Source organism: Alligator mississippiensis, chromosome 6, assembly GCF_030867095.1.
Source record: "Alligator mississippiensis isolate rAllMis1 chromosome 6, rAllMis1, whole genome shotgun sequence".
Classification (NCBI taxonomy): domain Eukaryota; kingdom Metazoa; phylum Chordata; order Crocodylia; family Alligatoridae; genus Alligator; species Alligator mississippiensis.
The window spans coordinates 6,645,938-6,788,080 of NC_081829.1; the positions used below are offsets into that span (position 1 = coordinate 6,645,938).

Below are 142,143 nucleotides of genomic sequence, written 5' to 3' on the forward strand. Positions count from 1 at the left end.
ATATCAAATGGGAAAAAAGTGTCCTAGTTTAAACCCAAGGTAAAAATAAGCAGTGAGAAAAAGAGTAGCTGAGGGTTTTCTTTTTAGTAAAAATGTGTGTGTTATAAACACAAGCTTTCCAAATCCCGGCAGTCTCAATGTGAGGTGCTAAGTGGAGTAATTAAAAAAAAACGTGCTACACTAGAAGTAGCACGTAACAGCAGCAGTGTCAAAAAGAAAAAAAAAAGTTTGCAGCGGTAGATGAGATGACTGAAATGATAAAATGCTTCCAAAAGTGACGCTCTGATCCCAAATCCTTACATGTACATAGTAATACGGATGAAATGCTGTTCGCAAAAATTAAACAAGTATTGCAACGGCAATAATAATATTATTGCAACAGCAATAATAGTTTAGAGGAGCCAAATTTAGGTACTGTGGAAATGAAATGTTCCTAAGCTTAAAGCCAAGAGAAAGATCTCTCATTTTTGGTTTCGACAAAATACTAAACCCCAAGTTGGTATCTTTGTCTGAATGTAAGTATTTCCCTGCGGTGTTTGGAATTCACACATTACTTTTTGTAGTACAGGAGTAGAACTGATTGGCAACTAATAGAGTGAAACCCTTGCCTATTCCCTTGTCCCAGATGAAACACAAAAGGTCGGCAACAATAAGAACGAAAAGCAGCTTAAATGCTTTCCTTGCTCCCCCTGGGCCATTTATTTTAGTTACTGCTCATTTACGCATTGGGCCGGAAGGAACCTCAGAGGTGATCTAGTCCATCTTTGACTCTGGATGAAGCCCCCAATACGCACTGACTTGCAGGGGGAACTGGACCTGTGACTGCTCTCCATGCTTTTGAAAGTCTTTGCCTTGAATGTTAATACCTTTGAGAGTCTTGCTTGGAACGATCATAACTGGTAGACATAATCCTGCAAAAAACATTGGCTTCCCAAGGTATGAACCACAGTGTAAATAAAAGCGTTGGAGAGCTACCAAAGAGCCACCTGCAGAACAGATTCTCGGCTGGCATAAATGGCTGCAAGCAGGCCACAGATTTACACCAGTTACGAATCTCACCCTTCTCTCCATGACATCAGTTTGTGTTGATGTACATCCACCAACGGCCATGAACTTCCTCCTAATTTACATTGATGCAAAGTGACCCGGGGACAGGACGTTTTGGGAGACGAGCTAATGCAAATCAGAATATCCATGAGTTAACTTGCTCTAGGCTTGAAGCACTTTGTTGCCCTCCTTATCCCCCATGGGCGAGCCCTGCAGGGATGAGGAGGAAGAAATCACTAGGACAAATCTCTGAATTTCCCACAATCATACTGAAAACATTTTATGATCTGAGATAGGTGGCTGCTGGGCTGGGAATACCAAAATCCTCTCCGAGAGCATGGCTATGCTAGAGGACACAGTGAGCGCTTGATTTCATTTGGTCCTTCAACTTCTTGGAGCAACAAGGGGCTTGACGGGAGTTGGTGAGGAGTTGTTCCACTGAACTCCAGCAGGTTTCACAGGCAGACTTAAGTCTGGGCTGCACAGAGGCACTCCTCGGCCATAAATGGGCTCTGTTCTGTTATAGAAACTTCTTTACAAATGAAGCAAACTCTGCAAAGTGCATACATGACACTCATGGTTCAATGCACAGGTCTTTGGTTTCTCTGTTACTCTACCTGCTTGCCTGGGGACACGACTATCCCTCATTGCCGTGCTGAGCAACTAGCCTCACAAATATTTATCCTCACGCACCCTGTATATTAGTATAAATAGGGATCTGAGGCAGAGAGAGACTAAGTGACTTGCCCACAGTAACACAAGGAGTCTGTGGCAGAGCCCTGAAAGGATCCATTAGTCTCATGCCTTTCTCACGCAGCCGTCCACCTTGATTCAGCTGAACTCAGATGCTCTGGAGGAATAAGCAGCTAAAAGATGATCCCCTGCTATCCCTGCTGCTCAAAGTGAATAATTTATTGGAAACTAAGCTAGGAGTCCAGGGTGACTGGCAGTTAACTTCAGGGCAGGCTCTACCTCTTGCTCCATCCACATCTCTTGCCTGGGCTATCAGCAAGCCCTCTAAGGCGCAGCAGATGCTGCTCGGAGGGTCCAGTTTGGATGCAGACAGTGCTATGTGGAGCCTTGCAAAGGGAAACGCTAGCTGGAAACTGCCTTGTTGCACACAGCAGGAGACTTTGGCTGAAAGCAGATAAGCTGAGATAAAACAGAGGCGTAATCTCTCTGCATGACGGGATGGTTTCTCCTTCTCCCAGACAGGGCAAGGGCAGAGTGGGGCTGACCCTTGCAGCTGATTATCAAGAGAAAGCCAGCGCGGTTCCTCTGCTCTCTGCTGCCCTCTGCCACTCTCCTTCTCTGCCTCCGCGCAGATCTGCCTTTGCCTGGTCCTGCTTTCTGAACAGCTGGATTCAGAGCTAACCTAGACTGGCAGCTCTCCAGCGGCGCTGAGATTCAGGGCTGCAGGCTCTCCTCTGCCCCGTTGGCTGGGAGCCAAGGAGATGCCCAAACCTGGCTGACCGCTGTGGAAGGGGGCTGGCACTCGGCTTTATGTATGTGCACCCTGCTGTACATAAAGCCAAGAGACACTGCTTGGCTTTATTAGCTGGTCTAATAAAAGGTGTCATCTCCAAACCAAGAGTCCTAGAGTTTTGCATTTCTGCTTGGCTTTATGTGCATCTTGCTGTAAAGAAATCACTAGGACGAATCTCTGACTTGCCCACACGCATACTGAAAACCTTTCATGATCTGAGATAGGTGTTTGCTGGGCCGGGAATCCCAAAAATCCTCCCCGAGAGCACGGTCAGTATGTTAGAGGACACAGTGGGCGCTTGTACACGTGACGCCAGTAACACGTACATGTGATAAAAATGTCACTTTGAGTTTCATTTCTTGCCGTTTTTATGCCAAACCCTGCTTGCTTCCCTCCTGCCCCCTGTCCTCGTCCTCCCTCTTTTGTTCATCTCCTTGCCTCTTCTATCCTGGCTTGAGCCATTTGAGGCAGGGTATGTCTCTCCACCCAGTGTTTGTTCAGCAGGCATCACACTGGGTCCCTTGGGTTGGGAACCCTGGGCATCGTTCTCATACAAATCTAAGCTAGGAAATAACAGTCACCATTTATCAGATCCCCCCGGCACCTGCAGGCCTCAGCTGAGATCAAAGAGCCATTGTGCTAGGTGCTGTACAGACCAGACACACTGTGGGAGACAGCTTGGAAAAAATGTACATGTGTAATAATTAATCATAGAAGGGGGAGAGGTGCTCGGACCTGACCTAGCAGCAGTATAGTCATGTCCGCAAGGCTCTCATCAGGGCTAATAAGTGTGCAATGCCGCACAGACATTGCTATGCTGCTTCTGGCATGAGGGCCAGTGCTGAGGCTGGCAACTTATAGTCTGCAGGCCATAAGAGATCAAAACCAGATAGAGGTGGGAATCAGCAGGGATCTGGTGGCAGAAGGAATTGGTAGTAATCAGTTGCATTGATGGCAATGGAAATGGTCATGGCCAGGTCACAAGTGTGGGTCAGTCCTGCAAAAAGGTTGCTGCCCCCAGAGCTAACGTCTTCAGAGCCAGGGTGGGCACTTCTGCATGGCACTGCCCAGCATGGTGCAGACATAGCCCCACGTTCCCAGAAGGGCAGGTGCCAAAGGCTGCAATCCAGCCCCAGGGTGGTTCCACATTGGAGGGAGGTGGAAGAGGCCACCCTGTCAGAGGAAGAGTGCTCATGGTCCAGGGAAGGGATGTACAGTATATGTGACAAACCCGTGACATGCTGCCTCATGGTCAGAGCTGGAGACAGGTTATGTGCTGGGTGAAAAGGGTCAGTTTTAATGTCATCAGGGGTCGGTTCGTGTCTCAGCCAAAGCAGCAACTAGTCCTGCTGCTCTCGAGGCTGCAAAAATCATGAGTGGAGCCCTGGAAATCATGAGATTGCTTCACAGTCACATTGGTCCTGCCTCTCTGCTTCCCCCTTTCGGAGCCTTTAAGCCACGCTGGCGTCTGGGTTCTAGCTTTTCTTGGCAGCCCTGGTGATACGTTTCCAGGTTATATGTTTCCTATGCTTAGAAAATGAAAGGAAAGATCCCCAGGGCTCCAGAAGCTGAGGCCTTATGAAGGACACCACAAGACTTGGGATGGGATGGAAGCTGACACCCACTGAGGTTTCCTGCATGGAGGCCCTAGGCTTTCAGCCTTGACAGACCATCGTTTTGACCCTCTGGTGGCAGGCTCCCGGTCTCTGGGCATGACAGGGTGAAGCAGAGCACAGGCCAGCTCTGGGCAGCTCAGCCTGATAACAACCCCTATGGTACCATGTGGGGTCTGTGACCCGTGCATCCTGCTCCTTCCTGCAGAAATCAGGCCTGTCCCTCCCTCCATTAAGGCTCGGCGTGTATGAGCGCTGGGCGAATTCTTAGTTTCAATTCTCCCCTGCTTTTATCATCCTCACCTGCAATCCAGTGAGCAGTTTTTCCATGCCTGTCTGGCAGCCTCCCCATGAAAGAGGCCTCTGCTACTTCAGTTCCCACAATGTTCCCCTTCTGCCTGGCTCAGTCTGGCCAGGCAATGGCTCGATGCATCTGGTAGATGGGCCAAAGATGCAGAATTTGGCTCTGCAATGGGTTCAGAGGGGGTGTAAATTAAAGGTGAGATCTGGACTAGGGGCTGGGTTTGGAGGAGATGTTGTAGAGGCCTCCTGAGACAGCACCGATGGCTGCAGCTGCAGTGATAGCAATGCCTCTCTCCGCACTGTGTAGCTTGGAGCAGTGATTTATGTCGTGTCAATCACAAAGGATGCAGGAGCAAGCAGAAAGGCCCTTCCTGGTGTTAGATCCAAGCCACAACTGAATCCAAGGGAGAGGAACATCGAGGCATTTGGGTCTGAGCATCGCTGAAATTATAAAAATAAATTGATCCTCTGACTAACGTCTCGTTAGGGCTGGATTTGTACTGGGTGGATTTCTCGGGGCCTCAGGGTTACGCTGCATCTCGAATGCAGAGCCTCTAGCCACCCAGCCCGGAGGTCAGCACAGACCCATGGAGGGGAACCCCCACCTTGCTGGCTCATACGTATCGCAGCACCCCACGGTACCAGGCTACGGTTGGCATTGAGAATTATTATTTTTTAATTTCATGTCTCAGGCCAAATCAGTTCTGAATTCAATCGACGGAGCAGAGCTCAATTGTTCAAGTCTGTATGGGGCTACCATCAGCAAGTATTCTGTCGCCCAGACTTCAGCCTGGGGCTTCAGATACTCCCACATGCATGGCAGGCATGCTGCGCAAGCCTCAAGTCTGGAGCCCTTGAAGTTCAGATGCTGCCTAGAAAGCACGGAGGACTTTTCTAGACTTTTCTATGTCCTCTGTGCTTTTCTAGTCTCGCTTGCCCCCAGCCAAAAGGCTGAAAGAGCAAGCTAGAGGAAAAGCTTAAGAGCAATCCCCCATTGCCATAAATAGTGTAGCTGAGATCCTTGCATCTGGAGGCTTTAGTAGACTTTCGCAAGGGTCAGCCTGTCTACAGTGCTTCACTCTCAACTGCACCAAGTCATTCAAGGCCAAGAAGAAGGGGATCTTCCCTGCTGGGTAAGTAAAACCACCTTGACCCATAGATTTACAGATTGCAAGGCTGGAAGGGACCTCAGCAGATCATCGGGTCCAGCTCCCTGCACCAAGCAGGAAAGACAACTGGGGTCAAGCCACCTCAGGGTGGCTAGGGTTGGCACTGAGAAAATGAGAGGACATAGCACTCTTCCCCCAAGTTCTCTACCCCCACGTATTCAGTGTGGGGGCAGGACTGACCACAAACCCCCTACGTCAGGGGTCAGCTCCCTTTAAACGAGACAAGCTGAAAAGACACCGCCATGCATGTGACCCCCCCACACCACCACCAAAGCCCCCTGCTGCCAAATCGCTGCCGATATCCGAGCTCCTTGGCTTGGATAAAATTGCTCAGCAGGCTGTAAGCTGCCTTCCCCTGCCCCACGCCCACCCCAGCACAGGTACTTTCCTTGGAGGCCTCACGTTCGAGGGCCAAATGCAGCCTAGCCTGCTGAGCTTGCCTGGTGTAAAGTCATCACTGGGATCTTGCACCATCCAGCATTAGCCCTGAGCGTGCTCTGTGCTCGGCTGTTTTTCGGGCTGGTGTCTCTCCTCCGTTGCAGGCTAGACTCCTTCCTGCAGCTTGGGCTGCCTGAAATAACTTTCCTTTCACCTGAGCCATGAACCGTAGCTGGCCAGCCCTGGTCTTATGCGACAGAGGGAGTGAAGGGGCCTCACAGCCAATCCCTCTGCCCTCACCTACTGAGCCGCTCCATATTCATGAGCCTGCCCCACCTTCTCCCCTCCTCCTGGCTGCAGCTGGAGTCTGCCCAGCTGTTGGAGCTGGGGCTGGTGCATTTGAAGGCTGCCTGGCTGCTCCTGGAGCTTTAGCTCGCAGAAAGGAGCAGGGACCGCGCATCGCTTCAGAGGCAGCCAGAAGTCCTGACCATGGCCGGTGCCCGGGGTAGCCTGACGCTCTGCCTTGTTCTCCACGCCATCTGCCTGTGCCTGGCTCAGATTGTAAGTGTGCTCCTTTGTCTCCTTGCGCACCTGGGTCGGGATGGTGCGGGGAGGGGGGAGAGGCAAAGGGCCCCTTTCTGCATAGTCTCTCCCCTATTTGAAAGTCTCTCGAACCCCTGGCCACAGGCATCGGCTTTCGGATTCAGCACCTAACCCAGGAGAACCCACCTGCCCCCCAATACCATACTTAGCTGGGATCCCCCCATTTTTGCTGGCCCCATTTGATAGGGGGCTCTTGAGCTGAAATACCTAGTCCTCCCAGGGAGGGGGTTGGCAGGTTTTCATTCAGCAAGGAGGGTCTCACCTCTCATCACCTTGGGGAAGTGCCTTAGAGGGGCACTTCTGTATGGTATCTGGGTGCTAAGCTCCATCAGGCATGCAGGAAAAGGGCTGTGGCCAGGCCTGGGTTTGACCACCAGGCTTTGCAGAGGGACCAAAGGCCTGTGGGGGTCCAGGGAATCTTTGCAGAGAGGCCTAAGGTGGATACAGCCCATGGCAGGATGATTTTAGGGGACTCTTCACCTCCCTGGAGGAACTTGTGCAGCCAGAAGCATTGCAACAGCAGAGGAAAATGTGGTCCTGAAGGTGTTTTAAAGAGTCGCGGATCAAAGTCCATCCTGGTAGGATGGGGTATGCCCCCTACTCCCTGCCCCAGTCTAAGCGCTTTATTCCAGCAGGGACTTTAACCCTCTGAATTGAACAACAGTGCTCCAATGGGGGCAACAGAACAAATCAACTGCAGTTAAAAAGCATGGAAAGATGAATTTTAAAAGAAACTTCCCCAGCCGCAAGCGGAGCAGAAGATGGATGAGCTGAGTGGAGGGCAGCCTGGCCAGAGCCCTGCTCACTTGCACGGAGGCACTTCGGGGATGCCCAGAGGTTTGCGGGTCCCTGGACCCACTGTGAGAACCTGGCTCGGGTCGACATCAGTGAGCGGGGCAGGGAGCTCTCCAAACAAAGAAGCATTGGGAACTCATGTGTGTGGGACAAAGGTGCCTATTCATGGGGCGCTTCCAGGAAAACTTGACCTCTTCCCTGCTGGGAGGCTGGTGTTTTATTTATAAGGTGCGACGCTGGAGGGTTTGTTTGGGGTTTTTGCTAACAAATCTGCAGAACCAAATGTCCTCTGTGCTTTCAAATCAGTGAGCCCTGAGCAGTAGAAAATACATTCCCAAGCCATCGATGACCCTCTCCCATGCACCCAGTTCATCTGCTTTTACTTCCAAGGATGCCTGGACTTCCATCTCGGGTCTTAGAATCGCTTTCCTTCTCCTGGCCCCATAGGCAAGCAGGGTTGTGGACCAGGCTGTATGTGCAAAGATCTCTTGGCCTGAGCTAAATAGCCAGGGATGTTGCTGAAAGGCCATTGTAAGCAGGGGCTGGCATGACTGAGCTGTCTAGGAGAGTGCTAGGATGAGATTTGCAATGTTGACCAAGGGATTCGGACCCTTGGTTCCCATTAAAATGATTGGAGTTGGGCATCTAAATCCATCTCAGTGGGTTTGGGAATCTTGGGCTCACTTTTCACCCTGGATCAGGGAAAGCTGAGTGGCAAAAAGGGAGCTGACTTTGAATCTTGCTCTTAAGGTGGGGGATGTTTTTTGGAGATTCGGGGATGGGGGGAAGGGAGTCATAATTCTGATCTCACTTACGGGTCTTTAATTCCACTGCTTTCCATACTCCTGATTTTCATGGGTGCATCTGAGAGCAGAGTCAGACCCTGGGGATTACTGTACAGAGAAGGGGAAAACACAGCCCCTGGTAAGAAAGTTAGGGAATGAGGAATCCAGGAAGAGATAGTGGATTTTCTTGGGGCTCTTCATAACTCCCTGCCTGAAGGACACACTATTCCAGCTGCTTCCAAACTGCTGCTAGGACTGGAGGACTTCAGGACAGGACCTTTGTAAAGGCAAATGGAGACAGGGGGAAGCAGGTGAAACATCCCCTGTCCAGAGCTGTCTGCTCTGCAGATCTCGTCTCAAGGGTCACTATTCCCAGCTCCCTGGGGAACGGGCCCGCAGGGGGACAGACAGCCCATGGCAGCAGTTGGCTGTCCCACACTAAGAGCCCACATTGCTGGTACTAGTCATGCTAGAGTCTGCTTGAGTCCTACTTCATCTCAGGGTTGTCAGGTCTGGAAGCCGTCACCGTGATCCTCTTTCTGACGGGGGGCATGTGCTTCTCTTTCTGTTTCCGTAGCGAGGTCCACCAGGAGATCCTGGACCACCAGGGCCCCCGGGTCCGCCAGGAGTGCCAGGATCTGATGGCATCGATGTGAGTATGCAGTTCAGTCTAGAAGCCTGAGCTGGGAATGTGGGAAGGAGGAGGGAGGGAGCCAGGCACAGATACAAAGGGGGGCATTGTGTGTAGGCTCAGAGTTGCAGTTCTCAGCTGTGGGCGGCAGAGGGTACTGGAGCACGTCCTTTCAGCACATGTGGTTTTACTGGGCTGCTTCTGCAAAGCCCTATTTATTCCCAGGTCAGGGACGAGGGTCAGGCCTGATGCAAGCTCCTGGTAAGTCCATGTGTGTCCTGTTCTCAATGCAGGAATCATCGAGCAAAGCTCTTAGGCTGGCGTTACACGGGGTTTGCATGGCGGGGACGGATCACTCCCCACATGCCCTATGTTCTCGTGCTCTTCTTCTGAAGCATCTGCTACTGGCCGCTATCAGAGGCAAGGTCTTGGTCAGTCCCAGACTCTTAGGATGCTAATGGTCACAACTGAGCTTGCAATCAGTGAGTCTCTGCTGCCAGTCTAGGGCTGGGAGCTCAAGACACAAACCCTATCAAACTCTGCTCAGTGGACACTTACCCAAAAGGTGGGATTGTCCCAGTTCTCTGCACCCCCCTCCTTGCTGGCTCCCCTAGCTCCTCTAGGGCAGTGGTGGTCTCTCTCTCTCGGTGTTGTTGCCTCTCCCAGCACAGCGGGGCTCTGATTCTGACTCAGGCTTTTGGGTCACACTGCAATGCAAACAATGGACCATTCACTGTTATGGCCTCAAAGCCAAGAGACTTGTGGGGTTAGGCCTCCCGGACCATTTCCGAACATCATTGGCAAGGGGAAAAGCTGCCAGAAGCTGGGACTGTACAGGCCATTGCTTCTGGGATACATATATACATGCATAATACATATACATACATATATAGGCAAAAGTGCCAGGGTTGCATTAATAAGTCAGCTTTAGAGAGGTTCTGAAGATCCCTGTTTGCATCCTTGGGCTCTGAAATACCTTTGAAAACTGGACCTAAAATGCCTTTTGTGGGGGAAATTTTGTGGTTAGGAATTAAAATAACACTTGTGCTGTCCCAGTCACCCTGGCTCTGCCCCTTAAAGTCTGTGTTAATCTGCTCAGGGTGGTAGTGACCTATGCAAACCTCTCTGTAATGCACTGGAAAAGGATCAGTCCAGAGCAAAGCCAGCTCCCAGCAGAGAGCCCCAGCCTGGGCCTCTCCTGCTGAGGTTGCTCCCATCAACTTCCAAGAGAAGGTCCTATAGGATCAGGGCCCAAGATGAGAAGTGGAGATTGGATCCTAAGGGAGGAAGAAGGGGTGGTGAGGATGGTTCTTGCCCCCAAGGGATCTGGATCAAAAGCTGCAATGGGGCAGACAGGGTTTAGCAGGGGTTGGGGCCTGGGTGTGGGAGGGACCGGGATGCTTCTGCAGTGGGGTGATCTCTGGCTGAGCAGATTGGAGATCTTTGCTGGACACGTGGCGTCTGAGTGCTAATACTCACCAGCCTGGGACTCGGTGGGGTGGAGCCTGGAACCTAACCAAACCTTTCAAGCATCAAGACCTGATCTGTTCTCTGGGCCCAGCCCCATATGCCCCATCCCTGGAGAATTATCTAGGGTTATTTATAGATGCAGCGACCTTCTCCTTTTAGACCACCCCATGGGAGCTGGGCGGAGGGGCAGGGTTAGTGGGCATTAACAAGCCATCCCTCTCCAAGCCTGCGGTGCATTCAAGCTGAGCCTGGACAGCGATGCCAGCTGCTTGGGGCGTGAGTGCCATCTCCAAGGGGCTGATGCTGCGCTGCCCATGTGCCTGCTTGTAGGGGCTCCGTACCCCAATGCACAGCTGGTGGCTGGTGACGCAGCCTCTCTGGCTGCACGTTTTATTAACACTGAAGCTCTGGTGTCCTGAGGGGCTTTTGCAGGCTTCAAAGACTGCTCACCTCTTTCTGATGGAGAGATGAATGAGAGGGGGAGGTCCTGCAGTCAGAGGTTGCTTGCTGCAGGCTGGATCGAAAGGACAGTCAGGGTGTATCCTAACCTGTGCTTGAACCCAGTGTGAGCAGAGCCCTTAAATCCAACCAGACCAGCAGTGTCCTACTGCTTAATACCCCATCCCCTAGGTACGAGGTACAAGGGAGGTCTGGGTGGTAAGAGCCAGTTGCAGTGGTTACTTTCCAGTTTGAGTCTTTCTCCCCCCCTGAATTTCTTCTGATGGCTGGAGAGTTCTCCCCGTCCTGTTCTGCATCGCAGCAGGACCATCATTGCATGGGTGTTTGGCAGTCGCCATGCCGGGGGTGGCTTCACAGCACGGGGGCAAGGAGGGATCACTCTAAGCTAGAGGTTTCCAAGTGAGCGGCTCCTCCTTCTTCCACTGGAGAGCATGTCCTGGGCATCTTCCCTTCCAGAATTGGTGGCTCCATCCCAAACCCTGCGATGCACAATCCAATGATATCAGAGCAGCCTCCCCGAGATGCAGGGAAGCCTTGGACATAAATCTGCTGTCCAGGAATGAGCAGGGGGTGCCCCTGGGTTCCTGGCCAGGACTTCTTCTCCATGCATGTAGCACCCAGACAGGATGGAGGGTCAGTCTTGCAGCCCCTTCCCCGCAACACCTCTGCTCTCCTGGCCTTCCCCTTGCCACGTGCTTGCTGCTGTTCCTGAATGCATTGGAGCCTGGCTGAATTTTACACCAGATGACAGGTCCCTGTGCTGTGACCTGGACAGGGAGAAGGAGCTGTTCGGAGGCTGCACATGGGTCTGGATGGGCATTTTCCAGCAGCACAGACCTGCCTCTAGTCTTGGGGTGGGGAGGTTGGTTCTTAGTCAGGCTGGATATGTGTGGGCTCTGCACAGCAGCATCTCAGCATCTTGCCTGGGCCTGTATGGCCTTTAAGATTGAGAGATGCTGCAGAAACTGATGTTGCTTTCTGTTCATAACCCTCTTGTTTTTCCCCCTAGGGTGACAAGGGCCCACCGGGCGCTGCCGGGTCCCCGGTGAGTATGGGGTCAGCCTTCCAATCTGCTCCCAACCCATTGCATGTCCAAGCCTTTCCAGAAAGTGGCTTTGAATTTGTCCAAAATACCTATTTTCTAGGGCTCCAAGGGGGAACCAGGACCTCCGGGCCCAGATGGGCCTCCAGGGAAGGCAGGCATTGATGTAAGTATGCGTGCCATGAGAGACGGTCCTTGGGTGACGGGGCTTTGCCTCCATGTTCAGACTACTCCACGTATGGTTTGGCTGCATAGACTTATCTCTACCCCGCTCCCATTGTCCCCTAGTATTGCACACCTGCCCTCCCTCCCTGTCTCCATGGACCTGTGGTGCTGTTGCCTCTCCCCCCTCCACTATTGCAGCCCTGGGCTATGCACAGTCCATACATTTTAACCCTTTCCTGAGTCCCAGCTTTTCTGTCTGCTCCCTCTACTAGACATACCCTTGCACCTCAGTGCTGTCCTGGAGAACGGGGAGTGAGGGGCATCTTCCTGTGTTATCAGAGTGCATCTGTGTGCACTGGACTATTTGCTGTTGGCTGGGGTGTGCTGGGCTGTTTGATTCATTTTGGGGAGGGAATTACATTCCTACAGGACTAAAAAAATGGTGGGAATGAGGGCGGGTGCATGTGGGTATGAATGAGGGACGCATTCTGTGTGCCTGCAGTGTCCAGGGGCTGCTTGAGCATGGCTGGTATACACCTCTTGGGTGTAACTCTAACCAAGGATTACAGCGTGCAACTCAGAGTAAAAAATAAGCCTAATTAAACTGCAGGGGCCTATGTTTTGCCCTTGAAAGTGGCTTCATGCACCTGTTGGATTCGTTCCCCACCCCCTCCATAATATTAGATGGAATAGTAGGAAGTTATTATAATAATGCATCCTCTTGCAAAAGAACAAATCTTTGCAGAGCAGAGCTGGGTCTAGCACAGGGCCTTTCAGACCAACATGGGGTTTAGCAAAGCAGTTGGAAGTAGACCTAACACGGTGCATAGTTCAGCATCCCACTGTGGCTACATGAGCCTCTTTTTAGTGAGACAGGCCCAGCTTTCCTCTGCGCTCTGCTGAGGTTCATGGTGTCCTTCCAGATGGATCTAGGCATGACTGTGATTAGACTCTGCTGTATCTCAGCCCACCTCCCTGCAGCATCTGAGCACAGAGAAAATGATTCCCTCAGTAACAGCAAACATATGAGCTGATCACTTTTCTAGCCCTTTACATCATTTCAAGTCTGTGCTCCATGGAGGAGAGGGGAGTTCTGAGCCTGGGCTGATTTATTCACTTTGAGGACTTGACCCTAAACCCTGCAATCTGTCCTCATTCATCTAGGTAAGGATTTACTCATATGACCATTGCAAAACTGGGCCCCTGGTTTGTAAGAATCTGTCCCCTGCCCTAGAGATGTGAATGACATTGGATTGTTTGCTCTCAGGGATGAGGGTTGCAAACACACGCATGCACACACACACAATTACAGGGCTCTCTGTATCCGCGTGCAAGTAGGAGCCACCTCCTTAATACAGAGATGACAAGGTGGCTAGTAACGGGGTATGTGCATGCTGTGTCAGGCCCTGCTGCCCTTGGTCATCTGAGCAAGTTCCTGTGAGCTCTGGCCTGCTGGTATCAATCCAGAGCCGCTCTGTGTACATGAGATGAGAATCCACCCAGTGCCCACACGGGGAATGTCCACGGGGCCAAGGTCTGCAAGACCAAGCCCTTTATTTGCAAATGACCACTAAGACCTCATCAGCTGTTGCAGCTCATTTGCTGTCCGAGCAGGAGGGAAGGCAGGGCTGTGGATCAGACAGCATCCAGAAATCCCATTCGTGCAAACAGGCACGCAATTGCAGCACAGGAAAGGGAAAAAAACCGTTGCATGTACAAACGCCCTCATGCATTAGCCTGAGAGCAGGGTGGAGTGTGGAAAGCTGTTGTCAGCATAGCTCAAGCCTGGGGGAGCCCGGCAAATGCGCTGCTCCCCAAATCTCCAGCACCTGCTGTGCTAGTGCTGGGCTGCTCGTGTGCATACCCCTCCTCCCAGCAAACACCCCCGACCAATGCATCATTCCTAGCCTGCAGCTCCGCCGTGCCATCCAGACTCAGCCACCCCCAGTTCTTTCAATGCCTCTCCATCCTGACCTCTGCCAGGCTACTGCTGCTCCTCCCAGGACACTTCCACTCTCACCCTCAGCATCCCCCCAGAGGCTGTTCCCCATTCCCCACCAACTCTGCTGTTGGCATTGATCTCCGTGGTTCTTGCCTGCTGCCCGGTGCTATTCAGACACAGCCGAGCATGCTCCAGTGTGGGGGTGGGCAGATACCCATCACTGATGGTACCCCAAGTCACATCCCTATCTGCTCTGAATGCACTCCTCCAAGGAGAAAGGCCCCTGCATTGAGACACAGAGCCTTGTGACATTAGCAGGTGACAAAACATCTGAGAGGACATTGCTGAGAGGTTGGAGCGATGTCTTCCCAAGTGCCTCGTGACACCGGAACTTCACTCCAAATGCAAGTTACACACGAGTATTTTCCGTGTGTCACCTGCCCAACAGCTTGAGGAGATGTTAGCAGCTTGTTAATAATCCTGAACACCAGGTGGTTAAAGGAGCCCCTGCAGAAACATTAGCTGCTGGAAGAACTCAACTGTGCTGTAAATGAGAAGGAAAAATGGTCCAGGATGGAGACTAACCTCCCACAATCTCTCCCTTTGCAGGGCCTGACAGGAGCAAAAGGGGAACCAGGGCCCATCGGACGTCCAGGACCTAAAGTAAGCATGGGTCATTTGTGCCTGTTTCGTCTAGCAGCATGGCCTCTCCTCCTGGAAGCAAAGGGCATGGATGGGGGAGGTACAGGGTGGTGCTGCCACGTCTCAAGGGATTCGGATCTAGTCAGACGTGCAAAGGAACCAGGCTGAGCCCCTCAGCCACTGTGAATCAGCACAGGTCTGGTGTAATCCCTGGTGAGATGCTGCCAGCTAAGGACCTGGCTTCATGGATCCTACCTCTGCAACAGGCCAAGACCAGAATGAAGGGGCCAAGAGCAGCAACTTTCATCTTAGCATCTCGATAGCCTGCTCGAGACCAGGGACCCTTCATGCCACGCACTGTGCATGCACTCAGTCAGAGCTGTCTTGATCAGCTTGTCCTCGGACAGCTGTGTGGGGAGCAAAGGGCCTGGGGGCGTATTAAAATACAAGGGCTTGCTAGGATTGGCAGGGTGGACAAAGCGGACATCAGTGAGAGTTGGATCAAGTCTGTAGACATCAGTGGGAGTGGGATCAAGTCTGCAATGAGACAGATCCTCAGCTAGTATAAATCACTATTGCAACAGGGGTTGGGACCCCAATGCCAGCTATAGATGGGGACTGCAATTGTGTTAGGTGCTGTCCAAACACGGGGGGGAATAAAAAAACTGCCCCAAGCAGCTTCAAACCAGCACAGCTGGACTGAAGCCCCCAGAGCTGTACCGATTGACACCAGTGGAGGGTCTAGACCAGGGTGCTTTGGCACCCTGAGGCACCCCGAGATGCTTTCAAAGGCACCACGGGGTGCCACACAACATTAGCACGGTTAGGTGTGCAAATGTGATTTATAAGAGAAACCCAGAGATTTCAAACAGGCATCCAAAAACTTTCTGACCTGTTGTGGGCTTCCTGAGTTTTTTGCAACAGGAGAGCGGCCTGGTTGTTCTTCTGTAGTCAAAAAATGAGTGAGGAGCTGGATTTTCTAATGAGTGCCTTGAGTCTAACAAGGTCAAGAACCACTGGTCTAGCCCATGGATTGAGCTTGCTCAGAAAGATTTTGTTAACTTTTTCCCCCCAGCCAAAAGCAGAATTTTTTTCCCCAGTCAGAAAATCCAGCCCCCTCCTCCCCTTGCTTCTGGTTTCCTAGCTCTGACTCTCTCCTCCTGCACTGACAGGGCCAGCCTGGACTTCTAGGGCCTCCGGGACTCCCTGTAAGTATCTGCTTCCATCAGAAATGCTTGCTGGGGAAATGGGTTGATAGCCATGAGTAATGGCCTGGGAGCCAGGATTGTAACCGCACTTCTGCCACGGACTCACTCTGTGGGCCGGTGCACAAACCCCTCCGGGCCACAGGTTCCCCAAACGCAACCCTGCTCCAGCTCCCCCCTAGGAAGGGCCACGGCTCACACAGCAAGGACAGCAGAGACTTTCTGATGCTCCCTATCTGATTAGCTTCCCCTGGAGCTAAGAACGGGAAAGGATGTCAGCCTCCACGGCCCCTTTGTTGAGTTGAGTGGTTTGGCCAGGGCTAGTGCCACTGAGATTGCTGGATTATATATGGGAGCACCTGGTTCCCTGGAGCTGGTCTGAAGCCCTCCTCCGTGGCTTCGTGCCTTGGGGTCACTGGTTCTCTGTTGCTCTGTGAGTGTCACAGAGGCCGCCCAAGCTGTCAGATCCCCTCTAAATTTGTCTGTGAAACCCTGTCCCTCATCACACAAATGCCTCCCTGGGAGAGATCCCACTGGGTTTCCAAGCTGCTGTCAGTGCAGACTCTCCTCCTGTGGCTTAGGTAGGGGGATCAGAGGGTGCTGGGGTGGGGTGGATCAAGGACCAGGCAAGCCAAAAGAGTAGCTATAGATTATCCCTGCTCTGGCCCTGAAAGGAGAACATGGTCTGGGCTACGTTCATTTAGGCAGGAAGGCAGGCCCAATGGCTAGGGCTTGGCTCAGGAGACCTGCCCTGCCACAGACTTCCTGTGTGACCTTGGGCATGCCTCATAACCTCTCTGAGCCTCAATTCTCATTGGTGATTAACTTATTCAAGCTGGAGATGTTACTGCCTAGGCACTTTGCATAACACTTACCCTTCCATGGGGCTGCTTCTGCAGTGGCAAGTGGCTTTGAAGCTCCTAGAAGTGCTCTGGATTCACCCTTGGAAGGAGAATGCAAACATGAAGAGCAAGGGCTGTATCCTGACCACCCATAAGGGCAGTAGAGTCACTGCAAGCTGATTTGGAGTTGGAGAACTTTAGTAATCCATTGTAATCCTCTTTTTGTTGCAGGGCCCGTCGCTGCCAGGACCACCTGTAAGTGCTGTGCTGCCGGGGGCTGGTTGGCTGGGAAGCGGCGGGGTCAGGATAGGATGTGAAGAAATCAAACCCATTCAGCCCCTTGTGAATGGGGATGAAAGCACCCCAGCTCTGTTAGCATCCAAGCCAGGTCTGTGGCCAAATCCTCCAGGTGCCCTGGGAAGGTTGTTGTAACCCCTGGCATCCCACCCTGGAGCTGGGAAGGGCTGAATGGAGCAGATCAGGGACGAGGCAAAGGAATTAACCCTCCTGCAGCTGGTTTGGAGCTACTGTTCTCCAGCATTACTCAAGGCAGCACCATGAGGTATCTGCTCAGTGTCTCAACAAACAGACCAGCTGAACCCCTCCTACCCAGGCCTGATGGTGCATGCAAAAACACCATAGCTGTGCTCCACCTGCGTGCTATCTCCCTGAGCTAAGTGGATCTCAGATGCATCCAGGTCACTCCAAGGGCATCCTCACCCCATCGTGGGCAGAGGGTCATCCACAGGTGGACCCCGACCCATGTGTTTCTTGCTGGGTAGAAAGTCTCTGCCTACCAACAGGGATGGTGTTGCTTTCCTGTAGAGTTCTCCTTGAATTCATACATCAGAGCAGTACAGCAAGCACCCCACTCATCCCAACACAGGTTAGATCAGCATATTAATGCAGGAAAGTCTTACAGCCCTCATAACAGTTGTACAGTCCTGCTCAATAACTTCACTTGTCTCATTTGGTAGTTTTTACTTACCTTCACTTCTGTCAGAGTTCAATCGACCTGCTTGCTGCCCTTCAACACAGAAAGGCGATGTTTGCCTGGTACATGCACCGAGTTCTCTTGTATGGGCCTAAGACTTTCAACACTGGGAAAAAAAGGCCAGTGCATTTGTCCTCTAGCACATTTCTAGAAAAAAAAGGGATTGATTCCTGTCCCCAGCAGTTTATTACTCCATGAGAAAGCTAAAGTCGTGGAGCGGGCAGCTGAATTAAACATGGTCAGGAGCTGGTTTTAGAGCATTTGCCAACCCTCTAGATCAAGGCTTGGGCAGATGAACAATTAAAATGAGAGGAACAAACTTGCTGCTCGTGAGCTTGCATCAGCTGCATTGTTATACCTGTTTCATCTATCCTTTCTTGTCCCGCAGTGAGTGAAGCAAAATCGCAATGACTTGCCCCTGAATAAAACAGATGGAGTTTACTGAGGTTTAACATCCCCTTTCCATGGGATATAAGGTCCACTTTCCATGGGATAGAGCCGACACACAAAACACTTAGAGCAGATGCAGCTGGGATGCACCCAGTAGCGCTCTTTGGCTTGCTCAAGCTCTCAGAATCTATCACCGTGTTCAACGAATGTTTCTTTCCTTTGCTAAGGGGCCTCCAGGTCAGGTTGGACTTCCTGGGGAAATCGGTGCCTTGGGACCTAAGGTGAGGAATCCAGCTGGACAAAGAATCTGTCTGGGTGAAAATGGGCCTGCTTGCTGCGACTCAATGTAGGAATGAGCCTGATTTTCAATGAGCCACCTTCTTCCTGCACTCCATAGTGAAGGGGCTCAGCTCCTTTGGCAGTCTCGTTTCCACTGCAGCATGCATAAGCTGGCATCAATGGAGTGACTCCAGTTCTGCCTCTGTGTAGCAGAGAGCGGGAGATGGCATCCTCTGCGGGTCACTGCAGGACTGCATGGCGGGTGAGCGGGCTCCTGCGAGCTTGTTTCAGCGAGGTGCTTCTGCTGAACTGGAACCCGTAGTGCTGGTGCCTCTCAGGTCTTCCCCTTGTAATGAGGGACAGGCAGCCCCGGCCTGGAGGGTTTCTCTTTCTCTCCCCAGGTTTTGCAAGTCATTGCATTTGGCAAGGTGGAACAGTGAATGTAAGCCTCCAGTGCAAGGGTGGGCAAAATGCGGCCTGGGGGCCAGTTGTGCCCGCCAGGCCATTCTATCCAGCCCACGGGGCCCCTAAAAAATTTAGAAAATTAATATTTATCTGCCCTGGGCTGGTTGTCATGTGGCCCTCGATGGCTTGCCAAAACTCAATAAGCGGCCCTCTGCCCAAAATAATTGCCCACCCCTGCTCCAGTGGCTACTGGTTCTCCAGCCAGCCCATAGGATTTGTCCTTCCATCCCTTCATTTTTAAGCCGTTTGCAAATGCTGGTGTCCATCTACCCATGTTGGGGCAGAGCTGGGGCAGAAGGTGGAACCAGGGGTATGATGGATGTGGCCAAGGGACTGGCCAAAGCATGCCCACAATGTGAATGGCTACCTACACCGCTACGGACCAGCCATACAGGGGTGGGAGGGGGACTTACATGGCATGTGCATCTTGTTGGTTTAGGCTTGATATGCTGGTTTAGGCCTGATACAAAGCTCTCTGAAGCCAATGCAAAGACTCCTGTTGCACCCAGTGGGCTTTGGCTTGGACTCCAAGGTCTGGTGAAGTCTCCCCTCCCCTCCCTCCCTGTTTCATGCCTGGTCTCAGCCTGCTACCCATGCAGGTCCTTCTTCAGCCCAGCGCTTGGTGCTGGACCTCACAAGGTCATGCCTATGGGCTCACCTGCCAAGGTGCCTGAGCTAGCACGGATGCTGAGGTCTGTACAGGGGTATTTCATTTCTCCCCCTGCCTCAGTGCTTTGGGTAGCTACATGCCTTTCCTATACCTACTGCTCTCATTGCGGTTCCTCTTTTTCAGGGGGATCCTGGACCTGATGGACCACGAGGCCCCCCAGGACCCCCCGGAAGACCTGTAAGTATTAACCCCCAGCTCCCCTGGCATTTCTTAGCTGGGGGCCTTGCATATGGGGGTGAATTAAAATAGAGTCCTTGATCCCAGCCCTTGGGCTACAGGGTGAGACTTGGAGCAGTGGGTTTAGGTGCAGAGCCAGCAAGGTGATCAAGGGGATCAGGATCGGGCTTTCAATGGAGGGAGCTCAATGCCTCCCCAGAGCAGACCCATAGTGGACAGCTGACCCTATCAGCAGCCACCTGGGATGGGGGTGGCCTGAGCTGAGCCAGGCTCATGCTTCAGCGTGTAAAGCTGGTCTCTGCAGAGGTCAGGAAGGAAGGAGTCTATGGCCCCGTGGAAAGATCAGGAGGTGGGCGCTGAGAGCAAGCACCCCAGTTCTTTTATCCAGTGTGCGAATAGCTGAACCAATGGTTTGGGCTGCTCAGATAGCCCCTCACCCCTACACTGGAAGCAACTCATAGAGGGCTGTGCTTTAGCAGTCCGACCATCAAGGTTTATGCATGGACCGCAGTGTTGTTTTGAGCTGCATGGTTTCCCAGGGCACTGCTTGCAGATGGTGATCTCTCCTGGCTCTCTGGAGAAGAACTGGGAGTCTGGACCCCCAGTATCTCAGATAAGAGAGTGAGGTCTGTTGGCTCGTGCAGGGAAAGGAGTGGACCCAGGGTCTCTTTCCTGGCCCTGCCACTGACTCACTGTGTGACCTCAGTTTGGTCACTCCCCCCTGCTCTGTGCCTCAGTTTTCCCATCTCTAAAGGAGGGTGTAATAATCACCACCCTTTGCAATGTGCTTTGAGAGGAAAATGCCATGTAGTGTTCTTCCTGCACTAGGGTGCCTGATGGTTTTGTCTTTTCCAGGGCCCACCGGGACACATCCAAGGCCTAGAAGGCAGTGCTGACTTCTTGGTAAGAGCTGCAGTGATGCTTCCAACTGCCCCTCACAACTGAGCAGCAGCAGGGAGAGTATGTAGGGCCAGAACTGGAGGTCTGCTGCCACTTGTCATAGGGATGTCACTGGGGAGGGGTCAATCAGCGACCTGTAGCTGCTGAAGAACTCAGACCCCTTCCCCCCTGAATCCTTGTGCTGCTGGGAATCCTGATCTCTATGGGGCTGGTACAGCTTGCAGACTTTGGACCTCACCCTGCTCTCCCCTGGGGGTTTGTTTCATCTGCCAGCTCCTGCCTTTCCCTTTGTGCACCAGAGCTAGCAGGTCCCTCCCAGGGGGATCTAGTTCATGTGCCCTCAATGCTGGCTAGTCTGATCCACCCCATTAGGATGATCACTCAGCCTCTGAGGCCAGCACATCCCCTAAGGGCAGCATTTTAGAGTCCAACTAGGTTTGCTTTGGGCTGCTGAGAGAGCCTGGCAGATCCTGGCCTCCTTGGGTGGGTTTCCTGAGGCAGTCTGAGCCCCTTGAATGGGTACCTAAACCCCTGTGGGTTCCTGCTGAACCAGCTCATGATTGCCCAGGCTCTGTGGATGTCCCTGGCTCTTTGCTGCCTGGCAGCTGCTAGGTGTCATCAGCTTGGGCATCATAAACAGCCTGCCTGCGTCTCTCCCCCTTCTCCAGGGAAGCCTAGTACAGGGGGGCTTCATCGCGGAGGGGTGCAGGTCGATGCATGGAGAGCAGGGGACCTCCTGGCTAGAGATCTCCAAAGGGCCCAGTCCAAAAGCTGCTGGGGTCCATGGGAGAGGGGAAAGGCTGATGCAGCCATCAGCTGAGCATAGTGTGTGTGGTGGCAGATCTGGATCTGCCTTAGCATAGCTTGAATAGCCATCTCTGCCCCTGCAAAGAGTCACTGCTTCTCCCCCTTTCTTCAGGCCCCAAGCAGTGAGTTCATGGTGAAGGACAGGCCCCAGGAAAGCAGCCTTGGCAAGAAGCAGGCCTGCGGGCTTTCCCCAGAGCATCAGACAGGCTTGGGTGCTGGGGCCAGAGGAGGTGCCAGCCCTCTCCTTCTCTTGTGCTAATGCTGCAGGGGTTGCGTGACATGAATGAGTCTGCTAATGAGCTGTTGAGAGAGCCTGGGCAGAGCCTGGCCTCCTTGGTGGCTTTCCGGGAGGCAGTCTGAGCCCCTTGAATGCCAGTCCAGCTCTCATACCAGCCTGGCTCAGATGCCCAGTGCCAGCTCCAAATCCCTGCTCCGCTCACACCATGCCCCGTGCCTGGATGTGACCCTTCTGCTGCTACTCTGCAGTCTGGCATTGTTTCCTAATTCACACGTGCCACTTCTTTTTCCCCACCAGTGTCCAACCAACTGCCCGCCAGGACCCAAAGGCCCCCAGGGACTGCAGGGCCTGAAGGTAAGGTGACAGTGCTCCAGCTGGGGACCTTTGCATCTAGGAAGCATCAGTTGCTGCTGCTGGAGCTGAAGGGGCAGACTCGAAGACTGCTCTACACAGTCCAGCCACTAGCAGGGAAAAGAGAAACTCTGTCCCCATGGGTCACACTAGTAACTCCTGCCCGTGCCCTTCTGTGGAGTTGATGGAGGGAGCTGCTGTGGATGCAGGGGTGACTTGCCCTCCCCACTTTTACTAGCCCTCAAATCCACATTGAAGGATAGCTGCAGTGTCTAAAGGGCTGGGAGGCTTCCTGGTGCCTTTGCCCAGCTCTTTCTGTAAAAGAGGCTAGAGCTAAGCTATGAGCAAAGGGCAAACCATGTACCATCAGCCTTGCTGCCTCTGTCACAGAGGATGCTCTGGGCTGCAGCACAGTGTGAACACAGGCATCTCTTAACTGCAGATGCAGGAAAGTGCTTCCCCCCTCTCTTCACTTGTGTGTGCACGTGCAGATGACATGTGGTCCATGCCCGGGTGGGTATGTTCCCACTGGCAGGCCATGGATGTCCCTTGCAGCTGTGGCACTACCAGAGAAGTGGCACTGAATGTGAGACTTAGGAGTGCTTTGATCATTGCTTCTTTTTTCCTATAGGGACACAGAGGCCGCCCCGGTGCCCTTGGGGAGTCGGGCAGACAGGGCAGGCCGGTGAGTACAGCTCCTCTGACCAGCTCTTTGGGGCCTTTTGAGTTAGAGATTAGTGCTGCCTATGAGCCAGGTGTCACAGGCAGATGGAGAGGAGTGTAGGGGGCCCGGTGTGGACATGAGACAGGGGACAGAGAGGAAGGGAGACCAAAGGAAAGGGATGGAGGAGGGGACAATGGATGGAGGGGAAGAGACAGGAAAATGCCAGGTGGGAAACAAGTTGGGGAATGGGCAATACCAGGATCGGGGGAAGAGGGAGACGGGAGACAGAGGGGCGCCTGCCCTGGGGCTGGCAAGGTGGAGAGGAGGTTAATGGAGCTGACAGTTCCCACAGTCTACTTTGGGTCTCCTGCTTTTCCCATCACCATGTGGTTGGTTGGGCATGGGCTGCTCCACGCCAGCCCCAGAGCCCCCCTGGCATCCCAGGAAGGTCCCGTGCTGTGGTGGGGAAAAGAGGCCTCTGGGTCTCCGGTCTCTGCCTCCTGCTCCAAAGACCTCCCTGCACTGACATCTCTCCTCGCTCCTGTTTTCTCTCAGGGTCCCAAAGGCGACGTGGGTGTTTCCGGCGAACAAGGCATCCCAGGCCCTCCAGTAATGTATTTATTTCCATTGATTGTTGTCACCGCTTGGTGCTTTTGACATGGACTTCTTGTGGGGAGGGGTCACTGCCACTTAGTCTTCCTCCTGGATATTTAGGGAGCGGGCTCCACCTGGTCTCCCTGAAGGGCTCAGCATCCCCACAACCTGATCCACCTCCTCATTAGGAGCATGGTTCAGGCCAGGAGCTTGAAAACAAGAGAGAGTATCCTCGTTCCTGGTGGCCAGTTGCTTTAGCTATGGTAGGAGGAGAAAATCTCAAGCAATGGACAGATGTCTTGGCCATTGACAGATGATGAGATCTTGAGCGATGCTTGGCCATCTTGGCCATTGACAGGAGGAGGTTGACAAGGGGATCTCCAACAGCCCTGGAGTCTGAGTCTTCTGCTTATACTGAATGCAGTTTGAACAGGGGAGTTTACCTCCCATAATGCCATCCAAACAGCTCAACCCTATGGAGATTGAAGGCTTTTGTCTCTCTGGCCTTGATCTCCTTGCTGGGCCTGCTGCTATGGGAAGGAATGAGAGACTGAGCAGTACAGCACTGGGTGGGGAGTCGCTCAGGACTCCTACACACATGCTTTATTGCCCCAGACATGCCTTGTCTCTCCTTTAGCCTTACTCCCCCCCGCCCATCCACTGTGATGCTGGCTTTCCATTGGGATGCATAGATGAGGAATGCTAGATAAGAGCCAAGTGTCATTGCTAGTCCTCCAGTGTCCCACAAGGAGACAGGTTCCTGAACAGCTGCTGCACGGCGATGCCTTCTGTTCGCTCCCAGCCTAGGCAGTGGAAGGCTCTGAAGCCAATTCATCATCCCCCAGGCCATCTGGTTGTCTTTTCCCTTATTAAAAATCAAGAGTCCCTTTAAAAGGCTGTGGGTCCAGTTCAGACCTCACATGGGTTGGTGTCCCTCTGTTCTCTGGGATTAGGCCAGCATAACAGATCTGCATCACATCTGCATCGGTAACACAGGTAGCTGTGCATGCTCCAGGTGGTAGTGGTCTTCATGGAAGGCCTCTTCTTCGGATACTTCTTCAAATGAGCTGAAAGGCTGGTACCTCAACACATGGAAGAAGTTCATCCGTTGCCTTCTAGCACATGAATGCAATGTGTTTTTCCATGGGAGGTCTCTGCCTTTCCCCTCTCATCACAAGGGGAGCTAAAACCGAAATGGGTTTCCAAGCCAGCTGCCAGGAGGTTGCTCGGCGTCCTCAGCTGTCTGCATGCTGCAGCATTTCAGGTCTTCACAGCCAAACTCTCCCGCCACAAAGGCACAAAAACCTGCTCCTTAAATTAAGGGGGAAGCTCTGCAGGGAAGGGGCTATGACACATAGCTGAGCAGTGTGGCACATGGTCCCCTACCAATGCGTGGCAATAGGGATTTATTTACTTCAGGTGCTTTGGTGTGTACTGGAATGACTCAAAAATAGCATCTGAAAATCCTTTATCTGGTCTTTATTTCCCCAAATCTTTCCTTAGTTCCCCAAGTTCATCCCTTTACCTGTCTTGAGGGGAGGCAAAGGTATGATCCTGGTTATGGTTATAATAACCAAGGCTTTCTGCCTGGGGCAGAGACATGTGGGCATACGGCACCAATAGATTGGATTTAATATGACAAACGAGCGAGCATCAAGAAAAGCTCCATTTTTCCATCTCTGCGGAGTGGGATTCTGTTCGGTTGCCATGAAAATGCTTGGAGTCAGTGATTGACCCCTGAGAGGAGAGCCCTGACCTGGGAGCCAGGGCGTCTTGATCCTGACATCAGCTCTCTGTGCCTTCAGGCAAGTAGTCCTCAAGTTCCTTCCTGCCTCAGTTTCCCTACATACAAAATGGGGCTCATCCTGCCTACCTCCCAGGAAGGATTAATGCCTTTGTGATTATTGAGCGGCTTGATGATGAAAAGCAATTAACAGGCCCAAATCCCTTTGAAGCTGGTGGGAGTTTTACATGAGCAAGGATGACAAGCTCTGACTCATGGATGCTGTTACATCGACAGCTGGGAAAGGGCATCGCCAACGGCTGGCAGAGTTTGGGGGGAGCAGCAGGATCTGCAAATGTTTGGGATTTGGCAGGAAGGACGAGTTTCCAATCAGTTTTAGTAATCATCGTCTTGTTGGTGGGAGGAGGGGGGTGGTATTGTCACACAGTCCCATTGCTCCTGGCACGTGGTCTGATGCGGAGAGGTGCCAAATTAATCCTGTGTGTTTTCTCTTTTGCACAGGGTCCTTTGGGACCCAGGGGTTACCCTGGCATGGAGGGTCCAAAAGGCGAGACGGTAAGCACCCGGGGGGACTGGGACCACAGCTCTGCTTGGCCGCATTATGCTCTGCTCCAGCTGGCTTCCTCTGGGTTGGGATAAGGCATTGATGCCAAGGGAGGGCCTGAGAGGTAGAGCGGGGTGGGTGGACACTGGAGTCAAGTCTCCTTCAGCTCTCAGAAGAGAATGAAGTCTAGTGTCTAGAGCAGCGATTCTCAGCCAGGCTGCCAAGGTACCTTGGGGTGCCTTGAGCTCCTTTCAAGGGTGCCACAGGGTGCCATACAGTGTTAGCACTGTTGGGTGTGCAAGCACGAGTCACAAGATAACCTGGAGATTTCAGCTAGGAATGCAGTGTGAGAAAAACATCTTGCCCTGTTGTGGTCTTTCTGAGTTCTTTGTAAGAGAAAAAATGCTCTTTTATTTCTCTGTAGTCAAAAAATGAGGGAAAGCTAAAACTTGGCATTTCCCAAGGGGTGCCTTCAGTCTAAAAAGGTTGAGACCCACTGGTCAAGAGCAAGCAGATAGGGGACTGAATTCTCTGACGCAGCCCTGCTATAGGCAGCTCCCTTCCCCACGTTGTGCCTCAGTTTTACCACCTGTAAAATGGGGGGTCATGGCATTGATCCATAGCAGAGAGCACGATGCAGCATAATTGTCATCATCATCATCTGGATGCAGCATAATTGTCATCATCATCATCTGGACAGCGTTGTGGCTGTCACTGAACAGCCTCCCACCCACACCCTGATTCTCCCCTCCCCCTTGTGCTCTGTTTGCAGGGACCCAGTGGTTATAAAGGAATGATTGGCTCTGTTGGAGAGTCTGGAAAGCCGGTAAGTCCTTTCCCCTCCCTCTTTTGGGGTTGCTGCTGTGAACAGAGGAATGGCAGGGCTGTAAGGGACGTGCTATCTTAGGCCACCACATCCTATGTCACCACTACCCCTGCATTAGTCCCTGCTCCTGGGAACATCTGTGCAGCCCAGGCGGAGTGAGGAGAAAGTCCCCTACTAACTCCAGAGGGAAAGGCCGTTGGCCTAAAAGACACCCTTGTAGAATTAAAGTGAGACCCCCAGCCTAGATATGCAAGAGCCAGGACATTTCCCAACATCATCAACTCCTCCTGGAGCACCACTTCCTCCCAGGGCAGCTGCAGTCTCCAACCCCCTGAGAAATCTCTGGGGCAAAGCAGTCTCCCAGCTGCACCTTCGCAAGCCCTGGGAAGCCACAGACATGAGTGGAAGCAACATCATCCCTGTCTCTGTGAACGATCCCAAAGCAAATGGCTTTAAATGGGTGGCAACGTGGCCCACTGGAATGGGCACCAGGCTTGGACTCGGCAGATGCGCTCCCAGCTCTGCTGCCTGACCCTGGGCGAGTTTCATGTCTGCCTTGCACTTTGGTTTCTCCTTCTATAATGAGGATGAGGATGGTGATCTCCTTGGTAGATCTACTGGTGAAAAGTGCCTATATTAGCACTGAAGGATCCTTAGCAGATATACAGAGCTGGCCTGGATCTGTGCATGGTGTTCATCCCTCCCCTTCAGATTGATCCTGTTCACTGCTGCCATCTACACAGGGTGATGGATGGTGGGAGTCTTGGAATTAAAACCTTCTATATTTCCTTTTATAGGGTGAGGAGGGACCCAAAGGGCCACCCGGGGGAGCCGGTGAGAAGGGAGATACTGTAAGTGAAGGGTTCCCTTGAAATGGGCTAAGGGGCCTCCTGGGTTAGTGCCTGACCTGTGTTTTCCTGGGCACTACAATGCCTCAAGCTCCTGTCTATTCTACCAGGATAGGTTGTAGCCATGTTGGTCTATGTCCAGGATATGCCTATGTCCATTGTACCTGCAGGCGTGTTTTCCACTGGTTTGCACTTATGCACAAGTGTCTGTGTACTTGGGATGTGTTACCTGCAGGGGTATCCTGCCAGGTGCCATCTCCTATATAGGAATGGGTGTTTTCAACCTTACACACGTGACATGAGCTGTATCTCTGGGGCAGAGGCGCCTCAAGCCCTTGTGCTGCAGACATGGTGTTTGTGCACTTCGCTGTGGATGGATTCCCAGCATTGCCTGCTATTCTGGTCCTGGTACCCTCAGCTTTCCCCCTGTTTTTCCAGTCCTGGATTTCCCAAAGCATCTCTGCCAATCCCCAGCAGCTCTGGGCTGTAGTCTTTTCTGCTTTTCCAGTGAATGTCCTCTCCAGAGCAGTGTTTCTTTTTGTGAGAAAGTAAGCCACCCTCTCCCCGCACCTCAGAGTGCCCTGAGCCCAGCTCCTTGCTGAGCAGGGTAGTGCAGCCCTGATTCCACATCTGGAGGCTCAATTAATGCACAATGCTTCTGGCATATGTCTGCAAGCTGCGGTGCCCTGGCCTGCCCCCGTCTCTGTCTGGTCCAGGTCTTTGCCATTCCTGCGGCATAGCTAGAAATGCCATCAACTCATTTCCCATGCAAACAGGATTAAGGGATTAGAGACCCCCAACCTGGAGCAGTGCCTGGGTAAAGGGAGGAATCCTACTCAAGATTGGTGCCCAGGAAGTAGCTTCACACTGGTCTGTGCCCACTCCCCTGCCACCAGCTCCCTTTACCCCTACCCCACACTCTGGTCAGCACAGGTACCTCTGAATGCTGTGGACCGGAGCTCCCGGGGGTCTGCTCTTCTTGCACCCATAGGAGCTCCAGGCGTCCCTTGCATGCATGAGTGTGAAGATATGTGTACAAGCAGGAGGGGAGTTGGGCAAACCTGTACCTGTCTAACCTTGGATTAGGGCCATTCTCTGCTCTCCTCCAACCCCCTCCCACCTCCCCACCCATGATTCAGAGGTGAAATCTGCCCTGAATCCTATGCAAGGAAGCTCTTCCCCTGCAGGCAGGCTGCAGATCCCTGAACTGAACCACTGGGGTTTGGTTAATGTCCACTGAACTGCTGAGCTATCAAAGTAATGCTTGTTCTGGTCTGGCTTGTTTCCTGCAGGGTGGCCGTGGCATCAGGGGACCCCAGGGGGACCTGGGTCCCAAGGGGGAGAATGTAAGTACAGTCCCTGTCTGGATTCAAGCTACTGGCTTTGGTTCAGCTGCAGGAAAGGGGGTTGCAGGGTGGGGAGTCAGGGAAGTGGCTTTTGGATGGGACTGAAACCCAGGGAAGGGAATGGACATTTCAGTATTACCTCCTCTGTGCCCATCTCTGCACCCATCAGAGTCCATCTTGTCCTACCCCGAGGCAAAGGCTCACTCAATGCTGTGCCTAGCCAGCTCATCTGCTCAGGTCCCGTGCCAGGGGGGACGCGTGTGTCTCACCCACTTCTCCCCTCCCTCTTCATGGATCATCCTAAAACCTCTTCCCAGCCAGTCTCTGTCACTTGTGCTCTGCTCCGTGGTGGGCCAGAGCATCCTCAGAGGGGCTGCTGTGCCCCGTGTCTGCACCAGCTACTCTGGAGTGAAGGGTGAAACCCATTACTTGCACCCGATGTTCCTGCCTCCTTTGGGGTTGGAGGGTCTTCCTCTCCCCAGCTCCTTACTCTGTGTTTGGGGCTGCCCTTTGTGTCCCATCCCATCCCCCTTACCACTTGCCTTCACACTCAGGAGCTCCCTGGTCCATGAGCAGCTCCATGAGACCTCCTGGGAGGAGGCTGCAAGGTGGTGTGTCCTGCTCTACCAGCCAAGGGCTTCCATTTTTCCCAGCTCCCCATGTCCCTGGATCTGGAGCAGGTCCTCCTCTTCCCCCTGGGAGGCTCCATGCGTTTTTAAGAGTCCTGACCCCCTTCAACGACATTATTATGCGATGATGGTTCCTCTTTCTCTGTTGCAGGGTCTCCCTGGCATTGATGGTAAAGATGGCACCCCCGGCATCCCTGGTGTGAAGGTGAGATGCCAGGAGGGGGTTTTAGATGTCTCTAGATGTTCTTGCATTCTCCCCAGCATCCGTCTGTCTCCGTGTCTCTTTGTCCCTTTACAGATCAGAAAGTTTCTTCCTCCGCTTCTTGTTAGTCATATCCCCCCCAGCTGGAGTTGCTCCTTTGCAGACCCTGGGCCACCAGTCTTTAGGTTGCTGGTGCTGTGGCCTGGAAGAGAAGGGGTCTCTGACCTGGGATCTGTGATGGGCACCAAAGGGTTCAGTGTCCCTGACATGGAGGCTAGCATGACCGCTAGCACTCAGCCTCCCACTGGGATCCTTGTAGCTCAGGCTGGCTATTCTGGGATATTGGGAATGCCCAGGTGGGACCCCCTTCTAAAACAAGGGGCTACTAATGGGGCTGTTGCATGGTTCTCCCCTTTACATTGCAACTGTTGCATGTGGAAGTGCTCTGGCCTTGTCCAGCTCAGAGTGCCCAAAGCTCTTGAACGCTTATCCCATCTGCACTGTGCTCCTTCAGCACAGAGGGCCTCGACCCCCTTCTGTGATTTGCTTTGCTCTTGGCTGCTACCCAGTAACAGCTTATTATCTCCCTTGCAGGGGAGCACAGGGCAACCGGGCCGCCCAGGACCACCGGGGCACCGAGGGATGGCTGTAAGTATGGGAGCCTAGAAGCCATCCCCAACCAGGCTGTCACCTGGCACTGACATCCCTTAGCTAAGTCCTTGCTGATGACTAAGTGGCATGGGCCAGACAAGAGCCAGCTCTCACTTTGCCTTGTTAGTACAACAGCAGTCCTGTTCAGGGTGTGTTGTGCCGTGGCGAGCCAGCAGTGAAATGGTTGATCTAGAAACTGCTTGAGTCTAGCACACCAAGTGCAGCGTAGACCTGATCTTAGACCAGATCTAGACCAGACCTTAGACCTGATCTTAGATCAGATGCAGCTTTAGTTGAGCCTGATGCCCTATTTCCTCCAGGGCAGTGTGGATACTGTGAATAGTGCCACATCCAGGCATTTCACTGCTCCAGGATTTCTGCCCCGTCCCCTTTCCCAGTCCTCTGTGCTCCTTGATCCTGATCCTACTTTTTCCTGTGCCTGGTGTCAGTCAGGAGTAACCCCACAGCCCTGAAATGAGATCTGAACCAGGCCTTTTGGTCTCAGGGAGTTGCTTCTGATTCACATTGTAGGGAGGGGAGACTCAGTCCTAGGTTAAGACTGGGACCAAATTTGGCCTTGAATTTTGGTGTGGCTCAAAAGGGTGCAAAATGACACCTTCAAGCTTTGCCCTGAATATGAGCTGAACCTGCTGTGAGGTTCATAGGAGCTCGGTAAACTTTATTTCCTAGATGTTTGCTGCAGGTTTAGTACTTATGGATCCTGTTGGGGTATGGAAGCAGAAGTGATGAGATGTCACAAGAGGCAACCTTTCTTGTGGTGTCATTGGGCCATTTGAAGAGAGAAAGCAGAGTAGAAACTTCTAAAGCATAAAAGCTTGTTATTCTCTGATGTGAAAAGGAGAAGAGGCCAAAGGATCTTCATGCTCATTAGGACCATTCAGCTGCTTTGCTTGTAGAAGGTTACCTGTGACCTGGTGGCCCTTTGAGCAATGGTCTAAGGCAGGATTCATGGTCCAGATGCTCTCCCAGGACAGGCAAGTCTTGGGATTGTGGCCCAAGCAGTTGGGAGAAGACTCTGAACTTCTACCTTCATTCAGCCCCAACTTTCTGAGATGTGTCCCACCCTACATTTTGGCTTTTCCTATTTATTCCCAGTCTGTAGCGCTCCATCCCAGCAGCACCACGTTCTTCTGGCAAAGACCTCTCCCTCCCTACAAGGGGAATCTCAAAACACCTGGGACTGCATCTCAGGATGGGGACCCCCTCCATGGGCAGGTCTAGGATTTTGAAAAGCGGGGTGCAGACGGTATGGTGCATCACCACATACAACACAATGTATTTTTGTCCAGGAAAAAGGAAATTAGAAGCGTTGCTAATATGCTAGGGGCCTAAAGCTATGATATGCAATTTAAGATCAAAGCACAAGCAAATATAGCTTTAGTGGAACGTGCATGAATTTGCTATATCATATGTATAAAGACACAATGAAGTAGGCAAATATAATCAGGTGTTTCTTTTGTCCTGTAGTCACTTGAATTAAATGTACATCTTTTTCAGATTCATAAAACAAAATCTGGCCTTCTTGAGTTTCATTGAAAGTTATTTTCACACCTGAGTAAATGTTTCCACACCTGAATTAAAGTTTTGACTAGACTTAAAAACAGGCTGCAGGGCTGTGAAATGACTAGGGGCAGCTGACAGACAGCAGAATTGCAGAAGGAAGAAGAGTTTCATTAGAGGAACATTCAGACCATCAGAAAGGAGAGATGGTCGTTAACACCTGTGCAATGAAGAGTATGAGAGGAATCAGGTTAATTGTAATGAGCCATGAAGTCTAGTGACCCCCTCTCTGCTGCTTGAATAAAAATGCTGCTGCTGCTGCCAGACAAGGCTCTTTGGGTAAACCTGAGATCTTTTATTAGACCAGCTCAAATAGCTGGAAAAATTCTGCTTTGCAAGCTTTCGGGTACAAATCGTGTACCCGAAAGCTTGCAAAGAAGAATTGTTCCAACTATTTGAGTTGATCTAATAAAAGATCTCAGATTTACCCAGAGAGCCTTATCTGCCTATGTCCTTAGACTGCTGCCACTGCCATGCATTTGGTTTTAAATTTGGGGTGGACCAGGAATTTAAAGGGGGTGCAGCTTCCCCCCTGAACCCACCCTAGATCTGTCCCTGACCCCCTCAGTCACCCATCCAAAATGCACAAGGAGGGCAGTAATAGCCAACACCCTCCACACAGTAACTAACCTGGGTTTGTTTCGGCAGGGTTTACCAGGCCAATCTGGCACCAAAGGCGGCCCAGGAGCAAAGGTGCGTAAGAAGAGCCTTTGGGCAAAGAATAACCTCTTTGAAGGTGGGGCTGGCCTGTGGGTTTTCTCTAACTCCCAGCCCTGCAGCTGGAGGCTGTGATGGGCATGCTTGGTGCGCAGGAAGACTAAATCCGTCAATGGATGGAAACAGCTTTATGACCTTTTATTCATCATTTTCCTTGCTGGCTATTTGGACCATGGCACTGCTCTCTTTCCACCCCTCCATGCTCTTCCCTTTCTCCATCACATGAACCCTAAGTTGCTAGTCTTCACGGTCAAGGCTGCCCCCCACCTCCCCTCCCGGCCTGACATCTCTCGTAGGATATTGAGAGATCAGCTTTGTTTGTGTTGGGCCACCAGTGCAAACTTCCCTTGCCCACTGCTTAAATGGTCAAACACGCCTCTCTGTGTCTTCTCATGTGCTGCCCCTCCTAGGTGGGCAAAGCCCCTTGAAAACATCCACAGCGCTTCCTCATTGTCCTCCTCCTTCCTGGAAACTCTCCATTGCCAGGATGCCTACAAAAATCTTTACAGGGACAAAGCTGGCGATGTGTTGAGGACACTACTTCTCAGGTTGGCTTTGAGGCTTTCTTTTTACTCTTTCCTCTGCCTCTTTCCTTGAAAGTAGAAGGTATGTTTTTCTGTGCTGTGTTTGCACAGTGCCATGCACAGCAGGACCACGGTCCATGCCCGGGGGTCCTAGGCACTGGCACCTCAATACTACGTGCCATCAATTTTGTCTCTGCATCATTCGCAGGGTGAGCCAGGTCCCCGCGGGCTGGCAGGAATTACCGGACCTTCGGGGCAAATGGTAAGTAAAGAGACGCCGTCTGTGTGTGTTACTGGGCCCCTCTGGCTCCTTTCCCATCTATGCAAGAGGGAGAGCTCTTCCATTCCTGCCTGTGTTTGCTTTTCTTTCTTCTTGGAGCTTCCCCGTGGATCAAAAAACAACACCAGCCCCTTCCCCTCGCCCCATTTCCCCCTCCCACTGTTTGCGCAGTCTCTGCTGCACGGAGCAGGAGCTCCAAGCCCTGCTTGCAGGGCTGGGCCGTGAAGTCACCCAGGAGGTGGGAGGAAGCACAGGGACATTTTCAAAAGGACGCTGAACCCAGCCCCAGCCCCACATTGCATCTCATGCATACTCCGCTGGGCTCAGCCCATTGCCACGTTCTCACTTATCCACAACCTCCACAACTCCTGCTAAGACTTTGTGCCCTATTCCCTGGTACCCAGAAGCTCCTGGATCCCCACCCAGACCCCTGAATAAGTCCAGTCTAGAGTCCTAAATAGCTGGGGCATCTAACTTTGTTGCAGCCCTTCACATGGGTATGGCTGGGAAGGAGGGACCACGCAGAAGTCACCCCCATGTGTGAGTTGCCTGTGGAAAGCCCCGAAGGGCAAAGGAGTGCATGGGAGTATTGAGAGAGGTGGGAGATGTGGGTGCTCCTGGAGGATGCCTGCAGAGCCCTGGGTGAGAAGCAAGAGGTGCTGCAGCACTAGCCCATCCTAATAAGGATTTCTTTTCCTCAGGGTGAGCCCGGACCTCCAGGTGAGCAAGGGCCACAAGGTGTCCCTGGGCTGAAGGTGAGTTCAGAAAACATGCTGGAGCACTGGCTAATGGTTGGGGCAAGGCAATGGGATCCAGGACTCCTGGACTCTCTCCAGGCTGTAGGAAGGGACTTAGTTTGAAAGTTAGCACTGGGGGTGCAGAGCTAGGACTCCTGATTTCTTTCTGAGATCTGGGAAGGAGCGTGCTCTTGAGTGCACTCAGGTATTGTGCTTCAATAATTGTTGGAGCAAGGCAACGGGAGTGCGGGGTTACATTCCTCATCTGGATGGGAGCATGTTGCAGTGCTTGGATGTGATGTATTGGGAATCAGGACTCTCCGTTCTGGCTTTGAGTCGCCACAGGACCCTTGGCAAGACCCTGCCCCTCTCCACTCCTCTGTTATCCTTGTCTGCAAACTGGGTATAATCCTTCCCTGTGCAATGTGGGGCTTGGGTGGTTTAATCCATTTGCAGATTGCTCTGGCTGAAATGCACCCCAGGAAGGGCAGACACTTTCCATTGAACTGTCATTTGCTCAAGGGAGCTCCCACGGTCCTGTGGTTGAGACCCGTTGCTGTTGGGGAGAGTGGATAGACAACCAGTGAGTGGTGATAAAGCAGGAGCTTGGCACACATGGGGAGGGAGCTGCAAGCACAGGGGGCCTGGATCCCACCCTACCCAACTCTCCCCAGCTCTACCTCCCAGGCAGCTATTGCTACACACCTGAGTACCTGGCATGGGAAGAGAGGATGGGCAAACTGGGGTTAACCCCTCATTCATGGGAAACCAGGTAGCACCCCTGCACTCCCTCACTGGTATTTGGGAGAGAGGCTTGTGGGGATTGTAGGTAGTGGGGTGGGAGGAAGGGGCACAGCCACAGAGGCTGTGCAGAGGCTGGAAGGTGGCAGTAAAATGATGGGGAGAGTGCTACCAGGCATCATCTGCTCAGCACCCACTGCTCTTTCCTCTCTGCAGGGCGATCGGGGTGAGCGTGGCCCTGTGGGTCCCCAAGGTGTTCAGGGGAAAGTGGTGAGTATGGCATTGCTTGCATGCACACCTGTGTGCGCACGTGCGTGTGTGCATGCACACATGCATAGGTGCGTGTGCATATGGTAACTCCGGCACCAGAACCTTGGCAAGGATGTGAAATTTCCCCTTTTCTTCCTCCTCAGACAAAGCCCAGTGCCCACAGGGCTCAAATGGCTCGATCAGGCTGGGCTGGATCAGGTCTGTAGCTAGAGAAGGGTCTTTGTGGAGCATGTGCTGGTGGTCCACGTGTATCGCACCTCTCCCTAAGCATATCAGCTTGGTGCAGCTTGTCAGCACTCCCGTCAAAGCCAGTGTCTCTGCAGATGGACCAGCTGCTCTGAGTCCCTTGCAAAGTTACTGCCTGGCTTCTGGTCCAGTGTCATCCTGGCCAGAGGAGACCAACAAAGCAGGAAGAATCCAGCTTGGTTTGAAGCTCCCAGGTGGGCGAGACACTCAGATATCTGTCTGCACTTGGGAAACTGCATCTGTTTCACGTGCATTCTTCAGAGGAGGAATAACTGCCCCCCCAGCCCAAACCTGCATGACCACAATGCATTTCGGCCCATGGATGGACATTGAAATAACCATCCGAGCTTGCTTGCCAAGGCAGTCGTTGGCCACAGTCCTATCCTACTGCGTTGCAAGGGCAATGCCCTCCGTTCCCTATGGGTACTGCATGAGGCTGGGGTTAGAGTTGGGGGTAGATGCAGTGTTAGTGGGGCCCTATAGCCTGCACATCCACGTGCCCCGACAGGGCAAGCCTTTTGAGGAGAATTCGTGTGTCAATGCCTCATTAGCAAAGTGGGATCGAGCTCCTGCTCCTGCCAGGGTGTCTGAGCACTGGCCTGGGATTCAGGAGCCTTGTCTTCTACTCCCTGCTCTTCCACTGTGCAACTTTGGGCAAGTTTCTTTCCTTCTGCATGCCTCAGTTTCCCCATTCTATGAAGTGGGAATAGCACTGCTGATCTCCTTTGTAGAGGTAGGATAAAAGATATCACCCGCAAAAAACCATGCCTCTGTTTTTGTAAAGCACAGAGGAAAAAAGCTGGGAAGTATTACATGCATTATGTACCCTCTGCACCTGAAAGCCAAAGGCTGGGCATGCAGTGTGCTCGAGATTGCCTCCAGCTCCACGCGGGGACTTGCATAAGTAGCCACAGTGATGCTGCTGTGTGGACTCGTCTCATGGCTGGGCCTGAAGGCACCATGCAGTTTGGTTCCCTCTGCACTCAGGAACCGTGACTGCGCCATTGAGGCTCAGGCCTGGGGAGGTTTGCCCTTTGGGAGCCCTGGTGCATTTTAACAGAGCCAACTGGCACGCTAATAGGAATGCCAGCGTTAATTGTGCTCCGGCCCCAGGAGCCTCCTCCAAGCAATTGAACCTGAAGGGGGAACAGAACCAGCCTGGTGCCTGCTGCGAGCGGCCAGACAGAGCCAGAGGATTAGCCAGCAGGACTGAATTGCTTGGGGATTAACAGTCCTGAGACGCCAGTTATGTGTTTACAGCTGGAGCTGGGACGGGAGTCTCCTGGGAGAGGGGTGTGCTGCAGGGAGGGGGTTTTCACCTTTGCAGATTTTTCTGAGTGTGGGGCTGGCTGTAACCTCCACCCTCGCCCTTGCTATGATGCGAGTCCCCTGGGAACAAGAGTGCAGACAGATCCCTCCCTGCTGCTCTCTCTGCAAGGTGCAATGGAGGTTGTAAGGCTGCGTAGCAGGGGAAGGGCAGTCCTGTCTCCCGTGGGTGGCCTTGTAGACAAGAGAGACTGAGAGAAAAGTCCCCTCAGTATCTAGCAAGTTGAGTGTATAAAAAAAAGTCTCCTTAAATGAAGTCCAGGTCCCTACACAGAAGATGTGCTGACATGACCATGCATGTAGACTGTACCCACCTGCCTGAGACCCTGGGCATATATTCTGCTTGCTAGCTTGTGCCGAAGTTGAGAACGATTCATCTTCTCTGCCATAGAGGTACTGTATTTTCTCTCAAATAACACACAGTTTTTCCCCAAAATGAGCTGCTGGGAATTGCAGTGTGCATTTTTTGCGAGAAATATGGTAAGAGCAGTTTCTGCCCTTAAGGGCAAAAGTAAAATCTGCTTGTAACTTGCAGGGAAAAGAACAGTGAGCAGACTTATCTCCCCAGGTGCTGGCACTCGGTTCCTTCCTACAAGAAAGAGCTTTTTAATTTTATTCTGCCTTTCAAAAACAATGTACATCTTATATTCCAGGGCATGTTGTACGCAAGAAAATACGGTAGTCATGGCACTGAGACTAAAGCTAGGACACCAGAGGGATGACCCATATGGTGGGGATTATGCTTGCCTGGATCCTGCAGCGCACGGTGCTCTGCTAATGGGAGTTTTATCCCAGACTTCTTTGCAAGCCCATTGTAGCACAGACCATTTCATTGCCTACCTTAGGGCAGCATCTGGAATACATAGGTACAGAAGCCCCCGGCTACTGTTCCCGACTAGTTCCTAATCTTATGGGTTCAATACCCCAGCAGTCTTGAATACGCTTCATTGTTTTTTCATTAGCCACCACCGTGAGCTCTGAACATGATTGCATTAAATTCAGTTTTTGCATTCCCAGCTGCCTCTCTGTGCTCAGTCATCAGGGAGTCTTCCCCACTGAAGGTCTGTTTCTTCCCCCTAACATTAATTCTTTCTTTCTCATGTTTGGATTTCCAGGGATCTAAAGGGGAGCAGGGTCCTCCCGGCATCCCAGGATCCCAAGGCCTGCCAGGTGTCAAAGGAGACAAGGTAAAGTCTTGAAATTCTTGACTGAAGGGAGGGAGATCCAGAGGGCCAAGGGCAAGAGCAGAAGGGAAAAGAGATCCATGAGGTTTATAGATTCATAGATGTTAGGGTCGGAAGGGACCTCAATAGATCATCGAGTCCGACCCCCTGCATAGGCAGGAAAGAGTGCTGGGTCTAGATGACCCCAGCTAGATGCAAATCCAACCTCCTCTTGAAGACCCCCAGGGTAGGGGTAAAGACCCCCAGGTTAGGGGCAGTGGAGGCACAGTTTGCAAAGAGCTCATATACTACAGAGAGGAGTGGTTGCCCCATAAATATATACCCTGGTTATGATGCATGGACATTGGACACAATGTGTGTGGTCAGCTGATAGGCACCAGGGGTACTGCGGATGGGTGGATATACGGTAGACAGATTCATAGATAGCAGAGATGTTGGGGGATGGAGATAGTAGGTGGCTGTTTGGATAGTTAAAGTGGAAGGACAGATGGATAACAGGATAGAATTGATGACAGCAGATCTGGATGGATGGTTGCATACTTACCAGTGGATACAATGAGGGGCAGATGAGCAGACATCATAATTAGGTGATATATGATGGTGGACATGGTGGATGGATTGATAAGGGTAGGTGTTACAAGTGAATGGCTGGATGAGGTGGATGGATGGATAAATAGCACTGAATACACTTGGTCAGATGACAGCATGGGAGATACAGAAGTAGCTAGCTCTTTTTGCATTTATTTTTACTGACAGCGGTGGCTCTTTTAAAAACTTGCTGCAGGACATGGTCTTCACCAAAGCTAGCACCAGGGGCAGATCTCTCCAGAAGTGGAGAGACCTTTCCTGAGAACCTGTTTGGCCTAGGTTCAGTTTGCTCAGGGCATCGCAGGGCTGCTGCACAGTGTTTGCACCAGTGCTAAGGGAGAAATGCCTGTTGAAGGCACCCGGTGTGGCCTGGAAACATTGATCTCTCCTTGAGTACAAGTGTAAATGGCAGCTTCCAGTGCAAAGCAGGAGGGAAATGGAGCTTAGTGCTCTTTGAGGGCTCCTTTCAGGCCTGTATTTTAGGGCTGAGAGTCCCAGGGAAAGGGAAAACTGCCTGGAGAAGAGCAGAAGCAGCATGATGGAAGAGAAGGTGGCAGTGGTCGAGTCTGGTCGAGTCCTTTTTTTCTCCATGCCCTCCTACCGAGCTCCTCGAAAGACCTCCCTGCACTGCAGTAGATGCTGCATGCTGGGCTGCAACAGAAGGAGCCCTGGCTGGAGAAGGGCAGATGGGGATTAGCCTCAGAGGCTTCCTTGGGAAAGAGAAGGGAATGAGAGCTGTGCAGGCTGCTCAGATCAAAGAAGCTCTGCAAACCAAAGCAGGGGCCACCCCTGTGCTTGGGACTTTGGGTCCATGCATGTCACAGCAACAGGGTGCTTACTCTTGCCACTAAAGAAACGAGCCTCACTCACCTCCTCCTGTTCACTGTGCACCAACCCCCAAGTGAGGGTGGCCAGGATCGGCCCCAAGCAGCTGCACTCGAGGTTGCTGGAAGCCTAGGTCATGGTGCCATGGGTGCTTCTCGGGGCCTGCTTCCCAGCCCATGGGCACCTGCTGAATGGGAGTGGGTGGGCAGCATGTATCTCCCTGGTGACATGCCCTTGACACTAATTAAACCCTGAGAAACAGGTTTTATATTGTGCTCCTGTTCCCACTTCCCCTGTGGGTTAAGTAACTCTCGACTCTTCCGGATTAGGGTCGGGCTGTCCCCTGGGAGAGAATGGCCTAGAGGACTATCCCAGGACCTGGTGGGACAGAAAGCCGCAGGCTCTGATTTCAGCTCACATGGGCTCTGCCTGCTTAGCTGCCTGCTTTCTGCTGAGCTTCATCTGTGGGAGGCTTGCCGCAAAAAGTGGAGTGGCAATTCATCTGCACAGGCAGTTGTTTACAATCACATTTGCGCTCAATTAGCCTCTGATTCATGAGCCTAATCAGGGATGTAGAGACTTGATCCAAGGCCTCTGGAAAGCTTCCCGCAGACCTCGCTGGGCATGGAATGGATCAGACCAGAGACAGCTTAGCAAGAGCGCAAATAAATGCTGATGTGCAGCTGAAGCTAGGTTTTCTGCACCACTTATTGCCCAGATGACAATTTGACCTTGGGGCCTGGATTTAAAGTAGGGCACTGATGGCTTTAATGCCTACCTCTAACAAGGCTGGGTAGATGGATGGAACGGACTGATACAATTAGTCTGATGCAAAACCTGGGATGGGGATTTTAGGGTAGGTACTGGTCTTTGAAGTCCCACGGTGTGTCACGAGCCCCTACTCAGCCACCTTTGTAAAACGCTCACGATGCAGCTGCTTTTGTCATCTCATGCCAAGGCACAAAGACCTGGATCCTGATCACTCTCTTTTCTCTTTGTCTAGGGCTTTCCAGGAAAAATTGGCTCCAAAGGTGGCATTGTAAGTATCTGAGCTTCTTGCTGCTCTTGTAAGCTGCTTTTCTTGGGCTTGAAGTCTGTACGGTTCAAAAGTACTGGCTTCTGTTTACTGAATGGTGAACGTGCTTTCAATGACTAACCCAAAAGCTTCATGGGTCAATGGCTTGGCTTCCCTGTTCCTGTCGTTCTGTATCAAATGCCAAGTGGTTATTCACATCCTAGAAACGTAGGTCTTAATTGCTAGTGTCCACAGAGCCTTTATTACTCTACACTTGACAGCAAAGCAAAGAACAAACTCCTAGAATAAGTCAGAAATGTTTTAATGAAACAGCTTTTCACTGGAAAATGCCAGTTTATTGGAAGAGAAACAGTTTGCACTGTAGTTTTCATTCCTGCTACAAGAACTTTCCGCAAAGAACATTTAAACAAAGGTGTCTGGTTTGTTTGCTTTCTTACGGACGCTGCAAATGAGTGGGTGCAAAGTCACATATCTGTAGCCACGTAATTGCAGCTGCAAATCAGGTGCTTGGACATCTCGCCGTCTTAAACGGCATTTGCAAGTAACTGAGCATGTGAGATTACAGCCTCCAGACAAGAGACTCAGCCAAGCAAAAATATGGCTCTGTGTGCGCCTGCAATTGTCTTCTCCGTGGTGGGGGCATGAGATGAGTTGTATTGACTGATTCTTTTCCTCCCATGTAGGGAGACCCTGGCGTGGAAGGTCTTCCCGGGGAGAAGGGGGAGAAGGTAAGGAGCCCTTCAGACAGCTTTTGCTCCTGGTTTGTGAGAGACACGTGCATGACAAGAATGGCCCCAGATGCAATGCAACCATGACACAGTACCTTGTCGCTACACCACAGTGCTATCCAATGTCTGAAGGTTGCATGGACCCTACGGATGGCTTAAGGGCATGCTGATGTGCCCAGATGATCCACCAAGAATAGGGGTGGGTGCTGACCCTCTGCTGCACAGTCTCCCAGGAGACAGTGCTCAGCAGTAATCCAAGAGCTTGTGGCACTACTTCACACCCATATTCCCTCTTTATTTTACGTCTAGGGTGAATCAGGTGAGCCAGGACCAAAGGGGCAGGTGAGTGCCTACAAATCTAGGAATTAACAGCTTCCTGCACCTCTCTATGTGAACTTTCTTCTTGGGATAACCCTCCACTGCCTGTTGGATCTTGGGTGTCCAAGGGACCTGTGGGGTTTGCTACTGGGGTTTTGTGGAGGGCTGGTGGGATGGGAGGGAACTAGCCTTTGTCTGTTGGTTGCTTTCAGAGGGGTCAGTAAGGCTCTACCTTGGGGCGATCCCACTGGGGTCTGTGGCGGGCCAGGAGCAGGTGCTGCTGCACCTGAGCCACCCACCTCACTGTGCCCAACCACCTTCCAGGCTCTGAGTGCCTCCCTGGGGGTGCCTTACGTCTGGCTGAGTCCCTCCCTGGAGCACACCCACTAGCCTGGGGGTAATGCTGCCACCACCCAGGGACTAGTCTGATCCTGGCTCTGTGCCCCCTGGGAAACACAGGCCTAGTAGCCATTGAGGGTACTCAACCCACTTCATGAACTTGCGGTGCTTCTCTCAGTCTTAAGCACAAATAGTGGTCTCCCTTAGTCAGCCGTCCCCAAGGCATAATCTAGACCCACTCCCAATAAGTCTCCCACACTAGGTACAAAGGAGAACTTTATTGGTTACAAGGAGTAGGTTTGGAATAGGGTACAGGGTAGAGCAGTATCAGAGAAATCCCATAGAGCAAACTGGCATGGCTGGGTAGTTTTTAAACACACATCTGAGTTACTGCAAGCTATATATCTAGTTAAATCTCAGGTAGCTTACTCATGGGTATCATCCAGAGGCAGGTGGAGATTCCCTCTGGAGGCAGGCAGTTCACTGATCATGAGTTTCAAGAGAGAGAGCAAGTTTTAGATAGTTTAGCTCTTCTCTCTCTGAATTTTCATCATGACTACTGACTCTCCTCCTGGGCAGTCCTTAACTTATATAGACCTTATAACCTCATTTACCTGGTCCATTGGAGGTGAGCACCTGTTGGCTGCCAGCCAACCAATTTGAAATGCATCGCTGGTTGCTGGGTAGACTGACATTGCTTAGAACAATAGGGAGCCTAAGCCCCGCACCCAGGTATGTGATGCCAGTCACGTAGGCAGAGGGAGCAGGTTTCCCCGCTCCCTCACGAAAGTATCCAGTTCAGGTTACCTAAAGAGATGGGATGTCTGCAGGGTCCATTTTAACCAAATTGTCACAGAGCAGAGTTTTTGGGGAGAGACAGAGGTGGCCTTCTGCCACAGGGTCCCATGGCCAAGCTTCCATGTTGCTCTGCACAATCTCAGTCTAGGGCTTTATCTGAAATGGTGGGCTGTAGATTGAATACTGTTCCAAGGGCACTGGAAATCTCATTGAGAAGATGCTGATAAGTGCAGCTGCTGCTGTTAAGCCTCTTATTTGGGAGCCTCAGCCAGGGGCATAGATGGATTTTGGTGGAAGTGGGACAGTATCTTGAGGTGCCCTCCTCCTACATGGACTCTGGACTGGGTTCACCTACAGGGTCCAGAGCCTACAATGCAAGACTAGCCTGAGATCCTCCAGTTGCTGATTCCTCTCTCCTTCTACATTGCAGCAAGGCATCCGTGGTGAGCCTGGCTTTGCTGGTCCTTCTGGTGATGCTGGCTCACCTGGTGTAAGAGGTTACCCAGGACCACCAGGCCCTCGTGGGCTCAACGGAGAGCGCGGCGTGCCAGGAATGCCTGGGCGGCAAGGCATGCCGGTGAGTGACCCCTTTATTTGTGGTTTGTACCCTCTATAACCCCCAGCATGGGTGCCAGAGTGTAGCACTCGAAGGCATTTTGCTTGGCACACGTGCACCTGGGTGGATGGTGGGGAAGGGACCAGGGCTACATGGCGACAGCAAGGATCGGGTTCCTCGTGGCTCCCCTGTCATCCACCCCTGGCACACCAACATCTTACAAGTTGAAGATATGGGTGTTTTTGGTGCTCTGCCCAAAAATGTCACTGACCCCTGCTCTGCAGCGTGGGGGGGCACATGTTTCAGGGTGAAGTGTGACTTTGATCCACATGAAAGGAGAAGTCCAGCCTGTGATGCGGGTGGAGCCAGAGAAGGGACATGGGCAGGCAGATACAGTGTGCCAGGCCCTGCTCCACTGATGTCTCAAGACAAAACTCCATTGATTTCAGTGGGAGCAAGGACAGATGCTGTCTGGAGATAGACAGCACAGGCCGGACACTCCTAAGAGAACTCCCTGGCTCTTGCTGATCGAGTAGGCATGATACAAGAGTACCCTCTTGTGCCCAGTAATGAGCAGTGCAAAGGCAGGCACAGGGCTGGATAATTGCTTTTCTGCAGCCTCGCTCTCTGGAGGTTGGACCTCTTTCTATTTCCAGTGGGCAAATACTTCCAATGTGGGTGCTTATTTCTTATAGCAGCGCATGGGCTGTGGATGGTTTTCATGCACACGTCAAAGGCTTAGCTGTAGAGGGACTAGAATCTCTCCACTTCCACATGCAGCATGTTAAAACTTGCAACTGGTAATTAATAATTGCTAATATTAGTACAACTTCAAGGCGCTTTCCCATGCACAGGCGAAGCTGGGAGGCTGAACAAGGATGCATTCCTGCCCTCCATGGGCATGTACCTGAGGAAGGGCTGTTTTTGCCGTGCATGTGTTTTTTCACTATGGGTATTTCACCCTGCGCAAAAAAGCTGAGGTGAGACACTATCCAGGGGCTCAAAGCAGGGCCTGGATTTTGCCTTAAATTTACAGATCTTGAGAAGAAAAATCTGCAACAAATCTGCAACCCTCAGGTCTGTCTGGGCTGCCAAATCTGGGATCAGCACTAGAGGGCACAGCATACCTTTTATCTTAGGACTTTACCTTTTCCCTGCCAGGACCCTAGCATTCCTTCCCATTCAGCTGCACGAGGAGGATAGCGTGGTTATGTGGTTATGACCCCAATCTCTATTTGTGACTGTCCTACCTGGTAGCAAGCCATTCCTAGGTGGGGTTTAAGATGATCTCCAGCCCTGTGTTACAGAAAGATCAGGCAAAGGAGCAACCTGCTGGATTTCCATGCTTCAGAAAGTAGCAGTTGCTTTTGATCCCCTTAGTGGGGGGCAGCATGGCTGATAGGATGCCATTGCCCAACCTGCCCGTGGGTTGTGGCACAGAATAGCTGGGGAGTGGTATTGGTCTCTGTTTGTTGGGCAGCTGTGTCTCTGAGCTTCTCTCCTCTCTTCTGCTCCCAGGGCCGGGATGCTGGGGACCAGCACATTGTTGATGTGGTCTTGAAGATGTTGCAAGGTGAGTAGAAGCACTGCCTCTGCTGGGTGGCAATCCCCGTGGCTCTGCAGGCACCAACACCCCTTGCCTTGTGTCTGCCTTACAGAACAGCTGGCAGAGGTGGCAGTGAGCGCCAAGAGAGCAGCTTTAGGTGAAGTTGGTGTGATGGGACTGCCTGGTCCCCCAGGGCCCCCTGGGCCACCTGGTGAGCAAGGCCTGCATGGACCTCCTGGACCACGTGGCATCCCAGGCATTTTAGGAGCCATGGGGCAGATTGGCAACACTGGGCCCAAAGGTAAGTGCCACTTCCCCAAACTGGGATTTCTTCCCTAAGCTATTTTTGGCTTTTATTTGCTAATTTTTTAAAATTGAATTATTTTAATACTTCCCACTATTTTCAATTTTGATTGGTCACGTGATGCGATTTGTCTTTTCCCCCGTCCTCCTAACAAATGCAATGTCGCTGTGGATTATAACGGCCTCAACCTCACATCCAGCGCCTTGTTTTGTCTCTGTGTGGAATCAGGGGCTGCCTCTTCCTCCTTCTCCTCATTTAGTCCTCAGTGAGCTTTCAGCCCTCCGCATCCTGTACCACAGCAGCCAGGCAGCACAGCCTGCTGCCCTTTGCATCCTTTCAAGAGACCCAAAGCTATTGCTTTTATGGTGCGTTCACACCAGCCACTTCTCTTGTTTCACGCAGGGAAGCGAGGAGAGAAAGGAGAGCGTGGAGATGTTGGACATGGACATCAGGGCATGCCGGGACCTCCGGGAATCCCAGGTGAGCCTGCTGCTGAAACCTGACAGCTACACAGGACTGGAAGGTCAAGATTACTGTAGTACAGATCATGAAGATGGAAAAAGGGCTGGTACATCCCCTAGTCCCCCAGCTAGTGAATGATGGACCCACTTTCTGGTGCTCTGTCCAATCTAGCTTTAAGTCACATAGCTAATGGGACCTCCCGTGCCTTCCCAAAGATTGACATCCTATAAGTGCTGGAGCATGAGGCTGGGAGTGGTACAAAAGCTCCCGATCATCTGTATTGACCTGCTATTGGGAAGGAGCCGGGCTGTAGACACTTGTGAGCAGCTCTGACTCCGATTCCTTCTAGCAGAGGACAACTGTCCAGCCTGCTCCATGGCACCCCTTGCTCCTCCTCTCACACTGTTTTGCCAGTACCCATCTCCTCCTGATGCTGCCCGCTGAGCTCAGCTGGTGTTGTCTTCTCACGCAATGCAGGAGCTGAATCCAAGACTCAGAAATATGTCAATCAAAGGAACCCATGAGACCTCTCATGCGAGGAGGCCTAGATATCTGGGTACTTGATGTTTAGGTATAAAGAGGCTTTGGCCAGTCAGAGAATAGCCTACTGCCCTGCCAATAGTTCATTAACTTCCATGGGAGTTGCTTGTACCCTGACTGGGAAGAATTAGGTCTGTTCCCTACAGAGGTCCCAATCCAAAGACCAGCAGACATCTTTCCATTGAGTCCAGCGAACCTTGGATCAGGCTCATAGTGAGAGGACTGCGTTTTAGAAACCAGACACCTGGACCTTGAGTATTTATCTCTCATTCTAGGTCTTCCTGGCATCCCCGGCCATGCCCTCAATGGCAAAGATGGAGAGCGAGGCCCTCCTGGATCCTCTGGGCAACCGGGACGACCTGGGTTACCTGGGCCGGCTGGTCTCCCCGGATTCTGCGAGCCCGCTGCCTGCTTAGGAGCCTCTGCTTATGCCTCGGCACGTCTAACTGAGCCAGGAGCTGTCAAAGGACCTATGTACTGAGTGATGCATGCTGGCGTCCTTGGAGAAATTAAATGGGAACTTTTATCGACCAAGCTGGCCAAGCACCACCAAGACACAGCTGGTCTGGGGCTGGAAACCAAAGAGATGGGACACTCCCAACTTGTGTAAAGCAATATAGATGGGGAACCTCTACCTACATGCCCGGGCATCCATACCACGTGCTCTCTTCTGGTAGGAGGGAGACGTATGGTTACCCGGGGACACACAACTAAGGGGAAAAGACATTATTGGGGACTGAATTTGACATATAAAAAACCCTCAAACCCTTTAAAACAAATCACGGTAGGGGTGAAAGCCAGAAGAATAAAACTCTGTTGGCCTCAATATTGTGTCCTCTTTGTTAGGGCTCATTAGTTACCTCAGTCTGACCGCCCATGCCCAACTGTCATTCTCCCAAAAAGAAATAAATCGCCTTTTTCTACATATTCTCTTATTCTTCCATGTTTTATTTTGTGTGTAGGCAAAAACTTACTGTTGTCTGTCCCCCTTTTTGTCCTACTTGTTTTCAAAGAAGAAAAAAAAAATGATGGTTGCCTATTTAATGAAGTCTCCAGATCCAGCCTTCTTTAGTGTTGGACACTTCCCAAGCTGTAAATCTGTGTAACATAGGATTATTTTATAATTAAGAACGAACGCATACATCCACTTTTTAATAAAATGGACAATAAAATTGAGATGGAAGGTTAATTAACTTAATTAACGCGTTGAGATTTATTTGAACAGAATAGGAATTTGTTGCCTTGCAGTTTTTTTTTTAAGAGGATATTTTCATTTATTTCGGTGAGGAATCGGAGGGGTTCGCTACCTCTCCGGTGGAAAACAAAACTGAATCCAGGCTCTGGATTAATTTCATTAACAGGAATTATTTATTCTGCGTGTGCCCAGTCTCAAAGGAAAAGCATCTCAAAGGAAAAGGGGCTGTTTCCAGAGCTGTCCTTGGTGATGACCCAGGAAGCCTGGAGTTGCAACTGGAACATCTTCACTCTCGAAGCCCTGTGTGTTAGGCTCTAATAAATTTGCACAGCTTTCCACAAACCAAAGGGAAGTGGTGGAATTATTTTTTGGTTGGACTTAGATGGGCAGGATTTTTGGTCTTGTTTCTATTCTTGATTTTTTTTCTTTCCCTTCTAACAAAAAATTATGGTTCCTTTGCTGCTGAAAGTCCCTTGGAGATGAATGCCTAGCTAGCCTTTAGCCACAGAAGGTGCCTGAGGTTACACACACACAGTCTTTGGCAAATCCAGGGGCTCGCCCTGTGCATCCAGGCCAGTGCTGTATGAACACAATCTCTTTTTTCCAGCTCTGGGAAACATTTGATCCAAACTGAAAGTAAAACAAGTTGTTGCAGGTAACTGGAGCAGCCTCATCAATTTACCCTGGAGCAGGTGCATGCTCTGCCTCTCGCTGCCTGTCTGCTGTTATTCAGCTCTCTAGAGCATCAGGGGAGGTCCAGCTTGCAGAGACTGGAGCAATGCAATTCATGTCTCGATGCAATCCACGTCTCTATGCAAACGTCCATGCAATTCATGTATCTATAATTTATTTAGCTTTGTTTTTGTTAGAAATGAACCTGCATGCAGTGTTCAAATGTAGGCTTTTCCCAAGGCTTGGAGATAGTTACAGGCATGCTGGCTTCCAAGCAGTTGCTTTATAGCGTGTTAACAGCATTTCTCAGGCCCCTTTGAAGGATCGGACTGCAAATCACTGACAGTCAGAGTCAGTTAAGTTAAGTAGGGCTGCCAGGGGAAGTAATATGAGGCAGCAAGTGTGCAAGGGGACTGACGCCTGACAGTTCAGTCTCTTGTCAGGGAAGGGCAGAGTGATTATTACATCCCAGCATTTTGCTTCCAGCCCCTGCGGGCATCCCGGCATTGAAACCAGCTCAACCTCCAGGCCTCACAGAGCTCCTGGGCTGACAATCAGGACAATATCTTTGGGCTGGCTTCCCCAGCTCAGCGCCACCAGCATGGTGATCTTTCATTGCTGAGAAACTCTCTGTCTCATCTTTTAACTGCCTTGTTTATCAACCCAGAGCAGGAGCACAAAGTGAGGAGGAAAGGGTTTAGACAGGGAAGCTCAGTAGACTGTGGCTTCTTATTTATGGGGCAAATCTAACTCATGATAGAAATGGAAGGTCATGTACTACGTCTCAAATGCCAACTGAGATGAGTTCCTTGGGACTTGCTCTCGCTCCCACTGGATGCTGTCCGTGTTGCACAGAGCATCCATTACAATTGCTTCTGATTGCCCTTCCCTCACATGTGTTGTCAGTCTAAGCAGATTTCAGGGACTGAATGAGCCCTGGAGACTGGTCTCTGTTCCCACTCCATGGTGGAGGGAGCTCCCCATGGGCAGTGGGTCAGCCTGCTCAAGAGACAGGGCCTAATATCCATCGACAAGCAACTTTCCTATGTGCTCTACATCAATATACTCTTACAGTAGGTCAGGGAGAACTTCCCTCTAGGACTGTACATACTGGTGTCAGCAGGTGGTAGAGGCTGCAATTCCAATGCAGGTATATCTACAATTCATATCTATATCTCTATATATAGCCCAATGACCATCTGTTGACAATTCATATCTATACCCCTATGCATAGCCCAATGACCATCTATTGGCAATTCATATCTATATCTCTGTGTATAGCCCAATGACCATCTGTTGACAATTCATATCTATACCCCTATGCATAGACCAATGACCATTTATTGGCAATTCATATCTATATCTCTGTGTATAGCCCAATGACCATCTGTTGATAATTCATATCTATACCTCTATGCATAGACCAATGACCATCTATTGGCAATTCATATTTGCATCTCTGTGTATAGCCCAATGACCATCTATTGGCAATTCATATCTATATCTCTGTGTATAACCCAATGACCATCTATTGACAATTCGTATCTATTCCTCTATGTATAGCTCAATGACCAGCTATTGGCAATGAATATCTATATCTCTATGTATAGCCCAATGACCATCTATTGAGCATTGGGGGTCAAGAAAAATTTTTCCTTCATCTGGGCATGTTTTACCCAGCAAGCTCCCTGCCATGGCAGAGGCCCAATCCAATGGCAGTGCCCTCAGTTTTGCCTGCTCTCTTCCTGGGGCACATTGTAGATTTTGAGGCTGCTGGTGTTCTGTATTACAGATCTCAGGTTTATCATCTAGCACTAGGTGTTGCTGGACCCATAGCACAGGGAAGCATCACATCCCCAGGGGAGGAAGTGGGCACAGCTGAGCTCTGAAGCTCAGAGCTCTTTGGTGAGAATGACCTACTGCTAATGGCTGAGACTGAGACACAGGGGCATAACATGCATATGACAGGGCCTTATCTCTCCAATACTAACATAGCATCAGGGAGTCCCAGCCATGGACCGGGAGTGCGTGTTGGGTGTTTTATGAACACAATGTAAAGGATGGTCCTTGGCAGAAGTCAAGTACTTGATACTGAATGAGGGATGTACAAGCAGAGGTCAAGGTCTGTGCCCTGATGATTATACTTCCTGGGTTTATAGTTTCATAGTTTCTAGGGTCAGAAGGGACCTGAACGAACAGATCATCAAGTCCGACCCCTGTCCTGGGCAGGAATGAGTGCTGGGATCATAGTACCCCAGACAGATATCTATCCACCCTCCTCTTGAAGACCCCCAAGGTAGGGGAGAGCACCACCTCCCTTGGGAGCCCATTCCAGAGCCTGGCAGCCCTAACTATGAAGTAATGCCTCCTGATATCAAGCCTGAACCTACTCTCAATCAATTTGTGGCCTTTATTCCTTGTTATCCCAGGTGGTGCCCGGGGAAACAGAGCCTCACCCAATTTCCGCTGGTCCCCCCCGGTGAGTTTACAGATGGCCACCAGATCCCCTCTCAGCCTTCTCTTGTGGAGGTTGAATAGATTCAGGCCCTTTAGTTTATCTTCGTAGGGCCTGCCCTGCTGCCCCCTGACCATGCAGGTGACCCTCCTCTGGACCCTCTCCATGCTGTCCACATCCCTCCTGCAGTGTGGCACCCAGTACTGGACACAGTACTCCAACTGTGGCCTGACCAATGTTGCACAGAGGGGGAGGATCACTTCCTTGTACCTGCTCGTGATGCATCTGTGGATGCATGACAAGGTGAGATTAGCATTTTTGACCGCTTCCTTGCACTGGCGGCTCATGTCCATCCCGGAGTCAACAATGACTCCAAGATCCTTTCAGCCACCGTGTTGTTGAGAAGGGTGTTCCCCAGCCTATAGGTGTGTTGCTGGTTTCTTCTCCCTAGATGCAGCACCTTGCACTTGTCTGCATTGAACTCCATCCTGTTCTTATGCACCCACCTCTGTAACCTGTCTAAATCTAGCTGGATTCTCTCCCTCCCCTCCAGTGTGTCCACTTTTCCCCACCTCTTTAAATCCAGCCTGCCTTGAACTCATCCTATAAAAAGCCCAATAAATTTTGGAAGCTGTAGTTTTAGACAGAAGCCCTGGGGAAGTGTCGTCTCAGAGCAGGTGATAACAGTTATATAGTAATTAGATGAAGGTGGTAGGGAGGGTGGAGAAGGAAACAGGTGGGGCAGCTGAGCTCGTTGAGAAGATCAGCCTGGAAAGGGGAAGTGCGTGGCAGAAAGTAAGCAATGAGCCCCTAGAAAAGGGCCTGGGCAGCATAAAGGTGCAGCTTTGGTCACCCCCAATGCTCAAAATAATGAGTAGCCAGGGTGTTTTAGCAATATCTTGTATTATCAGCTGGATAGATGCTAGACAAGCTTTTGAGGCCCTTCCCTGGGCTGGGAGAGTAGCTGGAGCTGAATGCAAACCAAGCCAACAACAACAACAGAGGCTTTTATTTAAGTTAAAAAAAAAAATAGATTACTTGCTCCTTGTTGCTTCCTCCTGGTTTCTGGGCTTTTGGTGGTGCTTGGTTCATGCCTTCAACTCCCTCTCTGCAGCTGCAAGTGAAGCTCCCGAACTTGCCTTTCCTCTGCAGCTGAAGTTCTCACTAGGCAGCAGGACTCTCCGGGGAGGACAAACACTGGCTATGGTGAGAGCTGGGTTGAGAGGGAGGCCTGCACACAGACCCCTGCATGTGTTTAGGGCCTGGCCCTTCTGGCTCTTGTAAACCATTTCCACTGAAATTGTGAGGGTTTTAATTTCTTATTGATTTATTTTTTTGCAATAGCTCCTCTCTGTCTTTGGTCTGGTCCACTGCCTTCAAAGGCAGGAAGAAGTCCCATTCATCCCCTTGCTGGCTGGGATAAGAGACTGGCCTCCCTCTGGGGAAGGGACTGCGATACCGAGTGCTTTGTGCCAACCGCGGAGAAGAGCTGTGCTGCTCTGGGGAGAGCCGCTGCTGAAGCTGGGTCCAGTGTGGACTGCTCGAGTTCCTGCAGGCATAGCTGGCTTAAGGACCAAACTCCTTTACTGGGAAACTGAGGCACGCTTGACTCCTAGCAGCAGGACACCTGGCTGGCAGGAGAGGTAAGAAGTGGCTGTTTTAAAGCTGTTGGATGCTACTTCATGTGTAGGTGTTTCAGTTTGCACAGAAATTTGGGAGCAGAAGCTCCAGGGAGTTGCAATCCCAGCGAGTTAGCTTGGTTCTTGGGGGCTCAGACCACTGGGCAAGTGTAAGGAGGCGGTGAAATAATTTCCTGCCCACAGCACACAAAATGGTGTTGATAGAAACGATTCAAGGTCTTAATTTCTTGGCTGTCTGAGGCCTGCCGTGTCCCCTGAGGAGCAGCTGGGGGAAGGTGGCTGAACTTTGGTAGGAAAGCAGCCAGGCACCTCAAAAATAATGCAGCGTTCAGCTCCATCCTCCTGCAGTCTGCCGAGTGAGAAATCTATTAACAACGCTGGGAATGGTATTGATCTCTTAATAGGTTAAAAAAAGAAGCCTGTGGCTGTGTCCAGACCTACAGGTGTCTTTCTCATTACAGACGCTGACAACGTAAAGGATTACAGCTCCACCGGAGAAGGGCTGGAGCTGGGCTTTGCAAGATAACTGCAAATGGATTTTTGTTTATTAGTAAAGCAAGTTAAGCTCAGCAGGGTAACAAATCCAGTGATGGAGGGCACTCCTGAAGCGGTGCGCACTGCCCGGTCCCTTTTTTAAAAATAATTAAACCGGTTTGGCCCCATGTAGCGTTTGGGCAGGGCCGTGCAGTATTCATCTGTCTAAGTGATTCTCATTTTCCAGTCTGGTACTAAATCAGAAGCTTTTATATGAAATGCGTGCATCTCATCTCTTCTTACTGGCTAGTCCACACAGGACAGAGGAGTTGGAATAGAGGACCAATTTAGTTATGGGTGGATTGCTTTCTAAGATGCCTGGCAGAATGACTGTGGATGAAGGGCCTGCCAAGAGCAGGCTTCCATCTAGAAACTAAACGTTTAGTTTCTTTTAGTGGCTTTCAAACGGGGGTACCATCTAACCCTGGCTATGTGGTGCTTTGTCAAGAAGTATGTGCCTAATTTTTAATCACGGCAATGGAGTTTGATTGGTCAATGTGCAATGAGTAATGGTATTGATGTTGGCATTGATACTTCCTAAGCAGTGAACATGCAGAGACGCCTTGGAGGGGCTTGGGGCTACGAGCAGGTAAAGGGGTATGCAGCCACAGCAAAAAAGCTGGAAAACTCCTGTTCCGTTTTGCTGGATGACTGATCGCTTGTGAAGGACTGCACACTCTCAGCTGGAAGTTGCAGGCTTTTCCACAAAGCATTGCTCATCAGAGCTGCTGATGATGGGGAGAGGAAAGGACAAGGGTGTGGGAGTGCCCAGGGAAACATTGGGGTTCCTCATTTTGCTGCATTTCAATGCATGTTCTGTTCCCCATGCAATTTTTTTGACTCTAGTTCTCTTTAGTCCTCTTAGATTACTTTCCCCAGGCTGTGCATAGATTTCTTCCAAACTAATTTTTCAATTCCAATTTGAAATTGCTGACTGGCTTCCAGGAGCTCTTTGCAAGCTACCCCTCTCTCCCTTATTTCCACTCAGCCAACCTCATTAGGACTTTTTCCACCCCCCCCTGCAAAAGTAGAAGTTAATCTCAAATATTTTATTTGTAAGGCAAAACTTAATCAAGAAATTAAGCAGGTTGCATACTAATTAGAGTCCAGGCTCAGTATGCATCCAATGAATGACAAATATGATCAGAATCGGTCTTCTTCATCAGAGTCCTCATAAATATTCATCACATAAATAGAAGATTGGATGCCATTAAAGAGACGAGAGAGATTGAAATCGGAATATGCGGGGAAATGAAAAGTTTGGATTGCTTCCAAGATATGCCCTAAATATTAATAAATCATTGTTACGTGGAGGTGAAGAAATAGAGCTGTTGAGTCCTTGTCTTGCGTTTTGGATGAGTCAAGAGATTTATCCTAATTTTTTCAGCCTGGGATTTAATAATAATGGACAGTGGGAATAAATGGTTATGCATATTAATCCTCGTGTCAGGAGGTGATGATGCATGGGAGTATGTGGAAAGGCCGGGTAAGCCAAAGAGGGATAGTTGTCTGAACATAGGGCTTCAATTCTTAGTGTGAAGTTTGGAGGCACCTAGACCTGATTTGCCAGTGCTGACAACTGCTGTGCAAAGCAGAACGGCACACCTTGCACTCTCAATACATCTAGAGTGATCTCTCCCTTATTCATTACCCTCTCTAGCATCCACCATTATTGGTGTAGAGATGCCACAGGAAACACCTGCACCGATGTGAATGACCCAGGAACAGCCCAACACCAGAGTTAGGTCTCAGCTTGTTGGATCCTGTCTTCTCCAGGTGCAGGAAGTGGTTGCATGCGGGCTTTTGTTTTGGACCCATTCTTCTTAAACTCTTTTCCTAGATGCCTACACTGCCTCTTGCTCCATTTTGCTTCTCTATTCCTCTAAAAGAAACCTGTAATGCTTTGGTGGACGCTTAAGAGGTGACGCCAAAAGCAGAAATGGAATCCAGTTTTAGGTCCTAATTTGGGCTTAAACCAGGATCACTACTCGCACCTTTTTGGTGAGTTATTTCCAGAGCTTGGAGCATGCTAAGATTAAACTCCCATCGGTCATTTTGCTGCATCATATTGGCATCAATAGAGCAGATGTTACAGTGATCACTTCATCTCATTGTTCTCATCCCAGGAGCTCCCAGTGACCAGGCACATATCGTGTCAGGATAGTTTGGTGTGAACACATTTCCTTAAGAGGAAGACCCTTTTCCAGTTTCTTGCAGTAAACTATGAGGATTGATGAACTGGCCAGCTATGTTAGTAGTCAACACATGGCCTGATCCATGAGTGGCATCTCTTAATAAGATAATCTATGCCACTGAGAAAGCAGTTGGGTTTTGAGAAACACCTGATGTGAGAACATGGCTTTCCAAGCTTGCCTGAAAGGATGAGCCCCGAAAGGATAACTGAATGAAGCTCTCAGCAAGGCGTGGGAGAGATGAGGGTTGCTACGTAGGGCTGATCAGGAATGGGGTTGGTTTGTGGCTTTGCCAAAATCTGAGTATTTTTCAGGGCACTTTTTTAGACCATCTGTGTATTATAGCATAGGTGGGGAAACTTTCTGGACTGGTGCATGAATAATGGTGTGCCCAATTCTTCATGGACACCATGCACGTTAAAGAGAAGTTACTGCAGTATTTAATCTGGGTTTCTGCTGCTGAACAAACCCCATGCAGTCTTGTGCCTGCTCACCCTTTAAATCTTGGACAAGAATTGGAAGTGAAATGCTCATCTCCTGCTCCCCTCCTAGTCAAAGCCAAGGCAAGAGGTGCCCAGATGCCTCAAAAAAGCCTTGTCAGTGCTGGGGAGGGGAAAGAATCCTCACTTAATTATAAGCCAGGATTTCAAAATTGGGAACTGAGCAGGCAATGAGGGACAGGGCCTGCTTAATTATTTAGCTGTAGCCTAGGGGGAAGGGAAAACCATATTTATACTCAAATCATTTTGAGCAGAATTAGCCTAGAGAACAGGCTGCAGCAGAACAGTCTTGCAAGTGTGCTGGGGGTGGGAGGGGGGGGGGGTGGTTTAGCTGGTGGCTTGAGCTCTGGAAATAGTTGTGCTGGGTCTTAGAGGAGCTCTGGGCATAGTCTGTGGGATAAAATGGGGTTTATGATACCCCTGGGTGGAGAGTAATTGGGCACGGAGTCTGAGTAGTCTGTAGCTCAGATTACTGATCCAAGGTATTTTCTTTCTACCACTAGAAAACACTCCAAGTCATTCTAGTGGGGTTATGATGCTTTCCTTCCTACCCCTCCATTTAAAATACAAATTCCTTTTAGACCCATATCCCTTTGAAACAAAGTGAAGCTTATGTGTATTAATGTCCCCTATTCCCCCCACACTTACTTTGCTGGGCCTTGTACAGCACAGGCTGAGGTCCAGTGTCTTCTTGTGCTGTTAGGGGAAAGCCTCAGAAATGTCACGTCCTTGTTTCACAGGGTTAGGTCCCCGAGTGGCAGTACGAACTGGCTGGCACCCTGGTCCGAGATGCATGTAAGGAGGTCGTGGCAAAGTTATTGTTTGCCCTGGGATCTGTAATGGGTAGCAGTGAGCTGGGATTAAAACCTAGTTTCTGCCTCCTTTCCCTATACACAGACCACCAGGGCAGCAGCAGCAGCTCATGTATAGCAGATGCAAGAAGATATACTGCAGCATTATTTGTGGGGAAGGGGGGTTCCCCAACTGGGTGGCATGGGTAAATCAGAGAAGAAAGCACTGGAGAGAGGCCCAGCCAGAATGAAGAGATGCTGTCCCCATCACTTACCCCTTCCACCGGTCCTATCATACGAGCACAGAATCAGTGTCTGTGGCCCAGGAGGGCCCATCATTAGCTGGCTAGTGGTCACTGTAACAGGTCACCCACCCCAGCACCATCTTCCCTGTTAATTCATGCCTTACATGGGGAGCCCTTGGAGTTCCCTGTAAGGTTCTTATGTCCTGCTCTCTACTTGCCTGCCATGTCTTAATGGAAATTGTTATGCTGATGTTCTTGTAAGCAGGAGACCACCTATTGTATTTTGTATGTTGGGGTCTTTCATCACCACAGGCCTTGACCCTGGCCTTTCCAAACAGGGTTAGGCTCTGAGGCTTTACCATTTCTTATTGTCTTGAGGCTTGTGGCCCACTTTTCTGCTCCAATCTGGAGCCTGGCTTCCCTGGCCTAGAGGCCTGGCCACTGTCCCCACAGCCAGGGGGTTGCTCATATCATCTCAGTCCAAAAAAATAAAATAAAATTGCACCTCAGGTGCACCAGACCACCCTGGCCTTTTAAGATTGTGCCCTCTGGTGCCAGGGTCAGTGCATCCTACAATCCTGCACCCACATTGGTGCTGGGGGCTTATGTACCCCTAACAGTATACCTTCTCTGGCACTGGTGTCAATGCACCCCAAATCCTGCACCCACACTGGCACCAAGTCCCTACACTGTTGTGGGGTCCCAATGAGGCCTCCTCCTTCCCCAAATAGCCTCACTCAAGCCACCAGTGTTATTCAATAACAAGAAGAAATATGAACAGTTCTGTAAAGAAGGCTTACATTTCTACAGGCTTTCTTCTGGGGTCCCTGCCATCTCTCTGGGGTCCTCTGTAGCTCCCCTCCTCCAGCCTTCAAACCACTCACCAAGCCTCTCCATGAAGCTCTGGGATACACCCCTTCCCCTTTGGCTACTGGCCCCTAGTGCTGTGCTGCTCAGGGTTTTTATAGTCCTGGCCCGCCCCTTCCGGTCAGCTGACTAGCTGGCCAGGCTCAGCATTTAACCCTCTCCTTACCAGCACTCTGTGCCCAGAAAGTTCTGGCTTTAAAGGGGCTGCCCTGTCTTCTGGTGACAAGGCTAGGGTTCCCTGTTACAGACACCAGTGGGGAATTCCCAAAATTTCCACTTTGCACCCAGTATCTGAAACGCTGGGGACACCCTTTAATATGCCACAGGTAGCAGCAGGGGAGGCGAGGGCACGGCTGTCACTGCACTGCAACAGCAGGTAGTTAATAGATACTTCGTTTAGAAGGTCCTAGGAAAAACATCATGCTCCATGCTACAGGGGAAGGTGGAAACTCATCATAGCCAGATCCCTGCCAGTGGGGCATGTGCAATGCCATCTTGGCATTGCACATGCCCCACTAGTCAGTTGGTAGAAGGCAGCTGGTTTGGAAAGCTGTCAAAAGCCCTATAGAGGATGGTTGCTTTATGGGTTGCCGTCTTCATTCAGCGCCGTGCTGGAGGACAGGGCAATGGGGAATGCAGCCTTTTGCTGGTATCGGTGATACCAAGCTGCTGGTTTCGGCAGAGCTGCCAGTGGCCTCCCGAAAGGTGTTAACTGCAGGGGTGGTAGCTGGGTGGGTAGTTGAGCAAAGCAAGGCTTGACCTTCAGCTGTTAATCTGTGCTGGAGCAGCAGCCAGCAAAACGCTATAGGGCAGCCACAATTAAAGCTGTTTTTAGAAAAACCTTCCAAGTCTGAGGCTGGAGAGGCTAATGCCTGTGAAGATTAGGAAGAATTTGACTTTAATTAAAGCTCCCAGAAAGCGGCTGTCTGGAGCAGTCTCTCTTCTTCCTCTCCTGGTCTTGTGCTTGTGTTTCACATTTTAGATTTGCATTGGGCTCGGTAAAGAGAGCCCAGAGGAGCCAGCTCCAGCTGGTGCGCTCACATTTCGGATCCCTCCTGTCTTGGACCAGAAGAGCTGCCTTACCCCAGCTCCAGCTTGTTCACAGTCCTGGCTTGTGCAGTGCTGGTGAGGAAACCTCCCGTCCCCTGGGAAAGTCCTTTAGAGAATTGCAGGGCCAACACTTATCCAACCTCTTCTTCAAAACTTCCAGTGAAGATCAGTTGTCCTCATCTACACCCTGAAAATAGAGGGTTTTGTGTCCCTTCCCAAGCCTTTGAGGGCTCAACTCCTCTGAAGTACTTGGGCATCTAATGCCCATCAACTTTTCACCTCTCCTTGTTATGCCTGCTTCCTTCCTAAACCCTGGTGAACTCCACCTTGAAGGTATCATGCGGCGGTGAGCCCCACAAGCTGGAGAGGGCTTTCCTTTGACCTGTTCTAGATGTGTTGCTTTCTGGTCTCATTCAATGCCCACTTCTTCTATTGAGGGACAAGGCGAAGAGCTATTCTGAGCTGCCTTCTGTATCCCAGTCATTCTCCCAGCATACAGTCCCTAGCCCAAAGATGTCCTGGCCCACTCTTGGAGCTCAAAAGAGCCACAATGAAGTGACTAATATTTTTCTGTGCATCTCTGGCTCCTCTTGTGCATGAAGATACCTCTTCAAACCGGTTCCTGATCTTGGCTTTGAGCCTGCAAAACAAATTCTAATAGTGGCCTGTGTTTGTGGCTGTCATTGAAGTGGGCTGGGGGAGGCCTAGCTGGCTTTGGGGGCTAGGTGGGGTGGCAGACTGGTGTTCAATCATAGGAAACCTGCATTCAAGGATGACTTTTCCCTGTGGGAAGGTATGGAGTGACTCCTTGCTCAGATCCCAGTGAGAGTCTACCTTGGGGGTGGACAATTATTTTGGCTGGAGGGAGCCCCACGTGGAGGCACAGATCCCACCCAGTCTGGCTACATCTCACGCAACTCCTGTGGCTGCTGGCTGCAGTGCCGGGAGGCACACACGGCAGCATGGAGCTGGCCCAGCCTAGCCTGGTGGTGCACAGCTCCTGGCTGGAGCATCAGGAGCCACATGGAGCCAGCCCGGCTCGATCGTACGTGGTTTCCGCAGCTCCCGACTGGATTGCCGGACTTCCCGTGTGGTGGCACGGAGCTGATCTGGCTCAATGGCACTCGGCTCTCTGCTGGAGTGCCAGGAGGTGGTGTGGCATCTAGTTCAACCCGCTACTCAAAGCAGGACTGTCCTCGGCTGCATCCTCCTAGCCAGGGCTTTGTTGGCATGTGGCTCCCGGCTGGAGTGGAGGATGGCTGGGGCCACTTAGTGGGCTGGATCTGGTCTGTGGGCTGTATTTTGCCTGTCCCTGCTCTACTGGCATATAGGAAAGTGGATGGCATCTTCCAGGAGCACCCCACCTGGCTAATAACAGTTCACTGAATTCCCTGATTTGCTGAAGCAGCTCACTTGCTCCTAGGTACCAGCTCAGCCTTTCCTCTCTGCTTTTGCACACACAACTTCCTGCTTTTCACCTCTTTCCCTAAACCACCGGTTGGGGTTGCTAATTCATCATAGCCGCCTTGGCCATTCATCCCATGAAAGCAGCTGACCGTCTGCCAGCAAAGAGCTGTGAGCAGTACGTGCATCAGTCCCAGGCTGACCTTCCTGCCCCCGAAGCCTCTGCCTCCTGTGATGCTGCCCTAGGCTCACAGACACGAGGATGCTGCAAGTACCACTTTGCACCAGAGCAAATCTCTGGTAGCCACAGACATGGGGACTCTCCACCTGGGTAAGCAGCTGAAGGCTTTGCTTCCGGTTCCACCAGGCTGTTAATTAAAGATAGATGTCTCCGTTTCCCTGGGGAGGCTGCGATCTGCTGTGGGTTATGGTGCTACCACGTGGCACGACAGGCCCTGCTTATTGAACGCTGTGCTTTCATTCAAGCATTGCATCTATTAATGCTGAAATGAAGGGTGGGCTTCAGGGGGAAGGGGCTGGAGCCAGTCTGAGCACTTTGTTATCAGGACTGCTAATGGAGGGGGATTTGCTCATGGACAGTGGTGTCTGTGCTTGTTCCCTGGGCAAGCTCAGCGGGAACTTTGTCCCAGTGCCGATCCCTGTGCTACCGTGTGGGTTGAGGGGTGCACTAGCTGATAATTCAGTTCCAAGAATACCATCAAGAAAATGCATGTGGACATGTTTAGCCTGGCAGGAGAGTTGGTATTGAGGGGGAAGATTAAAATATCCCCAGTGCTTTTTATCAGATGGTCTCAAAGCACTTTACTGAAGTGGGTGTCCTTTATTAGCTTTCCTTTTAATGATCTGTTAATTGAGATCTAACTACTTGCACAGTAGGTCAGTGCAAGAAGTAGCAGGAACTTGGGAGAGCTGACTCCCCAGTCCTGGTACCCTCCTTTTGGGGCCTGAAGACCGGGTTTTTGTGCATTTGCAATGTGATGTTAAATACAATTTTAAGAATACAATTCAGAGAAACAACTTTGAATTTTGGTTCTTCCTGCTGTTTTAAAAACCTACAGAGCTGACTTGTCTACCTGCTGGTGGCTCTGACCCTCCTCTCATCTTCTCATGGCTTATGCCTTTTGATGCTTTGTAATTGCAAAATGTGGCATCAAGATGTTCCTGAACCTACTTGGATGCTAAGGTAGACATTAAGTTCATTAACCCCTCTACCCCACACTCCAAGACCCTGGATAAAGGCTTTTCATCAACTACAATAAAAGGTAGAAAATGTATGCTCTTTCACCTTACCACAGCCCTCCCTACACATGCTTTCCTTTGCTTTCTCTTGCTCTCAAGCTGTGTGCATAGTGTTTCCATCTACTGCACAGAGCGTGCATGAGGAATAAGAAGCAAGGATACAGCTGTAGTTGATTGCAAAGTGTTGTTTGACCATCTGTGGTGCTAACCCCAGGCATTCAGACAATGGGGAGTTGAACCATGACATCACGAGGGATTTTTTTGTTGTAAATGTTGAATCTTCAGATTTATTTTGAAGCTTTTGAGCATTGATGATGATTACTTTTTTCCTTCCCGCTATTCTCTGCAGCCCTGAGGGCTAGATGCTTAAACTGGCAATCCCTGCATGCCTGCATCACTCCATACGTTAGGACTTCAGGAATAAAATTGCACAAGGTGGCAACTATCTGTGCATCTATCCTCCTTGCTTGGTCACAGTATCATAGTACTTAGGGTCAGAAGGAACCTAAACAGATCATCAGGTCCGACCCCCAGGTCATCTTTGCCTAGTGCTGCACCCTGTAAATGTTTGGTTGCTGTGATGCTGGGTACCAACAAGAAGCACTGGGGTGGATGGTTGGGCATCTTCACTCTTCTCGGCATTCGGTGTTGAATTGGGACCATGCATCTCTGCTGGTAGCTCCGCCTGCCCCACTTAATCCCAAGATGCACTACAGCCCAGCCATTCCTATTTGCAGAGTGGAAATGTCCAGTAGCTCTAGTGATGTTCTGAATATACCTGTTTAAAAAACACCAACTGTGTAAATTAGGGCAATGGGCTGCCTTGTGGAAGTGGAGACCACCTGGAAATGGGCACCACAGCTCCAGCAGAGAGGAATAACATTCCACCTGGAAGCTCTGCGGTGTTCATTTGTTCATTTGCTTTTGGGAGATGAGGCGAGGCATTGTTACAGGACTCTCAGTTTGAACGTAACTCCCCAGAAGGAGAGCCACAAGCTCACTTCACAGAGGCCACTGCATTGTCCCTGGGGGAAAATGCCCCCTAGCCTTTGCCAAACCTGGGCAGGAACCAGCCAGCTGGAGGGGAAAGCTCCACTTCTCCTATCTGCTTACTGGAGGGGTCTTATTTTGTTGTCTTGGGAGGAAGGGAAGCTGGTTGGAAAAGCAGAACCAGAGAAAGAAAAAGCAGGTCAGCTGTGGTGGGTCCTGTCTGCATCTCACTCACTCCAGCCAGCCGCCTTCCAGGCCTGTCTAACTTCTCCTGCAGAAGTTGCTGGTTTTGTTCTTTCCCTTGGAAGCTTTGAAGTCCCATTTCTGGAACCCCAATAATAAGGGTCTTCTGATCACTGGCAGTCAAGGCAGGAGAGGACTGCAGCGGTGAGCTGCCGTTTGCATTTGGACAAGTATCACTGGTTGGACTTGCAGGCCAGGTGCACTGTTGTTCTGTCTGAATGAGCTGGCAGCCTTACCAAAGCACATCCCCAGCAGAAAATGAGGGGACACCAGCGCTTCCCTCCTGTGTGGAGTAATACATGGAAGTCCTACTCTTCTGCCATGGAGCTAGAAGGGCTATCGTGCTTCATGACAGTAGCCCTTTCCCCTCCTCCTCCCAGTTGGCATCTCTTCTAGTAGAAACCATTGTCCTAGTATCAAAGACGGCACGGTGCATCATAGAGATACCTGAGCAATCCTGCATCTTGGATGGGTCTTGCCACAGTAGCCTGGAGCTCCCTGTGAGCCTCTCTAGCCTGCTACTACTGATCTGTTCTGGGTACCAGAGGTACCCAAGCTAAGTTTTACCAAACAGGTTTTAGTACCACACTGCAGTGTAGATGCTCCCCAAGCATGACATGGCTGAAATAGCCATTGTGAGTCTCTTTCCTTCCCGGAAGCCTCAAGTACAGAGTCCGGATGTCACAGTTGTGACATTTGGCTGTGCAAACCCCAAATATCCTATAAATAGCAACTAGTACTGCCAAAACCCCACCTGGAGTCATGTATGGGGAGGATTACAGATTACTCCAACACATGAGTCACTGAGATGCAGCCACTTCTGGTGTGGGATAGCTGCTAACTGCACAAACTAATGCTGTGCCACAGCTCCGAATGGGAAGCATGGGAGAGAATATCATATTAGAATAGAGCTGTGGAGAGCAACCAAGCAAAGCAAAATGTGCCCTGGTAGAAACTTGGCTAAGATGCCCAGCCTTCACCACCTGCCCTCTGGAGAGATGCTACTGGGGCTTTTTTAATGCACGATTCATCAGGAATTGGGAGATTGGCTTTGCATCTCTTTTAAAGCAGTGGTCTCTAGACCACTAGTGGTCTGTGACTTTATGTTCAGTGGTCCCTGAACTACTCTAGGCTCGGCATGCTTTTTGCTGTTAGTTGGAGGATGGACCACAAGATGCTTTGAATGGTGTTGGTGGTCTATAAGTTGTTTGCGAGCTACTGATCTCATAGGCTATGGACAGACATTACACAAACTGGTTTAAGAGCTCTGGTTTAAACCTGCAATGGAACAAATGTTCAGTGCACATAAACCAGTTAAAAAATGGCTGAAACCGGTTTGAGATCAACCTGGTTCAATATAGTATCGGACTTAACTGATTTAGCTCAAACCCGTTTATGCAATGTCTGCCCCAGACCCCTTGCTGGTTTAAGTTAAGCCAGAGTCCCCCAGCATCCCAGCATGCTCTCTGGGCTGGGTGGGGCTCTCTGCTCCACAGCAGGGCTGGCCCGTTCCCTCTGCTCCCTGGCTGGAGCTCAGCAGGCCCAGCAAGGTCTGTTGGCTTCCCCATGCCCCCATCTTTCTCCCCCCACCCCACTTGCTGCTTAAGCAGAGATCCCTTCCTCACTCCAAAGGGGATGTCTGTCCAGTTTCAAACCAGTTCAGCCTAGTCAGGTTGGACTAACCTGCAAAAATCGAATCAATTCAGGCTTTTTGAATGTCTCTCCCTAGCCATTGAGATCAGATGTAGCATCCCCCCCACCACCTAGTGCTACCGTGCAGCATGGATTTTGATGCCATAAAGTGTAGTGCCACCTTTAGCACCTTTCAAGGGAAGAAGGGTGCTGTGCCCTGAACAGAGATGACTGTAGGGCATAGGGGGAGGGCGGGGGCATTAATGATACTGATTTTAAGGAGGAGCCGATTCCTTGATGCACAGTCCTGGTGTTCTGTTAATGTGACCCGACACTTGTGGCATTGAGATGGTTTTAGGGCCAACTATTCAAAGACTGGCTCTGTGCAAACTGCTGGATGGTGTCATTTGAGTGCTCCTTCCAGCGGGTCCCTTCCTGCAAGGAAGCAAAATCCTCTTGCAAAGATCTTCCATGTTCCCTTTGGCAGTAGCACCTTTCAGGGAACCTTTCAGTCCAGAGCATCGCAGTGTCCTGAGGGCTCTGACTGTAGGGTCTGGCCTAATTGGCTCCTGCTGAAGAGCTTGGCAGCACCAGAGCTGTCTGCGGCCCTGAGCGGGCAGGGGGCTAAAGTGCGAGGTGCCTTGGGAATGGAGAACGCAGGAGGCTGGAACATGGGCATACATGGCAAGATGTGTACCATGGTGACATGAATAATTCAAGGGACTGAGAGAAAGTTTCCTTGTGCACGCTAATGCATTGATTAGATCAAATTGCCTCCCTAACCCTCGAGGAGGTAAAAACCAACTCATCACCATTTGTTCTCTCTTGATAGATGATTAACCACAAATTAGAATATTAAACAGAGGACTCTGGGTACGTCAATTAATGGCTAAGAACTAAGTTAATTATCAGAGACGCCATAAAACAGGCTTATTTTTATCCTCGGATTATTGTTTGATGTTGCTTAAAAGAAAAAGCGGGGTTTACTTTAGAAATGGCTTTTTCTGCAGGGCTTGGCACTGAGCAGGATTTTATAGCTGGGCCAGCTGTTGCTGGGGTATGGTTCAGGCTCATGCTTCAAGGCCTAATGTCAGCTGTGGGGAGGAAGGAAGTTTGCCTTCCCATGTCTGTTGCTGCACAATAAGCCAGGGGAAGCAGCTGTCTGACTGCCATTGAAGTGCTGGGCACTCAGCATTTCTGCAGGTAGGGGCCTATGTGATTCCCTTGGGAGTGGAGGGCATGAAAAGAGAGCTTGTCCTCTGCCAAAAGCATTAGGGATGGGAAGGGGCTGGACCAGATGGATCAGTAATCTACTACGTATCATATACTCCTAACCTGTCACAGAACGGACTGATAACAGGGGTGCTCAACCCCCAGCCTGCAGGCCAGACCCAGCCTGTGGAGCCATGTCATCTGGCCCCCATGGCTCTGGAAAGTTGGTGATGGGGCAGTGGTACCACTCCCCCACTGCCAAATTTTTGGACCTGTAGCCCCTTGTCCCTGTGCCCTGGATGTGGGGGCTGGCTCCCAGCAGTCAGGGGTGGATGGGGCCTTCATCCCAGCAAGCAAGGCGGGGCGGGGAGGTGGGACAAGAAGGGGGGTGGTGCCCGTCCCCCAGGACCTGATCCTAGCATGAGGGACAAGAAAGGAGTGGTGCTGGGTACGGATGTGAAAGGTCAAATTTTTAAACAATAAGTGTATTTATACTGTAATGCGTTACTGGTTAATGTTTAGCACAGGGCAAAGTCCGGTGGGAAAGCAAAGTTTGCACTCAGGAACAGAAAGGCGGCAGGGCAGATGGGGTGAAGGGAGTTTAGGACCCATAGTCCATGAGGTTAAAGAGGAAAACAGGGCAGCCTAGTGATAGTTAAGCAATTAGCTGCTAATTCACCCATGCTGGGAAGAGGGAGATAACAGGGTACTGAAAATTTTAAGCCTGCTCCCAACCCACATTGCCTGCTCCGTCCCTCTTAGCCCGTAGATGATGGCAGTGGGCTGGAAAAGCCCCTCGCCTGCCCCGGCTGCATGTGGCTTCATGTGGGCTGTGTTGTCTGGCGGGCCTTATGTGCACCTCCTCCCCACCTGCCAAAGGCCCTGGGGAGCGGCTCCCAGCAGCAGCTGTCTGAGCAGACTTGCACGCAGCCCTGTTTCCTCCCCTGCTCCGGGCAGGCAGCTGCAGACCCTCCCCTGTGGCAAGGTGGGGCAGGCGCCGGCTTGGGGCTCTGCACCCCCCTGGGCAGGACTAGGTATGTGTTATCGGCTAACTGTTTAACCGATATAATAGGTTAAATGGATAATTTTTTGAATGATATTTACCTCCCTAGTGCCAGGCCTCAGGGACTGATCCAGTCTGTAAACTGGCCCCACATCACTCATCTGGCCTGTGGGGCCAAAAGATTGAACACCAATAGGCCAGAATATCTGGAGGACCTGTGTGATGATGACACTGTACTGGTCGGTTTGGGAGCCAGGCAGGCGGAGGGGATAGGTGGGGTCTGTCTGTGTCCGGGAGCCTTGACAAAGCACCTTCTTTCTATTTATTACTCCGAGCCTGCTTCTTTTGTAATGGGCATTACAGCCTGTTGATTCCTACAAAAGTGGCTGCTCACTGTCCTTGTCCTTGGTTATTCTGTCGGGCGATTTGCAATGATACCAGTGGTAATATGCTCCGAACTGGGATCTATCACTGATAGATCTTGCAGAACTAATTTTCATGTTACCAGCTGATTCTGGTCATATATATATTTGTTATTATAATATTTATTGCATTTATACACACACACACATGCATACATGTGCACACACACATATACAATATCCATGCCAGACGTGCATGCCTCAATTTATATATATAATACATTTTTTTATGTTTACAATACATTTTTTATATATATATAAAAAATAAATTGAGACATGCACGTCTGGCATGGTTATTGGGCACGAGACTGAGTGGACACACCATGTACTTGGTGCAGTCATGATGAGAGTCTTAATAAATGCATCTCCAAATGTGAAAGGCTCAGTTCTGGATCTAGTCTCATAAAGGAGGAAATATTGACAAGATGCTTCCAAATCGAAGAGGGCAGGCAATATGATAGGAAGAAGGCCCCTGACTCTGAGAATTAACTTTGCTAATCGCACATTCATTTAAATTTAAATGGGGAGTCTGGCTGGTTTAATAAGGCTGGGAAATCTTATTAGAGAGAAAATTAAAGGGTTGTGTGGGTGTGCCTGCAGGGGTGGGGATGAATGGAAGATTTGGACTTCTGTTGTACAGAGAAGAGAGATGTGCTTGCTTCTAGCTTGTGAGAACAGACTGGCCTAGCTGTGAAGGAAGGAAGGCTGGTTTCCCAGGTTAGGGAGCTGGTGCTAAAAGTCAAGGGAGATCCATGTTTAATTCCTGGCCTTGCTGGTGACCAGCTATTTAACTTTGGGCAAGCTGCTTGATCTTGCTGTATTGCACAACCTTCTTTTTGTATCTGTCTTTCTCTTTGGAGCAGGCAGGCAAGGTTATTTGGGTAGATGTGATCTCTTTTATGAGACCAGCTGAGTAGTTGGAGAAAGGTTCTTAGCAAGCTTTTGGGCACAGTCGCCCTTCTGCAGGCATAGGGAGTCTCTGCTCGTTTGGAGCAGGCACTGTTATGTATGTCCTGCCCCAACACAGTGACCTTGATGTTGTTCAGGATCAGTGCGTGGTCCTGGAATATAAAAATAACTTCCCGGGTGGCGTATAGCAAGAAAAGGCTGCATGCAAACAGATAGGCACAGAGGACTGAGTGCTGGCCTTGTAGGAGCCAGTCACAAAGGCCTCTATGGCTAAAAACAAATATCCGGTCTGATGCAGCCCTGATGCGACTCAGGCACGGCCCAGGCCTTTTACACACTAGGCTTAAATGGCAATTAACTGGAATTAGCAGAGAAGGTGCCAAGGATGTTCATTTGAATAATGCACAGGTACTTAATGTGGCTTGTCGGTCTGTAGGGTCTGGGGTCTGGCAGGAGCAGAGATGCTTAAATGAGAAACAAGCAGGTTCCAGCATTGTTGGTTGTAGCTGTGTTGGTCATGGGCAGGCAAAGTTCTTCGGATAGTTGTGATATCTTTTATTACACGAACTAAATAGTTGGAAAATAAGTTTTTTGCCAGCTTTCGGGCACAACCGCCCTACTTCAGGCCTAGGGAGAGTCTCCCTAGACTTAAAGGGGTCCATTGGGAGAGTCTCCCTGTGCCTGAAGAAGGGCATTCATGCCCAAAAGCTTGCAAAGGACATTTTTTCCCCCTGTTTAGTTGGTCTAATAGAAGATAACACAAACAAGCAGGTTGTCTGGGGGGTTTTTTTGGCCAATCACTCCAGCTCAAGGAAACTCCTGTCTTTTTAAGCTTGCTGCAGGCTGCTGTGGCCACCAGGGGGCGTCACAGCCATGCTGTATGACCAGGACTTCAGGTCTCCTAAACGAATATAATGCAGCGTGTCTTTCCTTATTGAGTAGAAGTGGCCAGCTTGGTTGCAATTAGACCTTTTTCTTAAAAGGTCAAGCTTTTCTTGTCCAAGTAAAACACAGGCCTTGAGACGCACAGATCGAGGCACACAAGATGCAGTAGATGCCTCGATGCCAGAGAAAGGAAGCAGGGCCTGGTGCTTGCGAGGCGAAGACGAATGGGGTATATAAAGAGCAGGCAGCGTCCTCTTTGCTTGCTGCCCTCTGCTGCATGCCAGCCTTTTGCCCGCTCTGCAGATGATTGCCCCTTGCAGATCTGGGACGGGCATAGTGCCATGGAGCTTGGCTGCGATGTGGCACGTACGACTCCCTCTCTTTCACGCAACCATTGCTAAGTTCAGGCATTTGACATGGGTGCTTTTTAATCGCACGAGATAGCAGCGAGCCAGCTGTGGCCAGCAGCATCCCTCTCTGATTTCAATTAGCAAGACCGAATTCGGCGAGGTGACGCAAGGCCATGGGCCCGGGAGTGCTCCTTGCAGCGTGCGCGCTCCCCTTCGGAGGGGTCCTGAACACAGTGCTGTGTCACCCCACGGAGGGGGAAGAACATGCTGACAAAAAGCTGATTTAATTACTGGAATTGTTCTGATTACAGCCTGCAAACACTGCTATCTTGTAATTATTGCCAAGAACATGCCATTAGTACATGATTAAACACAACGTCTTGTGGGCTGCTGGCTGATTGTCTGATGCCTTATGAACTTAATTAGTTCGTGCTGATAGAAAGCAACGGCGGAAGATGAAGAGCTGCAAAGGCACTGCAAGGGTCCCTGGTGCCCTGCCCTGGTCAGGTCCTGCCCTGGACTGGGCTTTCTGAGAATGAAGAGCCATCCCCAACGTGCATGTCTGATGGCCCTTTCAGCTGAAGATCTTGAGTCCATCTAGCTTCATCTGTGGCACTTGCTAGTGGAAAACCCAAGCGCTTTGGGCCAGATCTGTAGTTGGAGTAAGTCAGTCTAGCTTCTGCTGCTTTCAGTTGAGTTGTACAACTTGGCCCCATTGTAAATATAGGGACTCTGTCTGGCTTCAGCAGGTGCTATGTGTCTATCTGGATTTGGCCCCCATTTTTTAGTAACATGGCATCTACAGACCTGAGCCAAGATCAGAGCCATGTTCCTGGAAGAGCTGGAAATACAACTGCAGTCTCCTGTGCGTGGGGTGGGCGGTACTGGGTCCACTAGGTTACACCGTCCCCTGTTCGGGTGAAGTCATACATCTTGGAGTGATTTACAGAGACTAAGATGATGGTGCTCCTGTTCATGCATGTGTCTTCTCAGGGTTTGCTGAGGCCCAGCTGAGAGGGCTTTAACCCAGAGACTCTTCAATGGGTCAGGCAGTTTTGCTGCTCTGGGAGGAGCTGGCACCGTCAAGAAATGTGTTGGCTCTTGCATTCATTCTTCAGGGATGTTTCTTAGAATAATAGAAATGATAGAAAATGAGGTTGGAAGGGAGCTCAGGAGGTCGCATCTTGTCCAGCCTTCTGCTCCAAGCAGGACCAGCCCCAGCTAGATCATCCCAGCCAAGGCTTTGTCTAGCCGGGTCTTAAAAACCTCCAAGGATGGAGAGTCCACCACCTCTCTGGGTGACCTGTTCCTGTGTTTTACTACCCTCTTAGTGAGAAAATTCTTCCTAATATCCAACCTAAACATCCTTTGCTGCAACTTGAGCCCATTGCTCCTTGTCCTGGCATCTCCCACCGTTGAGAACAGTCCAGCTCCATCCTCTCTCAACCCCCTTCAGGGAGTCAAAGGCTGCTATTAAATCCCCCTCAGTCTTCTCTTCTCTAGACTAAATAAGACCAATTCCCTCACCCTCCCCTCATCAGTCATGTGCCCCAGCAGCTGAGCCATTTTTGTTGCCCTCCACGGGACTCTCTCCAATGTGTCCACATCCTTTCTGTAGTGGAGGCCCAAAACTGGACACAGGACTCCAGATGTGGCCTCACCCGTGCTGAACAGAGGGGAATAACCACTTCCCTTGACCTACTGGTAATACTCCTACCAATGCAGCCCACGATGCCACTAGCCTTCTTGGCAACAAGGGCACACTGCTGGCTTATATTCAGTTTATCGTCCATTGTAACCCCCAGGTCCTTTTCTTAGCTTTCACCCTACAGCCTTCTCCTTAGGAGTTAACGGGGAGGAGGTTTCTGCTGTCTCAGACAGGGTGACAACAAGAAGCAGGTCTCCTGCTCGTGGCCCCGGGAGCTGCCTGCCTCCCAGCTCAGCGACACAAAGGTCATGGATCTGGACTGCAGAAGGCACAATGGAGCGCTGCAGCCTGGAAAGGGGAAGGCATGCGTCCCTTGATCATGCAGCCCATGAGGGGAAGAGGTGGGGGCAGCACCTGGATCTACTGTTGCAGAAACACCCCCAACCATTAGAGAGTACCTGGGGTCCTCTCCCCTCACGCTGGTATGAAAGGGGCATAAAACTGCTGAATCCAATGGAGTGATTCCTAATTTACCCTGGGATAAAGAACAGGGTGGATCAGGCTCCTTATCGGTACTATCTAATGTTCGGGTGACTCTCCAGGGGTGTAGGTTGTAGCCGTGTTGGTCTAAGCACAAAGGCAGACAAGGTTCTTTGGGTAAATCTGATGTCTTTTATTAGACCAACTCAAATAGTTGGAAAACTTCTTCTTAGCAAGCTTTCAGGCACAAACACCCTTCGTCAGGCTGAGGAAGCGTCTGCAGAGACAAGCGACTCTTCTGCACTTTGCTCTCCTCCTCTTCCTCATTGAGGGCCAGTTAAGCTTCCCCCCTGTGGACCTTGCCCATCTGCTCCCAGCCCAGGGAAAAAAGTCCATTGCCTTCTAGGAAGCTCTAATGCTTTGTACCCAGAGGACCCATCTGTGCCTCGTCCCCGCTGTCGGCCTGACGTGGTGACAAGGGCACGCAAACTCATCTTGACATTTCATTAGCAGAGTTAATTCTCAGCCTAATTCTCCACCCAGGCCAAGGCATTGTAACATCCATCTCACGGTGTGCTGGGACCCTCCTGCTCCCTGGTTGTTGAGGCGTGGATCCAAGCACGTGATGGATGCTCGGGCTGGTGCAGAATGACCAAGGGAAGGATCAGGAAGGAGAGGGGATGAATTTGGTATGGGTCACTCGGTGTCACCAAAAGCCTCCGAGAGGCAGCAATGTTGTTCGCTGGACGGAGCGCTAGCCTGGGACTCGCGTGGGGTCAGTACTGAGATTGGGCAAGTCATATCCCCTCACTGTGCCTCCGCCCCTTAGGATTTTGCTCCTGGGGTGTAGACAGTTCCCACTGCCATGGCATCTAGGTGATTGTTTGAATGCTCAGTCTCACACAGAGCTGCTTTCTACTTCATCTGTGTTGCTCTAGGCTCATCCCTGGGCCGCGTGGTAATCTGGATTTACCATCCTTTCTGAATTGAGCCACATAATAAAAGCTGCACGGGAGAGACAAATTGGCCCCATGAAAGGCAATGGGGGGAAAAAGGAGGGATACTTTGGAAATGGGTCTTTTAGCCCAGCCTGAGCTCACTGAAGGGTCCCTGAATGAAGCATGAAAAGCACAAATTTATAATGGCTCGTAAACATTTAATCCCCTTATGTGGAACGTCCATATATTTATGCACGGTTGTATAGGCTGCAGAGCTCGCTGTTTATGGATGCCTGAGCTGGGTAAACAGGTGGGTGCTCTCGTGAATACAAATTGGCTCGTCCCAGTGAGAGCACCGGATGCTGGGATACAGGCCTGGGTGACGACGAAGAGTCGAGCTGGGTTTTGGCAGATCTCAAAGTGTTGAAGTCTCCTGAGCTGTAGCTGCATGAGATGAAAGGAGGTTCCTATCGTCCATCTGACCTTGTGGATGGAAAAAGGCCCCATTCAATAACAGAACTGGAGATTTGGGGTGGAAGAAAGGATTATCTTGTGGTTAAAGCACTAGACTGCAGTGTGTGAAACCTGAACGCCATTCCTGGCTCTGCCACTGACTCTCTCTGTGTCCTTTGGCAAATCTGGTGGCCAGATATTCAAAGGTATTTAGAGCAACTAACTCTCACTTATTCCAGTGGGAGTTAGGCTCCCTTTCAAAATATCTGGGCTGTGTGTGTTGCTTGAATAATTTTCTCCAGTTAAATCTTAATCTGTTTGTAGATCAGTGCAAAAGGTAGTGTGGGCTCTAGACACATGGACATGTACATTCATATATAATATGTGCATAAGCAATTGTATAGGTGTACATGTACTTGCATGTATAATATGCGCATAGGCAATTGTATAGGTGTACATGTATTTGCATGTATAATATGTGCATAGGCAATTGTCTATATTACACACAGGCTTGAGATTTTTATTGTATTTTTCCCCCTCTCTATTTCCTTGAATAAAGTGGGGGGAAAAAACCTGTCCCTGCCTGTTCCTCACTTTGGGTGAGTCCCTGTGGAGGGGTCTAGCTATATCTCCCCCATGCAGATCGGAGGCTTTTGTGGTGGCTGGTTGTTGTGGGGCCTGGCATGCCGGTGTCCTCTGTTCCACGGGGAAGACTGAGCGCACCTTGGACGGGTCACAAGACTTTGGCATTGAGAATGCAGATGGCAGCCTGCCTTCCCCCACCCCCTTTGCCTCCAAGAGTTCCCCACAACTGCTTTCCAGCTCGGTATATCTTTTAACGAAGGGTAATTCTTAATAACGTTTGGCTAATGGAGGCTCTGAGCATGGGAGCAGCTGACGGACGCCTGCCTTGATGGGAGCTGACAGCAAAGGCTGCTGGGGCTCACGTCGGAGATGACATCTAGTCAAACATCCCTCGGAGGAGCCACAGGCAGGTCGTGCATCCAGAGGAAATGTTGCTTCCATGGGATCTGCCGTCTCTGTGCTTGATCTCGGAGACCCGTGGAGCTCGGGGGAGAATGAGGCACTGAGTTGCGGGGGACTGGCGTTGAAAAGGGTGTGGGGGGTGTTTCTTCAGTTGAAACCGGGGTGTGTTTAGAGCTGCGGTAATGGGAAAAGGGGGAGATGGTGCTTCTTTGTCCTGGTGCTTGAAATCTGGACCCCCCCCAGCCGGAGGCCCAGGTGTGCACACTAATTCATCCCTGGGGCTCCTGGCGTAGCTCTGACACCCATCAGCCCTGGTTTGCAGCTCCGCCAATGCACCTCCTTCCTAGCCAGAGCTGGACGAACCTGATATGCTTGGTGTACTGGGTGGACTGTTTGGTTTTGGGGTGTGAGGAAGGGGGGAGTTTGTTTCCAGTCAAATTGGAGCACCCCCCCCCCCCAATTTATTCAATTTATTAGACATGCAAAAAAACCCAATTAAATCTCAAACCTGTGCGTGTAATGCATATGATTGCCTAAGCAATATAAATGAATGTGGGTGTATAAAAATAATATAAAAAATGAACACACTCTGATCAGCCTACACCACTTGTTCAAACTGCAGCGATTTGTTCGGTTTCATTTTTAGGTTATTCCTCCCCCCCTTACAAAGCCTTTTTTTTTTTCTCTCTTGCATGTTTAAAACTTGGCCTCGATATGTATATGCTTGAAAAATGCTGTTTTGAAGTGACAAATGGAAAGAAGTTTTTTTGCTTTGAAAATGTCAGCTAAACATTTTGGCTTTTCTAGAACTACACATTTCTGTGTTGTGCATGTTGTAATGTTTTGATTGCTTTCAATTTTTCCTCCCGCTGAAGCTAGTCACCGAATTTGACCTACTTTCATAAAGAATTTCAGTTCTTCCAAAACTCCTTTTTTTTGTGTGTGTAAATTTGCTGGTGGTAAACTCTTGCTCAGCTCGAGTCTAGACTCACCACCACCGCCGCTCTTCTGTTTGAGCCCAGCGTTGGAGAGAATAGCACACTTCCTTCTTGTACATGTTGGCTTTGCATGTCTCTGGGACTATCATAGTCATGGAGAAGTAGGGTTGGGAGGGACCTCCAGAAGTCCTCTAATCCAACCCCCTGCCCGAGGCAGGATCATCCCTGTACAAATCATCCCATGCTACTTTCTTCCAGGCCAGATATTGTATTTGGCTTTGTATCAGCACCTCGTTGTGTTTGGCTGCACCTGGGCTGTGCACTACCAGGTCAGGAGTATACCTCCTGGTCCATTATAAAGTTCAAGAAATGGGGAAGTCAAGTTTTCAGTGGGCGATGTCTTGTCTGGAGTGAGGTTTTAAAATCAATTCATTAGGTTTATTCCCCTCCTGCCTGGCTTCTTCTGAGTGAAGGAACCACGAAGTCCCTGTGACGCTTGAGGCCAGTTTTTTTTTCATTGTGGAGAATCTGGAGTTTCTTTGGCTTTAGTGGAGTTGCATCATTTTATGCCAGCAGAGGCCTGGGCGCAGGGCATTTACACTGGAACACTTAGTTGTCATCGGCATAGTCTGTACACACTTAGAGTCCCCCCCCAAAGTAAGTCATGATTCGCCAGTACAACACTCGAACCATGAGAGCCCTACTTCTCTTTGGGTGTTTATCCAACCCGTTGCCATGAATGTTAAAAATGAGAGGCTGGGAATGTCTCCCATTTACAGACTTTCCTTCTGTTATGTCTTCTGAGCATGAGAATCTCTTTCTGAAATAAAATGTTGCAATCCAGCGGCCTAGCTTTGCAGCCTTCACACTGGCAAAAGTGCCATTGACTTCAAATTGGGCTCGTCCATTAAGTGCATAGATATTGGATACATTATCCGTCCTGTGGACTGCTTGATCTCAGGGTGGGAACGGAGGTTGCCTTTGTGCCACCATAAAAGCTCCTTTGGCAGCACAGAGGCCAAGCAAGCAGGCTTCCGTACTTCTTGTCATGCCACAAAAGCCCCAGATTTGCGATTGCAATGTAGATGATATCGGTTCATGTTGCTTGATTGCAACAGATGTCTCTTAGGTTTATGGCAGGAGAGTGCGGGTGGCCTGGAGCTGCTATGCTATCAAGCTGCCATAGGCAGGCTCTTCAGGAGCTTCGCGGGTATGATTCTGTGCACCCAAGGGAGTCTCATCCTGGAGCATGCAGGATTGGGCCCATGAAGTCCTGGAAGAAACTGCCTAAGTTCCCTTGTCTGGGACTCCTTGGGTGCCTGTGGACGCTGCCAGCCAGCTGCTTGGTGACCCCAACCCTGGGATCTGACTCTCGTGCGGTCCTGGGGATGAGACTGCCATGGTGCAAACTTTCCCTGCTTATGGAGATGTGCCCCAGAGATACCCTGAGGTGCATTTCCTTAAGATGAGCAATCCAGGCAGGTGCTCCTGGGGCTCGAGGGGCCTGATCCTGTGCAGGTATTCTTGGGGTATGCAGGATGGGCCCCTCAGTCCCTGGGGCCTGTTGTCCCATGCGATCAATGGGCACGTGTTTACCCAATGAAGTTGATCAGCTTTGTCAGGATGTGTCCTGGCACAGCTGATCCGCTTCATTGGGCGAAGTCTGTTTCCCGTCTCAGAGAAGCAAGATGGTTAGTGTTTGGGTCTGTCCTTCTTCTGATAGAGGCAGTTTTCCCTTTGTCAGGCAAGCAGCTATCCACTTGCCTGTCTAATGCATCTTCCTATCTGCAGTGTCTCACCCATGTGCTCTAACTTAACTTCTTCATCTACCTTTCTTATCTATGTTGCCCTGTGATTTGGTGATTTGACGTGCCTGGCAGCTCAGTGGAAAGTGCACCCAGACAAACATGCCTGCTGGTCAAACTGGCCCCAGCAAACTGATACTGCCTCCATGCCTTCCATCGGGATCGAGTTAATTGATGCTGGGAATAATCCTAGGCGACACGTGTGTGTTGCTAGCTGTCACTTTGCTGGAATGAATGGGGATGCTTGCCCTCTCTGAATGACATGGTTTCAGGCCCTGCCAGGCGAATAATGTCCTTTCAGATCCAGCTAAAACGGGAGGTTGTAGCCCTGTTTCATCCACTGTGAGTTCAGTCTCCCGTGCATGCTGGGCTTGGAGCAGAGATGTGGCTGCTGAGGTCAGGTTCAGATGCATAAAAGCACCCCAGTGATTTGAAAAGCCAAAGACTTTCCCCCTATCTTCATGGGAAGCATCTCGGGTGCAGCTGCTAACGGGTGAAGCAGAGTCTAGAGCAAGTCTTTAAGCCACATCCTATAATCACTGCACTCCCCAAAACTGCTAGGAGACCCAAGGGAGAACCTTGAGGATTAGAGGGTCTTCCTCTCTAAGGGGAGAGGTACTACTTATGGGAGCATAGCTAATTTGAGCAAACCACCGGCTGTGTCGTTTCAGCAGAGAGATCCAAGCTCTGCCTTTCTTTTCACGTCGGGGTCAGTCTCGAGTAACTCCATCAAAGCTTGCGGACCCGCCTCGGTGTTACGTCGGGGCGAGGGAGCACAGGCTCTGGCTGCAGCATGTTTTTTGAAGTCCTATCCCTAGCTGACACCAAGCATTGTGGTTCCTTTTAATTTGCTCTGGGTTTTTTTTTGAGATGCAATGAGGCTCTCTGATCCCGTGTCGCACACTTCCTTCCTTTGGACAGTGCATTTGACTCTCCTCCCTCTTGCACAAGTTTCGTGCAAGTTCGGTTTTGGGAACGATGCCTGACGTGAGCTGCCTTTTGCGGGGTGGGGAGGAGCATCATCAAGACAGAGCGTCTGGTTGTTCGGCAGCCACCAGCAGGACCCTTTAGGGAACCCTTGGGTGGGCATGGGAAGCTTGTCCTTATGGGACTTGATCGGGGTGCTGGGGGAGCCCAACCATATAAAATAAGCACCAGTTTGGCGGGGATAGGAAAAAAGAGGTATGAGGTGTTGCTTAGAGAAACAGAGGTCCCATGCCTCAAACTCTTTTTGGGACTTCAGTAACAGATGGGCCAAACACTTCCCTGGGAAACCCCAGCAGCTGCAGTGCAGTTAGAGCAGGGAGGACACACGTGTTGCCTTTGACTTACAGATAACTTCCTCCCTGCCCTCTGCTCTGTGACACCATTGTAAATCCAGAAGGACTTCACTGACTTCCTTGCAGTTACTCTGGATTTACTACAACATTACCGTGAGCAGCATCCAACCTCCTGGTGTTTAAAGAATGAGGCAGTGCGATTTATTTGGGAAATCAAAAGCATTGAGTGCATTTCTTTTTCCACCTGAGAGAGAGGGCCAGATTCTCAGGTGGAGGAAATGGGCACAGCCCCATTATTTTTGGTGTCTCGCTGTCACATTTACCAGGGCAGGACTTTCTGAGACCTGCCAGCCTCTTTCCTTAAGAGATGATTTCTGTTGTAATCACTTTGCTCTCCTTGGGTTTGACATCACTATGTCTTCTGTTATGGGCCGCAGCAAATGCCTTTTCTGTTCCTTTCTTTCCCCTTCTTTTTCTCTATTTCCTGTCTTGCAGGAAAAGGAGAGAAAATCCCCAGAAGATTTGCTGTTTATAGAGTCGTGTTCAACATGAGCAAATCAATACAACAAACTGTACGGTGTGATTCTGGGCCTTGAATAAACAAGGTCCCAGGCAATTTAGCCAGGTGTCTGTCATGTTCAGGTACCCAGGAGGATCAGCGTTTGAAACGAAACCAAAATGTCTCTTTGCAGGAGTTAATTACACCTCTAAATTTCTCATTTCTCTTCCCAGCCAGTGCGCTATTGCATGTCCTGAGGTCGCAGGCAATTTTGGCTGGCTCAGGGAGGCTGTCGCTCTCATATTTATTCCTAGTTACCAAACTCCAGGAAAAGGCAGTGGAGAGATAGGGATAAGATAAGTGCTTGGGGCGGTGGGAGGATGAGAACTGGACAGCTGAGCTTAGTAGCGACATTCAAAAACCTCCATCCTTGGAGTTTGAGACGCGGCTAGACAAAGCCTTGGCTGGGATGATGTGCTTGGGGCTGGTCCTGCTTCGAGCAGGGGGTTGGACTCGATGTGACCCCCTGAGGTCCCGTCCAGGCCTCATTTTCTATGATGCTAAGTGGCAAGTCTGATCTTAGCCAAGGTAAAGGCTGTAGCTTTGATACCGTGCTTTGCAGTAATAGCTCTGTGCCGCCCGGATAACGGAGTGACAACCAGAGGTGACCAGACTTTGTTCCTGGCCGTGCTGCAAACCGGCTGTGCGACTTCTCGGCCAGGCATCCGTGGGCTTCAGCATCCCCACCTGTAAAACAGGAACAGTGATCTTTCCTTACCTTCATAAAATAGTTTGAGACCCTCGGACGACGAGAGCTTAAGTGGTATCAAGGCCAGAGCTGCAAAACTTGCATCCAGATTGCAACCCCGCCCCTCTGGTTTGAAGCATCTCGGTCTGTGGTTTTGGTTTCTGGTGATCCTTTGCTCAAAGCTTGGATCAAATAATTGGATCAAAGCTTGTGGGCCGGCAGCCTCAGTGGTGCTGCTTTATGGTGCCCCATGCCACACGCCGGATCTGTGTGAGCTGTGCGTGTTAGACAGCTGAGCCAACGGAGCTGCGAATTATACCACCAGAATCCTTTCCACTCCCACGGGGTCTCTAGATGTAGGCAACACGAGAGAGCATTGACTGCTTCTACCTCTCCTGCAGGGAGGTTACTCATACCCTGCCCTAGGAGACTAAATCCACTGGGTTGTCTTTCTGTCCCCACCGCCGAATTGCTCCGTGACCTGGAGTTAGTCACTTAACCTTTCTGTGCCTTCCGGGGGTGCTGTGAATGCCAGTTCATTCGTGTTTGCAAAGCACTTTTTGGGATCCTCAAGTGAAAGGCGCCGTGCATCCATAAAGCAGCATTAAATCCATAGACAAGTTGTCAATCGCTAAGCCCCAGCTTTTGCAATATCATATTTCTTATTGATGGAATTAGCAAAGCCGAGCGCTCAGCCCAGTCAATAGCTTTAATAATTCTCAAGGTCATGTCAGCTTTTATTTCTCCTGCTGGGTTTTGCAGAAGAAACATCATTTTTAAGGGGGGTGGGGTGGGAAAAGCAAGGCTGCCAGCATCTGGCTTGCCTAGTGCTTTGATATGAGGCCATTGGCTATACTAGGGGCAGGGGGAACAAGAATGCATGGGCTCATTTCTGCAGTGATTCAGGGGGGAACTTCCCCCTGGGGAGCTTTCACATGGAGAGATCTGGTCTAGGCTCATGAGGGTCAGACTTTACTACCCAGGAGTTGATGCGCTGCTTAGATTTCATAGTGATGGGCATTGCCCTAGAAATGCCTAGGATACAGAGAGAGTTTTTGGCAGGGCAGGTAATGTCCCACTCCCAGGATGGTCTCCAGTTTCGACCCAAATATCCCTGCATTCCTCGCAGACTCAGGATGCCTCGTGTCCAATCCAGTTTAAAGATGCCTTTGCTTTTTTTCCTGCTCCCAGCTCATACCTTGTCCTTTCCCTCTCTGCATTTACTGCGAGGGACAGTGTTCTGCTCACATTAAATTAGTATCGGTGAAAAATGTCTGGCAGTCCTGCAGGCTGAGGTCCTCTAGCTATCTACATGATCATGGCCCAAAGGGGCGCAAGCTTCCTACGCACGTCCTTCAGTCACGGCCACAAGCCTTCAGCTTTGTGTTTAAGGAGACGAAGCTCAGTCCTTGATTATCCTCCGCAGTTCTCATGCAGAGTCCAACTGGTGCCAATCGCGGTGGTGAATTTTGGGGAAATGGGTACGTTCCCATGAGGAGGTGACGGCCTTATTTCACAGTCGTTTTGATGGCCGCTAAACCAGGGCAGATGTTCATTTGAGGAGTTCAGTTCCTATCTTCAGCTTCTGTAACTGGCTTCAGTGGAGTGATGCTGATTTGTATCAGCTGAAGGTATGAGCCATGTGAAGAAATGAAGCCAATGGCACGGAAACTTATGCTCAGCCATTGGAGGGCTCCTGGCACTTCATTCCCCATTTAAAAAGCCATAGAAGTAACATGTGAGACCGTTAAGTTCTTGTTTGGACTTCTTAGGGGAGTTGTATCATGGATGGGCCTCAGGTTGGTAACCCCTTTGCATCTCTATTGAATAAAATGCCACCTATTGAGAACGAGCACTGATGGGGAGAGGTTATTATGGAAATACTAGGCTATCCAACGAAACCACTATTATGTTTCATGACTGCAAACAGGAGTCATAAGCAAGTCAAGCTTCAGACATCTAATTCTTCAAGGAAGCCCCATATTTACCAGTCACACTTTATAAAATTTTGGTCTGAAGCAAAGGGTTTGATTGCAGTTTAATAATGGGAGCTGTTGTCTGGTGAGAGCATGCTAGCCTGTTGCTAGAGACCTGTTTTATGGAGGTTTAACAAGCTTCACTCGGCTACGTTCTCCATCAGCTCCACGGAAATAAACAGCTGCCGCCTGGCCAAGGATGGCTGGCCTGAGATCTGCTTTATGGCTTAATTTGGCTACCTACCTCTCTCTGACCTGAAATCTATTCTGCTTCAAGACGGTGAGATTGGTTTTGTTCGGCAGAGCGCTCTGAATGCTTAGCGGATGAGACGTCATCCTGGCCAGAAGTGGAATACTAGATCTGACAATTGGGTTTCCAGTTCGGGTGAGCATTTGTCACCCTCCACCAGAGACAAACGATGACCGGAGTACTTGCGCTGTCATCCTGAACGCGGGAACCTAAGAGCAATGCGATCCTCCTAAGGGGTCTTTGACTGCAGAGCACATTGCAAGGCATGGTCCAGGTTTGCCTGCAGTGCAAATTCAATGCAACACTGTTTGGTGCATAAGGTGATTGCTCGGCCGGTGTGCATAGCAATAGGTACGTAGTGTTAGCGATGTATGGGAATAGACAGGAAGCGGAGTGGCTTGTGAGTGGCAAAGGTGCTATTATATTTTTGTGCTTAGAATTAATCAGGCATTGGTACCGAGAGGAACAAAGTCTTTGTGCTTGTTGCTGCCACCAGATTTGAGGGAACAATAGCAGGATTAGGGAGCAGTACGAGTGGCTTGATTAAAGCTCTCGCTCGCTCTCTCTCGCGGACGGACTCCAGGCAGCTGGAGTCCTGCTAAAGGCTGTTCAGTGTTGTGTCAGCAGCCCTAATCCCCTCTCGCATCAGGCCCCTGGCATTGTCTGGGCTTTACGAGGCCCTGAATCTGCACTCAGAATTTTTCATGTGTATTATTAATCCTGTGTTTCCATTCCTGCAGAGATGGATTTAATGAGGGTAATTATGATTTGCAACAGCAAAAGCACTCAAGCTGCAAATGGTGCCGGCAGTTCTGCTTCTCTGCAACATTAGCCGTGGACACTCAGAAACACGGGGTTTCTTGTTTATGTCGAGAATAAAGTTCGGCAAGCCGTACCCTACGAGAAGCCTCTATTGATGGCATCTTGCAGCAGCTGCGGCGTCAAACCAATGCACCTGCTTTCAGCCCTGCAAGGGGTTGTGCGTCCCTTCAGGGGTATAAAGCAGTGTCTTCTCTCCAGGAAGATGCATAGCTAAAGAAGATACCTCCCCCTGGCTGTGCACAAGCAGGTCCTGGAGCCAGCCACCACACCAGCATTGGTAAAGTCCATCTCCCTCCTTAGCTTCACATAGCAGGCATATTCCTGGCAGGAGCCTGAGATTTGAATTCCCAAGCTTTCTTGTCTGATCCTGGCATCGTCCCACCAACTCGTGTCCTCCTGAACTCATGTGAATGGGATGCATCCATGCCATTTAGGGATGTTCTTGTGGCTGGGATCGGGCCTGGTTGTCACATCAGCGGGAGGTCACCAATTGCCTCGGGACTCGGCGGTGAATCAGTAAGGCGCACTCTTCTCTGTCGGTCAGTACTGGGGGGGTGATGATGCTACTAGAGCTGCCACCTTTGGATAAGATGTGAACCAAGGGTGCCTCTGTGCCATTTGTGGTGGCTAAAGGTCTCATAGACTTTTATTTTTCTTAACAGAAACCTGGATGTCTTGGCCCTGTTGTACTGACAAATCCCATCTGGGTAGACACGGCGTGTTGCCCTAAAATCCTTCCGCAAAGCCAATCGGATGCATCATTTTCATTCCTTTCCTTCCTTCTTGCTGCAGTGTAGGGGGCAGCAATGCACCAGCGGGTCATTTTGATTCTGGTACAGCTGCAAAATACTACGAGATAGTAGCGGGTAAATGATTATCCCGGGGCTGGCAGAAGTAGTAATAATCACTCGCTGGCTTTGGAGTCTAATGGCTACGATTATGGAGATAAAATACCTGGAAAGCCTTGACTAATGACCATCTCTTCACTTTTCTCTCCTCTTTCTATGAGCTGTGCCCATTGCTGGTCAATCACTCCATCAGCCCATTTCTTCAGTACCATCAGCCTGAGTCATTCATTCCTGCAGGGTGATTTACTTTTCTTGCACAGAGAGTGTCTTCAAAGAGAGAAAATCATGCCTGCCCACTGCCCGGCCAGACTTTTTGTATCCAGCCCCATATCTCTCAATCCCAGTCTCTCCTGTTTAGCTCAAGTCGGTATTTCTGCCTTTTTGTAGCTTGAAAAATAGCAGCTCTTTACAGCCTTCATTTATTTATTTCTGGCCTGTAACTAGTTAAATCTTAAAGCAGTGTCAGGACGGAAACTGTTTTTCTGACCTGTGAAATGTGCAGCGAAGGAGGGACGGAGCAATTCCGGAAGGCGCGAGAGCAGTCCTAATATATGGCTGCTGGAATAGCATGGAGATAAGTCTGAATAACATGGAGTCTCAATTAGGGGAATTTGCCTGGCATACATAGTTCAACATAATTGCCTGGGTGCAAACCCAAAGCTTGTCCCGATGCAACTTGCAGGTCTCACGGTGGTGCCCCGTGCCATCTTGGGGGTTTGTGCCAGTGTAGTTAAGGTGGCCAGGAGACTTGTAGACAGTCTCTGTAGTGTTATGTGGTGGAGGATGGACACGAGATGAAAGCTTACAGGGTTTTTCATCCTAAAAATTGCCTTGCTGCTCTACTACCACTGAGCTGATCTGGTATTGGATGCTCACCTGCCATTTGCCCTGGAGATTTGGGTAGGAATTATTCTGATGAAACACTGGCCTCAATGGGTTTTTCGACTAGAAAAAAAAATTGTTGCTTTATCAAAATGAGATTTTTTTTTCCTCCAAGGGAAGGGATCCATTTAGATGAAGATGTTTGACTTGCAAAGGGAAAGTTTTAAAAAAACCTACTTTTTTTTTTTAAGTGACTTTTTATTTTGATTTTTTTTGTAATTATAATAAAATTGTGCTTTCCAAATAAAAAAAAAAAAAGGAAAAAAACCCTGAAACATTTTGAGTCAACTGAATAGGATTGGAGAGAGTTTCATTTTCAGCCGGTGAGCATCTTGCAAAATCCACAGTGCCTTGATCTCAAGATGGGAGACACATTTTTGAGATGTCATCAGTTGTTTCAGGGAGAGAGACCTCCTACTTTGCCCTGCTTTTTAAAATCCTCCAGCCCCTTTATCCACACTGGCTTTGGGGGCGGGGAGGGGAGATGGACATCAGACCCCAGCTCCCATCCAGGCTTGATCTCTGCTCAGACACAGGTCCATGGATTCACAAGGGGTTCATGCATAAATTCAGCCTTAAGCCCCAGCCTTCCCATTTGACATCCCCAAGGGTGGTTTATGTTCTGTCTTTTACTCTTCCCGGAAACACGAAGAAAGGATTTTATGGGGCTGTTCAATCTTCATTTCCTGCCACTTATCATTTTAATGGCCACTCCAGTGCATTACAAGTTGGCATTAAAGGTAATACAATCTCTTTTGCTAACTGCTTCTCACCCTGTGGAGTCTAAAAAAATGTTTGACGGTGGGGAGGGGGTGTCTGTCTCGGGAAGATTGCCGCTATCATCCGGGCAGCAGCCGCACCTCAAGAGAGGAGTTGCCATGTGTGGCGGGTGAAGCGGGGATTGTTGCACCCAGGGCTGCAATAACCAAGAGTAAGAAATCCAGGAAGGCGGCATCGCTGTCTGACTAGTAGGAGATATGCTTCACGTTATGAATTCAGAGTTCAACCAGCAAAGGGGAGGGCAGATTGGAAAATGGGGGGCAAATGGGAATGCCGAAACGCAGCAAAAGCCTTGTTTCAAAGCATCTAGAAGAGGTGATGTCCCCCCTGCCATGTATGCACATGATGCACACATGTATGGATGAGAACTCATCCGTCCTTAGGTTAAGTCCCCCCCCCGCCTTAAAAATGCATGTGAATTAATGGTATTCTGGAATTTGAACCTAGCTGAATGCATGGCAATTGGGGAAAGAGGTGGGTCAGCGCAACTTTTTTTTTTCCCCCATAGAGACTGTGAAAGGGGAAGGAGAGAACTGTGCTTCCCAGGTGATTTATGCCAACCTGGAGAACCCCTCTCTTCTGACATCCCCCCAAAACACTCTTTCTTATGGGGTTTTCATGAGCAATATGCTAAGGCTTTTTCCAGTATAGCCTAGCATTCAGATGTTTCTACGAGATGAATGGCGCTCTGTTCAGAGGAAGAGCATAAAATCCTGTCACTGCTTATATCCTGCTTACACCTTTGGGAGAGAATTTCATCTGCATACTTTATCCAAACCACTCAAGTCTGTAAAACGAGGCTGTGAATCTCCTGGTAACAGGCTGTGTCGGCGTGAGATGGTTGCTGGTGGCGAGGTTAGAAGCACAAAGCAAGCATTTCAGCACCTCCGCTGCCAGGCAGCAATCGGGGACCCCACGAGGAGAAGAAACCGGGGAGCCCATCAGTGCTTTGGGCCCTTTTCGCAGGTCCTAGGTTAGGTGTTGGGGAGTAAGGGTGGAGTTTTAGAGTGGTGATGATTTTGGGACCAATGCCTCGGGGAAGGCAAGGGCAGGGTTAAGGCAGTGGGCTGGGGAGGTCTGGATTCAGTTTCCAGCTCTTCTGGATTTCCTGCATGATCACAGCAAGATGCACATCTGGACTCAAAGCTAGTAATCATATATAAAATTAGAGTTGGAAAGGACCTCAGGAGGTCATCTAGTCCAACCCACTGCTCAAAGAAAGACCATCCCAACTAGATCATCCCAGCCAGGGCTTTGTCAAGCCAGGCCTTAAAAACCTCCAAGGATGGAGATTTCACCACTACTCTCCGTAACCCGTTCCAGTCTTTGAATCCAGATAGACTGGGTTTTGGCTTTCCTCTCCAACCAGTGAACCCCCAGGTACTTCCCTTCCTCGTGGTAGAGATGTGCTAGGGCAAATTCATTAACACTTGGAAGGGGCTCAGATACTCCAGAAATGGGCAACGAAGAAGAACCTAGGGAGTGGGTCAGTATTTTTCAAGGGGTAAGTCGAAGAAGAAAAAAAGGGGGGCATGGTTGCAGAGCTTTTGCTTTCCAGCTCTTTATCTTCCTCCTCCTTTGGAAACCTAAAGGGACAAGGCTGGACACGTGGTCTGCATGCAGGGACCCAGATGGCGGCTGTGGAAACCATTTGTAGCAAGGTCGCAGCGTGGACCTTGACAGGGGCATGAGGGGAGGCAGCAATACAATGAAGCGCTCCGCTCGCCTCCTTTCTTGCCCGGGTGATGATGATTACAACCAGCTCAGGTTCAAGCTCTGGAGATGAAACATGCCATGGAAAACAAAAGCCCTGCAAATTAACTCAAAGCAAAAGCTGGTGTTTACAAGGAGAGGCGAAGAACAAATGCTGCCGTCTCCAAAGGAAGCCTGGGGCCACTGAGCTGAGCTTCTGCATCGAATCTTTGCCGTGCTACGGGGTACCTGCGGAGCCATTTGATGAGTGTCTGGTGTTAGAGCTGGGCAAATATTGGCATGGAGGTTGCGGCTTTACAAAGTGGGTGTTACACTGATTTAAACCACGTATTAATGAAGCTTCACCTAAGCCTGTGAGACAGAAATGGGCCTATTTTGCTTATGGAAAACAGAGGAATATTTTCAGTGAAGACCCCTATGGCTTTGGAGACATCTGCATGATTAGAGCTGCTGGTAATGGGCATTACTGCAGCCTGGGTAGGCAGAGAGCTGCATGCAACACACAGGCCAGGTAGCTGTCACGGGTCTGTTCTGTGTGCACCGCACCATTCGGGTGTGACATGTGTTCATCTCCTACACAGCATGGTAGAGAAGAGAGGAGCCCACACCGTGTTCTCCCACCGAGCATCAGCTGGTGTAAATCGCCTCGGCTCCATTGATTTCCCTGGCATTGCACCCATTTACTCCAGCAGAGGATCTGGCCCAGGACTTTGGTTCACTCTTGTTTTCCTTCCCTTTAACCTAAATGAAAAAAAAAACCCACCTGGACAGGAAGGGTTTTGGTTTTGATGGGGATGTGTGTGTGGGTGGCTGCAGGTGGAGCAGGGCCCTGAGGTGGAGGGGATGTGTGTGTAAAGGATGGAGGGGGTGTGTGTGTATGTGTTTATGTAAAGGATGGAGCAGATGTGTGTGTGTGTGTGTGTGTGTGTAAAGGATGATGGGGATGTGTGTGCATGTGTGTGTGGGTGGCTGCAGGTGGAGCAGGGCCCTGAGGTGGAGGGGATGTGTGTGTAAAGGATGGAGGGGGTGTGTGTATGTGTTTATGTAAAGGATGGAGCAGATGTGTGTGTGTGTGTAAAGGATGATGGGGATGTGTGTGCATGTGTGTGTGGGTGGCTGCAGGTGGAGCAGGGCCCTGAGGTCCTCTGTTCCTATTTGATGTTTCAATCCAGGTGCTGGGTGCATGGTAGCACCAGGGACAGGACAGGGCACGTCCTGATTCTTTCCATGTGCCCTTGAGAAGCTTAAACTATTTTCTGATGGCCACCCTCCCCCATCCCCCACCCCCCAGATTTACCCTTAACCAAGGAAACCTGAACTCTGTTCTCCATCTCCTTCGACACTAGGTGGGGGAAGAGAACTGTGAATGGGAGCAGGCTGGCCTGGCTGATCCTGACAGCTCTTCTCCCAGCACAGACATATGCTCAGCCTTTAGACCTTTTGTATGGCACATAAGGAAGGCAAAGATGCTTTGGGTATTTGTCTGCACCGCGGTGACTGCAATGGGGGTTAGACGCACCCAGGTTGGTGTTAAACAAGGTCGCTCAGTGACTGCTCGCAGTGTAGTTGCAGCAGAGGGATGCTCAGTTTGCACTAGACACTTGAATAACTACCTGCAGACAAGGTTCTTTGGGTAAATTCGATATATTTTATTAGACCAACTCAAAAGATAACAGATTTATCTAAAGACCCTTGTCTGCCTGTGTCCTTAGACCAACACAGCTACACCCCATGCCCCTGAAATAACTACCTGGTTTCTTGGGCAGGTTTTGCTGTCTGTACTAAGCTCCATGCTACCCTCCTAATGTTTCAGGGAGCATCAGAGCCATCTAACTAATAGGTATCCAGTAGGGCTGTGTGAAATTTTGCCGGCCATTTCGTTTCGACACTGTTTCGACCCATTTTGAGGTCGAAACAGCAACATTGAAACAAAACAAAGGGCTTCGAAACAGCCTCGAAACAAAACGAGGTTAGTCAATGTTTCAACCATAGCGCTGGGGATGGAAGTCAGTCCAGCTGGGCCGACTCCCTGTGCCTGGCCGATCTAGCGAAACTTTGAAACAGAGTCGAAACAGCCTCACAGGCCTAGTATCCAGATTGTATCCATATTGGTCTAGAGGAAAAAGCAATCAGGGCTCGCAGTAAAGGTGATATCTTTTATTAGACCAACTCGATTTTTGCAAAAAAAAAAAAGCCTTTAACTGCTAGCTTTCGGGCACAAACACCCTTCATCAGGCATTGGAGAAAAGATTGTAAAACTTCTATCCCCCGTGCTGAAAAATGGCTGCAGAGCACTTTGAACTAAAACTCATCAAATGAGCATTAGTTCAGAACACCCCGCTACCATCTTTCGGGGCTGATGCATGCGATGCTGGAGCGCGGTAATTTCCACGTTCCAGCAGACTCGATTAATCAAGTCTGCGCTATGCTGGATTTCCAGCATGTCGGAGCCGGCTTCCTGCACGTGTATAGGAGCCCAGAGATGTCTGCCTAAGGCTGTCACAGACACGGGTCTGTGGGCCTTTCCTCCCTGACCGTCACCCCCTTCTCCCCACTAGACGTGCTCATTTGGGTCTGCCTTCTGTTTGAAAGGTGCCTGGTGCAATTTCAAAGGGCACAGGGAGCCTGGGCAGCAGGCCTCGTGGCTGGAAAGATGGGGATGCTTTCCCCCTGGAAAAATTAAACCCAACCACATTTTCAGTTAAATATATCAGGGAAAATGTTTTCTCTTTTCCCAAAGCTTTTTTTTTTTTTTTTTTTTTTTTTTTTTTTAAGCTGTGAGAAAATGTCAACAGTTTCTGCAGAAGCCATAGACTGTTTCCATGGAGAATTTAATTTTGTTGAAACCCAATGAAAAAACGGTGGAAAACTTTCACTGAGGCCTAGGCTGCGTGGCCTGATTCCACCAGAAGGGCAAGAACTTCCCGGCTCTCCGCTCATCCCACCCAGAGCTCTCAATTGGAAAAACGAGCGGTTCCTTTGTGGTTTTGTTTTGCTACGTGAGTGTGGCTCCTGCTATGAAGAGCTCGCGGAAAAAAGGAGAGAAGCGGGGGACCCAATTCCTAATCGCAGCCCCTCAAAGGAGAGGTGCTGGTCAAGGCTGACGTCCGCCTGCCCAGGCTTGATGGATACTGGAAAAAGCCTTAGCATATTGCCCATGAAAACCCCATAAGAGACAGTGTTTTGGGGGGATGTCAGAAGAGAGGGGTCCTCCAGGATTAGTTGTCCTCAGGGCTGACGTTGCGTGGTTGGACGGAAGTGCCAAAGGGCTGATTCACTTCCAGCAGAGAAGAAGCTCCTATGTTCTGATCATCCACTATTATCTGGTGTCCCTTCTTTGCATCTTGCCCTAACTTAGACTATCCAAGGCTTGTCTGCACAGGGAGCTTTCCCTGAAAAACTATTCAAAATTAACTCCATTTGTGGATGCTTTTATTCTAAAATGAGTGTTCGCAGGTGACGATAGTCGGGAATAGCATCTGCATTCACCTGGGAATGCTCATTCTAGATTAAAAACTCCCTACCTGTTCACTTCCTACCTTAATTTGAGGGAAGTCTTCATGGGTAGACATACCCATAGGGAGCAAAGGGGTGGGAAGTTGAATGCATCTGCCATGTGAGATACAGTGAGCTTGAGTCTCTCCAAACTGGTGTGGAACCAGATTTAATGGCACAGCCTCTGGTGCCTCTGAACAATTTGGCCACGGAGGGCTGGGAAGGCAAATAACACAGAGACCTCGTGTCCTGGCACAGTCTGGAGGGAACTGGGTAGAAGCGGGCGAGTCCAGATTTCCTTTGAAACAGAAAAGAGGCGTAGCTCTGTGTCGCTTAATCCAGAAAGCATTTCAGAGGTAGAAAGCAGCCAGGTGCATCTAGGACATACCTGCAGGGAGCTCTCACCTGAAAGCTTCTAAGTGGGCCATTTGTGAGACACCATGAGCTGCTCCGTGCTTAGAAGCTGCTAATTGGGAACTTTCCCATTGCATATGCATCTGAAATAGCTGAATCCCAGAGACAGCTGCTGAGAAGGCTTCCTGATCTCAGAGGCAGCTGAATCCTATTGTAGTCGGGTCATTCTGACCTGGTCCTATTACCCAGGCTGTTGACAACCGAGGAGAGACTGCTGCTTCCCCTGGGAGAGGGAACCTATAGACTCCTTTCAGCCGGCATCAGGACGGAGGCAAGGCATGGCTGCATTGCTTTCTGTTCCTGTTTTCACCAGGAGAAATACTAGTGCTTTAGATCAGCAGAAATTTGCACTGGAATAAATTTCCTTTTCAGTCTCCATGAACGACTCCAGCCTGTGTCTGTGATGCCAATTACTGGTGTTTTTTGAGTAGCCTCTGCCCTGCAGTCCCCCTCCGGGTGCTGAGAGAGAAGCCAGGACCATCTGCTACAGTGCTGAGACCACCTGATTGCTCCTTCAGCAGTTGCCCCACGGTGGTTCGAGGTTTGCCAGCATTGCTAATGTAAATGCCTGTTGTTCCCAGGGTGAAAAGTGATATCTTTGCAAGGGTGAGGCAGTGCAAGATCAAGTTGGCATAGATGGAGGACAAGGAAATCAATCCCAGATGCTTTTTCTTCTTGGCTCTAACGCTTGGGTGATTCTAATAGCGGATTCAGATACCAAACCAACAGGACTCATTTGTGATACAGATCCTTGCCTCTAGCCTGGTCCTAAAATTCACCAAGCCTTTGTGGGACTTTTGAAAAAGTTTTGTTAATTTAGTTATAGCATCAGAGAATCATAGAAAACATGGGTTGGAAGGGAGCTCAGGGGGTCGCATCTAGTCCAACTCTCTGCTCAGAGCAGGACCAGCCCCACCTAGATCATCCCAGCCAAGGCTTTGTCTACCTGGGTCTTAAAAACCTCCAAGGATGGAGAGTCCACCACCTCTCTGGGTAACCTGTTCCAGTGCTTTACTACCCTCCTAGTGAGGGAGTTTTTGCTACTATCTAACCTAAACTTCCCTTGATGCCCCATGTTCTATCATCTGCCACCATTGGGCGCGTCCACATGAGATGCTTAATGTGGAGAAGACTAATTCTCCTGCACATCAGCTTGGCAGAAAAAGCCTGTGCTAGTGCCCTAAATGTGTAATGTGCAGTAGTAGCACAAAAGCCCCCCATTCATCTGCACTAATGTGCAGTAGTGCTGATTATGATGCATTAAGTTTAGTACCTTGGTTCATGACCAGTATTAAACTTAACGCGCTGTAATTATGGTGCATTAATGAACATGTAGACATGCCCAGTGAGAACAGTCCAGCTCCATCCTATTTGGAACCACCCTGCAGGGAGTTGAAGGCTGCTATTCAATCCCACCTCAGTCTTCTCTTCTCCAGACTAATAAGCCCAGTTCCCTCAGTCTTTCTCCATAAGTCATGTGTCCCAGCCCCTTAACCATTTTCATAGCCCTCCACTGGGCTCTCTCCAATTTGTCCACATCCTTTCTGTAATGGGGGGCCCAAAACTGGACACAGGACTCCAGATGTGGCCTCACCAGTGCAGAATAGAGGGAAAGAATCACTTCCCTTGATCTGCTGGCAACGTTCCTCCTAACGCAGCCCAGGATGCTGATAGCCTTCTTGGTGACAAGGGGGCACTGTTGGTTCACATCCATCTTATTGTCCACTGAAATCCCCGGGTCCTTTTCTGCAGGCCTGCTGTGTACCCAGTCGGTCCCCAGTCTGTACCAGTGCATGGGATTGTTCCGTCCAAAGTGCAGGACTTTGCACTTGTCCTTGTTGAACCTCATGAGATTTCTTTTGGTTCTGTCGTCCAATTTGTCAAGGTCTCTCTGAATCCTAGCTCTAATTTCCAGTGTATTTACTACTTCCCCACAGCTTGGTATCATCAGAGTAGGACTCATTGTGTGCATCATTCCTTTCCACCTAAGCATCCCCCCCCCCCCCCCACCATGAAATGAATGCATCCAGCCAGCTATCATTAAGCCTACAATTTATCCCTCTGAATAGAGCAAGCATGCGGGTAGGTGCCAGGTTAGGACTTGCTGAGACCATGAACGCAGCGCCCAGTATAATGGGACACTCATCCTATCAATGAGACCCTTGATTAGTCTCACCATAAGTCCTACTCTAATACATGGCAATTATTGATACATTCCCCATTTCCATGCTCCTCTTACTCATGTGAACCACTGCAACCCCTCCTAACTGTGTCAGCTTCATTCGCCATGCAGCAAACTCACGAGAGTGCATGCCCCAGTACCTAGGCAGACAAGGTTCCTTGGGTGAATTTGATATCTTTTATTAGACCAACCCAAATAGTTGGAGAATGTTTATTAAGCAAGCTTTCGGGTTCAAAAACCCTTCGTCAGGCTAAGGAAGTTTCAGCAGTTGGTGTGTGCTCTTCCTATTAGCTCATATATAGGCTCTGACTCTGCTTCTCAGGGGCACCGGGCTTTTCCCACCCCTCCTTGAAATCTAAAACATAACTATTTCATTCTAGGCAACAGCCGGCTTCTCTCTTGCTTTTGGAACTCGTTTCTCTGATGTGAGATGTGCATCTCCTTTTTATTTTATGACTTGTCAGAAAAAGGAATAAAACGAGAGAGGCTCTGAGTCCATTCCTATGTACGTGAATCACTCGTACCGTTCTGTATTGATCCTGTGCCGGTCTCCCCCCACTTCCTCCTTCCCTCCTTTCCTCCTTTTTTTTTTCCCTTTCCTTCTGCTTGCTTACCCCAGTGAAATCCAACTAGCACCAAGGAGAGAGAGTGCATTATACTTCTCAAAGCTGTAAGATTTTAAATGGACTTTGGCAAGACTGGGAAGTATTATTTTTCAGCCCCTTTAGCAGCACAGGATGGTGTGAACTCAGCTCCGTAAGATCTAGGATAGTGGGCCAGGATTCCCTTCAAACACCCATGTGCCCCCTGCGTATGCAGTCACACGTGTGCAAATGTACATCCACCTGCATGTGCACCCGGCGGTCTGGGCACACAAGCAGTCTCTTGTCAGGTCTTTTTGGAGGTATTATATAAATAGCTCCCTGCTAAGGAGGGATTTGAAGGAGACCAGTGGGCCAGCTTTGCAGATACTCGCAGGGCGTTCCCCACAAGCACGAGGGGCTTCTGGGAGAAAAGAGGGAATTTATTTTTGGAAGACCTAACCAGGTGATGAAGATAGCAGGCTCCCTTGGTCAGCCCGAGGCAGGAGATCATAACTCATCATGACACAGAGATATGTGTACGTGGGCTCATATGCACATATACACAAATACTCCAATATCCTGGTATCTATTTACATATACACATATTCCACGTGCATCAGTATGTGTGCATACACATAACTGTTTGAATTACATCCCAGTACACATTCTGCATACCTTTGTACACGCGCACAAATCCACTACGCACGCCTGTCCCCTCCGACATTCAGAAGCCAAGGCCTGGTCAGCAGTAAAGAGCTGCGAGGTGTTTTAAAATATTTCTTCCTCTTTACAAAGCCTTCTCTATTTTCTAATACACTGAGCTATGAAATTAGGAGACTGAATGGTGGGACGCCCTTGTCATCAAACTTCCTCATAGAACAAAAGATGTTTAGCCAAGTTGGGGGATCTAAACTATTCCCGATTAAATTCTTTAGTGTATTTAATAACGACACTGCTGACTACTTTCTATAATCCTCTTTCTTTTTAATGTTTATTTTCCACTGTTCCTAACACACACACACGCACAAACCTCCTAAAAATGATTTCCTTTTAGGTTAGGTCCTTCTCGCTGTGTCGAGCCTGCTGTTTGCCCACACAGTCCTGGCCCGCAGTACATCTACTTATTCCAGTCCTGAGTTCCTCTGATACAACCCACCAACGCCCCTTACTTCTGACCTGTGGAAACCCCTGGGCTCTTACTCGGCTCTGCCAGTGCATATTGATCCCAGTCTACAGCACCTCTTCCTGCTCCAGCACTGTTGTTTCCTTAGCAGAAATTCCCCATATAATTTCATATTTGGTGTTGGTTTTATTACTCTGACCTTTTCCTTTCTCCAGAGGTCTGAGCTGAGATGCCAAACATACTCTTTCCATGCCCAGTTCTCCTGAGCCTTGAGCCTACATGCAAGAACAAATTTCATAGACGTTAGGGCTGGAAGGGACCTCGGAAGATCGAATTTTTCCACCGAGCCCCATCTCTATTTTCCACTGCAGGATTTCAGTCTGATTTTAGTTCTCCATGGTCTGTTTTAATATTGTCCCCATTACATTACTAACGGCCATTGTTAGATGACCGTAGTTGTCACACCTCACACAAGCCCTCACTCTCCCAGAGATGATGGTCTGCTTGCTGTGCAAGAAAATAGGACATCCACGGGGGATCGAGAAGGTACTTTACCCATGGTCAGACTGGCACAGGTTGTGAGGGGTTCTGCCTTTCTCGGTAGCCAAAGACATGATTCTCTTTCTTGGGTCTGTTGAATGCATTTTGACAAGCTAGGTCCTGTGCTTGCAATGGCAGGACATTAACAGTGTCCTTGTCCCCCCACTTTACCAGGGGCAGGTGAATGAGCTCAGGGTGCTTTGGGACATGGCATCTGATTGTCATGCAACAGGGTTGCTCAGACAGTTTTAAGAATGGGTTAGACGCTTATGTAGGATGCTTAGGTAGGGACGATCCTGCCTGGAGCAGGGGGTTGGGCTAAATGATCTCCTGAGGTCTCTGCCAGCTCTGCTTTTCTATGTTTCAGTGACCAGAGAGGAAGAAATGTGTGTGTGGGTGCAGCGTGTATTTTTGTGAGGACGGGTACAATAAGAATTGTGACTTTTTGTCGTCTTCTGCAGTACGGGGTGTAGCCCTCTCTCCAGTGTATGTTAACAACCTTTGCAGCAGCAGGACCTTGGCTCCCCCTGCTTTACCTATGGCAGGTGCGGGTGTTATGTCTTGTGTTGTGTCGGGGTTGATTGTGTAGGTTTCTTAAGAGGTTATGCAGTGGATTTACACAGGATAGCTTGGATAGGGATTCATGTGTCAGGCAGGAGGTCTCTCTGGAGGTCCCTTCCACCTCTACTGGTCTATTATTCTGTGTCTGGTCATTACAATGACAGGGGACATATAAGTACCCGAAGCAAATACATATGTCCTCATTTTAGGTATGACCTTCATAGGAGTTGGGGCTCTAGAAGGCACCCATCATTTCGCCGAGATGTCAGCTCCCAAGAGTTCAGCCTCTCCATGGAGCAGTCCCCATTCCCCATTCCCCACCTCCAGTGAGCTGGAGGGTATTTAATACAAGCAGCAGAAAGAAGGAAAGGCTCTCATTAATATTTGAACTGTGCTGGAAGATGCTAGGAAGTGGGTTGTCATTAGGAGAAATGTTTGCAACTCGGCACTGCCTGCTCCTCCGTTGTAGTTACAACAGCTTGGGTCAGACGTAGCAACCTGTCCTTTGTAGCTTCAGCCCCTTGGAGCCTGCCCTCATCCATAAGCTGTAATACAAAGTGTCTACAGCTGGAACCATGCATATGGCCAGCGGAAAGTTAAGCCGAGCTGATGGGGCTTACACGTCCGTAATGGGATGTAGGTACAAGAAAAGCACTTATGTACCTCGCTCTTTGTAGCTTGTCACTATTACATCTAAATAGCTTGTTAAAATCTTCCTCTAAAGTAGGGCATTGCGGCTCATCTTGAGCCCATGGACAGGTTTGAATCTCAGGGACCTTCATGCTAAACTTGTGAGCTTCTGTTGCTTCTGCTAAAGAGCTTCTGTTGCTTATATGAAGCGAATACTGAGGGAGGACACAGACTCTGCTCACATGGGTCACAGGGGCACATAATCTAGTGGTTCTGGAAGATACTGTGGGTTCACACCTTTGCCTTTGTCTCTTTAAATTGCAGCTCTCCACCTGCATTAAATTATCCATTGTGCCTCCTTGCTTTGGAAGGGGAACATAAGGCTTCTAAATTCTGGTCTTCGCATCTCAGAAAGGATACAGAAGGACTAGAGAAGAGCAAGAAAGATGATTAGTGGTATGCAGGGGCTTCCATATGAGGAGAGACAATAGAGGCTAGGCCTGTTCTGTTTAGAAAAGAGGCGCTTGAGGGTGGACGTGATAAGGGTTTACAAAATATTAAATGGCAAAGAGGAAAGTAAGTAGGAATATATTTACTATTTCCCACAGTGCAAGAACTAGGGGTCATAAAATGAAACTAGTACGTAGTCAACTTCATGAAAGGCAATTGCTTTTCATGCAGTGGGTAACTGGAGTGTAGAGCTCATTGCCACAATATGTGGTCGAATCTGAGAGTTTAGCCAGATTCACAAAGGGATCGGACAAGTGCTTGGAGGAAAGGAGCTTCATTAGCAATTTAGCATGGGAGTTGTGGGGGGACAGCCTCTGAGTCAGAACTTCCTAGATCAGGGGTGGGCAAAATATGGCCTGGGGGCCACATCCAGCCCACCAGGCCATTCTATCCAGCTTGCGGGGCCCCTAAAAATTTAGAAAATTAATATTTATTTGCTCCTGGCTGCCTGTCAAAAATAACAGGAGCCAGGGGCAGTAGGATCCAGGGGAAGCCAGGGGCAGTAGGATCCAGGGGAAGCCAGTGGCAGGACCCAGCAGCAAGGTCCACCCACCCACCCAGCCCCAGCCCCACAACCAGAAGCCCCTGCCTAGCAGGGGCTTCTGGCCAGGTCTGTGGGGCTGTTCCTGCTTCCCTTCAGCAGACAGGGAAATGAGGCCCTCAACAGTTTGCCAAAACTGGGTAAGCGGCCCTCCGCCCAAAATAATTGCCAACCCCTGTCCTAGATCTTGAATGATGGAGGCTCCAAATGATGGGAGAATAGTGGGAAAAACCCGGCTTGTTCCCTCTTCACCTTCCCTTTCAGTGTCCACTCTCTGCCACTATGACGCAGGAGACTGTGCAAGGTGGACCTCTGGTCTGACCCAGTAAACGGCAGTACTAATGTGGTTATGAATGCATGCATGCAGGTGCTTCCTGAGATCCTTAGGTAAAAGTGGGGAGGCCAGAAATGGAAGCTGGTGTTTTATTCAATTGGTAGCTGGGATTATAGCTTGTCTCCTGTGACTAAGCTTGGGAAGCAAAACTCGTGGGGTGTTAGGGCAACTTCTGGCCCTGCTATGCCGCAAGCTTCTCTCTGCTTTGAACCAGCTTCTGCCATGAAGACTTCTTCCAGCACTGATATGGTCCCGTTGACTTCTGGGGCTTGTAGTCTTATGACATTAACTAGATTCTTTTGAGGATGGAGATCTTTGGAGCCGGCACCCCGACTATACCCCAACTTCTCCATGACTCCTGAAGAAAGAGAACACTGATCCCTATGTCAGGATGCCAGTCGTGACACATCCTGCATCACAAAAGCCCCTTCTGATGATCCAGTTCAGATCAACCAGGTGCCTCTCCTGTGTTTCAACTGCTTATGCAAAACACCATGCAAAATCGGGTCCCAGCAGCTTCTAGTCTGTGCTGGTCTTGGAGGAACCCAGTGCATCCCAGGCTTCATTGCAATCGCTGTCCTAACCTGTTTCTTGGTTTCTCTCCTTTTTCCCTGCCGCTCTCAAAACTGAGCTTTTCTTCTCTTTGCCTGTCTGCTGGTACGCGTGTTTACTCTCTTTTTATTTTTAAAGGAACCAGCTTATGTCGGGCAAAAGGGCATGTTTAAAAACTCTTATGAGAAGCTTAAACAAACGGACCCATACATGCCTCCATCTCTCCACGACTTGGTTCCCTGCTGCAGATGTTCTTTGGCATTGGAACTCCTCTCGGCCCCTTTCGACACATACCCACATACATATTTAATAGAAAATTAGGTCTTAAATCCAGCATCTATTTGTCAAACGCATGAACCTGGTCTATGAGCCAGTGGAAAACAAACTTTGTCTCCACTAAATGGAGAAGGAATGACAAGGTTCTCCTGTTTTATTAAGGTGCCATTCAGGTCGGCCTCAACAGTAGCTCTGGTGCATCAATCATTCATTCTTTCTTTGATTGAAAGCATTTCAGTGAAGAAGAAACGCTTTGGATGTGTGGCTTTTTGGATAGAATCTGGACTGGACCCTGAGAAGGGCAGTTCCTGTTGATGTCCATGGGATATCTCTTCTCATTTGCTGTTAGCATATATGTTAGGAGGCACAGAGTCCCATCGGGTACCTAAATATGTTTTCAGAAGTGTTGATTACTGCATCTCTCATTGACATCAATGTTATTTTAAACCACTTGTTTTAGGAGTGTAAGTTCATGCATCCAAGTATGAACAATGTGGGCCTTTGGGTCTTCTCCAAGGTCATGCAGGGAATTGATCTGTGGAAAATTTCGGATGAGATCTCAGCACTCCTGCAGAGACTCTGAACCTTGGCACCGAGCTTTGGCGATCCGCCTTACTCGGCCTTTTTTGAGCCCTTAGAGATAACCAGCGAGCATGTGCCAACGGCGACAGCCTCGGAGAACAACACCTGGTGAGTGCACGTTTCATTAGTCCCACGACACAGATAATGGGCACATTACTAGCTCAATTTCCCCCAATTGTTCACCTGCACATTTGTCTAAATATATCATCCCGGAAACGTGTAATTTTGTGCTCAGAGATGAGACGCGGAAGACGATATTTACTGGCCTATGAGTTTTTGCACATTTATACAGCAAATTATACACCCCTCAGCTGTATGTAGGGTGCCATTAGGCTGTTATTTCCATTTCATTAGGCAGAGCAGCCAGGCTGCAGCTTGTGGGGAGGCAGGTTACTGAGTCACACACAGACACTTCCATGATTTTCTCCCCTCGCTTCCCTTTTCCAGTTCTGACACATGGAGAAACAGGTGCCTCGTTGGATTCATTCAGTCATTTTTAAGAGACTCGTGGAGTAAGTATGTTGAGCAGGAGTCTGGAATACGCATTCTGGATGTGCTAATTGCTGCTGCGTTGTTAAGGCCGAGACGAGTTTCTTGCTGAACCCAGGGATTCACTCGCCGTAATGAGTGTAAATAATAACAGCGTTTCCCCTTCTCAACTTTACAGGTTTAATTCTTTGTGTATAGAATTAATTGTTGGGGAACTCGCAAGTTAAATCATTAGCAAGTTGACAATGAATCTAAATTAGGGGCAGGGTAGTTGTTGTTTATGCGGAGATGAAAGCCGCATTGTATCGCACTCTGTCCACGTTCAAAATGATGGACAGTCGGATTTATCGTGAAGAGACGTGCTGGGGCAGTTGTGTTCAATGATTTGGCCCCATGAGCTGGACGAGTTGAGACCCATGAGCCCTGGTCCGGTCCTGTGCCACCTCAGCCTGGCCCTGCATGCCCAGTCTAGCACACAGGGCCACGCTATCCAGCCCATTGGGCTTCCCCCGGGTCTGGAAAGTTGGCAGCCGGGGAGCAGCAATTAGTGCTGCCCTGCTGCCAGACTTTCAAACCCAGGGGAGCCCCATGGGCCAGATAACTTGGCTCCACAAGCTGAATCTTTGTGTTGAGCCTCCTCGGTCTGCAGCAGTAGTTTCCAACCTTTTTAGACTCAAGGCAGCCCTTGTTTGACTCAAGGCGCTGCTCCTAAGACTGCAGGTGCTCTTTGGAAATGCCAGCTCTTGGCTTTCGTTCTTTGTCACGCCTCTCTAGACAACTGCTCTATTATTTTTCTCCAGGCAAATCATAAAAGTTGCATTCCCCAGTTTACAGGTGAGGAACAGAAATGCAGGGAGGGGCAGTGACTTGGTGGTGGAAAACCATGACTGAGGCTGACGCTGTGATCTCCCGGGGTCTTCTGCAGTGTCCGTCCCTGCCGGGGTAAACTGAAAAAATACAAGTGCACGTGTCTGCAGTAGTGAGGAGGGTCTCGAGCTCTTTGGCAAGAAGGTGTGTGGGATGGAGATTTCTCCTGCTAACTGCAGGACCTAGGCCTTGTTCCCCAGAAGGAGAATGGCTTTTTCTTTCCTCCAGGCTTCTGTCTCGTGGGGCCCACTGTCACACATGGACAGCTGCATGTGTCTTAAACCAGCTCAGCCTTGAAGGACCGGTATTATATCATAATAAAAGAAAAGTGACTGCAAGAGATGTACTAGTAATGGCTCTTTAATTTCCTCCATCAAAAGGACTTCACTTTTCAATGTCAAGTGGGGGTAGCTCTCCCTTTCTCACCTTCCTCTTATTATTCTATCCTCCTGCCTTTCCCTATTACCCATCTCCTTCCCCTCCACCCTCCTCTCCTCAGTTCAGATCCCATTTCTGCTGTGATACCCCCAGGTCAGTGACTGTGCCGTACCCTTGGCAGTGTGTCCCTGCGGGGGTGGGAGGAAGGGGGAGAGCGCTGTGGTCTTCTCCATTGCCCTATTAAATTGTCAATGAGTCTTGCACCTGCAGCTGTTGTGTTCATGATACAGCAGAGGCAGAAGCCTTGCACAGCCTAACATCTTTCCAAGTTACCGTTCAACAAGAAATGGCTTCTCACATATCCTCCATGCAGAGAAAAAAATCCAAGCAAGGAAGGCTGGAGAACATACCCATCGAACTGAGTTTTTGCCGGGATTGAGGCCCTTCCTTCCATCTTTGTCAAACTATTGACTCCTGCTATGGATCCCTTGTTCCTAAAACTGGGATGTGAGCTAATGCGGATGCTTGCATGTGTCTAGCAGGCATCCAGAGATAAAACCGGGATGTGAGCTAATGTGGATGCTTGCATGTGCCTAGCAGGCATCCAGAGATAAAACCGGGATGTGAACTAGTGCGGATGCTTGCACGTGCCTAGCAGGCATTCAGAGCTTAACAGGGGTAGATGCTCACATTGACACGTGCACAGAGCTAACTAAGGGAGTCTGACTCGCACCAGCACATGGAGCAGTAAGCTCCCAAAGAGGAAAGATGGACTGATGGCTAGGTTAGTGGCCTGCTCCAACATGGACCCCCTGTGTGACCTTGGCTAAGTCACTTATGCTCAGATCCACCAAAGAGCTCAGTGCTGCCCCACAGCACCTCATCTCTTCAGTGTCTGACCCTCACAGAGGAATTAATCCATCCTCTTGATGTGGCATCTCAGCTGCCTTTGCAGAACATGGGGCAGAGTTTCATAGATTCGTAGACATTAGGACTGGAAGGGTCCTCGCGAGATCATCGGGTCCAGCCCCTTGCCCAAAGGGCAGGAAGTCAGCTGGGGTCAGATGGCCCCAGCAAGATAAGATAAGCATCCAATCTGAATTTGTGACCTCAGAATAGGATCTACAAAAAGCCACCTACACCTAGTGAATAGGAAAGGCTGTGACTGCAATCCTGGCTCCTCTTTCTCAGGATGAGGCACATCCATGCGTTTAGGATTCCCAGTCTGGGGTAAGGTGCCCATGTCCTGTCTTTCAAAAACTTCTCAGGGCTTGCTCTTTTTCTTTTAAAATGCATTTGGGGGCATGGCTCTGCCCCTGTTTGGCCTTGAGTCCTTTGGAGGGATTCAAGCCTTTATCTCTTATCTAACCACCAGGTTGCTTGCGGGGTGGGCAGTTTCTTCACTTCCTCTTGACACGCTGCTACTTTGCATGGAGTCACCAAGGATTCACTGTGCCACAGCGAGCATGGCCATCAGGGGCTGCAATAAGTGATAATTGAGGATTGATATCTATTGACATTTAAGATGCCATTCATATGTCCTAAATAACCAAGTCTATAGTGTGACACAGGGGAGCCTGTAAGGTACCATTTCATGGTTTTTTGAAGGGGAGTGGGATAGCACAAAATGGCACGGCTCTGCATGGGACAGGTCAGAGTGGCCAGAGCTATAAGAGGCTCTATAAATCTATTCCTGGCCAGAGATATTGTTCCTGCTGTGTTTATTACAGGTCAGGCTTTCCTGGCAGCTGGCTGCTGTCTCACAGGGCTTTTAATCAATATCTGATTTATGGAGCCATGTACAAAAATGGATCTAAAGTAGACTTTTGGCTCATGCCTGGAACTGCTGCAGCAAGCCAACCCCTAAAAATGGGTGAGAGGGGTCTGAGCGGGGAATATTTAAGTATCACATGTGGGCATGCACATAATAGGGAGGAGATTATTTCGTTCCATGGAGTTTGATAGGAAAATACCCAAAGGAAAGGTATAGACCAGGAGAGAAAGATGGGGGTGAGTGGCCAGGGGCAGAGAGGGTTATGAACTCTCATGCTTCAGGGTATAAACTGGTCTCCAGCCCATAGATTTCGTAGACATTAGGGCTGGACGGGACCTCGCAAGAACATCGGGTCCAGCCCTCTGCCTAAGGAGAAGAAAGCCAGCTAGGGTCAAAGGATCCCAGCAAGATAAGCATCCAAATGTTTCTTGAATGATTCCAGAGTTGGTGCTTGCACCACCTCTGAGGGGAGTCTGTTCCAGGTCTTGGGGAATCAGACAGTAAAGAAGTTTTTCCTTATGTCCAGCCTAAAATGGTCTTGCAGGAGTTTGTGACTGTTGGACCTTGTCATCCCCTGGGGCGCTCTGGTGAACAGGCGTTCCCCAGATCCCGATGCACACCCCTGATGTACTTATAGGTTGCCACTTAATGATGGTCAGGAGGAAACTGTCTCTGGGACAGTAGTTCATCTATACAGGCAGGGTTTTTTGCACCTTCTTTTGAAGCAGCTGGTGCTGGGTATGGGGTGCTGGGCCAGATGGTCGTTAGGTGATTGATTGGTGCTAGACGAGGGAGGGTTGTAGTCTTGGGGTTGCTCTCTCTCTTCTCGACTCTAACCAGGTAACCTGTAGCTTCACCGGGGACTAAAACTACCTTCCCAGCAAAGAAGAAAAGGTAACATCACAGAGCTGACTTGGGTAGGATTTGGGATGGTGGCCTTGGACAAGGAAGGGGAATCACTTTGATACTCTGACACCCCAGGTGGGAGTCATATCCTGTCCTTGAGTCATATTTGATATTACCTGGGTTTCATACACAAATCTATGGCCAAGGGTCATGATGACATTGGACCGGTGTGCTGTAGTAGAAATCTAAGCGTTATCGGTGGGTACTTTTAGTTCAGATTAACAAGATGCTCAGACACCATTGCGAGACAGGTAGAGAAGCCCGGATGTAACAGAGGTAGGCATGCTGTCTTTGGGGGCGCATCTTATGTCTGAACATCTCAAGACATTTTGCAGAAGTTCATTGAGAGAAGCCTAACATACCTTGCATTTACCTGCAGGTTGAACTGCAGTATGGAGAGTGGAAGTGGTTGCCCAGAATAGAGCCAGGAGTCCTGGCCCCAGCGCTCCCCTCCCTTTCCTCTTGCATGCCAGTCTAACTGCTGTCTGCCAGCTGTCTACAGCCTACAAAGCTTTTTTGTGAAAAATGTATGTTCCTCAGAAGTCAATAGCAATTTGTCTTTTGGCTGGATCTCTAGTGCAACCAGCTTTTCTGTTGCCTGACAGTCCTTTACCATCCTCTTGAGGGAGCGGTGGTTGTACCTCTCCAGCAAGATGGAAGCTGGAGACTGTTTTCCATTTAAACCATTGCTAATGAGCAGTGATTAGGCATGGTTCCCTCCTGCTTCCCCCTCATTATGAGCAGCTGAAGTGGCCATCAGAAGATGGATTAAACAGAGTTTACCTGGAAGGGGGGGATCCCCTGAAGACCTGGAAAGGATTTAATGGAAAAAGCTCTCCTCTCGAATGGCTTCCCAAGCAGCTGGCAAGCCAAGCGGACAGGCAGATAACTTGAAATAATTCACCAGACAAAACAAACTGACAACTTTTTGAGAAATGGCTTATTCCTGAAGCAGGATTCTGGGCCATGTCAAAGTTTTGGTGGCCCTTGGAGTCAGGGTTAATCATAGCAAACCTGTTCAGTGATGGGTGCTTTCACTCCTCTCCCAATGCTGCTGAGGTGGAAGCAAGACTAGGACTCCTGAAAACCCCCACTCTCTTACTTTATTAGCTATTTTACAGCAGTGCCCAAAGGCTGAAACTGAAATCTGTGCTGTCTTCAAGCTGGCTGGGAAATGTTTTTTGTCCCAGTAAAAAAAGGCGAGGAAAATGAGAGCGGTTATCATTTTTTGGCATGCATTTCCTTCAGAAAATTTGGGGTTTACAATCAAAAAGGGGGAGAGGCATGAACGCCCCCCCCCCCCCCCCCCCCCGCATATGCCCCAAACAGCATTTTAGGTCAAAAACTTGCCAACATCCGTGTGTTGATGAAAACATGTAAAATGTCATTGGAAAGAGGCATGTCCTGCAGAAATTTGGTTTGATGGGAAAGAATTTCAAATAAGAAAAAGTTGACCTTCTCCAGTGCTAGGTGCTGTACAGCTTTTTCATGGGTATGGGCCGAAGAAACAACTTTCCCAGTTTACTGAAGATCTTACTGAACCAATGGAACTGGTCTGAGCTGTCCACTCCTCTGCCGGTATAACTGGAGCTAACTGGCTGTATCTTCAGGCCTCTTCTACTCGGTTGTAAAACTTAAGTTCAGTTCCAGTCCTACCAGTAGCAGCAGCAGACGGACGAAACAAGTTGCCTCTGTTCAGCTGATCTGCTTCTGAGCAGTAAATCACATCCCCATCCCTTTTCACACCTTATATTTGTATATCATCCTGCAGCCAAAGAGACAGCTTTTGCCCAAGGACTAGTTATAGTGTAAAAAGACAAAGGGACGCTTATGATCCCTGGTTTTCAGATGCAGAACGGATCGTCATGTCATTTGTGACTTGGGTAGCTTGGTAGCAGACCAACAGCGGGCCCCGAGGAGGAGCCAGGGGGCATTGAGGTTTATTCTGACTCGGTGACCCTTTTAAACCATCCTCTTCCTGTTCCCTCCTTTCTCCTTCCCTCTGTCCTTTCTCTCTTCCTTCTTCCCTTTTTGTTGCCTTGCCTTTCTTTGTCCTCCTCATCTTTCTCTCCTTCTGGTGAGCCTTAATATTTCCTTGCCTCTTCTCTATCCCCCTTCCCATTGCTGCCACCTCCCTTCCTCGTCTCTCCTGGCCCTTGCTGCGTTTCACCATATGTGCCGCAGCAGAAGCTCAGATTCTAATTTGATATGAAAAGTTGATTGGACTTCTAAGAATGAGAGGAGCCTGCAAAATTTAGCCAACCTTTGCAGCTGTCTCCTGGCTTCTCTTTGGGTATTTATAGCCCCTTGAAAGCTGCCATTTCCCAGGTGCCTACGTATACATTGCACACAGCTCAGCAGGAGGCTGCTGAAACCAAGAAGAAGCTGCAAATTCATCCTTACTGGGAAAGGGGGTGAGCAAGCCCAGAATTTTCTTTTAAAAATCGGTATTCCTAGTTTCATGCCTCTGTCAGAGAGTTTCCCCATGTTTCCATCCCCAAGGCTTCTGCGGTATGAAGCCTGGCACTGACAACAGGGCTCCTGGATTCGGTTTCTGGCTCTCACTGACTTGTCCTGGGACCTTCCACGACTTTGAATCCTGCTGTGCGGCTCTGCCATGGTGCGGTGTGGTTAGATCTTTCCAGTCTTGTGAACGGTTCAAAGGCAAATGCAAATGTGTCAAGAAAATCAAGGATTTTGCATGCCTAAACTTGTGGATTTCAGAGCAAATCTGTTCTCCCACCTACTCTTTTCTAACGAAACATGCCATCCTGGGGGAGGGACAGGTTTAAAACATTTCAAACTTCAGTATTTTCTTCAGGCAACGATCACTTTGCTTTGGAAAAGGGGGCTCCGGTTTACACAGTTCGGTGTGAACACAGCCAGTTGGACAGAAATGGCAGGAAAATAACATCTCTGGCCTGCAAGATGAGAAAAACCATGTTGCTAGTAAAGAACAGTTTGTTTCACACAGCTCTGATCTGAGCATGTTATGCTGAAAAGAGATATTTGAAAAATATGTGTTTTATATATATATATATATATATATATATATATATATATATATATATATATATATAAGTAAAAGAAAAATAGGTTGCAAAAGCATTCAGAAATTAGTAAATACCAGATTTACAGCGCCTGGGGCCTTTGTACACACCACGGTTTTTGCCCTTTCTTGCGCTGCATTTCTTGACTGTTTGCATGAGTGGGTTTCCTGGACACTTTAAAAGTCTTTCTGGCGCATTAAACTAAAACTCCTCAAACATAGTTTAGTTTGGCTCGCTGGGAATTAAAGTGCCGTTTCCATGGATTCGTTGCATGCAAACACAAAGGCACTCAAAGACGTGTAATGAGCCTCTTTGTCCACCAGATGGCACTGCGACTTTTTTGTAGTTCACCCCTTCAAATTGCTTTTACTTTGGAATTGCTTCTGCCTTTTTTTGTGGTTTGCTGGCTCCCTGCTTCCGCAGCTGTGTGGCAGGGCATGGGTACGGGGTGGGTGGGGGTCCCCGGGTTGCGGGGGTAGCGCTGGACTGTCCCACTCTCCTGTGGCACTGGTCAGGGACCTGGCTTAATTCATTTGAAAGCCTAGTGTGTGTCAACACAGATGCGACGCTGCAGAATAAACAAGTTTAAATGTTATAAACCTACTTAAATTTAATGAGGATTAAAAAAACCGTGGTGTGTACAGGTGCCCCTGGACACTTAATTCAGCCTCCTTTTACATCTGGTTTATGGACTGAATGGGATTGGCTCTGGTTTGACTCAAGACCTTCTCTAGAAGCCACCTTCTGATTGGCTTGTGCAGTCATATAGCATTGATGTTTAGATGTCCTGCCTCTGAACCTGAATTGAGTAGGTGATTGTGCTTCTGCTGTGGGAGGTTTATCTCAGATCTTTTCCTCTGTTGTGTGGGGCACGATCCTTTTCGTGGCATCTTTGTGCAATTATTAATGTTGTCTTCCTGGCCTTTGCAGTGGCAGGTCATTGGCAGTGCTGTCATCTCCCCTTCTGTTTCCTATGGCATGTGGTCAGATGTTGTTCTTTATACTTGTAGGCAAGGGTTTGCAGTGGTTAGTTTGGAGATTCCTTCGGTTAATAATTGCCAGTGAATGCAGAAGAGTAGATCTGGTGGCCCAAGGTGCCCTTTCCAGTGTTGTGTTCCAATCTCTCCCTTTATTTTTAAGAAACACCTACAACACCATCTGGAAGCTATGGCTCCACATCTTGGAGCTCTAATAGACAACTCTCCTTAGGTAATGTTTTTATATACCCACCGTCATTCTCTAGAGGTGTGTCCATGGAGTCCTTCCTGCCCCCATGGAGATCACATTAAAATGCCTCATCCTGAGTCTCTGTTGATGCTGACAGCACGGCAGGGTACCACAATTCTCCGCAGAGCACTTCCCATCCCAGGAATCCATTGTCCATGAAAACATAATAAGCACCGAAGGAGTCATTCATCACCTGCTCAATTATCCTTGTGGTTTAGAAGGAGAAAAAACAAACTCTGTGCCTTATGGCCCTGCAATTTCCCCCTCCCTGGGGTTTCTCCAGAGAGTTTCTTTGCTGCAAATCTTGATCCGTTCTGTTTAGTGAACAAAAGGGCCCAAAGCTGCTTCCTCCTCCTGCCTTCCCACAGTTACATGCATGGATGTGTGCTTGCAGCTACAGCTGGGGAGATGGGTAGCTGCTAATTGGCACCATGTTTGCGCAGAATAGAGCCTCTTTTGGGTTGCAAACAGGAGATTCTTTTGATGAGCCAGGTATCAGAGCTGAGCTTGTGTAACAACCAACCTTCATACAGGCCTCAGGCAGCAAGAGGAATAGTGGGTCAACAGCTCGTCTCCAACTGTGGATCTCACTGTTGATTTATCATGAGCCGGTGAACAGGCATTGGGCTAGGAGTTGGGAGCCTGGGTGTTGTAGTCCCACTTTGGCCATTGACCTGCTGGGTGACCTTAAGCTTCCCTCTCTGCTTGTGTTTCTCCTCATGCTTTTAAAAGCCACCTTATCTATTTAATCTGCATGCTTCTTGGGGTTGGTTTCTCATACAGGGTGAATGTATAGCTCCTGTAATAGAGAGAAGATTAATATTGGGGGAAGTAGGTACATGTGTTTTTTGTTTGCTGCATTTGAAGTGTGATGGCAGCATGGGTAGACAGCCTGATGTAGCACACGTAGCAATAGCAGTAATGAGGCAAAGGTGGGCTGGCAGCCCCAAATGCATACCTTGGCACCTGGTTGGGCCTTTGCAACCTATTCCTCCATGTCTTCGTCATTACTCCAGTTAGCTAGATGAAAGATCACTCAGGTATACCTACCAAGGCTGCAGTGTAGACACAGCTGCGGTGCTCTAGACCAGTGGCTCTCAACCTTTTTTGTACCAGGACCCGCTTGTAAACATCAATGGCCAGTCCCGGTCCAGTGCCCCTCACTCCCAACCCGCTGCCCCTGCCCCCAGGTCCCAGCCCCACCAGTGCGTGGGGTAGGGGGTGAGGCAGGGGGACCCCAAGCAGGCAAACTCAGTGTGCTGCAGGGCATCTCTCTCCAGTTGGGCATGCTGCAGTCCAGAGGACACGTATTGGGACGGGCATATTGCAATAGAGTAGAGCACTTGTACAAGCCACCACTGCCTTTGAAAAAGGGGTCCCTTCACTAGGAACAGGAGGGCAACTGGTTCCATGTCCCCATGCCCTAGTGAGGAACTCACCTCTACACATCCCAGGATCAAACCTCTGTTCGGATGGGCCATGTGAAAAATGCAAAAGCCGTGATGGTGAGGAGCACTAGATTGATAGATTCATAGATACGTAGATGTAGGGTCGGCAGGGACCCTGTAGATTTTCTAGTCCGACCCCCTGCCTGGGCAGGAGAGAGAACTGGACTCTAATGACCCTAGCGAGGTAAACGTCAAGCCTCCTCTTGAAGACCCCCAGGGTAGAAACCAGCACCACTTCGCTTGGGAGTTGGTCCCAGATCCTAGCCGCCCTGACTGTGAAGTAGTGCCTTCGGATGTCTAGTCTGAACCTACCCTCTAACAACTTATGGCTGTTATTCCTTGTTACTCTGGGAGGTGCTCAGGGGAACAAGGTCTTTCCCAAACCCTGCTGGCCCCCCCTAGTAAGTTTATAGATGGCCACCAGGTCCCCCCTCAGCCTTCTCTTGTGGAGGCTGAACAGGGTCAGGTGCCATAGCCTCTCCTTGTCGGGCCTGCCCTGCTGCCCCCGGATCATGCGAGTGGACCGTCTCCACGCTGTCCACATCCCTCCTGAAGTGCGGTGCCCAGAACTGGACGCAGTACTCCAACCCAGTGCCTCATAGAGGGGGAGGATCACCTCCGTGGACCTGCTTGTGATGCACCTGTGGATGCACGAAAAGGTACAGTTAGCCCTGCTGACCGTGTCCTCGCATTGTCGGCCCACATTCATCTTGGAGTCAATAATGACTCCAAGATCTCTTTCTGTCACCGTGCTTTCGAGAAGGGAGTTCCCCAGCCTATAGGTCTGCTGCTGGTTCCTACTGCCTAAGTGCAGCACCCTGCACTTGTCAGTATTGAATCCCATCCTATTTTCATTAGCCCACCCTTGTAACCTGTCCAGGTCCTGCTGTAATCTGTCCTTCCCTTCTAGCGTGCCCACCTCACCCCAGATCTTGGTGTCGCCTGCAAATTTAAACAGGCTGCTCTTCACCCTGTTGTCCAAGTCCCGAATAAAGACATTGAACAGTGTGAGCCCAAGGACTGAGGCCTGGGGGACCCCACTGCCCACATCCCTCCAGGTCGAATATGACCCGTCCACCACCGCTCCCTGGGTGCGACCCCTCAGCCAATTTGCAACCCATCAGACTGGGTAGGCATCAATGCCGCAGTCACCAAGCTTTTTAATGAGGATGGGGTGGGAGACCGTGTCAAAGGCCTTCCTGAAGTCCAGAAAGACTACATCCACAGCAACACCTGCGTCCAGTGATTTTGTGACCTGATGGTAGAAGGCAATCAGGTTGGTCTGACAGGACCTGCCCGTAATGAACCCGTGCTGGTTGTAGAAAAAGAACCAGTCATGAAATCGCCATGTGAGATGCAATCGCATCTTCTAATCTGGTAAAAGCCAGGTTTTATCCCCTCTTTGATCGTCAGCCTTTTCTCTCCCTGGTGTTTTAGCTGTAAAGCTCTCCCCCTCTCATTTTTATTTTATCATCAGGAAAACAGTTTGGGGAGAAGGATATTTTAAATGCCAAATTAATATACAAATGTAAAAAAAAAACCCAACCCAAACCCCATGCCTTGCAACAGAAGCATAAATATGGAGAAAAAATAACAGTGCATTAATGCTAATTGAAACAGCAAGGGCCTCACTTATGCCATTTGAATATGCATCAATTGAACAAAGAATTAATGGAACTTTTTTTAACCAGCCCCCTCTTCTCTTTCACCATTAATATAGTTAAAACCTTCTACATTTCCAAAGTAATTGTCAGTTGTGAGGGGACATTAACCCTTGAGTCATTGGATCATTTCATACTGTTACTATTATTATTATTATTATTAAGAGTTGCTAATTTTTCCAGTACTCCAGACAGGTACTAAATGCAACATAGAAGTCAAGAGAAGGCCCCAAAAGCTCATACTTTAAGTTCACCAGGACCCAGTGGGAGGCTCGGACACAGATCTGAATGGAGAGTCAAGAATACAGTAATAAGATTATGCCCGTGCTCAATGGTTGGCAAATTTTATAGGCTGCGGGGCAGAATGACCCAGCTCGGGTCAGATGCAGGGGGTAAGGCAGGTGCTAGGACCCGGCTGCTACCATTGCCGTAGCATGGAGGAACTCAGCTATTACCTTGGTAAAGGGCAAGATGTCAAGAGAGAAATATCTTCTCACTATCACCACCTCTCCTGGCTGCCAAAATACCACCAAAGCTGTCATGTCCACGGGCCGAATGCAATTGCTCCGGGCTGTAGCTTGTTGATCCCTGGTCTTACCCATTAAGGACCTGGTTCAGCTACACAATTTTTAAATTTAACTCTCATTAAAGCCAGAAGGAGCCAGGTACCTGACTTACCTGAGCATCAACTCTGGGAACGAGTGTAACTTAAACCATGTACTGCACTGAATGAGGCTTATGGCATTTGTGTGTAGCAACTCCCTCTGCTCGGGTGACTAGGATTAAATTACTTTGTCTTTCTGCACTGTATTAGTTTCCTGCACTTGCAACAGGGAGAAGATGATGCTTTCTTTCTTCCATCTTTTGTCAGGCGCCTCTATTTTGATTCAAAGTTTTCCAGAACGGTGGCTGTTCCTTGCTATGTGTATGCACAGCACCTAGCAAAGTGGGCCCAGATCAAATAGGGATTGAAACTGGAATAAAAGCCAAACAAGTACAAAAAAACACCCAACATTTACAGAATTCACCAAGAAAGGCTGACCTCTGGCCAGGACCTCTGAAAATCTTTGGGTCTCTGACTTGAAGACAGTCAGTTGGATGGGCTGTCCCAGGGCCAGGGACTTCAAGAGCACCGGGGTCTCTGACTCTGGAGACGTCTGTCTTGGAGGGCTGCTGAGCCGGCAGAAAGCCCAGCAGGTTCCCAATGGGTACGGGGTTGCATCAGACGCCAGCCTCTGCTCCATCGGAAGCAGGTTGATACCAAACCCCCTCCACACAACATTTAGTTTGACAGACTGGCAAATTCCTGTTAAGACAGACCCCAGCGAAACATTTCCTCTGAACCCTTCCCACCAGCTCTTGGCTGTGGGCTGGGTTCAGTCTGGCACTTTTCACGCACACTGCGAGTAATAATCCTTGTGCAAGAGAGCTCACGGAAGGTAGGAGCTTTGCTGAAAGCACGACTGAAGGGCATGTGATGAGGGCACGGCGGGCAGACAACTGCTTCCTTTCCAGGTTTAGCTCTCTGTAGCAATGAAATGTGTGCGCTGTTGCAGGCTGCTGAACAGATTGGAAGGTCCTAGCGGATGGAAAGTGGGCGTCTCTTGTTGAGAGGCTGTATAGAGAGGGCATTCCCTTCTCATGTCCTTGTGACAAGGGATTTAGCAGAATTTACAGGTTCGTCAGCATCTGACGGCTACACTGTACTGCCGTGGCCTCGACCATGTGCCACCCCAGCCCCTGTACAGGGCATTGTGGGCCAGATGCTCAGTTGGTGTAAATCCAGACAGTTGTGTGGATGTGCCCCTGATGAGGATCCAGTCCAATAGTACCAAGTTGCACGGTTTGGGAGTGGTTCTCCGGTGCCTTGAGTGGTCATTTCTGTTTGTACAAGATAGTTGTAAAATGCTGCTCAACTTTTGCAGGTACAAATGACTGTCCAGTGGAGAGTCAGGCCTTTGATCCCTGATTGTGAAGCTGTACAGAGGATGAGGTGGAAGAGGGCTAGTGCTTTTCATTTCATGAGTGGGAAAACTGAGACGGAAAAGAGGAGAGATTTCAAGTTCACATTGTGAATCGGCAACAGCGTCAATGAGCTGATTCTGTGTCTCACCCCAGATGATGCCGGCGCGCCTCCATCACCATAATGGAATTGCTTCTGATTTCCACAGCTGTAAGCAAGAAGGAGGTTGAGGCTGGAGCGCACTGACCCCAAGCCCTCTGCTCTGTCCACTGGACTACAGCTGTCCCATGTATACATATCATTGCTGGAAGAGCAGCTCGTTCACCATGCCTAATGAGGGACTTCCTCATGTCGTATGTACTCTTCCCTGCTAATGCACTAGAAATTCTGCTGAAATCTAACTGCACCTTCTGCTGAAACCTGATTGCTGTGCGCGTGTGTGTAGGCTTGTAATCATTTAAGTAGCTGAAGCCGCTCCTGGTATTGTTAAATTACCTTTTGTGACCCTGAGGTCTAAGTATTCAATTAAAATCACTGTATAAATTACTGCATATGCTAATGGCAATGAAACAAGTTCAGTGTACTATTAAAGCCTCTAAAGGAATCAGTGGCAGAGTTCAAATGGTCTCCTTATAAGTAATGAAATACTACCCAGGATCTGGAGTTTAGGTGATAATTAAGATTTAAAGGGAAGCACCTTTGCAGGGGGAAAAAATAGAGGGATTTTAGAAATAACAAGTAGTGCATGAATAAACTAGGAGTGAAATGGGAAGAAAAGTTGGTTATTACTTTATAAAGAACCCTAATTTAATTAAGGTGCAGGATAGAGTTGTCTCCTGGCTGGCAGCTTTGTTCCCAAAGGATCTTTGTGGTTTCCTTTCTCCAAGGTTTACAACCTGCACGTTTCCTTTTGAGTCTCTAGGTAAAATTAAGCGTGAAGAAGAAGTGGCAGAGCGAAATGCCAGTGGAAACCAACACGTTGGACTTCACAGATTTCATAGACATTAGGGCTGGCAGGGACCTCGGAAGATCATCGAGTCCAGAATTGACGGGATAATGTTGGATCAGATCACAGGACCATCTAGTACAACAGTGGGGCCAACCTTTTTGGCAGGTGTGCTACAAATTAGCCCCACAGCCTCCCTGAGCGCTGCTCTGATCCCGTTCCCCTGCCCAATATGCCATGTTGCTTTCTACTCCCTGCCCAGTCTGGCTGTCTCTTCCCTGATCTGCCATGTGCCACATAGAGGTTGCCCATGGTATTCGTGGCATGCATGTTGCAGGTTGCCCACCTCTGTCGTGTACCATCCTGTCTCTGAGGGCGGCCAACACCCACAATTTCAAAGGGATGTGCAGAATAACCAGCCTGTATGGAAAGTGTCTTTCTAACCCTTGCTCTACTTCGAAAAGATCCAAAACCTGGGTGGAGTGCCACATTTTGGAGCTTACACTCAATTTTTCCTTTTACCAGGAAATTATAGAATTGGCTATGGTTTGCTTGAATCTAGTTCTAGGTTTATTTGAAAGGCTCAAGCCAACCTTTTCAGAAATTAGTAGTGAGTTAGGATGCCTTCCCTTTGTGGGGGCCAGGTGTTTACCATGTTTTGAAATACAGGTGAATGAAATGTCTTAAGCCAGGCATCCTAAACTAGTCACCATCCCTGGACATCTTGGCCTCAGTTCTGCCCAGCTCCAGCAGAGAAGACTACATATTGCATGTGAGCCCATGCAATATGTAGCTAGCAAGTAAGAACTACTTTGGGTAAGTGATGCCTATGGAGTAAGCAGTTAGGCACCAATTACTCCTTTTTCCTATATCAACTGACTCTCATATAACAGAGAACTAATTTGGTTGGAATGAGCTTATATAAAATGACCTGCATCTCCAGTACCTGGGAAATTGGACTGGTGAGGATATGATAGCAGGGCTTCCCAAGAGCAATTCATGTACATTTCTAATTATGTTAAACCAGGCACCCTGATGGTGTTTTGGTGCTGTCATACAGGTGCTGGTGAGAAGCTAGCTGGAAATGCTGAGATAGGTGCCACCTATACAATACATCCTTTTCTGCTGTGGCTTGCATCCTAATTGGAGATGGGTATCATAATAGGTGCTAGGCTCCAGCCGCTCCTTACACCACACCCATGCCTTGCAGATGCTACCAATCATGCTGTATGGTGCTGGGCATACCTGTTAGTTTAGGAAGGGAAAAGACTCTGGAAGGAGCTGAGTCAGCAGCGAGGGGAGCACCTGACTAGGGAGGAACAGGATTTAACTGGGAGATAATCCCAGGGCCAGAGCTGGGGCAGGCTGTCACACCCTGGCTGCTGATGTAGCAGAAGCTTCTGAGCAAGGAGCAGACTGAGGGAGACTCTGCACTCCCAGGGGTTAAGAGAAGGCAGCCTTAGAGCTGAGTTAGGGTCTGGTGGTTGAGGGATTGACAATCTCAACCCGTTTAGGAGCAGGGCTGGGTCCCAGGGTTTGGGAGCAAAGGCTGAGGAGCAGGGCAAGAGAGCCCAAGGCAGGCCTGAGGCACTGAGATGCTCAGGGGAGCCCAGTATAGTTAAGAAGCAACAGATAGCTGGAGACAGATGCCTGTGGCATGATGGATGTGGCACAGGGATGCACCTGGGGAGAGACACTTACTGCATGGGACATAGAGCATGATCGGTAACATCTGCAAGGCATGGGCATGGTGTAAGGGGCAGTTGGAGCCACATAATAAGCCCTCAGGTGCTGAGTAGTGACACTTGAACAGCAGCATAAGATCAGGCATCCCTGAGGCAGCCTCCCTTTCCAAGGAACTAGTAACAAGAAGGCATGGCAGGCGAGGTGAAGCAGCGCAAGCCTGAGAAACAAGCAGCCACCCCTGGAACGAGTGCCTGTACCGGTATGCAGTGATACAAGGCAAGCTATACCTTAATCCGGGATGGAACCATCAGAAGCTTGGGGAACATTTAGATGAAGGATTTTCAGTGAAGTGTCAGTGGCTGCTCGTCAAATGGGAGTCTATGTGGGAAGTGGCGATGTGCAAGAGACTTAGTGTACCAAATAATGGTCTGCAGCGGGTAGTCCTGCACTGGTCAGGGAAATGTGCCTGTTTGGGTACCATCCTAGATGCAAAGTGAGGTGGCATGTAACCTGCTGACAGCAGAGGTGAAAGCCTCTCCCATTGGAAAAAAAATCACTCACCTGAAGTCAGAGCTGGCTACACCAGGTGAAGTCTCACTCATGTCTTTGCCATCTCTCTATTTTAATTCTATGAGTTATTGGGGACTTTCCCTGCAGATTCAAATGAAACACTCCACCCCTTTCTGGCATCTCCCATAGCAAATGGGATTATATCTGGCATCCCAGCTGCCCTCTGCTAAGAGGATGCCTGTCAAAACCCGGCTCCACTACTTTTCTTATCTGCTCATTGTACAAGGTACTTACTGCCTCCTACCTGTCTCATGCCTTTCAGTCAGACGGACATTTATGGGACTGTAACTAGGTTAAGGAATAAAACAAAAGAAATCAGCAGAGCCATGTGAGTGACGGTCGACTAACGAATCTTTAGGCTGTAATCACCTTGAGTGTGATAAATGGAAAAGAGCTGCTGAAATTGCCACTTGTCCCATATCCCCTGCAGGCTGTTTTTTTTTCTTTCTTTTTAAACTCTTATGAAACTTGTTTTGCATCTCAAATGGGATGTAGGGAATGAAGTGTCTCGGGACAGGCATGGATGACAGAGTCAGTTTTTTGGGGAGTGAAGGGCAAGGACTATGGTTGCTATTGGCAGGCTGAGCAGCCCATGGGATTTCAAGGTGTCAGGCGCGCTAGGTGGATATGGCACTTAATTCAGTGCAGTAGACCGTGATGGGCCTCGTCACGTCTTGTTAATATTTACACTTCCAGAGATGAATACGATGATCCAGGGAGAGTCCGTGCCTCATCACTTCCTCTTCCCTGTCCCCAGTAGCAAGGATCCTCTCCCTGCTGCCAGTTGATTCCTTGCCAAGGCAGTCTCTGTCCCCACTGCCTCCCCGAGCTGATGGCTTGGTTGGGGAGGGGCGGGCATGGTTTCAAGGGCATCTCACCAACCTGCATTTGTCTGCGTCGAAAGATCCTCCAAGCAGGTGTTACAACCTGGAACATTTTTGGAAGAAGAGTGAGCGAGGGAGAGGCGCGCTTGGAGCCCGCATGCACGGCACAGATGGTGTTTATCCACGAGGAGCAACCCAAGCCCAATTTTGGCTGCCTGAGCTCCTGAATTTTAATCGCATCCCGGAAAACTGCCCAATTTTCCAAGTGGGGTCCACGCTCCGTCTTGTCTGGGGGCGAGGGAGCAGCTTTGCTTGTGTGTTTTCTGTCTGTTTTCAGAGCAAAGCCCTGACCAAGACAGATTTGCTGGTTCTTGGCAGCCAGAGCCCAGCTAACACAGTCCCTTACTTTAGGCAGCAGCAAGGTTGGGATGAGATGCTTGGCGTGCATGTGTGTTCCTGCTTTCACTTGTTGCATTAGCTGGACCTGTAGGACTCAAGCGGCATGCAACACAGCAGTCCAGGCCCTGCAAGCCCTGGACCATGCAAAGCATGGCATCAGGCTCCCAACAAATGCAACCCTTTTCTGAGTGCTGCTGGGTCTCGGGCTCAGGTTCATTGCTAAGTATCAGGTCTTGTTGAATTACTCAGCCTTGTTGGTTCCCTGTTGCACAGAGCCTTTACTTACCTCTTGTAAACACCGCCCCCCCCTACCCTGCACTTTGATTAAATGAGCAGAATGCATCATCTTGTAAAGCAGAATAGGTGCAAACCAAAGGTTCAGGGGGCATAATTCAGGGACTTCTAATACAGTACGATGTGAGCCTGCAGGGTTCTTCCGGTGTGTTAAAATGGGTCGCTGAGGATGGTGGATTATAACTTCAGCGTGCCAGTTTTCCTTGCCTGCTCCAGGCACAAGGTTCAGGAAAACAGCAAGAAAGAGATCTGTAAGGCTTTCGGCCAGGTGCAGCACGACATCTCTTAATTCTTTTCCACCGAAGAGACAAGAGGCCACCCTGCAGCAGTACCTGCATTGCTAGCCTCGCCCTCCCTGCTGAGTCCCAGGCCCGGGGTTGCTGGAAGAAGAAAAGGACTCAAATCCAGAGTGTACCTGGGCTGCAAAAAAGCCAACCTAAGCCCTCAACAGCAGGCACCCGGCAGCACGGTTTCTCTCCACGCGTCCCTTTGGGGGTCGCTGTTTGAGTCTCCATCCAAACTGTTCAGTCTCTCATTCGGGTGGTCTCAGCAGGAGGCAGCCTAAACCAAAAAGCACGTTTCAAGGGGCTCTCGGGAGCCTCTTGCAGAACGCAGCCCGAGCTGGGAGCAGCCGCGGCTCTATCAGGCTTGTGCCGGGGGAAGAAAAATTGGATGCTCACTGCCTCAGGCATCAATTATGTGCCCTGGGAGGACACGGACGCACTTATTTCTGACATCCCTTCTGGTTGGCAGGCTCCAGCGATACGTGGGCCGGGGAGCGGCGTGAGCCGAGGAGGTCGACGACAGCTCCGTGACATGGGACAAATTGCTGCAGACAGTGATGTATGGCTCATCACAGTTCATGCACTGCCTCTCCTGTTGCTCTCCCTGCTATACATGGTCTGTTGAAGTTAACTCTCTATGCACTTTGATGCAGGGTCAGCAACTTCTTCACCACCGCTGAAAACCTAATTGACTGTTCCCCCTGGGGAAGGTAGTTGCTGTCACCCTGGAAACCAAGGGCTCCATTTCCCATTAAATGATGGTCCTTTTCTACCACTGTGGTAGTATAAGGGGTCTTAAAACTGCCTCTCTTGAAAATATCCTCTCTGCCATGGGGCTCCCTTGATAGTAGAGAGCTGATGTCTGGGCTCCCCACTGGCCCTTCACTCAGATCCCCATGTGAAGGATGTTTCTGCAGCCCACAATACACCATGTTTTGTGGCCCATGGGAATCAAAAGGTAGTTTAGAGCAGCCTTGAGCCCATTCTAGCTCATGCCAGGCCTGGCATATCCCCCAAATACTTGGAGCACAAGGCTTCAAGCCACCTTATAACTTCCACCAAGCGGAGGGCCAGCATAGCAGAGAGCCAGACCCAAGCATAGTGATGGATTGCTGCCCTGCTCCTATTTGCTGGTTCACAAGTCCTTTGGGCAGTATCAGACACCATTACAAAGCCAACTTGTCCGATCTGAGATGATTGCTGCTCCCGGCAGTCGCGCTGGTACACTACACGTTGCATGTGCTTTGCCAGGGTCCTTGTAAAGTCTCTTTCCAGCGTAACACTTTCACCCCTTTCCCCATGGAAACTGTGGTGTCAGGCCCTGCATCACCTGTTCCCTTCCCTTGTTGCAGAATACATTGGGTTCTTGGTGTAGCTTGAAAGTGTGAGTTATGGAAGACGCATGTCATATGGGATGGAGGTCCTTTTCTCCTGGTTATTCCAGGGGAGTGTGAACGTGGCTATGGTCCACCAGGACATAAAAGGCAGTGGGAAAACAGCCCATGCTCCGATCCAGTGCTGTGCCGACCTGCACCGTTTCACGACCATGTCAGCTTGTGATCTGTTTTCAATTCATCTCTTTAAGAAACCGCTGTTGTCTTCCTTCCCTAGCACAGGACTTGGGACTAGATTTCACCTAGTTTTCTCCGTCCCGTCTCACTGTGCAATCTTATGCAAGTCGCCTCACCTTCTTGTCCGTGTTTGCCTCTGGAAGAAAAAGATGTGGGGAGAGAGGTCAGGAGAAATAATTAGTGCTTGCAAAGTACTTTCAGAGTCTCCGAGGTGTGGATGGTTCTCCTGTTGTTTCTGAGCGCTTTCATGGTTAGGGATGTAGGAATAGCTTGGCTGGATCAGATGGTCTGGCTAGTTCAATATTACCCTGTCTGACTTTTCCATAGGCCAGCTCTGGCTGTTTCAGCGGAAGAAATATGGCTGTAGGCAGTTACAGGATAACCTGCCCTCAGGGAAAGTTTATTTTTAATTCCTGTTAGTTAATAGATTTGACGATGAGCGGCTCATAGCTAATGTGAATAACTACATGCTCCTGTGGCCTTTACTTTTCTCTTCCCTTCCTCACTCTGCTGGTTGTTTTTACCCACCATGTGTTATATCCTGACTTCAAACTCTTTGGAGCAAGGGCTGTTGGTGCTTGCTTAGCACCCAATACAGTGGGCTTCTCTGAGCCTGAATGAGGGGTCTGGTTGCTATTGCAATAAAGACCAGTCATCAACATTTATAAATCGCTTGGACAACCTCTTTCTGGAACAGGAACCCATAGGGAGAGCCCAGGGCTCTGCACCACCGTTACCAGGTTAGATAATAGCATGCCTTTTGCAAATACTGAAATGAACTTGCACTTCCCTTCAGCTGCAAAAGTTTTGCAATTAATTCACTGATACGATTCCCCAATGCCTTTTATACAAGAAGACCCCAGGACTTCACAGCTGATTGAAGGTGAAGTCCAGAAGGCTCTACAGGCAGTTGCTGGTTGTAAATTTTTGTTAATACGTGACAGCCAGACCACTAATAGAGCAGGGGACTGAAAACCTGGACTCCTGGGTTCTGTACGTGAATATATGCAAGCTTTGTGGCCCTCCCTGTGATTTTAATTGCCCATCTGTATGTTAAAGTCATGAGGTTCACTTAACCTGGGTAAATTACTTTAAGATCCTTGAAGAAGTGCTCCACATTATTATCATTAAGGAGGTTGCTGCCAAAGACAGCGAGAGCCACGTTCCACAGAGAGCGCCAGCTCATGCAAAGGGAGAAATGCCAGATATCCTTTGCCAGCTGCATGGAGCCTCATTTCACACTCTCCCGTTTAATGAACCCTTGTGTTGCATGGTTGATGATCCCTTATGGTACCAAGAGCCCAAAGACACCAACACAGCTCGAGCAAAGCCGGATCCAACATTACAAATAGATTTTAAGTAACTGGAAAGGATTGAGGAGGGAGGGAGCAATGTGATTAAGGGGCTGGGGAGAGACACTTTTGGGGACAGAAGGACCCGATCCTTGGTGGGTGTGAAGTGGTACAGTTCCCTTCATGGAAAGGGGACAGCTGAAGGTCTGGGGCTGAATATCGAGTCTGGTCCAACAGTGCTTGGAGAGAAGCAAGGATAAGCTTCAATATTGACCTGTTCAAGCAGGTTTTGCCCTTCTAGGGCTCCTCCTCCAGTGCTCTGCAGCCCACCCTTCTCTGCCCAGGGGACCCCTTCTCACTTCCCTTGTATTCAGGTGGGACAAGGGACTAGCTTGCTCAGAGAATCAGCACAACCCACTTATGCTCTTTCCCATCAAGGGCAGCATCTGAAAATAAGGCAAAGGTGTTCCTGGCAGATGCCATCAGCGATAACACTGCAGAGCGGTTTCTCCAGTGTGAGAAGCATTTAAAACCAGACTGAGCCTGGAAACTATTCTGTAGGGAGCAACCCTGCACTGCCCAAGGCTTTATTAGAGGACTGTGACTGTATAGAGGGGGTCAGCAGAAAACATAGCGTGCAGTCAGCAATGTTTTTTTCCTTCTGGGATCAACGTCTATAGCAGAATAGCAGGTGAACATAGGAGCAGAAAAAAGAACTGGAAAATGTCCCGCGTTGGGATTCAGCTGCACTCTGGGAACCTCAGGGTAGAGCTTAATTACTGTCAGAACATGTGTTATTTGACCGCTAGATGTCTCTGTGTGCTGCACAAAGTCCAAGTCCCAAGGTCGGCAACCCATGGTAAACTAAGAGATAAAGTTGGAACTCGAGCTGTGCGGACCTGTAGCTGATTTTTGATACCCGTCGCCTCTTAAAGAAGGAGCTGCAAGTCCATACATCATGATACGATGCAATCTCTCCAAAAGGATTGAATATTGTCCATCTCCCAAGCATCCCATTTGTATATAGTACTACTTACATTTAAACCAGGGAAGTGGGAAGTTGAGCCTTTCATCAGGGAGGACTGGGTAGGGTCTCTGTAGCTGGTCATGCTGACTTCTCCATCATTTTCTTGCGCTGGGTCCCCCACATGTGTGCTACCATGTCTGGTCGCAGGCAGGACACCTGCTCGTTTCATCCTGCCACGGCACATTGCTCGGAAACTGCGACGATCAGAGTTGCTATGATGGATATTTGCATACCGCACTCAGACAGTGCAATGACACCTAAGGTTATATACAGCAGCAGAGTGCTTCTTCCCCCAAATAGCCTTACAGGGAGGGGTTAATGCATTTTTAAATGAGTTCCATATGCAAAAAAAAGTGGACAGCTGTTTCCTGTTTATAAATGAAATAATGTTGATTGGGCCTCCTAATGTCTGTTCGCTGTAGAACTAATTAGATCCCACAAGCTGAACCTCAGCAGATGCTGGGACTGGGCTCTAATCAAGGAGAGGGGGCTGCTGCAAACAGGCTGGCTGTTGGTGAGAGTGGGGCAGAGGAGAAATCAGGGACATTTGAAGCAGGCCAGTGGTTTGGTTATGACACAAGCCAGAGCCTAGAGGTGTTGCACCAGCCTGAGGAGGTATTGACTCTGTTTTCATTTACACTGACTCTCCATTTTTTTAAAAGGAATTACTCTAAATTTATCCTAGGCTGAGCAAAAGCAGAATTTTGAGGTCTTTGGGTTTCTTAACAGCTGGACTTTGCAATCGTTTGCAGTCAACCGCTGTCTGGCACGGTCCAGGGTCAGGATAGAGTGCCACGGTTCTCTTCCTGAGGTTGTCACCGACTCGGGATGCACACGAGTCAACTTGGCAACTTTGACCCTCAGCTTCATGTTCTGTACAATGGGTGCAAAAGTTTGGGTCTGTTTCACAGAAGCCAAGTAGCTGCTAAAAGGCTTTTGAGAACTCTCCGTTGTCAGGCGTGAGTATTCAAACATCAAGCATTTGGCTTTAAAATAATGTGTTTCTTTTAATAGCCAAGATTGGGCCTTTGGCTTCTAGATGAGGACTTCGGGTGCCCTCAGTCAGGCTGTACTGCACAATCATCAGGGCTAAACACTTGTTATTTAAAAAATGAACTCTGAGAGTCTCTCAGCTTGGGGTCTCGCTATACCAACTGTGGTATGATTTGCAATAAAATCATGAGAACTGGTGAGACGGTATAACAGTTCACCTCCACTCCTGTGGATGAAGGATGATGCGAGTGTTAACCTTATTCATCTATAATGTGTTGTGATTTGTACTTTCATTCCTACATGCCTTTATACTAGTGCTTATGAATATTGCTGCCTTGTCACAGGGCGCTACTGCATTTTGGTGTGTCATTTTGGGGGGCATAGGGAGAGGAGCGTCCAACTTGAGGTACCTTAAAGGCCGAAGACCCAAAGCCTGACAATCCGCTCTCTTTAAACTGTGGTGTCCCAAAATTGAGGTTACCAAACTGCTGGTTACGTGTACTAAATTTAGGGTTAGGCACCTTCAGTAATGACATTTGCAAGGCCCATGAACACACTGAGAACAGCTTGAAAAGTTTTATGTCATGTTATGACTTGTGTAATGCATTATAGCACGGATACTTGCAATTGCAATTGATATCTTAATATGCAGCTCTTCATTTGATGCTTTGCAAGGCCCTCGGCTACTAATCTCTTCTTGCCGTCCCCCATTTTGCTTAACCAATAATTGCAGATTTGCTGGTGGTTTCCAGCAGAGGGAGCAGGAATATTGGCAAGTCATCCAAGCTAGTCTTGTAGGCTGCGCAGATAACTATAATGCAACGGAGCAGGAAACAGATTGAAATGACTGTATGCCTTGTGCCATTTCAGCAGCTTCCGTCAACGTAGCATTTCTGCGGGGTGTTTGGGTGCGAGCGGGTCTAACCAGATACTCCCCTGACGTCCAGGATAGTAGAAAATGAGTGCCTCACAAAAAATGCTGAATTTATCTCCATGGTTCTCTCTGAGCCTGTTTTACAAGTGGGGAAACTGAGGCACACGCAAGGTGGATGCACTCTACAGCTGGAGGTGTGTTTTCAGTGTGCATCCAAGCTTGCTTTAGCTTAGCTAGCTCAGGTGGCAGTGCAAGTGTGAACGCACAGGCTTTAGCTGCCATGCCGTGGAGCCCATGCTAGCACAGCTTTGCTGCCCGCTGTATCTAAACTGCCTTGGGTGTGCCTGGATGCGTGGAAATTACACATTTTAGTTGCAGTGCAGACGTAACCCTGGCAATTGTATGCAAAGCCTGTATGTTCCCCTCTCTGTCTGTATCCATCTTTCATTTCTTGGCTTATATTTGGATTATATACTCCACAGGGCTGGGATTGTCTCCTTGTTCTTCATCTGTACAGTGTCAGCATAGCGCAGTCCTGGCCTGCGCCTGGGACTCTTGACATGCTAGTAGAAGTTCGATAATAACCAAAAGCACATCCATTCTAGTTGTGTTAGAGACGGACTCTCTTGTCACACCGGTTTGACACAGTTGTAAGTGCTACTTGCTGCTTTACAGCAGTGTAGACAAGAACAGCAACAGCCTTTTGGATTTTGAATGCACCCATGCAAGATAAAGGGTGTTTCCTTCCAAATTAACCCACGGCAAGCACCTGCGTATCCTTCGAAAAGTGCTGTTAGTGTAGCCTCTGAGCATGCCTATTGTGTTTCCTACATCAGGCATGTGTCTCCATTTTCAATTTTATAGATTTCATAGATTCTGAGGGTCAGAAGGGACCTCAGTAGATCGTCGAATCCGACTCCCAAGCCTTTGTCAAATTTGCTGGTGCACAGTAAGATTACATTGATTTCTGCTGTTTGGGTCTCCTTCGTTCAGCAATCTGGGCTGCAGTGACTGCGAATCACAACTGAAATGCTCTCCAGGCAGCAGGCGAGGGGTTGAAGTTACGGAAGATCAATAGGGGCAGTCCTACGGACTTGATTTTGCCATTGCATCTTGCTTTGGGCAACCAGAGCTTTCCTTCATCGGAAATTCGGTTCTACCAGCCAAAGGTTCTTGGTTGGCCAGAGCTTTATTTGATTTGATGTTTGGTTTTTTGAGTTTTTTTAAATTGGATCTGGCTGTAAAAGGAAAGGAAAAATTAAGGGAGAAATCCTCTATCCTGGCCTTCCAAGAAATGGTGTTTGAAACTCGTGCGATAGTCAGGCTGACTTGATGGGGCTCGCTGCTATTTGCCTATGCATCATTTTGGGATGCAGTAGGAAAACCCATAGGTCTCTGGAGCTTGTGGGATCTGGACTCTTTTTGCACTTTGCAATTGCGACTCCTTAGGGTCTGGGCTAGAGAGAGTTATTCGCTTGCAGGTCAGCTTAGGGCTGCTCAATCATTTCTAGCCTGCAGTACACAGACACAGAGCCGGAGAAGCAGTCCCAGCTTCTCCGAGCAGGATCATCAATAATGCACTAGTAATATAACCTTCAACTTTCTCAGAGGCTCTAGTCATTCACCTGTCATCGCAACCCATTTATCCAGAGGAGCGAGGGCTCTGTCGGGGACTCTGGGCTTTGCTATTTGTTACAGGCTTCAAGCAAACTTTCAGAGTACTTTCAGCAAGTGTCTCTCCTTCACTGGTTGGCACTCTCCCTCTTCCTGCCTCCTTCGGCCTTCTTTCCTCTCTCGACTGCATTTGGGCACTCGTGTCACCAGGACCCCCATCTTAGACCGAGTGCCCACCGACAAGCTAATTTGTGCGTAAGGGTGAACCCAGAAGTCATCGATGTTCAGGACAGCGCATCAGTCTGGGCGAGTCCTGCCTACCTCTGAGCTGAGCCAGGAAGGCTGGATCCTATCACATAGACGGCTGTCTGTGTGACAGCCATTTGCCTATTAAGCCCCTCTGACCTCTCATTCCTGTTCCCCCTTGCAGTTACAGCATCAGGTTTAGCAGCCGGAGCGATCAGCTCTGCTGCAAATCCAGATGCATTGAGCAAAATGAATTGTGTGCTTCCGGATGCTGCCAGGAGAGGATTGTTGACTTGTCCCCAACTCCAGGCCTATTCAAGGAACACGTGTTTTAGAGAGACGATAGAAGTAGCTGAGATAAAACCTGGTAGTGCAAAGGTGTTAAGGCTTCCAGGTTTGACCATCTTAAAGGGTCCTCGTAATGATGGGCCAGTATTGAGTCATTATCCGCACTTTCCAAAGAGAGACGTGGAAGCACAAAACGGGGCCATGACTTGTAACAGTGTTCACCAGCAGTCCTAGATCCTGGTACTTTAGCTTAGTCCACAATCCTCATTTAAGGGAGGAGATGTGCTTGAGAGACAGGTGGCTGTTTTGGGAGAGAATGCCATTTTCCTAAATCTGCAGTTGAGTCCATTAGTGCAGGTGGCGGCTTTTTTCCAGTGGACAGCAGGGAGTGCTCACTCCAGGAATTGCAAGATCAGCGCTCAGGTTCAGGGTAAGGAAGGGAATTAAACTCTCTTTCGGGCTCTTGCTTAAACCCTCCACTTCCCCTTACTCTGGAAATCTTCCCTTTCCACAGGTGTCCTGTTGAGCCCAGTGTGCTGTTCCTGCTGTTTGCTTCAGCTGTGCGGGGAATGGATTGCATCGAAGCCCCTTCTGCGTCCTGCCCCATCTGTCCCCAACATGCTGCTGAACAGCCTCCGGCTTGCTTCTCTCCTGCAGCTAGAAAGTCTCGGCGAGTGACCTGGGAAGCCCAGCTCACGTTTCCGACTGAAACCTTAACTAGCCAAGGAGCCAAGGCATCCTGGGGACAGGTTTATTTAAAGCCACTCAGTGCCATCACACTCTCACAGTAGTGGGTAGAAAGAACTGGTAGCAGAGGACAGTGATACAGCTCATACATGTGGGTCTGCACTGTTGCTATATGCAATCTAAGCTATATGCATGTTGCTATATGCAATATATGCAATATGCACGTTGCTATATGCAGCCCTATAAAAATAGGGTGGTCTTCATTCCCCTCTGTCTTCTAGCAAAAGACCAGTAAGTTCCTCCTAGCCAAAGGAACAGTGACGATTCCAAGCAATTCTCAGCCTTAATGCTGTCCCGATGCGGTTTATCATAAAGCAGCAATTAGCTTTACAAAGGGGATGGATAAGTTTAAGCAAGCGAGGATGAGCATCTGCAGCATATAGCAGTAGCTAAATATAGGAGAGTAGGGTACAAATACTGGTCTTCCTTTGATGCATCAGGTTTTTGCAACTCCTGAGCAAATGAAGTGCCGGTTTTGATGCACTAATGCTTTGCTACATCATGACAGATTTTCATAGGTTTGTGAGAAGTTATCAAATCCCCACAGCAGGGGCATGAGACTGCTGTGACCTTCAAGCTAACAAGCGCATCATTTTCCTGCCTCCGGGCTCCATCCATCCACCAGCCTAAACCTCTTGCCTTTCGAAAGCTGCTGTTTACCAAGCAACCGTAGCAAAGTGGCCCCATGCAGGTCTTCTAGAAATGCACTAAATGGGTGGGCAATGACTTAAAATGTGGGAGGGGTCCAGGCAGAGCTAAAATGCGAACTTGGGGAAAAATGTCTTGAAAGGATTTCTGCATCAGTGCCCCACGTTATACCACTTACGATCCAGTTATTACTCTGCCACGGAGAGAGCAGATTGAATTGTCAGCCCTGTTAGAATTGAACAGGTAGTTGGAAACGTGGGGCATTGCAGGCTCTTTTAAGTAAGGAGGAGGTTGATGAGAGCATCGGGTATCTTTTCATGATATCCTGTTGATGAGTCCACGGTGCACGAAGCCTTGTGTCCTTGAACGCAGGAGAAATCGTACAACAGGAGTTTCTCCACTTTCACCTCGTCAGGTGAACTGGTTTAGGTGGGCCCACCATTTTTTGGCCTTATTTAACGTTCCCTGCACAGATTGACTGGGTTAAGTGGATCTAGGTGTAACATCCGCAGGTAGCCTCTGTGCCGCTTCTCTCTCTCACATGCAACCCTCTCTCCAGAATGGCAATAGTGGCCATAGGGGAGGGCAAACTGGGTGGCTGCCACTCTTTAGGGGTCCCCAAAATTTTGCAACAATTTTTCTTTTTGGGGTGGGGGGGAAGTTTTGCAAGGAAGTGGCTCTATTTGCATTTGAATACTCAACTATTTTCAATACCATATCAAAAAGATCCGTGATACAACTGTGGTGGGTTATAGGTCATCAAAATTAAGCCTCTGAGGGACCTCAAATGACTCCCTTGTCCAGGGTCTCAACATCCCTAAGGCCACCACTGAGAGCAGTATGCAGGGGAGCTTTTTGTCTGCATGGATTTAATATCTGAGCTGACCTGCATGTGCCTCCTTTTCCTGTGTTTTGGTCTAGGGCACCCCTATGGTTTCTTGCAATTAGCTTGAATGAAGGATGGCTGCTCCACGGAAGTTTTTATCATGGCAGATTATTCAGTAATTGCCTATTTTGAGGTTTCTGGTACCTCACTGTGAAGGTGCAAATTGGTCCTGGGAGTGAGACAGCTTGCTGGTCTTGATGGACTAGACTGAGCATGGCCGTCCCCGCATTTGTTGTCTGATATGTAGCAACACTGCCCCAAAGGACACTGGAAAGCAAAGCTTTGGCTTGTCATCGTGCCATGACACACATTGCTGGCTTCATTTGAGAGCTTGCACAGAGCTATTTACAATGACAAAGTGCAGTGCAGTAATAACAGCCAAGGGCCTCATCAGGGGTTGGGGTTCATGCGCACGCTGCGTCTCTCTGCTCGGTGACACTAGATCTATTTCTCCGTTCAGTGAGGGAGCTGACCTGGGGCAGGCTTTGTCTAATTTAATCCTGTCCACTCAACGCTCCCCGTGCATTTCAGCCCGCTCGATAGCGATGCGTGTGGTGGATGGCACAGATTAGATAGAGCAACTACCGCTCGCAAGACATGTCAGACTGTGAAGACATTTGCATCGTGCATAATAAGTCCCCTGGCCTTTCTGAGCACTTGGAGCAAACTCCTGACCCTACTCAAATCCATGATGGCTTTGCTGGAGCTATAAGCATGGCTAAGATTTTACCCTATAGTTGTTTTTTTTTAGATGCCTGAGCTATAAGGACAGCTGGGTACTGGACCAGCCGGTCTCAACCAAAGTAGCTTCATTGCGCTCTGCTCTTGTCCTGCTTCCAGGACTACAAGGTGGGGAGGGGAGAGGGGATGGCGCCAGTTAAAATGATATCCGTTGTGCAGAATCTGGATGCTCTGTTTTAATAGAAGGAGGGTGACTTCAAACCAAAAGGACGCATCAGGTTCTCCCTTTGAAATGGGACAAAATGTGAATGTGAGCCCTGAGACCCCTGAACTTTAGGGGCAGGGGATTGCTGGAAACTGAGCCCTGGTCTTGTTTTTACAAATGTTGCAATTCGGATGGACTGACCCGCACGCTTAGGGCTGCCCCAGACTTCAACATTTGGATCCGAATGTCCAAACTTCCCTAAGTATAAATGCCCTGCTTGTTGAGAGGAATTGAGATGTAGCCAAGCAGCTTCTCTCGCTCCTGATTTCGTTTCCACCAGCGAGAAATCAGCTTTGGTGAAGCCACTTCATTAAAGGTTCAGATGGTCACCGATGGATGTGTTTCTGTTCAGGCAGGCCATCCCCTGAGACGAGGGTCTCATGCTGTGGTTGCCGCATCCAACTAGAACCAGAGGCGTTTAGTGCTCAACACTTTAACATACGCTAGATTTTGGCTGGAGGTCCAGGCTGAGTGTTTGAGTCATGACCCAAACCCCATCAATATGCTGAATTGAAACCTTCCCTATGTCTAAGACCAGGGGTGGGCGAAATGCGGCCCGCGGGCCGGATGCAGCCCGCCAGGCCATTCTACCTGGCCTGCGTGGCCTCCCTCAAATTTAGAAAATTAATATTTATCTGCCACTGGCTGCCTGTCTAGCCCTTGATGGCTTGTCAAAACTTAGCAAGCAGCCCTCCTCCCGAAATAATTGCACACCCCTACCTAAGACCTATCGGGAAGGGAAAAATCTACCCTAAAGGGCAGCAGATGCCTCTTGAATGGGCAAGGTCAGCGTTCTTCCTGGTGATTCAAGTGGGTGTCTGCGAGCACACTTCCTGAGCTGTAGTCTGATGCTGCTACTGACTCTTTCATGTGACCTTCAGCTAATCTCTTCACTTCCCTGAGCAGAGATGGCTAATACTCTTTTCTCATTTTGTAAAGCTTAATTAAATAATGCTGGGGATGTGTACTGAGATCCTTTAATGGGAGGTGCAATGGAAGTGCAAGGAATTATTAGAAGCCGGAGCCGTATTTTAGATAACAAGCTGAAATGACTGTTTTATAAGGGCAAATGGCTGAGATGGAGCGATGCATCTGAGAAAGCAATACCCAGACCTACGGCTCCCATTCTCCCCCCCTCCATCTTCCCAGCCTTTATGCTGATAAACTAAGGTACAGTTAAGTTTAATTTATCAAGAAACCAGGAGGAAATCATTTCTGGGGCAAGCATGATTTCAGTCCTTTGCTTTCTCGCACGTATACTACCAGGCACGGTGTTATTACTCTGCTAGATTTCTGCTGCTTGCTTTTATGGCAGCTTGTATTCTTTTAGGGTGGCAGATGGCTGTTTTCCTGATGGTTTTAGCTTTTGGGGGCTTTGTAACATGAGGATTCAATAAAATTCTAATTTAACAAAAAAATATCATGACTTTTTTGAAACAAACCATCTTGATCATTGGCAGCGGGGAGTCAATCATGCAGTGGCCGCTACCGGAGATGAGATGCGTCTTAACAGAGCCTTTTCCTAATGTGAGAGGTATACAGACTTTCTCTGCTCTTTGCTGTCCTCTTTTATAGGTGGCAACTAGTAAACTCCACTTTCTAAGGGCAGGTCAGAGTCTGGAGCAGTCGATCCAACAGAGAAATAGGGAATTTGGACCCATGATATTTCCTCCGTCCTATTGAGAGGACTGAAATACTAGCTGTCTTTTATAAACTGATGTGGATTGGCTGGGAGAGGGGAAAACCAGTGGTCCCCATCCTTAAACAAGGAGGTCCTTTACAACCGAGGCGTATTGGGACTTTTTGTAATAGCTCCGAGTCTTGCATATCTTGTAGCTTCTGGGTCTTTGTGCCCTGGCTGGTCCCTCCTGCTGAGCTACCCTAAGCTGTGCTAGAGACCGAAGTGGTCCCTGCTAGCTCCTGGACCCCAGAGATGCAAACCATCTACCCTTGGGCTCTTTGCTGGGGCAGGTATAAAGTCAGTACTTGAGGCCCAAGGATTATCTTCACTGTCCGCATGGAGCTGATCTGCCATGGGGTGATTTTCACCCCCAAAGTACTAAATGACATCAATGGGTATTTTAGTAAAGTCAACTCATGTCACAGATTTCATAGATTTCATAGACATGAGGGCTGGAAGGGACCTCGGAAGATCATCGAGTCCAGCCCCCTGCCCAAAGTAGCTTTCTCACGGGGAGACCCATAGCACAGTGTTATGAAGATGCAATGAAGAGAAGTTCACAGCATAGGCAGAGAGGCCAGTGTTGCATTTTTGGGGAGCTATGTTTTATGTAACCCACCCCCACCCTGCACAGTGCCCTATCTTTCTCCGGTAGTGCCTGCTAGAGCTGGAGGCCAAGGAGTCGACTACAGCTGTGGCTACCAAACAGACCCCGCAGCTCAAGAGCAGGTCCGTGTTCCTGAGTCGAGATCTCTTGTCCCATCCCTGCTGCTCGCCGTCCACCCAGGGTTGTGCCGTTTTGTTTTAGCTGCTAGCAACCTGGCCCGGCTCATACTCGTGAAATCGCCGTCCGACCCACATTTTGACCTGGCTCTACTTTCTCATCCTCCAACCGGCACTGGAAAGCCGGGAGCAGAAAGTCCCTTTGCGGTACAAACAACCAGTCCGGGAAAATCAACCACCTCTGACTTGACTTGGAGCTCCTTCCCCGCAGAGCGGCACAAAGGCTTGCTATGCAAATGCTGAGCGAAGTTGAGGGTGGGTGGTGGCGGGATGCAGTTTGATAGGGGGAAATAACAACCGGCGCCGATAGCATTTGAACGGCGTTCCAGGCAGACACGGGAGTCGATACGTCTGTCACAGGGACCGTGCTGTAATCCGACAGGCGCAGATAAAAGGAGAGAAGGGAGCAGGTGGCAAAATCCTCCACGTGGATTTCTGCAGTGATTGATGACTTGTTTTGGAAAGAGGAAGGTGAGGACACAATGGGAGCAAAAGAGAAGAGAAGGGATCTGGATGAAAAAAAAAGCATCAGTTAAAAAGAAAAAATCTTGGTTTAAAATATGTATATTTTCCATCCCCTCGGAATAGGCTCTCGGGTCCTATTAACTTCAGGCTCTTACAGTTTTAGGCTGAACTGCTGGAGAGATGCCTGTGAAGTACAAGGCTGATTTGTGGCCTGGGTTTTCTTGGGCACTGATTGCTCATTTTAGGGGCATCCTCTTGCACAGCCTGCTAGATGCCTTCCTGGGAAATGGTTTAGGGCTGGACTGTCAAATGGGTGGTCTGTGAGCTGCATCCAGCCCATGAGTGGTTAACGTGTGGCCTGCAAGCTCCTGCCATCTTTACCTCCTTGGCTTTCCATGCTTGTCCCCCATGGGTCTGGCTGCTGCCTTCTTTCCAGCCATCGCCATCTCCTTGCATCCCCTGGTCCTGCTGCTGCTGCCATTGCCACATCCTCCCTAGATCTCTTGGGTCTCCAGGCTCCCCCTCTCTCCTCCAGCTTCTGCCTCCTGCTGCTACCCCTTGGGGTGGCACAGCCTGCAGCCCGGGGCCTCTGTGGCCCGTAGTCCGTGGCTGCTCAGAAGTTGGACAGTCCTTGCTTTAGGGCATGAGTGCATGAACAAGTTACTGCAGGATGGTCTTGAGGGTACAGGGCCCCAGCTTCTCTGCTGCAGGTGTTTGCATGCACACTCTTGCCTCCTAGTAAATGCAGAGTACTTTATACCTCAACACAGGACCTTGTATGTCACCCCAAGGTCCTGGGACCGAGGGGAGTAACTGGATGAAGCTCTCTAGTCTGTGCAGCACAAAGGTGGTAGAAAAGCTAAGGTCCCTCCTGGGCGCACGGCAACCTCTGGCATGACCCTCCATCATCAGCGTGGCTCCTGTCTTACACCTTGCACGTTCACTACGTGCACCAGAGGTTCTCAACCTTTTTAGTTTCAAGATCCATGAATTGAACAGCACCCTCTTTCAAACACTGATTTACTTAATATATATAGTGCTTGCCTCCTTGAAGAGGGGCCAGGCAGGGAGAGCCTGAGCCTGCCCTTACCTTTTCATCTCCTCTCACTACCCATGCAACCCTTCAAAGGATCTCATGGCACCCCAGGGTGCCCTGGCACCCTGGTTTGAGACTCAGTGACCTATGCAAAGTTATTACTTTGCTAGGTGCACATGGTTTGCTTTAATGCCACCTTGTAATATTTTAAGGTGGATGCATGAACAGTTTCTGCACCCGAGCCATAACTACACTAAATGGTGCTGCCGCCACCAACACCTTTGCTGACTTGTGGCTGCCAATGCCGTGTGCTTGAGTTGTTCACACTGGACCACTTTCACTGGTGCCCTGCATCCCCACTGTGTGTGGTTGTGTTGTCAGAAGACATGGGCTTCCCTTTAAGAGCTGGAGCCAGGGGTTGCCGGCATTGCTGTTTCACTGGAGTTCATTCACTCTGGAGTTTGGCCGCCAGCGGTGTGTCCATCAGGGATCCCCGCAGGTGGGGTTACGATGTTTAATACATTTGGGCTCCAGAAAGGCTGGATTTTGCTGGCTTTAAATCAAATGCACACACAAAAGCAGTGGTAGCAATGGGCAGCGTCCGTCAGCAGAACAGTCTAGACCGGTCCCCAGTGAGGGTCCTCACCTATTGGGCTGGGTATGCAGAGGCGTGGAGGTAGCTACATGATTATTTCACTATTTATAGGGCTGATCAAAAAATTGGAAAAGAGCCTTCCCTGGGTTTTAAGACAATCTAGGGGAATTGCATTATAAAAAACAGTAGCTTGGGAGTGCTTCTAGCTGTGCTACTCACCAATCTGCGGTGCTACCAGACGCAAGTCACCTTCTCTAAGGGTCTGAATCTATGTGCATGGGAGTCACTCCAAGGTGGGGAGGATGCTTTGCTGTGATCCCTCCATGAAAGGATTGCCCTTTCAAAGTTTCGACTCAGAACTGAAACCTGTTAAAGTTTTGCAAACCTTTGGCCGGACGCTTTTTATAAGAGCGGCTCGGTTCCAGTTTAGTTGAAGTATATTGGAAACAAGCTGAAGTTGAACAAGAGTGCCCACACAGGGCTTTGCACCAGTTTAACTGTGCCGATCTAAACTTCCCCATGTAGACGATGCCCGGTGTATGTACGGTGCCGAGCACAACGGGGCTGCAATCTCAGCCGGGGTGTCTCTAGTGCTATCGAGCAGCAGTTTTCAACCTGTAGTCCGTGGACCCCTGGGTGTCTGCAGACTGTGTCTGTGAAAGATGAGTATGATCAGTCAAAAGTATGTGAATACCCACACTTGCCATTGAAAGGGGTCCACACCTCCATTTGAAATGTTTTAGGGGTCCACAAATGAAAGTGGAAACGCGCTGCTTTAGAGTATAGGAGCAAAGAGCATGCATTGAGCGGCCAGACTGCTGCTGTTTCTCCCTTCCCTTTTTGTCAGCCCTGTTCTGGGAGCAGCTGGCGGCGGGTCTCTTGAAAGCAAGTGGGAAGGCCATGTCCTGAACTCGGCCAGCATTGCTGTCACCTTCTGGTCTTCTCCCTGTCCGACTTATCTTATCGGATGCCAGTAAGGCTCGATCTCACCGGCGCCGCGCGTTTCTCCCCATCCCCCTTACCCGTCACTTGAGGTCACTAACCGAGGCAAAGCAGACGGGGAGAACAGGGGACGTTGGACTGTGTCAACTATTATCTTAAGAAGTCAGGCGAGAGGCAAGGCTGCTTGGCATATGCATTTTAAATTGGCCTAAAAATTACTTGGCTACAGATTTAATGAAGTGTTAATGTATGAAAATCTCTCATTAAAAAGCAAAACTGTGGAGGCTTTTGATGGCTGGATGGCTGGACTCTGAACTGAGACCAATTAGATATGCAAAGTTTTCCAGAGACCTTTGCTTTTCTGTCTGTCATACAGCTTTGTTTCAAAGCTACCTTGTTTTCCCCTCTTGTTGCTTCTTCTTTTTTTTTCCTGTTTTGTTTCCAAGTGGGAGGGAGATTGCTCCCTGGATCATTCGGACCTTTTGCCTTGGCACCGGGTGTTGTCAGCCCTTTCAAATGCAGCCCTGGGTTTTGGATTTGAGGTGGTTAAACATTAGCCTTTAGGCATGAGGCGGTGGTAACCAAGAGTAGCTTAAATTTTCAGTATGACCTGCAAAGGGGAAAAAAATAAATAAATGGTTTTAGTCCTTTTTATTTGGTTCTTTACAAGGGATAAAAGGCTAGTTTGGGGTTTTCTTAATTTCTTTGTTGGTCTCTTTTTTATATTACGCTGTTTAGCAGCTTGACTCCAGGCAGTCGAGCTGGCTCCAAGGCCAGCGAAGAAGTATCACGGGGTGCATACAGACGTTTGCTGTACCCGGTCTGCAATCACGTGGCTTGCTTTAAGCCAGGGGTGGGCAAAATGCGGCCCGGGGGCCAGATGCGACCTGCCAGGCCATTCTGTCTGGCCCGCGGGGCCCCTAAAAGATTTAGAAAATTAATATTAATCTGCCCTGGGCTGCCTATCATGTGGCCCTCGATGGCTTGCCAAAACTCAGTAAGCTGCCCTCTGCCCAAAATAATTGCCCGCCCCTGCTTAAGCTGTGTGATCACAGACCAGGCGCAGCGCGTGCAGACGTTTGCTGGTGCCAGGAACCCGGGTTAAGTCACTTTGGGTGGCGAGGGGGAGCAGGAGAGATGGGTGGGGGGCATTAGTGGGTCCACTGGGGTTTGGCAGGACTGGAGGGTGGTGGGTCTGCAGAGTAGGGGTTGTCCACCCAAGGCTGGGGGAGACGGGGCTCAAAATAAGCCTGGCCAGGGTGGGGAGGTGGGAAGAGCACCGCACTGGGCCTGAGGCAAGCGGCTGGGCTTTCCCAGCCCTGAGGCCGTGCTCCAAACATGTGCAGACATTGGCTGGATCAGGTTAACCTGTTCCTCTTTAGGTGAACTAACTTAGATCAGGCTTTCTGTTTTTAGCCCAATTTAAACCCACCCGAGCTTCTGCACAGATCAGCATTCAGATCAACCTAACCCTGGTGAGGTTGATCTAAATGTAACGTCTGCAAATGCCCTAATTGTTTCCAGGAGCAAAGGAAGCAAAGATACCCTGACCTGAGTTCAGTGCCTTGCTCTGCCACAGACTTCCTGTGTGACCTTGGGTGAGCCCTTTAGCCTCTCAGTTCCCTGTCTGTGATGCAGGGATAGCACTCTCATCTGGCCTGGCAGGAGTGCGGGAAGGCTGAATATGATTAGCCAGTGCCCCGGTAAGCCGTTAATGGAAGCTGTACGTGTATTTTAGATAGGTGCTGAGTGGCATTTGGCTGAAATGAGGCAGACAGACGCATGCCCAGGCTGTCTCTTAGGCTCACCAAGTCACCTCTTGACCCCTCCGCAGAATACAAACCAACGCGAAGACAAATGATTGGCATGCATTTCCACCGAGGAACCGAAAAACGGGACTTTTTGCTGTCCAAGTGGACAAAGGGTTTAAAAACAGGACGATCCAGTGTAAAACAGCACCGTCGGCCACCCTTACTTGGTCCCTTTGCTGTCGCTCAGGTGGGAGCCGTCAGGATCAAAGACCGCGAAGCCAGTGCTTTGTCCGTGCCCACCCTGACACGAAGCGCCAGGTCCCCCTTGTTCTTGCAGAGTGGTTAGGGTCCAATTCGCACTGAGGCCCTGCTTCTCCGCCTTGCTCTCAAAGGTCCTGGAAGCGCCGGCCTCATTGCATGTTTATGTGGCTGCAAGACCTTTTCTCTGCCTTACCTCCTCCCTCCCCGCTCTGCATACCTTTTGAATAATTTATTCCTACTGTCCCTAATAGAAAATGAAATGGAAAGTGCTATTATTCAGCTTGTTTTTATGTTCTGTTTCCCAGAGAGGGAAATGGCACATTTACTTTTAGTAGCCATAATAAAACACTCTCTGAAATCCTCCCTCATAAATATTCAAGCCTCTTAGACCACTGGTGTTAGCTGCACAGATGCAGGTAATTGAGGGGCAAAGCTACCACCCTCCGCAAGGGATGCCAGGCACTCCTGTTATGGGCCGAGAGGACCTTCCTGGATGTTTTCTCCACTGCTGTTTCTTCATCCTCCTCCCCACCCTGAGTTAACTGGGAAGAGCAAATCGCAGACAGAGGCATGCATTGCACAGCAAATGTGTTCAGGGAACAATAAATGCAGGAGGTGATTGTAACTAAAACAGTCAGAGAGCAGATATCTGGACGGTACTTCTCCAGCATGCTTCATCAGCAAGGCACGTTGCAAGCATCGTTAGACCCGTTGTTGTTTGCATTGCTGAGAGCCGGGCCCTGATGTTTTAGATGCTATAGGGGCAGAGCATAAAAGAAAGATCCTGCCCTGAAGAGCATGTTTGCTAAACAGGAGCAGGATCAAGTAGATGAGTTCACACTCCATTTGCGGCTGGGGAAATAGGCTCCGTGTGCTTTGAAGACCAAGATTTTCAAAAGCAGCCAGCAATTTTGGGTGCTCCACTTGAGATGCTCGGCTTTTGGAGGAAAGGAGGATCAGGTGCACAATCCAAACGACTAGCCACTTTGGGAAATTGTGGCTTAAGTGACCAACCCAAGGTCACACGGGAGGTCAGTGGCAGAGACCAGATGTCCTGAATCCCAGCACTGGCACCACATGGTCATGACCTTCAAATCCACTCTCTCTTTTCCATATTGGATAGGTCGGTCCTCTTTGTGCAACTTGGGAAGACGAGGTGAGTCGGCGTCCCTGGCCAAACAAGCCCACCGCAGGTATGGGAATAGCTGGAACCCAGAAATCCTCGGGTGAATGCCCGGTGCCATCTCAACGGGTGGCAGACCTCCCATTGATTCCAATGAAGTGAAGATTTCACCCAGCAGTTCACAGTGCTCTGAACTGAAAAGCACAGGCCGGGACTGGGATGCATTGGCAGAGCTGAGCACGTATGCAGTTTTGCCCACTGTCAGCCTTTCTGAAGCATCCATCATTGCACTGATCTTGTGATGCCTGTGGTGACAACCAAGTGGAGCGGCAGGGCATTGGCAAGGGACTTGGCACAGCATCTACCCCCAGCCTTCCCCTTTCCATGTGACTGTGTGTTCGTCCTTTCATTTCCTAGCTCGGCATTCACTTTGGGGTGAAGGGTGAAGGTTAAAAGACAGACAGTGCATCTGCATGCACCTTTAAATTCAGCTTCTAAACCAGCCTGGGGGAACGGGGTTGTCTCACAACATCAAGCAGGGAAGCAAAGGCATCAGGAGCGTTGGCATCAAGTCAGCTCAGGTCCAACCCCCAGAGTGATTGGGACAGGTGGGTCTCTAGCCAGCGTGTCAGCCGCTGTAATGCACCCCTATTTCAGCAAAGCTTTTGCACCAGAAGTAGTGCAGAGTTTAAACTACCTTCTGAGAGAGCAAGGTGGGGAGAAGAGTTAGCACTCGAATGAAAAAAGGGAGCCCAAAATTGCGTGCCCGAGAAGCGGCACTTTGGGCACCGTCGTGGATTGGCTCAGTTCGTGCACGGTGATGGCCAAGTCCAACGTAGTGTGGGAGTCTGGAGACATGGAGTCCGCTCCCTGCTCTGCAGTAGGCATCCCAGGTGTCCAGGGGCAGTTCAGTTGGCTGCTCTGTGCCTCAGTTTCCCCCTGTTCAAAGTGGCCATAAAAGGGCCCCCCTACCTTGCGGAGCTGGTGTGAGATAAAGGTGGCAAGGTGCCCAGAGCCTGGAAATAGGGTGCTAGGTAAGCACCAGAGATAAGGAGATGCTGTTTATGTGACCAAGCCTTGACTGTGTTTGACACCATTAGACCTGTTGCCCTGGTGTGAACCTGAGACTTGCCTTTCCACGAGACTTTTGCCTGTGGAAATGGGGCTCTCCCGCTTTCGGTGACTCTCCCTCTCTCTGGCTGGGAGACACTGTGGGGAGATGGACCTGTGAGCAGTGAGGAAGCCATGCCTTGAGGTGGGATGGGTGTCTGGGAAGGGAGTAGCTTCTGTATATGAGTCTGTGTGCGTGTCTGTGTGTGTGTAGGGGGGTATTATTTGTGCGCACCCTTTGCAAGGGCTTGTGTCTCTGCTTCTCGGCATACAAGCTTGCATCTGCGCGTCTGGCCAACTGATTGTCTTTTCACCACGTGCATCCATATGCCCTTGAATGGAGGGAGTGTTTCTATTGCACAGTTCCTCTGCATCCTGGTCCTTGGCTGCTCTTTCTGGGGCTCACCTGCCGGGACGCTGAACGGCGCCCGGTGCTAATCTGAGCAGAGAGTCTCCTGCAGGGATGCTGCAGAGCCCTGCACAGATCAGCAGCCAAGGGCTGGCTATCCCTGCGCTACACTTAACGAGCTGTCGCTGGCAACCGAGAGGCTCTTTCTATTCCCCTGTGCTCCAGACCATGACAAAAGGTCCCCTTGCTGCTGGCTGGCGGGAAGAGTAACCAAGATTTATTAGGTCCCCTGTGCGTTATAGGATGATTTTGCCTTTCCCCCCCTTCCCTGCCCGGTAGGATGAAAAAAAACATCATCAATCGTGATTATCAATCAAAGCAGATGGATGGTTCTGGCCTTGCCCACTTGTTTGCAGTCCCATTGAAAAGCCTGCCAGAGGTGGGGAGGGGTTGGGAGGCTACCCAGCCCCACCTGTGCCAGGGAGATGAGTGCGATCCAATGCACAGGCAAAAAGAGAGGAGGAAAAAAAATCCCCATTAGGTCCCTGTAGATGGCGGCAGGTCCACAGGTTTGTATCCGCCCAAAATCCTGCCACTGCTGAGCTGCCTGGCCTATTTCCCATCGTGCCAGCACCCAGAATGCACCCAGGTTCCCTCTGCTCCTCTCTTTAAAGAGCACGGTCATTATCTTCAGCTTGGTTTGAGCTAATTATGCCCAGAAGGGACCGCTCCGTTGTGAGAGCCCTTGCTTTTAATTAATGCTGCCAAGCTTCCCCGAGGACTCCCTGGCACTTTTATGACATAAAGAGTTTCACACTCACATGCCACATACTCAAGACACACTTGCTGCCATGCACGCAAACTTACACAGGCACACCTCATTGCCCCTGGATGCACACGTGCACACTCTCACTTATCCATGTGTACTCAAACACAATCTTATCCAGCACATCACACAATTTCATTCACGCACATAGGCCAGCGTGAGCTCTTGCTCATCTATTCAAGAGAAAAGACCAAAGGAATCTCATGAGGTTCAATAAGGGCAAGTGCAAAGTCCTGCATTTAGGACGGAGCAATCCCCTGCACTGGTGCAGGCTGGGGGTGACTGGCCGGGCAGCAGCTCTGCAGAAAAGGGCTTGGCGGTGACAGTGGACAATAAGTTGAATATAAGCCGGCAGTGTGCCCTTGTTGCCAAGAAGGCTAATGACATCCTGGGCTGCATCAGTATGAGCATTGAAGTGATTCTTCCCCTCTGTTTGGCACTGGTGAGGCCACATCTGGAGCCTTGTGTCCAGTTTTGGGTCCCCCACTATGGAAAGGATGTGGACAAGTTGGAGAGTCCAGCAGAGAGCAAGAAAAATGGTTCGGGACCTGGGGGGCATGACTGATGAGGAGAGGCTGAGGGAACTGGGCTTATTTTGTCTAGAGAAGAGAAGACTGAGTGGGGATTTAATAGCAGCCTTCAACTCCCTGATGCGGGGTTTGAAAGAGCTGGAGCTGGGCTGTTCTCAGTGGTGGCAGATAACAGAACAAGGAGCCATGGGCTCAAGCAGCAGCAAGGGAAGTTTAGGTTGGATGTTAGCAAAAACTTGCTCAATAGGAGGGTAATAAAGCACTAAAACAGGTCACCCAGAGAGGTGGTGGAAGCTCCATCCTTGGAGGTTTTTAAGACCCAGGTAGACAAAGCCTTGGCTGGGATGATGTAGTTGGGGCTGGTCCTGCTTGGAGCAGGGGGTTGGACTAGACGTGACCTCCGGAGGTCCCTTCCAACCCTCATTTTCTACGATACTGTTTTCACGTAAGATCACCTACAGAAACACGTGCAATGTCCCACGCCAGCACCTCAAGGACTCCAGACTTGTGTGCGCCCACATGCCTACAACCCACGTACTTTCACACCGCCATGACTGACTACACATACGCACGCATACACTTATCCTCTCTCGGGCACCAACCTTAGCACCTCTACTGTCGTATGCTCCATCCCTATACAATTGCATTCAGTGATACTCAGTTGGCATGACAACTGTTGCCAAGGTGCAAAAGAGACGGATCTCTCAGCTGTGTCAGCCGCAGGTCTAATCTGCTCAGGGCGAAGCTTCATGTGATATTTGGGTATTTGGGGTTTGAGCCCTCTGTCCCCTTGCGGCTAGTGTCCCCTCTGATGCAGGTTGCTATGGAGAAGGATGTTTTTTCTGCTGTCTGCTTAGCACACGCTGAAATAATCAATATAATTTAGGCCTGATCTAAAATTTCAGTCCTAGGTGTGTCTCCCCCCACTACCCCACCCTCCACTACCGGCTGGCCAGATGCTTTCCGTCCCACCTTACAATACCCCCTGCTATTCCAGCCCCAGTCCCCTTACACACGCACACACATCTCATCTGCTGATGATCTCTAAACCTGACTTGTGGTCCTCCCACCCACCTATTCCAGTCTGGGCGTCCCCACACCCAGCTCCCCCCATTCTCCCCTTGCCTGCCTGGCTCTGTTCCTGCTGCTCCAGTCCTGGATGTCAAGCAATCGCTTGGTACTTGCAAAAACATATTCGGTTCAACCTTTTTTCACTTGGAGGACTGTGATAAAGGGACAAGGCAGCAGTTTGCAGCAGCATTCCCTCTCTTTTCTGCAAAAAGATTTAACTAGGCTATTACCTTTATCTTGCACACTGGAATAGATATTACAGATCCTTGTGCCACAAAAGTGAAATTAAGAAATATTATTGAGGTGAGCAAGTTATTTAAAGCCTGATTTAATTAACTCCCCTACCTCCTTACTGGTTTGAGGTGTAAAAATACCGTTCCTGGACGTAACCAGGTAGCTGGAGCTAAACCTCTGCAGCAGAGATAACATGGGAGGCCTTGTTATTTAGGGGTGATAACTACAGGAGTGCCATAAATAAAGGCTTGCTTGGAAACAGCAGCTGGGAGAATACCTGTTGCACTGAGCTGAAAGCAAGGCAGAGAGTGGGAGGGCAGCAATGCAATTAAAACCAGGTCAGTGCATAAAAATTCGGACTTGCTATTGATGGCCCGGGCCCTGATTCACTTTTCTCGCTGGTGTTAATCAGGAGTAGGGCCATTGAAATAAATGGGAGTTGCGGTGGGTCGGCACCTCTCGGGAACAGTCCCTAGTTAGAATATAGGCTAGAGATTTTCAAATGAGACACCAATGCAAAATCCTAACCCCTCTCTCAGAGCATATTTTATTGTGGCTGGGTAAGTTTGGAGAATTTGGGGTATTCATTCCATTTTTTTCCAGGCCAGGTTCCAGTGGGGGGACATTTTCCCCCATCTCTCTTTATTGCAAATCCTTCCTTGTGTGTTCACCCAGGTGTGTCCACTCTTCACTTCCTGGCTTCATCTGCCTCGTAGTGTTTGTTCGCTGTGAGCTGTTGTGTTACACCCCAGATATAAATCCAAACGGGCCCCAGAGGTGTATGTATGACTTGCATTATAGCATCACAGAGGTGGAGGAGACCACTCAGGCCATCTCCTTGCTAGAGCAGAATTGAGTGACTGCAGGTCTTCTTGCCTCCAGCTTTCTGCTTGGCCCGTTAGCTGTTGGCTTCTTGCATGAAACCCTGAGACATCAACTGTGTTTCTTTATTATGAGCCTGTGCTGAGTGATTGTGAAAAGCACTAGGAGGGGCAGAGCTGGAGGGGAAAGCAGCTGCTTTCAGCTTCCAGTAGCCAGAGGCCGTTGCACCCGTAGAAAACAGCGTGCGGCAGCAGTAGTAGCATGCTATGCAGCATGGCAGTTGTGCTTTCTGCCCGTGGCAGCAGGGAGAGTGGTGTTGTTGGTTCCTGAGAGCCATGCTAGTCTGAAGTTAGTCAAAAGACAGGGTAGATAGGCACCTTTATAAGCTAAAAAAGTTATATATAGAGACAAGCTTTTGCAAACCCAAGTTCTTTCCATTGCTTGCTGGGTTGGACCTTCCCCTCCTGCTGCCAGGGGATTAGAGAGGCCGAATTATCTGGACCACAGCATAGATGTGGTCTGGATTTTGGTGCTGTTTGACTGCTGGGCTTTGGTTTGGCTCTTGGGAAAAGGGATCACTCCCCTTCTATTGGTATGAGACCGGACTGATTGTACCCTCCTATTGGTATGTGCTGTCTGGTGGTGGCATTAGATCTCGTTTTCTTTGTGGCTTTCCAACTAAAATCTGTTGCTTTACCAGCAATAGCCATCATACCTGGGAAGCCTGCAGAGCTGGATGATTTGGCAGGAGAACGTCCTTCATTTTTCCTTTCTGGGGAAGTTAATGCAATGAAGTTGATTTATATTAACAAGCTCTGGTGACTATGCCACTGATGTCGGGGTGGGGCTCGTCTTGCCCTGAGCTCCTCTCCTCTGGGAACTGGGGCAGGATGGCGTTGTCAAGTCCAAACATAAAAGGATTGATATTAAAGTAGTGCCAGCTGAGATCGAAGCCTCCTTGCGCTAGGCGCTGTATGAACTCACGGTCAGAAAAGCCCTGCCCTGCAGAGCTTACAGTCCGAAGAGACCAGGCAGAGCTCCTAGCCTTGTTTTACAAATGGGGAAGAGAGGCAGAGTGAGTGAACCATTTGTCTAGGAGCAGACTTGTGGCCGGGCTGGCATGTGAACCCAGCTGTCCAAATTCCCACGTGCCAGTTCGAGCACAAGGCCACGCTCCCTCTCTCCCAGATCGCTACACACAGCACCGTGGATGGGAGCACTGCCCATTTCTGCAGGCCTGCCTCTAGCTAGTAGGCTTCAGTCATTCTCTTTTATGTGCACTGAAATTCAGTACCACTTTCT

General features: G+C 49.7%; 1 protein-coding gene and 1 long non-coding RNA gene across 4 annotated transcripts; both read left to right on the plus strand.

Annotated features, from left to right (window-relative positions):
- Positions 1–6,376: 6,376 nt before the first annotated feature.
- On the plus strand, positions 6,377–46,740 carry COL9A2 (collagen type IX alpha 2 chain). Its single transcript, XM_014605059.3, has 32 exons — positions 6,377–6,557; positions 8,757–8,831; positions 11,749–11,784; positions 11,885–11,947; positions 14,498–14,551; positions 15,703–15,738; positions 16,809–16,832; positions 18,189–18,242; positions 19,499–19,552; positions 20,408–20,455; positions 21,795–21,851; positions 22,480–22,533; positions 23,068–23,121; positions 25,352–25,405; positions 26,167–26,220; positions 27,018–27,071; positions 28,361–28,414; positions 29,195–29,248; positions 29,840–29,893; positions 32,126–32,170; positions 32,927–32,980; positions 33,700–33,753; positions 34,693–34,746; positions 37,434–37,505; positions 39,919–39,954; positions 40,635–40,679; positions 40,989–41,021; positions 42,565–42,711; positions 44,209–44,263; positions 44,349–44,537; positions 44,943–45,020; positions 45,818–46,740. The coding sequence occupies exons 1-32, from the start codon at positions 6,486–6,488 to the stop codon at positions 46,021–46,023; spliced, it is 2,073 nt and encodes a 690-aa protein (XP_014460545.3). The 5' UTR covers positions 6,377–6,485; the 3' UTR covers positions 46,024–46,740.
- A 3,859-nt stretch (positions 46,741–50,599) lies between these two features.
- On the plus strand, positions 50,600–111,728 carry LOC132251121 (uncharacterized). 3 transcript variants are annotated; one of them, XR_009462932.1, is made up of 4 exons: positions 50,600–50,659; positions 50,979–51,070; positions 51,209–51,507; positions 51,966–53,463. It is a non-coding gene; the product is annotated as an uncharacterized LOC132251121 (long non-coding RNA). The 3 variants fall into 3 exon arrangements; XR_009462933.1 differs by lacking the exons at positions 50,600–50,659; positions 51,966–53,463 and adding an exon at positions 111,090–111,728 and having other exon boundaries at positions 50,666–51,070; XR_009462931.1 differs by lacking the exon at positions 50,600–50,659 and having other exon boundaries at positions 50,666–51,070; positions 51,966–53,465.
- The last annotated feature ends 30,415 nt before the right edge of the window (positions 111,729–142,143 follow it).

Excerpts from the sequence above, each read along its gene's own strand:
- COL9A2 (XM_014605059.3), top strand. The coding sequence starts at position 6,486 with ATGGCCGGTGCCCGGGGTAGCCTGACGCTCTGCCTTGTTCTCCACGCC. Across the intron at positions 20,456-21,794 it reads AAGGCAGTGCTGACTTCTTG|TGTCCAACCAACTGCCCGCC; the intron begins GTAAGAGCTGCA and ends TTTCCCCACCAG. Across the intron at positions 41,022-42,564 it reads AGCCAGGACCAAAGGGGCAG|CAAGGCATCCGTGGTGAGCC; the intron begins GTGAGTGCCTAC and ends TCTACATTGCAG.